The sequence below is a fragment of the Trachurus trachurus genome (assembly GCF_905171665.1).
Source record: "Trachurus trachurus genome assembly, chromosome: 6".
Classification (NCBI taxonomy): Eukaryota; Metazoa; Chordata; class Actinopteri; order Carangiformes; family Carangidae; genus Trachurus; species Trachurus trachurus.
Window position 1 is genome coordinate 2,120,982 of NC_139897.1, and position 144,179 is coordinate 2,265,160.

Here is a 144,179-nt window from a genome sequence, read left to right on the forward strand (position 1 = left end):
GGCACGGAGGATTCTGAAAATTCTCACAGCTCTTAGTCGACATGAGGGTGAGTAGATAATGAGTGAAATTTCAATTTTGGGTGAACTATCCCTTTAATTTAGCTGAAAGGACAAACTGATTCGAGTTTGGAGGTCAAAGGTTACTGTTACTACACACGAAACACTTTTTAAACTTTAGAGATTTCACAATGAGTATGACATGATCTTAGACAAATAGTTCAAATTTATATAACCAAGATAATTCTAGTTTACCTGCTGTCGTCAGTCAGGAGCAGACCTTTGGCTAACACACTGAACTTTGGACTGAAACAGCAGCACTGGTCTGATCGCTATATTACTAACACTAACACAAACATCAAACTTGAGAGCAGATGCACCACTTCATTTCCCTATTTATAAAGTGTACTGAGATTCTGAACCACACTGTAAATGCAGTGAAGCCCTTTAATCTGCCTTCTACAAAGCTTCCTAAATATTTATCTGTTTCACCAGAGATACGTCCATGACCTTTAAAGGGCAGGAAACTCTAAACTTTATATTCACATCCACTTTAAGTGCACACACCACCACACATCTCATTTTCTCTTTACGTTATCACAGACGCACACTTCCTGTGCATTATTCATGGTTGTCCCTGTCTAAAAATATCTCCAGGCAGTCATGGAGGAGTTTCACAGTATATTTTCTGTGTGGCTGACTAATGTGGCGAAATGCACTGAAGCCTCGGGAGCAAACAACCGCTGTTTCATATAACATACTGCATGAACTCACAAAGCACTGAAAGAAATCATGAAGTGATGATGAAGAATCATGAGACTGTGGGATGCTAATTGTCTAAATGGCAACACTTAATTTTCTATCAAATGTCCCATCATTCCGACAATTTTTGCCTCCTATGGTCGAATGACTGTATTTTTTTTTTTATAAACATCCTGCCTTTCCGACAATTCCTTTAATAGCGTTTTTTTTTTCCCCAAAAGATTTTGCACTGGTTGGGCTTAGGCAGTTGGTTAAAGGTGTTCAGAAATCCAATATCAGTGGCTGATGAATCGTGAGCAGGCTGACATATAATCCGTGCGCCTGCATTGTCCAATGCGGAAAAAAATACCACACTTTCATCCCGGATTTACTTGAGAATAGAATTTTTCACAAAGTTTGAGCTACATCGTCTGATAGATGAGTTATTAAACTAACGATAAGACCCACAGTGGGCTCAAATTCAATTTTCTTTTCTGAAGTTTAGTAAAAAAGAGCAGGTAGAGGCTAGACAGGCAGACTAGTCCCTGTCTGCACTCTGCTGCGTACTTACCCACAACCATGTGGGTATTCCTCTATCAGCATGTCTTAAAGAAGGGAGTCACTTGTTGAGTAACAGACATTTTCTTCTATTGAAAGCCTTGTCTGAATGGTGGGACATTTGCATGTCAGAATAGTGGTATGCCGGAATGGTGGGATGTCGGAGTGGTGGGACATCGGAATGGTGGGATGTCGGAATGACAGCATGTAACTGAGGAACGTGATGGGAAACAGGCAGGTTCTATCATTGGTTTGCCTCCTGACTCTTTAGGTGGTCATGGAGAAGAGGGTGGGGAGGAAACTCTGCTGCATTCTGCACAATAAGGACCACCCACTCTATGTTCTTTTAGCAACAGACTGGTGATGCCAAGATGTTCCTCGGAAAGATTCAGGAGGCCTTTTGTACCTGGTGCAGTGAAGTTTTTTAATGAACATTGTTGTTGATTGTTGTTGATTTCTGTTGTGTGCTATGCTAAGTAATGCATTGCATTGCCTGAGTTGTCAATGCTTGTCATGTTGTAGTATTGTGTGTTGGATGTTTGTATGTACAGGGGTGACGATTAATTTTGGCCGAGGCCGAAACAAACATTGAGCGTCTAGAGCAGCGACACACTGACCAAGACAAGAAAAGTAAACTACATGATGTGATGTGGCTCCACAAACCATGGAACATCTCAACACAAGTAACGATGTGAGGCTGAGAGGCCTGGAGGAGAGGTTTGGGTTCAGAAGATTCTCACAGATGGACTGGGATTTCAGTCTAGTGCTGAATTTGAAATGGAGAGAGCACATCGGTGGACCCAGAGCGGCCCCTGAGACCGGTGCTCACACACTTCCTGAGACAGTCGGCGAGGGATAAGGTGATCACTGAGCTTAGGTTTCAGGTCTGTGAAGCTGCAGCTGTGTACTGGAAGTTTATAGACTGGAGGACCAGTGTAAAAGAGTGGACTTGTTGTTGAAAAAAATCTCAGAGAGCCACATTTGATGTCACAATATTTTCTTCTGAAATGTAGTTCAAGTTGTTCCAGTCCATCTCCACCCTGAGCTGCAGAGACACATAAGGATATAGATAATTCATAAGGAACAGGATCTCTGGAAACCTCCAGTGAAGGAGGACTGTGAGGTGAACAATATAAAACTCCATGTAACAACAATGTAATAATGCAACATATTGTAACAATTGTATTGATAGGCTAATAATACATGACTGGTTACAATATACTGTATTACTGACTGAGTAACCATGCAACAACCTTATCTTCTCTGTGACAACCTGTCTCTAGTTGTACATGGAATTAAATTGCTGGAATAAAGAGTAAAAGGCTACAACATGGTAAAAAAAAAAGGTTTATTTTGTATGTTAGTGATATCTGTGCTTCGGTAGACTAGAAGTACCGTATCTCCTTTGTAGCAGAGCCTTTTCTTTTGTTTTGAAAATGTGACGCATATCGTACATTGTGTTTATCAGATGAGAAAACCCAATGGCAGCCAACACCTCACCGTCAGTCCTGTTTGCACCTGTCAGTGTGCTCACGATGCTCTGTTAGATAAGGATGAGGCACTTGTACTGCATTGTTGCATGGCAACCAAAGTAAGCTGAGCCGAAGATTACTCTCCGCTGGGGCAGCAGCTCTCTCAGTGAACAGCTTTGCTGAATGTGTCCTGGGTTTAAGGCACCAAATGTCACAGGATTCAGTCGGCTCCTAAATATACAGTTTCCAACGCCCCATTAAATCTCCTTTCCTCCTAACAGATTGTGTATAGGATGATGTTGGAGTGAGGGCTGGCAGTCGGCTGCTTGACTCCAACACAGACACAGACAATTCTCCATTTGTTGACTTTTTATTTGCCCATAAGGAATTCAGGATGTGTTGGATATAAACCTGCTCTCAACGAAACAATGCATTGTTATCACTTTGTCTCTCAGATTAGATACTTTAATATTTTAATATTTACAGCCTCACACTCACATGGGGGTTACATGGCCTGACTTGTTTTCCCGGTAATGGTCTTATGTATATTAGGGTATACATATGTATATATAGCTGTGTTGTTGCCTTGGTAACCTAGCCTTGAATGTGTAAATATAAAAACAACATCAAGGAATACATATAATAATTACACGTGTGTATGTGCACTTAACATCAAAGAAATAAAGATACATTTCCTATGCAAATTTAACTCTATGTTACAAGTTATTACTATGAGATACAACAATTAAACATTAAGTGTGTTTAATGTAACATTCTGGAGACCCACATTACAAGGCATACTGTATGATAACACTGAAAACACACAAAAAACAGGAAGTATCTGGAAGAATTTCAAATGGATTATAGAAAGAGTCTATTCATATGAAAACTGTTTTGTTAGGAGTAAGACAGAGCAACTAACAGGCTGCTATTTGATTTCTAGCTTCAGACTCAATGTGATATACATGTACCTCTCAGATCTGTAATAACCCTTGGGTCCTTAATTTGGTGAGATTATGATCTATTACTGCCTGCACACTTGCACACAGACCACTCAAATCTATTGGTTGAGTGGAGTGCAACATACCACCAATTGATCAGCAACTACTCAGTCCTTAAAGCAGAAGTAAGTGATATATTTGTGTTAATATAAGTCTTAAATAGTTATATCTTCCGACAGCAATCACTTATATAGAGTGTTTGGACTGAAACACGGGTCTCTCAGTCCCTCTGCTCTGCTCTGAGCCGAAGAGAAAACATTTATCGTATCCTACAGTTTTTATCCAATGAGGAGAGAGAACGGCATGCAGGGCTGTGTGTGCAGCCAAGGAACGCCGTGAATGTGGTGACGTAGGGACGAGGACTGTTATGGTGCGTTCAAGGAAACTCGTATTTTTCCGACCGTGAAGTGGTACCAGTTCGATCTGGTATGAGTTCACCGGTCGGAAGTTACGAGTGGCCGTTATAGTGACTTTCACCGGTAAAACAGGTCGGAAAAACACGAGTGGGTTGCCTGGAACGCTACAAAGTCGTAAGTTGTGACTTGAAGCTGTAATTTACGATTTCAAAAGCCTGCCTGGAACGCAGCATTAGCGAAAACGACCGGATCACTCACTTCTGCTTTAACTGAAAATGGACAGGCTGCCACTCACTCATTTGTCTATTTTCAGTAGCACATTTAACCTGTTTTTTTGGTTTTATCATTATTTCATATTTGGTTGTGGTGTTATTTAGGTGAACAATCTGCCCTTTGAGACCCATGCAGACTTCCATGTTGCTAACTGGGCAGGAGTGCTGTCATGACTCTGGCTCTAGTGATGCTATCCTTATGTCTCTGCACCACAGCGTTGACCCGTCACCCAGTCAACTGTCAACAACCAAAGACATTTTTTGGGCCGCAGACACACCTAAAGGTCTGACCAAGCAGCACACACCATCACTTTATCAAAAGAACCTCACAACACACGTCATATGACAAACAGCACATTATTTATTTCCAAAATGGGTTGAGGACAGATAAATAAAACTTAATTATTCATTAAAAACAAATCAATCATCCATCTAAATAAAATCCACAGTCATCAATACTTTGGAAGTTCAAATTTGTACATAAAACATATTTACAGCATTTGTTGGTTTCCCCTTTTTTTCTTTGTACATAAAAAGAGAAAAAAAAAAAACTTTGTACCTTCTGGTTTTAGTACAAATACAAGAAGCGCTGACATACAGTGCAAAAACTGTAAGGTCCTATGTAACTGTAAGGGTTGGTTTAGTAAAACTAGTGCATAGTGAAGGGAAAGAGTATGGAAGAGGAGAGACAGACCAACTTTCTTTCTTTTTTTCTTTCAAACCATGAACCAATGATCAAATGTCACTTCTGTGATGTAGCCTACTTAGCTTCAGGGATCAGAGCTGTTGCAGACTGAAGAGACTGTGGGTGTACTTAGACATATGGACATACTTAAAGCTGATCACTAAAGATGCATGGTAATACCAGTCTGCACAGGGCCTGAGTGGGACAAACCACCGCTGCCAATCACACGCCAGCAGAGTGAGAGCAGGGAGGAGCTGCAGGGAATTAAGAGACGGCTGCTGTGCTTTCACTTTCAGTCCAAATATGCTGCTGTCAGCAGAGAGGGAGGAAATGATATAGACCTCAGCCCCTGCCTCTCTGGAGAGGAGAGAGAAAATCAATGTGGTGTAAATCTGACTTATGACTGTGGCTGGATGAGAGGGAGGATAAAAAGCCTCGAGGCCCCTCTGTGTGTTGGTGTGTTGTGTTCATATCTGCAGAGCTGCAGAGAGCCGTGCAACAAAAGACCCAGGATCTGGTTTAAGGGAGGACACTGAACAGGGGTGGGTATTATTATACTCTCAGTATAATAGGGTTATCTACAGAAAACAGAAGCTCAGGGGATTTTAAGAGAGCCCTTCTCATGTTACTCAGGATTCAATACAACCTGAAGATGCTGCTTAACATCAATTAACACTTCAGCTCAACACTGATTCAGTTAATTAAAGGGACAACAAGGAGTTTTGGAAAAGCGAAGTGTTTTCACACTACATTCGTGAAATTCTTTGACCGGCGCAAGACAGACTCATGTTTTCATTCATCAAGAATTAAAGTCAGAGGTTGGAAGACGATCACATACCATCGTAGTTCCGACCATAAACGGTGATTCGGCAGCGTTATTCTCATGACTCGCCGCGAAACAGAAAGTAAAGAAACGCTGGTCGGCTTGACCAGTGTTTCCACCACCACTAATAATAACAAAATAACGATAGAGACAAAACGATATATTTATCGAAAATGGGCCCATTAACAAGTGTGGGTAGCGTAGATTCATCCACATTAACGTGAGACTTTTTTATAACCAAATAGAAACTCCTCGTTGTCCCTTTAAGGATTGTCCTTCAATGCATGATCAGTCTAAATGACAGGTGCCTAGGAGTAAAAGTAAGAGTAACTAAACAGACAGACATGGTCAATTCACACACAACATGTGTTCCCTCAGTATGTTAAACAGCAGTACTGTAATGTAATGTGAAAGAAATACAGGAAGTGTTGAGCCAAAGAAAACTCAGGTAACAGGGGTCCAGGTTCAGAATCTGAGCTACATGGTGTCCCCCAAGCTCCATCTGATTCTTTACAGTATTAATGTTGTACTGAATCTGAAAGGACGTAGACATACAGACAGAAAATCTGTTAAAAATTACTTCAAAATTCTAGTCTGCACATCTGCGGTTTGTGACTGATGGAGACTGCATGATGTGGTTGATGGCTACTGAATGGATCCAATGGTGGGTGAGATGGTTTTGTGCTGAGCTCAGTGTGTTCTGACCCAGCTCTGCTGCAGCAGCTTCATCCCTCTGTCATCTACTGAGGCTGCATAAGAACATAATAAAAATATAATTTAAAAACACGTCTGCATAATCTGACACCGATGACTGGGGACAGCTGCTGACAGGCGGTTCAACTTCATTCATTGTATTCAGATTGTGAAAGCTGTTGAAGTATAGAAGTAGCTTCACACAGACTTATCACACAAATGAACGTTTACGTGAATTTAAACAGGACGTTCATGTTTTTGGTTTCATTAGAACCAAAGTTCAACTGATGGATCATGTCAGACCACCTCAACATCTAACAACAGTCAGTTTAAATCTGCTCTGAGCACCACAGTCCTAGTCTGGATCCTCAGCACTCTGTGGACCAGTCTGGATCCTGAGCACTCTGTGGACCAGTCTGGATCCTCAGCACTCTGTGGACCAGTCTGGATCCTGAGCAGTCTCTGGACTCTCTGTGGACCATGAGTTAAGCCTGTCTTACAGACTCCTCCATCTCTCTGGTGACTGACAAGTCACTGACGGCCATGTGGTCTCACACATTGACCTGAGCACAGTGTGGACAGTGAGAAGTGGTGGATTTGTTTAGGACTCTAACTGATACTGAGACCATGTCCAGGTGTTCTGCCTTGTTAGTCAGGTTGACTGATTAAAGTCAGAGCAGATGTTTAAGGTTCTTCCAGATAGTGACCCTGGAAAATGAGTAGGAACTCGGGACTGAGTCATGGTTCATGTAAAAGAGTCTTGATGAGGTCTGACTTCACAGTGGAGTCCTGGGGTGGTGGACTGCTGGGGTCCTGGGGAATCATTGGCATGTTTTCTGATTGAGATCCTCCTGACTGAGTCATCAGTTCATTGTTACTGACAATCCAAATCAGTGAGTCTGTCACCCTGACAGTCTGTCTGGCTCCTCATCCACATGGTCTGGTCTGGTCTGAATCCACTCTAGCTCCTGTGTTCTGTGTGGTCCAGCAGCGGTCTGGTTCCTCAGGAGGGTCAGAAGTTCAAATGTGCTTTGTCCTGGTCCTCAGCAGAAGAAGATGTCTCCATCTTTCTGAGAATCCGACATCATTGTCATTTTGTTCTCTATGGAGACAGAAACACAAAGAGTGAAAACTGGTGTCTGGACCAACAGACCTGCTGCTGCGGTGGATCTGGTTTGCTTTGGTCAGATCCTCACTCAAAGGACTCCATCTCACTAATATGTAGTGTTGTAGAAATATTCAACTGGGGGTTAAGAGCCTTGGTCATGAGCCCACAACTCCACAGTCATTGTTTCACAACACAATACATGACACTGCACTAAAGTGATTAATTATTTAAATGGACTTAGAGCCTTTTTTTTTGCTCTTACCAACCACTCAAAGAGCTTTACACTAAAAACCACATTCATCCCTTTACTCACACATTCACACTCCGATGATACAGCGGGGAGGAGCTGGGAATCAAACCACTGACCTTTTGATTTGTGGATGTGCTCCTGAGCCACATAATAATCCATCCATCCCACAGCAGTTGTCCATAGACTATGGCCTAAGCTCCAGTTAAGGGGCTATTTCACCCAAAACTGATAATTCACCCATTTTCTACTCACCGTCATGCCAAGGAAGGGTTTGGAGAACTTTCTGAGTTATCAAAACGCTTTAGGAGTTCCAGAGGGGGTCCGGCTGGCAACAGATTTTCATATAATGGAGGCGGATAGAGTTCACTTTTGAATCGCCCAAAACACACACACATGAAACATCCAGATACCTCCATACTGCTCGTCTGTACTGACTCAAGTGTCCTGAAGCCGCCACATGAAAAAGTTGTTGATAATGTCGTTGTAAATCATTGGATGTATGATGTAAACACGGAACTCCAAAAGCGTTTTGATGACTCCAAAAGTTCTCCGAACCCTTCCTTGGCATGACGGTGAGTAGAAAATTGGTGAATAGTTGATTTTGGGTGAAGTATCCCTTTAAGTGTTTATTAAATTGGACCAATAACCTACTGTTTTATTTTCCTCTGATGTTAGGTCAGGTTAGTTTATCAGTAAACTGTGGTGGTCTTATTCCACATTAACTCTGTTTTGAAGGAGCAGAATATCATATTGCATTATTTTCCATTGTACTATCTTTATTATTATTATTAGACAACACCACCCACTCTCTACAACACTGTGGCATGTCAGAGAAGCAGTGACAGCAGCTGCTATGTGTCATGTGAGTAGGTTCGTTTCCATTACCCCTTGAAATGCGCAAAACCTAAATATCGAAATGAAAACCTGGTAATGGAAACACCTACAGTTCGAAAAAACTCTCAAATATTGCTAAAAGGTTTTTACACTCTCATGAGGTGGTTTTTGAGACGTATCGATACAAACGTGTATCGCAAAAGTGTAATGGAAACACTTTTTTCGCTTTTCTACACGTCACCGGAGTTGTGTGTGTCCACGCTGTGTTGGTTATGTAACTTGAGGGGACAAATGAACCACATGTTTTTTGTCATGCATTGCTGACCTGGGCATTGTTTCTCATTAAATTAGAAAAACCTTTCCTATCATTCCCGTTTCCCGCGCATGGTTGAAGGAGACTGGCTCATCCACACTCCCACTCCCTCCTGCACCGATATGTCCCCTTTAGTCACATAAAACCAGTACGGGTGTGTGGACACAACCCCTGTATATTGTTGTCAGCACCAAATCAACGCTGGTGTCTCTTATTTGTGGCCGCTGCCGGCGCCACATTGGCTTTGCCTTTCAGCAATCAAGCGCTGCCTTCGTCTTTGTTAAAAACAATAACAGCAACAGCTGTAGCAGCTGAGTCACTGTGCTGTCACCATAGGAACGCAAGACGCTTACGTCCAACTTCCTCAAAGTGAAGTCTCGCGGGGGGGGAGAATTATGGGATATGGCGAGACTAGATTACGGCTCATTCGCAAAATGCCTTTCAATGGAAACACCCGCAAATAGCAATTGCACTTTTTCGAAGTTTCAGAAATGTCGCTTTTATTTTGCGAAAATCTGTAATGGAAACGCAGCTACTGTTCTGCAGGTCTGAGAGGTTCAGGGAGATCTTTGTCTCCACGGTCATCAGACTGTACAACACCTCAGTATAAGTGGCTCATGAACTGGACTGAGCTGTTGTAGTCCATACCTGTCTGGGTCTGCTCCCCTCCCTTTCCCTTCTTCTTCTTGTCTTTCTTCTCTTTGGGTTTGGCCAGCTGCAGCAGTCTGGTGGGGATCTGGGACTCCTTCTCTGCTCCCTGAGGCTTCGAGGAGGACGAGGACGAGGAGGAAGAGGAGGAGGAGGAGAAAGGGTTGAAGTTTTTGCCCATCCTCTTAGACCCGATGCGGAGGAAAGGCTCTTTGGTCGGAGCTGAGGATGAGAGCTCCACCTGTCGAACATCCAGAAAGAAAGAGGCCTCATCATCCAACGCCCTCTCTGCCGTCCTGCTGGGTGTTTTCTGACGGAGACTTGATTTTACCTCTTTTGGCTGCTCTGCTGTTTCCCTCAAATCCAGATCAGACCCAGAGACACGGAGTGGATGGTGTATGGAGTCTTCAGAGGTGGTGGAGGAAGTGCGCTGGTACATCTGATCCTGTAAGAGAAAACACTCCCAGACATGAAGTTAATATTTCCCATAACCTGCATCTAATATCTATCTTTTATCTTTGAGGGCACAGTAATGGATTATCATTACTGTGGACCACCTCTTTGGGGAAAACTCCATTATAGCAGGTGTTAATCTGACAATAACTGTGAGGGAATCTGAAGAAAGAATAGCATTGGTGCTTTGTTCCTCCACCCTGTGTCAATACACCGAGCTCTCACACAGCTTTCTCAACTTAAGTCTGGTTCAACTGAGTTCATCCCTTAGTCATGCTGCTTTAGACCTAGACTGCTGCAGGATTCCCATGATGCACTGAGCACACACACACTCTATCCATATTGTTCTATTTCATTTCTTTGCTGTGTTTCTCTCTGTCTTCATTCTGCAGGTTTCTGTTTTGGAACTAGAGGATTATGATCATTGTTATTGCTCTTATGTTATCATAATCATTTCTACTGTTTATCCATCTTTCTATGTGAACTGTGATCATTTTCACTGTTAAAGGGATAGTTCAACATTTTGGCAAATTGGCCCATTGCCATAACCCCTATAGTCATAGCAGAAGGTTTGTTACCTTTAATTGTCGGTGCAAGCTATTTTTAGAACGGCGGAGCAGAGCCGTGAGCTGCTCAGAGCTACGCTACGCTTCACCACGCTATGAGATAATAACAGAACGTTACCAGACAGAGTTGTTTTCAAGGTAAATTCATGCAAAACCGCTGATGCGCGTTCCCGTTGGGGGCAGTTTTTCGGCAAACAGTCTCTGCATTTACCTCTAAAACAACTCTGTCTTGTAAGGTACTGTTATTACTCGTAAAGTTCTGTTATTATCTCATAGCGTGGTGAATGTGCAGGTCACAACTTGTCCACCAGAGCATTTTGGAGTTGTTGGATTGTGTATTTGATGAGTTTGATGAGGGAAACCAAAAAATCCCATGAGCCTCCGTAGCGTAGCTCTGAGCAGCTCACGACTCTGCTCCGCCGTTCTAAAAATAGCTTGCACTTACAATTAAAGGTAACGTACCTACTGCTATGACTATAGGGATTATGGCAATGGGCCAATTTGCCAAAATGTTGAACTATCCCTTTAAAGTTAATAACCATGTCCATGGTCTCTCTCTCTTTCTCTCTCTACTCTCAAACCCAGCTATTACAGATACACACTTAGGACTGATCTGAGTGCAGTCAGTGGTCCACTGACAGCTGAGGTCTGAAACATGACTAGAAACTGTATCTGGATACACATCAGTGACTACAGCAGGTCAAGGGTGAAGCAGGAAGTGGCTCTGCGGACTCTGACCTTTGTTTCCCCTTGATGATTGTGACTGCGGACTCTCTACGTCCGGCCTGTCTGATGGACTGACTGTGTTTGGACGTGTTTCCGTGTCTCAGAGGTGAACTCAGCTGACCCAGCTGGTCCAGAGAGATTAAACTGGGCTGAGGAGTCACTATTGCTTCTAATGAAGTGTGTCAGTGACGATGACACCATGATCTTGATGGTTGTGGGGCCGGGGGGCCGGAAGTGAATGTTTCCGTATGAAGCAGCAGGTCATCTTTTCTTTATACAAAGTTGACCTGCTGGGCCTGGACACCTGACAGCTGTTATGACTGATTAGACCTCCTCTAAGAAGAAGGAGGTCCATGGGGTGAGAGGAGCTGGACCTCAGCTCTCACTGAGCTGACAACACAAGAATAAACACCAGCTAACATTTATTTTGAGCCTGGCCTATAGTCAAAGCTTCCTCAGACTGCTTATGTCTGTACATGGGGGAAAAGTCCAAAGGAGCCTGACCTGGTCTGTCCTCATGGCCTCCAGTCTCTCAGAGTCTCTCCTCAGGGCCTCTGTGTCCCGCTCCAGCCTCCTCTGAGTCTCCCTCAGCCTCTCCAGCTCCTTCTGGTACTCGTCCTTCTTCTTCTGCAGCGTCTCTCTCTCCCTCTGCAGGCCGTGGTTCCTCCTTTTGGTCTCCTCCTCCACCTCCCTCAGTTTCTCCTCCCGCTCTGCCAGAAACCTCTCCTTCAGCTCCCACTCCTTCTCTCTCTTCCTCTTCTCCTCCTGATATGCAGCCTGTTGTTTCTGAAAGCAACCAGAGGAGACGTTACACTGACTGACACCGTGTTAGACACATACAGTTTCAGGGTTCCTACAGCTTAAGCCAAGTTAAATTTAAGACTTTTTTTAAAGCCACTTGAAATTAAATTTAAGACCGACTTCACAATAAACACAAATGCAGAAAAAAAAAACACCACATCAATTACATAGGGTTAGGGACAATTTTACCCACGTTCCTATGTGATCCAAGGTAAAGTGACTGCAACATGAACATTGGATTGTGTCTCTTTCCAGCTGTCCTTTCAAAATAAATGCATAAAAAGTCCGGAAAAAAAAAACACTGACTCGGGAGCTGGAGGCGGTGAGAAATTTAGCGTTGACGGCCGCCACTAACTTCTCTATGTCGGAATGTTACCAATTATTTTGAGACCATAAAATACCACTTACCAAGTGTTAACATTTTTAAGACCTTTGAGAAATTGATTTAAGACATTTTAATGCCAATTAAGGCCTTTAAGGTTTTTAGATTAATGAATTCAATGCCTTTTAAGACTTTTTAAAGGGATAGTTCACCCAAAATTCAAATTTCACTCATTATCTACTCACCCTCATGTCAACTAAGAGCTGTGAGAATTTTCAGAGTCCTCCGTGCCTTCTCTGAGTTACGGGGCGGTCCGCGCAGCAGTATTTGTCCATATAATGGTTGTCAATGGATACCAACTTTCTTCGTCCAAAAAGACAGACCAAAAAACATCCAAATACCTCCATACTGCTCGTCTGTAATGTCCCTCTGGTATTGAAGCCCCAACATGAGAAACTGTTCCGAAAAAAATTAAATAAGTCTATATTTTAAGCTTGTTTGTAGCAGAAGCTCCCAGTGTCTCAGTTCACTGCTCTTCCTGTGTCAGTGCAAATCTCGCGGAACTACTTCTCATGTCGGGGCTTCAATACAAGAGGGACATTACAGATGAGCAGTATGGAGGTATTTGGATGTTTTTTGGTGTGTCTTTTTGGACGAAGACAGTTGGTATCCATTGACAACCATTATATGGACAAATACTGCTGCGCGGACCCCCCCGTAACTCAGAGAAGGCACGGAGGACTCTGAAAATTCTCACAGCTCTTAGTCGACATGAGGGTGAGTAGATAATGGGTGAAATTTGAATTTTGGGTGAACTATCCCTTTAAGGATCTGTAAGAACCCTGAGTTTGATGATGAACGCAGTCTGCGAACCTGCAGGCTGGCTGCCTCCTGTCGCTGCCTCTCCAGACTCCTGTGTTTCTCCTGCTCCACGAGGGAGGAGGGGCGGGAGGAGGAGGAGGAAGAGAGCGAGGAAGAGGACGAGTGTCTGGAGGAGTTGGCGGTAAGCCGGTCGTTCAGGGACTGTCGCTGGTCCTCCACAAAGGAGTCCTGCTGCACCACAACGGCCTGGAAGAGGAGGAGGAGGAGGAGGAGGAGACGGGGTAAGTAGGTGTGTTTCCTGTTAGTGTGCTTTTCTTTATGTGTGCCAATAGGTGTGTTCCTGTACCTGCAGTGAGATCAGCAGGTCATGGAGATGTATCACGCTGTGCTGGACCTGCTGGAGAGACACAAGCATCCTGTCACTGGCACAGACAGCTGGTTCATCCCCACCACCTCATACAACTTTAATGAGCATCTGTCAGCTCGCTGCCTATGCAACGCATAATAGTTCATATTTCATCTCAGTCTCCACAGTGTTTCATCTGCTATAACATTGTTCTGAAAGGAAATCAGGCAGATTTTGTCACTGAACTCCGACTCACAACCAGTAAGTCTGAGCTGTAAGCACCTTATTAGTGAAAAAGAAGAAGGGCAGTTTGCTAGCCTAAAGTAAACAACCAATACATCACATACTTACATTACATAGGTACAACGTATATTTAAATTACATCAATACAGCTGTATTGCACACACAATAGAAATGAAGCTCACACACTTACATCATTGTTTCTCTTCAATAACATCTGCAGACTGGCGGTGGCTCCCTGTGCACACACACACACACACATAAAAGATATTAGACACACATGAAACACAGGACTTAACCTCTGACTCTCATCAGCTGCAGTCAGTCAGTCGGTGACTTTATTCGGACCAACACAGACATACACACACACACACACACACACCTTCTTTAACACACTGTCGGACTCAGTCCTGCGGAGATCCAGTGACTCCTCCCCTTCTTCCTTGTCTCCATCTGAGGAGAAATGGAGGAGGAGAGGGAAGAGAGGAGAAGGGAGGGGAGGAGAAGGGAGGAGAGGAGAGGAGAGGAGAGGAGAGGAGAGGAGAGGAGAGGAGAGGAGAGGAGAGGAGAGGAGAGGAGAGGAGAGGAGAGGAGGAGTTCAGATGTGTCAGTATTTGATCAGCTGATCAGTCTGGTGGATTCTGCTCTTCTCCTTCTCCTTTGTTTCATCAGCTACATATTGAGTGTGTGACTCTTACTCTTGCTGCTGTTCATCTGATGGCTGTCGAAGCCTCCGAACGTCTCGGCTCGGCGGGGCAGGCAGACCGGTCCCACGCTGCCCCCTGTCAGGCCAGCGGGGGCACTGCAGCCGGCTCCACCCACTCCACTGCTGACTAACGTGTGCAGAGTCTCCACTGGAGACAGATGGACACGGTTACACACGGTGTGAACGTCTCATCTCTCACACTCACACAATACCATAAAAAGCTCCTGCTCACCTTCTTTCAGGGCGTCCTGTATGATTGGCTCTCCCTTTGTGACATCATCAGCCGTGGCCCTGAACAGCATGCGCTCCCTGACAGGTGGGGTCGTGTCCTCCGGAGCGTGACTACCGTCTCCCAGCTCTCTGAAGATGTGGATCTTCTCCTCCAGTAAACAGATGATCTGCTCGTCTTTCTTCTGGAGAAGCTCTGGAGAATAAAACACACAAACACAAACACAGGGATTCATGACTCATTCAGTAAAACACAACACAATACGACAAAACGCGACACAACACAGTCTGTTTACCTCTGATCTCCTTTGCTCTGCTCTCCTGCTGCCTCCTGTCCTCTTCTGTCTCGCTGGGGACTCCTTCATCCTCGTCTTTCTCCCTGGCAACACACAAACACACTGTGATGTTCATCTTGCTGACAATCAAAATCCTTAACAGTCAGAAACATGTTGCGATTGCTTTTTAGTTTGTTGTCAATAAAGAATCTACAGTACAAGCTGTTTCAGTCCAGATCTATGGATGTTTAATTTTTCATCAATTTTAACCACTGGTAAGATTTACTGAAGAATTTTAGTTATTTTATTGTTTTAGATTTGTTTGGGGCCTTTTTGCCTTAAAGCAGATATCAGTGGAATGTTTTTGTTAATATAAGTCCTAAATAGTCCTATTTTCCGTCAGCAATCACTTACATGAAGTATTTCAGCCTAAACACGAGTCTCTCCGTCACTCTGCTCTGCTGTAACCCGAGGAGAAAATTTTCCTTGTGGGATACAAGTGTTATCCAATGAGGAGAGAGAACGGCATGAAGGGCTGTGTGTGCAGCCAAGGGATGCGCGTGAATGTGGTGACGTAGCACAAGGACCAATTGATGCCTGACAAGGGCGGGGGCTGCTAACTCATGGTGCGTTCAAAGAAACTCGTACTTTGTGTTTTTCCTTCCTGTGAAGTCATACCAGTTCGATCTGGTACGAGTTCACGGGTCGGAAGTTACGAGTGGCCGTTATAGGGAACTTTCACAGACAACAGGATGGTAAAAACACGAGCTACGGGTTACCTGGAACGCTACCAAGTCGTAGTTGTGACTTGAAGCTGTAACTTACGGTTTCAAAAGCCTGCCTTGAACGCAGCATTAGCCGAAACGGCCGTGAAGCTGATATCTGCTTTAAAGTGACAGGATAGATTATTTCGTTCTCTGGCACAAAAGACCAACTATTCAAATCAGACCCGTGGAAACACTTCAGCAAATCATTTTCATATTTTTTGGAGCTGTTCCTCTGTGGCTCCATTTTCCTGGAGGCTGTTTTTAAAATGAAAATGTTTTCAAATTTCAAAGTCATGTACCTGTGTGATCTGGACTTGAATATACAAAGCGGGACAAATACCTTCTGAGTGTGTTGTTAGTGGGATGTAAAAAGGCTTTGACCGGAAAATGGCTTAAGAAAGAGAAATCAACAATAAATGAGTGGATTGATATAATTTATAATATATATATATATATATTATGGAGACAATTACATTCAACCTAAGGAATCAAAGTGATATTTTTGAAGACAGCTGGTCAAAATGCCTCAGCTATGTATCAACTCTAAGACCTGATTTCATATCAATGGCAAAGATAATAGGAAATGTTTTTCCCTATTTCCAAGCAGCATCTTTATATTTGTATGTATGACGTGCTTATGTTGACTCTGCTGTTTTACTTAAAGACCCCCTCCCATGAGAATTGTAATTTTCATGCTTTTCACATGTTCCTGTGGCATTTTTCTTGTGTCAGAGGACACATCAGCAGAAAATGAAGTGCAAAATTGCATTTCTGAGTTTTTCTGCCTTCAAATTGCTGTGAACCAATGGCAGACGCAAACTGGCAGTTTCAGAGAGACTGGGGTTGACGTGTCACAACCCCAGGGGAGGGCACTAGTGCTACAAGCTCCCGCCCTGCTCTGCATCTGGCTCAGAGGTGAAAGGCTTCACAGCTCGGTGTAAGAGGCGGCTGCAACAGTCTGTATGGGTCCGCAACAGTTTCTCACCGAGAAAAAACAAACAAACGTTGTTTTTTTTTACAGCGTTTCACCGTCTTTCATCTCTGTCAGTCAGCCCCTAGTTCAGCTGGACCCGGTCTCTCTCTCATGGGCACACACACACACACACACACACACACACACACACACACACACACACACACACACACACACACACACACACACACACACACACACACACACACACACACACACACAGGGACACAGACACACACACAGCTGAGGGGCAGAAGCGCTTGTCGACCGGGGCGGAGCAGCGGCGGTGATAATGACGCACCGTCGATCACCGTCACTGAAACGCTCGGCGGAACCGAGACGTGCTGCGGTGCGCCCAGTGGAAATGATTTTGGCTAAAAACTTCATAATCACAATTTACAGTAAAGACCAGAGAGAATGCTTTAAAATAACCAAAAAGGGTCGTTGGAGGGGGACTTTAATGCCAAAATCCTCCCCTCATCATGTTATGTTATGTTGTATGTTTTGTGCACATATGTGTATGTTACTAAAAGAAAACTAATAAAAAGTAAATAAAAAAAAACACGACACGCAGAACAGATCAGCACAGTCAGGAATCGATCCGGCGATCACCAGTGGTGTAGTGGGGATTTTTTTACTGGGTGGACTGGACGCCATCGAAATACAAAATCTGTGACGTCATTGAAATAAATATGTGACGTCATTGAAATACCATCCGCTGCCACACGAGAGTTTAGTGTCACTGAACAAGAGGTAATGTTTAATTGTTATCTAGCCTAATGCCACTGTCACAATCATTCACTCCAAAGTGTTGAAAGTCCAAGACAAAGTTTTATCATCTCTAGACCAGGGGTGTCAAACTCAAATATACCCTGGGCCAAAATGTAAAAATTGGTACAAGTCGAGGGCTGGACTGGTTGTTTATTGAGAACTTATTGAAATGACTTTTTTGCACATATTGAATTTAAAACTAACTAAAAGCCTCTAAGTTATTGCATATAAAAACAACATCATAATTACATTAAAAAAAAAAATCTGTTGCATTCATTTCTAATGGCTCTATCTGCAGCTTTCCATAGTCATTTCTAGGGAGAAAAAAAAAACATTACTTTTCTGCTGTTTTGATACCCCTCCGCCTGGCCATGTGGATTTGTTTACAACGAAGCCAGTGAAAAATCAATACAGGAAGCGGTGAATAACGTTACGATGTTACAGCGTGTCCGTCATAAAAGAATGCGGGTTACGGAGCGCGTTTGTGTCGTGGTGCTGCAGAGAGGAGAGCTGGGACACCGGGGCAGCGACCAGGTAGGCTACTACACTGATGTTGCGAGGTTGGTTTTCAGCTGTGAGAGGGCAGGTGGAAGACAGAGAGCCTTCGTTCTCACTCGGAACAAAGTTACAAGTCATGTAGTTAACGATCACAATTACTCCAGAGCTTTTTAATTAGGGTAAAACGTAGCATAGTCACAGGAGAAATCCTGCTTAGTTCCTCTTTAGAAAAAAAAAAAGACTGGGGGGACGGCGCACCCTCACGTCCAACGACCACTACACCACTGGCGATCACTGCATCGGGCATTGCCAACATGGGACGTGCTCTTAACCACCCGACCACCCAGCATCCCTAATGCAGAAGTCACTGAATGCGTGTTGTGAACTCACATGCAGTGCATGGCGTCCTGTATGATGGCTCTCCACGTGTTGCGCTCCTCCTTGCTGCTGGCCAACACCTCCACCATCTCTGGTCTCTCTGTCCCAGCCGTGATCAGGAAGAGACCTGGAGAGAGACAGAACCCGAGTCAGTCACAGTCAGCGTGTCAAACTTCACACATGATGCCATAGTAGAAAAAAACCGAAGGAGAGCTGACCCCGCTCCTCGTTAGCCACTTCTCTAACGATCAGGTTCTGAAGAGAGATGACTGTGGAGCGCTGGTCCTGAGGGGCAAAGAGGTTCAGATCAAACTCAGGACTCAAGACCAAGTCCACTGAGCACAAAGACAGTGTACGTTTGTCACACAGTGTGAATTTTAATTACAGAGTGTACATTAAAGTCGTGTTGAGATGAGCTACTTACCAAAGAGGCAAACACATACTTCTGATCCTTTTCCTGAAGAAAAACCAACACGTCAGACAGGAGCAGGGCGCGGACGTCTGCAAAACACCAGGACACAGAAATGAGGACGAGTCCAGGAAAACAGAGGGACATCATCTGGAGAGGTGGACAGACAGACTGTAAAACCTTTGAGTCGTCCTGCAGAGTTCTTCAGCTGCAGCGCTCCGTCGTGCAGCAGCTTCCGCCCTCGGATCAGGTCCTCCTTAGCAAACATCTGGCCGCTCTTCATCCTCATGATGGACTTACTGTCGGTGCGACTGGAGACACACAAAGCTCAGGTTACACATCAAGGTACAGAGAGGTGCAAACGTAAAAGACAAACTCCAAATGTGTACGTACATTAGGAGTGGAACAGTTCACAAAATCAATGGTTCGATTCCTATCACAGTTTTGGGGTCAAATTTTTTAGTTTGTTGTATATTCTTGTGTTTTTGTTATTTTTTTTCTCTTTTTTTTATCATTCCAGAAATACCAAACATCAGCATAAGATAATATATATTGTAAAGTAAGACATGAAAATAATTTCAGATAAATGTATACCTTTCATCAAATTAATATTAGAACGGTCTGTAGTGTCAAACTCACAGAAAAAATGTACAAAACAAAATTTTAATATTATTAAATAATATGAACATACATGTTCTGTGTCCTGTTCCGAGTCAAGCTGTTCTTCACAGACCTTACTGTACTGAGAGCAGTTATGATGTTGCACAATTTCACTGATCTATCTTCTCTGTAAGTCTACAACATGTTATTCTACCTGTGTTGAATGAGTTGAGTCCTGTCTCTTGGTGTGGTGTATTGGCCAATGTGATTGGTTTGTATGTCTAATCTATGTAATGTACAGTATGCTGTTTTAATTGCTTTTATTTATTGAATTATTATCAACATGTCTATTACCATCTGGCGAAGGGACTGTCGATGAAAACCAGGCCTCAGCTAATTTACTTTCTGTTCAGAAATGTGGATCAATGTGCACTGTCCCTTTTTAAAATAAATAAATAAAGAATTTAAACATAATATAACTGGTATAATTATGCACTAAATGCTCCTCTGGACATTAAAGCAGAAGTAAGCGATCCAGTGGTTTTGGCTAACTTCCTGTCAGCCGATGGAGTTAGCAGTCCCCGCCCTCGTCCCTACGTCACCACATTCACGCGCATCCCTTGGCTGCACACACAGAGAGGACCGCCCCTTTATACCGTTCTCTCTCCTCATTGGATAAAGGCTGTAGGATACAAGGAAAGTTTTCTCCTCGGCTTACAGCAGAGCAGAGTGACTGACAGACCCGTGTTTCAGACCAAACACTCTATATAAGTGATTACTGTCGGAAGATAGAACTATTTAAGACTTATATTAACACAAACATTCCGCTTACTTCTGCTTTAATGAAATGTAATATGCACTTTTTGCACTAGTTCTGCGTCAGTATTAAGCTGCTCTAAATGATACCTCGTTGTTATTTATAACTGTGTTATTATGACAATGACAATAAAGTATAAAGTATCTAAAAGTAAAGATAATCTGGTAACAGCAGTTTTCTAACACTAGAAAGATACTAGTTTGTATGTCCTGACCCCAGAGAGCAGCACAGAGCTCGTCCTGTCTGTTATTGTAGCAGTGAGACAGAGTGAGAGATGCAAGTGACACTATCACCCTTCAGGTTTACAGCGCAGTGCATGCCGACAACCAGTCCAAGCTGCACAGAAACAGTCAGAGCCTTAAAGGGATAGTTCACCCAAAATTCAAATTTCACTCAGAGCCATCCGTGCCTTTTTGGAGTTACAGCGGGGCTCCGTGCAGCACTGCATTGCCATATGACGGTGGCGAACAGGGCTCACTTTTCTTCGTCCAAAAAGACACACCAAAAAACATCCAAATACCTCCATAGATGTGGCGCGATTTGCACTGACACAGGCAAAGCAGTGAACTAAGACACTGGGAGCTTCCACTACAAACAAGCTTAAAATATAGACTTATTTAATTTTTTTTCGGAACAATTTCTCATGTTGGGGCTTCAATACAAGAGGGACATTACAGACGAGCAGCATGGAGGTATTTGGATGTTTTTTTGGTGTGTCTTTTTGGACGAAGAAAAGTGAGGCCCATTCGCAACCGTCATATGGACATGCAGTGCTGCACGGAGCCCCACTGTAACTCCAAAAAGGCACGGAGGACTCTGAAACTTCTCCCAGCCCTTAGTCGACATGGGGGTGAGTAGAAAATTAGTGAAATTAGAATTTTGGGTGAACTATCCCTTTAAAAGAATAGTTCACCCAAAATTCAAATTGCACTCATTTGGACAGACCAAGAAGAGGAGCTTCCGTTACAAACAAGCTTGAAATATAGACTTATTTAATTTTTTTCGGAACAATTTCGCATTTCGGGGCTTCAATACAAGACGGACATTATATACGAGCAGCATGGAGGTATTTGGATGTTTTTTGGTGTGTCTTTTTGTTACGAAGACAGTTGGTATCCATTTGCAACCATTATATGGACATGCACTGCTACACCGAGACCCCCTGTAACTCAGAGAAGCCACGGAGGACTCTGAAACTTCTCCCAGCCCTTAGTCGACATGAGGGGGAGTAGATAATGAGTGAAATTTCAATTTTGGGTGAACTATCCCTTTAAGTCACTGCTTCTGTCCAGTCCTGTAGATTTTCTGCTAACAATCTGATTCAGGATCTGAGTCTGGTCTAGATTCCAGGGCCCCGGGTCAGTGTGTGGGTGTGTGTGTGTACCTGTGGACCTCCCTCAGCCGGCCTTTCTTCTCCTGCTCGTTGACCTTACTGTCCACCGCTGCGATCAGCACCTTCACACAGCGCAGAGATTCACAGACACCGCCGTGGTCTCCGTCAGAGTCTGTTGGAGCACAGAGGAACACGGTTACACACTCACACACTCGTTTCAGCCTCTCTGGATGTTTCCAGGTCCTTGAACTCACCTTTGGTGTGTTGCAGGATCCTCTGGATCAGAACAGGGTATTTGGTAATCCTCTGGGTCACCAACAAAATGCACTCTGGGATGCTGAGCCTCCGCACGATGCTGCTGCTCATTGTCCTCTGAACAGACACACAGAGACACACAGGTTACCTCAGGTTAAAACAGAGACAGAGACAGAGACAGCAGCAGCAGCTCCCTGACATCACCCAGCTCACCTTGATGAAAGCCTGGAAGCGTTTGTCTTTGGCCTGCAGGTCTTTGTAGAGATTTACAGCTTCATTGTGACGACTGCAGAACTTCCCATAAATCTTCTTCATGCGTTCAGCGCTGCAGTCTGAGAACTGAAGAGAAGGAAAGCACATTCAGTATCTCCTGTGGGTAGAATTCCTATACTGTATCACTAACAATCAAATGATCATGAAGTCTTTTGAGTTGAGTTGGAACCCTTCCTCTGTCATCATTGCCACAAATCATCCAGCATCATGACTGTTTTGTCCTACCTGCTGGACGAGGACGTCCCCGATGCGACAGATGAGGAAGTTGCTGTTGTTTTGTCCTGAAATTGCTGAAGCTCTCTTAGTCTCCAGGAGCCGGTTGAGGAAGTCTGTGTGTGTGTGCAGCAAGTCGTCCAGGACGGGGAAGATCTACAGGAAAAAAGAAATCATTGGACTTTAATGAAGATCATTGTTCTTATTCATATTTCCCTGAGTGAGTGACAGCCTCTCAGCTCATTGATACCTTTTTTAAATTATATTTTCATTATTGCAACAGACAAATGAACATCAAACAAAACAGACAGAATGGAGGTCAAAAATAGTAATACAAAAAAATAAAATGAAAATAAAATGAAAAATCTGAAAATAAATTAACTAAAAATAAGACAGGCAGGTAATTAAGTAGGCAAGGCAAGGCAGGAAAATTAACACATCTGTCTACCAAAACTATCCCATTTTTCTTTTATCATATCATTTTCACGATTTGAATCTCCCCAACATCTTCTCGCATGCCACAGTCCCCATCATCTGTGTTTTCCACATACTCAGTGTGGGAGCTTGGGGTTCCTTCCAACACCTCAGAATAGTCTGTGCACATGTTATTAGGCCAGTTTTTAATATTCTGAAACTATATTTGTTCAACAGGAGTACCACAGTTCTGTCTCCAAGGAGACATACAGTAGTCTTGGTGACCTGGGAAGTTCACAATTTAATGATTGTGTGCTCATATAATCTATAACTTTTTCCCACAAGGGGAGGATCTTAGAACATTCCCATAATGCATGGATAAATGTGCCACTTTCTGCCTCACACTTCCAATATAGATCATTATTAATTAAACCCATTCTGTTAAGTCTTGATGGTGTAAAATAATATCTATGAATAGCTCATTGATACCTTGTCTAGAATGTCTGTCTCCAGCTGGACCTCCCTCTGAAGGCCTTTGTAGTACACCTCAGACATGATCTTTAGTGTCCTCACATGGTGGATCTCAGTCTGGTACAACTCTGAGGAGAGAGAGAGAGAGAGGACCCTTGGTCAGGGATGTGATGGAGCTTTCACACCTACTGCCGATCTTCCAAAATGAGTGGTATAGGTGTTTTTACCGTAGATGACGTCCTGTCTCTTGATTTCCTCTTTCTTCTGTGCTTTCAGGAACTTCTTATCCACCGAGCTGCTCCAGGAGTCAGCCTCCAGGTCTTTGAGGTCGCACTCAAACTCTCCCATCAGCTGATTGTCCATCATCTCAGTGCCTGCGCGCACACAGACACACACGCTTATCAGCACATTCAGGGATCATCATCGACATCAGTTTCATTACACAAATGCAAATACACTTAGAGGCTATGAGGGAGAGAGAGAGAGAACATTTTTTTTAAATATATATATGTATTTTTTTAACCTATTTATTCTATATTGTTACTAATTAATTAACTATCTATGTATTTGTTTTAACTCTGCTGTCCCAATGCTTTGGCAATATTGTATATCACAGTCATGCCAATAAAGCAAATTGAAATTGAAAATTGAAATTGAGATATATATTAGATATATATAAAAGGTAAAGGGTAAAGGTACTTTATTGGTCACATATACAGCTAGTACAGTGAAATTCTTTCTCTGCATTTAACCCATCCCTGAGGAGCAGTGGGCAGCCACGGTGCAGCGCCCGGGGACCAACTCCAGATTATGAGCCAGTGCCTTTGGTCAGTGGCGCTGACTGGAGGATTAACCTAGCCGACATGTTTTTAGTGGTGGGGGAAACCGGAGCACCCGGAGGAAACCCACGCAGACACGGGGAGAACATGCAAACTCCACACAGAAAGGACCTGGGCGTCTATATGTATATGTATATATTTGATTCTGTGAGTTGTATTTGTTTTGTTTCATTGATGCTTTGGCAACATAGTTCTCATAACATTCATTCCAATAAAGCTAATTTGAATTTGAGAGAGAGAGAGAGAGAGAGAGAGAGAGAGAGAGAGAGAGAGAGAGAGAGAGAGAGAGAGAGAGAGTCTGTTGGTACCTTCGTCAGTCAGAGACTCAGTTGAAGCGTTGACTTTGCTCCCCTGATGGAGAGAGTCTGTGGACTGAGACAGAAACTTGAGGCCTCTCAGTGGAACATCGTCTAATCTACAAGGAACAAAAACCAAGAACAAGTTTTATACAGGTTCAATCTCTAAATGAGCAGAACATCAACAACGCAGTTTGGTCTACAGCTGCTGGGACCATGAGCAAGACAACGTGTCTGAGGTGACACCAGGCCCTGGTGCTGCTGGATGTGCCAGGGTGAACATGTCACTAAATTAATATTAAACTAATGTAATTGTATTGACAGCCTGTAGAATAAAAAGCTTGTAGAGTGTGAAACAGACCTCAAACATGGCAATAATACGGGATTGTAATAGAGGAAAAAACAAGCCATTGTTGTTTTTCTACTTCTTCTAGTCAGTGATAAGTTTGGTTGTGCTGAACAAAGCAAACATTTACAACTTAATGGATCTTTAATTCAAAATCTTCAAACACTGACTTCAGATCAGATCATGGTCTCTGGTGAAGAACACAAGTAGAAAAAGAAGAAGACCGCACACCAGCAATTGCTCCCGTGACAATTTATTGTCAACCACAAGAGAAGTAACGTTTCGGGCTCAGCCCTTCATCAGACAGTCATGAAGGGCTGAGCCCGAAACGTTACTTCTCTTGTGGTTGACAATAAATTGTCACGGGAGCAATTGCTGGTGTGCGGTCTTCTTCTTTTTCTACTTGTGTCTCCTTTTGTGGACCTGCACCTGGCCTCATGTTTTTTGGGATGTGCGTGTTTTTGTTCTCACTACTACTCTGGTGAAGAACAGTCTGCCTTATCTTGATCTAATGCTGCATCCTTGGGACACTGACACTTCAAACATGGCTGACAGAGGAGGAGCTGTGTGGTCTGTCACATTTTCAAAATAAAAGAAAGAAAATCAATTCCACTGACTAAAAGCTCTATTTCAACAGAGAGGGTTAGTTGTTACTATACGTTTTCTTCATCCTGCTCCTTTTCATTCATGGTGACAATGTGTACATTATGTAAATATGTGCAACCATGTGTAGAAAGTATAGCATGAATGGAATAAACCAAAATGAAATGAAATGAAAAGTAAAAGTCCTTCCTAGAAATGAAGTGGAGTCTAAAGTAAATATGTGTCTTATATGTAACAGAGTAAAAGTATCTCTCCTCACCCTGCTATGTTGCTGGTGGAGATGCTCTTGGCCAGGTTACTGTGTGGATTGAAGATGCTGGGGTGTCTCCGTGGAAACATCACAGTAAGCTGGTCGTCAGGCATTGCCACCGCTGACCAGCGTTCCCGTGACAATGAGGAAGATGTGGATGATGTTGATGATGCTGAGGATGTAGCTGAACAGAAACATCAAGGTGCACGTTTAGGACTTTTAGGACAGCTGTCGACAGATGTTTGATAATGTGTGATACTGTGAGATGACTGTCTGAAGGTGTTTGTGTTCTTACATTTAGTCCTGGTGGTAAGAGCTGACCCAGGAGCAGCTTCTGGCCCCGGCTGCTGCTGAAGGTAAACACAGAGTCATTACTGACAGAGCAGGATGTGGACAGTGAGGTCTGAGCTCTTGTTAATCACCAGTTACACACATTGATCAGTGCTGTCAGTGTGAGTCTCTACAAGCTGCTGACACACTCAGCAGCCCGGACAGCACTGACCTCTGCTGTCACACACACACATCAGAGCAGAGTCAGGGTCACACAGTAACAGCAGGTGAGACTGATTCATGAGTCACCTCTGCTGTCCCAGTGATCTGATCAGTGGTCAGCTTTAAGTTCAGGTGTGAACGAACCCAACGCGCACTGAGGATACTGTGCAGGGCCGGCCCTAGGATTTTGGTGGCCCTAAACAAGATTTTTGTGTTCTTCATGTGATCATGTGGCCCCCCACCTAACGGCTGTGGCCCTAAACAACCGCATAGAGTGTTTATGCCAGGGGCCTGCCCTGATACTGTGCTCAGTGCAATGGTTTACTCAACTCCCTCTGTGAAATGCTGATGGGTCAACAAATTATTTGTTGTATGAATGAATACTGCTTTCTTTGGGTATCGTGAAATATATTATATATACAGTAAATGTAAGCCATTATTATTATTATTTGCAGAATAACTGTTCTGCAAATAATAATCATTAGTTACTGAAAAAACACCTTATGTCATAACCTTCAGTGTTATTTTCCTGTTAATGTTAATTATGCATCCTTCTTCCTTTCTTTTGTTGTTTATGTTTTATAGTTTTTCTATGTTGCATTGTACATTTTATTGTTTATTTCGAATTTTTCTATGCTGTATTTTTTATTGTTTCTTTCTTGAGTTTCATGTAATTCTTAGATGATGGGATTGGAACATTGTATAAGCCTTCCAGGCTTCGTTCCCTCCTTGCACTGTTTTTTTTAACTTGTGCTAAATAAAAAAAATCTAAATCTAAATAATGGCTAACATTTATATAGCACTTTTCATATACTATCATAAAAAGCTCTATATAAATTTAATTCAATTCAATTCAAAAAACTTTTTTCATCCCCAAGGGGCAATTAAAAAGTAAATGTAAGCCATTATTATTATTATTTGCAGTATGAATTCACAATTCAAAGTTGTAATTATGAAAGAAAGGAAAAAGTATAATACTTTCAACATGTTTAAAAAATATCTTTCAAAACACTGAAAATGTCTATTGAGGTGATGATAGCTAATGACAGAAACTTTAATAATTGTTTCCTCTGGATACCTTGTCTCACTACTGTATAAGGTGAATCAAAAGAAAAGAGTCAAGAGACAGAAGGTGAATTGAGAAGTGATATCAAACAAAAATAAAAATTGAGCCCTCCTTGTTTTCAGTTCAGTCAGCTCCATATTTGACATTTGTCATTAAAAAAAGGACATTTTAAATATGATTAGCTATGTATACGTTAGAAGTATTAAGAATATTGTTAAGGGGTCAGATGTGAGCTGTCAACATTTTGTGAGTCATAAGTTAAAACAAGATGTGATCCACTGCTGTAGGAAACTGTGACCTGCTGGTGTGTGATCAGACCTACCTTTACTTTGCTTTTAGTGCAAACAGACACACTCTCCCTGCAGCTCTTATGGATGTAAACTCCACAGTCTGTAAACAACACAACAGCAACAACCATTATAAACATGTTCATCTCAAGTGTAAACCAATTCCTCATTGCCGGAGTGAAATAGATTACAAAGCAGTGATAAACACACAAATACACAAATACACTCATACGCCAACGTCGTTCTCCTCAAATCTACAAGTTCCTGTTGGTTTGACTCGTTTCATCTAAAGCTCTGTGTGACACAGGCTCTCTGACAGAAATTAAATGTCTACTTTTTGCAGATGATCCAAAATCACTTCCTCCATCTACTGAAGTAGAGAAACATATAACTAAAACATATCTGGGACAAAATGTTAACCTCTACAGGAAATGTATGATCTCAGAGCCAAGTGAAGAAGAAAAGGCCTCAAAAAATGGCTCAAACACCCAGGGACAACCCTCATACTTCAACATGAAAGACATGAAAGAGAGAGAGTCATTTAACCACATTCTGGGCAAAATTCCCACAATACAGAAAAGAGCGTCAGCCAGCTGAGGAGCAGTGATGTTTAGGTGAACATAGACCAGTGGACAAAGTACAAACAAAGACTTTCAAAGCAGTGAAGGGATCAGCCATCAACAGGTGAGACTTGTTGACTTGTACTGCCACACTGAGCACAGACTGTCCCACCTAATTAAAGGGACAACGAGGAGTTTTCTCCAGCGGCAGAACGAAAAATTCCGCGACAATAAAAAAAGTCTCATATTAATGTGGATGAATCTACGTTACCCACACTTGTTAATGGGCCCATTTTCGATAAATATATGGTTTTGTCTCTATCGTTATTTTGTTATTATTAGTGGTGGTGGAAATGCTGGGCGAGCCGACCAGCGTTTCTTTACTTTCGGTTTCGTGGCGAGTCATGAGAATAAGGCCGCCGAATCACCGTTTATGGTCGGAACTACGACGGTATGTGATCGTCTTCGAACCTCTGACTTTAATTCTTGATGAATGAAAACATGAGTCTGTCTTGCGCCGGTCAAAGAATTTCACGGTGCGCGGAGGCTCATAAATGTAGTGTGAAAACACTTCGCTTTTCCAAAACTCCTCGTTGTCCCTTTAATCATTATTAATAATCCTAGAACCAGGAGAGGAGAAGGATTCACTGAGCAGCAGCAGCAGATTATGAGTTTATTTCTTCAATAATTGCTCCAATAAGTAAATAAATGTGTTAAACTGAGCATCATTATAAACTGTAATGAGACAAATACATCACAGGGAAACTACTTCAGACTTCAAGAGGAAGGAAGGAAGGAAGGAAGGAAGGAAGGAAGGAAGGAAGGAAGGAAGGAAGGAAGAGAAATGGACAGACAAAAGAAAGATGGAGAGGTGGAGTTGTGAGTGAGTCTTACTGTTGCAGAGCAGAGTGTCCTTGTTGTGCAGAGTTCTTGTGCAGTGCTGACAGGAGGTGGGTGGAGACTGACTGACCAGGATGAAGACATGACTGTTTGCACTCTTCTTTTCTCTGTCTTTACTCTCTCGTTCCTTCTCTCCTCTTCGGTCCTTCTCCTGAAAACCATATTGTTGTTAGTATTAGAGAACTCGGAGACATCGAGTGCCACTCCTGTCAGCTAACAGGAACCAGAGGCTGCAGACAGACAGACAGAGGCCTCCCCCAGATGTTCCCACTGGGTTTATTAGATCTGTCCGTCCTTCCCCATCACCTGATCCAACTCAGTTGACACCTTTGCCCCCACTTCACCTGAGGGTCCAAAGCGTAAATCCACAGGTTCGATGGTGCAACCACGAAGTCTATGATGCTGTGGTACCAACTACACTTACATGTATGAGCTACTTCAAACATTGTGTTTGTTATGGTCAAACTACGACCATCACATAAGTCCAGTAGTGAAGAACCACTCAGGTTCGGATCACAGAGACTGTTCCTCTCAACCATGACCCTCCAGATTTCTCCACACAGGCGCTAAAGGGATAGTTCGCCCAAAATTAAAATTTCACTCATTATCTACTCACCCTCATGTCAACTAAGAGCTGTGAGAAGTTTCAGAGTCCTCAGTGGCTTCTCTGAGTTACGGGGCGGTCCGCGCAGCAGTATTTGTCCATATAATGGTTGTGAATGGATACCAACTTTCTTGGTCCAAAAAGACACACCAAAAAACATCCAAATACCTCCATAGTGCTCGTCTGTAATGTCTCTCTTGTATTGAAGCCCCAACATGAGAAATTGTTCAGAAAAAATGAAATAAGTCTATATTTTAAGCTTGTTTGTAGCGGAAGCTCCCAGTGTCTCGGTTCACTGCTCTTCCTGCCGGCGGAACAATTTCTCATGTCGGGGCTTCAATACAAGAGGGACATTACAGACGAGCAGTATGGAGGTATTTGGATGTTTTTTGGTGTGTCTTTTTGGACGAAGAAAGTTGGTATCCATTGACAACCATTATATGGACAAATACTGCTGCATGGACCCCCCCGTAACTCAGAGAAGGCACGGAGGACTCAGAAACTTCTCACAGCTCTTAGTCGACATGAGGGTGAGTAGATAATGAGTGAAATTTGAATTTGGGGTGAACTACCCCTTTAAAGTTCTGCAGGTGATAACACACTGATGTTCAGAGAAACCTGCTTCAACCTGTCACAGTGTCTTGTGGATAAAACATCGACAGAGACAGAGAAAACTTCTTCTTTGACTGTATTTGACATAACTGTATAGCCCCCCCCCCCCCCCTGTCTATCTGTTACTGTATATCTGTATGAGCCCTGGTGGTCACACATGAGGACCAATCACAGCCATGTGTGCTGCCATGTCATAGAGACTCCCTAACATTTCCTAACATATAAGTCTCAAAAACAGAGACAAAAATTATTTCAGGATGTTACTTCCGGGGTCACTGTGGATTATCTGCTTCAAACTGAAGGTTTGTCATTTCTCACCTTGCATTTCTTGCTCATCTTACTGCGGAGGTAGCTGAATGTCCGGCTGATCTTGGCTCCTCCTTTCACCTCAGCTTCACTCCGCAGGGGGCTGGGATCCTCCTCTGAAATACTGACACACACACACACACATCCATGTTATCTGATCTGATCTGAACTCAGTGCCTTCTAAAACCCATACTTAGCTGCACTGTATTGAAACTAAAATCCATGCATTAGATCACAGCTTGTCTACACCGTGATCCACAGATGGATTGTAAACCAATAGCTAATATTATAGTGAATGATCTTGATCGGTTTCTCTTCTTACCTGTATTCCAGTGAGCCAGAGTTACTGGAGAATGAGCTGCCCCCTACAGGAAGCAGAGAGGACACTGTTATCTGATCAGTAGCTGCTACGCTGCAGGTCAGAGTCTCTAAGGACACGGCGCTGAAAACTACATCAGGACCCAAGATGACAAGACGTGACTAAACAACACAGAGACTGGTAGGTTATCACCTGCTGTCACAACAGCGCAGCAGACATCAGAGAGACAACTCTAATCCTGACTGAGTACAAAACATTCACATAAGCAGCACTGAATTACACCTCAGCAGTACAGGTAGTAAGACAGTTAAAGCAGCCATGCTGTCCGTCCACTTCCTGGTACAAAATAGTTTTCATTGTTTTAAAACTCAGCTACAACCTTCAATGAGAATTTCTGATTTTTCTGACCACCTTTGATGAGGGTCTGGTTTATCTGCTAATAGTAGAGTATGAAATTGTAAAACATTATAGTTCCTATTAGGTGATATACTGACTATTGATAAATATGATTACATAGATGTGTTTATGCAGAGATTGTGATAAAATATATAAAGTTTGGACAATGTGTCTCAGAGATAAAGCATTTGTAATTTTTCACTGCCCACAACACTATGGCCAGGTTCTACAATGAAAACTTCAAAAGTTTATTGTTGTATGATGTCCTTGATTCACAAAATAGCAAATTAAATCCCAAATGGTGACGAACTACTACTACTACTGGATGCTTTTTTTGGCAAGTGCCTGAAGATTTTTGTGCATGTAGGTCAAACCAAGGGGGGAGGAAATGTTCTGTGATGCTATAGAGCCATCCTGCCTTGCAAAATGTGGGACCATATAAAATATTCAGTGTACAACGTTTACAGAGTTGTTAAGCATCACAGAGCCACCAAAAAGGCTATTTATCTTACATACAGAAGGATAAGGGAAATAGAGGAGCAGTAGGATTTCAACAGAACTTAAACTAATCAACTGGTTCAGTGAACAGATGCATTCATCTTCATCCTGAGGGTTTGTGCCAGTGTAACGGCAGAGATGAATTTACTTCCTTCAAGGCAATAAACTTGATGAAGCCCATGACATACAGGTGAAAGCAAGTAAAAAAAAGAAAGCAAGTAAGCAGAAACTACTGTTTCCGAGGTCAAGGACAGAACCTGCTTTCTTTGTGGGGCGAGACCAAAGTTTGCAGAACAAGAACCGGCCTGGAACACTCAGACTGGATTCAACAGACAAGTTTTCACCATTGTCCAATAATTTGATCTGACAGCAGAAACACTGTGTTCATGCATGTTGTGAGCTTGCTTGTACTGTATGTGATGGTTAATTTAGCGTCCTGCTGGATGACATCACATGGTGTTGCAGTCCTGATCAATGAGCCCGTCATCTCTCATAGTCTAGCAGCAAGTACTCAAAAAAGGCTTTAGTGACCATTCTTAATTTATAAGAATTACCTAATTTGGCTGTTTTTAGAGAAGAGGTTGGTCAAAAGAAATCTTATTTACAATAAAACTGTACTAGATATCTCCATACAACCACTGGGTATTGTTCAACAACATCCTAGGGAATACAATAATAGTGTATTTGAAAGGAATTTATGATTTTATGTTAAATAAGAGAAAAGTTAAGGGTCCCCCTTTCCCATTATCACAAAAATGCAATTTCTGCCTAAATTACAACTATGTTTTCAGGTTCATTTTTCATGATTTTTTAAAAGTGAATTCATTTCTGACTGACTGGTGATGTAGGACAGACACCTGGTTCATAGCTCAGCAGATATGAATGGGAAAAGAGTGAGCATTCTCAAGTGATGGGCTTTTTTGTCATCTTACCATTAGGCGGACTGGCCTAATTTGTCTGTTTTACAGAGATTGGGGTAGTTCTACCCCCAAAAACAAATTTTGCCCCAAAATAAAAGTTCACAACATTCCATTTAATGAATAGGAGACCCTAAAGATAAAAAAAAACATAGTTGTGTTTTGTTCTACCTCGGGTAGGGGTACCTCAAAATCTGAGGGCCCTTCCTGCTAGTCTATCAGTTAAGTGAGCTGTATTATGAGTCAGCAACATGAAGCAGAGGCACAGGTCAGAGGTGGCTACAGTGTTTTTAAGGCTGGACACAGATCAGTTACTGTAGCAGCAGGTTAGTCCAGCATCAGTGAACAGGTGACGTCTTTTCTCTTCCTGGTTCTGCTGCTCCGTGTCAGTTTTAGTCAACGTGTGGTGTCTGTAGGGCGGTGTTACAGGATCCACGCCGACAGGGGGAAACACTCATCATACTTACTCTCTCCCTCCTCTTCCTCACCACTGGAGGTCGAGTCGAGAGAAAAGCAGCGTCTATTTTTGGGCTGGAGCGTAGAGATACTGAGGGAGAAGCTGATTCGCGGCTTTGACGGAGGAAATCCTCTCGCTAACATGCGTGGACGTGGTGAGGATGGACAGATGGAAAGAAATTCAACAACTTCAAAAGAATACATGACAGGATGAAGAGAAGCAAAAAAAAAACCAAAAAACACACACAAACTCACCATCTACATCACGGTGGCTGATGGCGACCATGGAGATGGATTTGGTGAGGGTTTGGTGATGGAACATGACGGGACAGCTGGTTGTCATGGACAGTACCTGATGTGATGTCTACAAACACATGGAGGGAGTAGAACCAATCAATAATGGGAGATGAGCAGATGTTTGGAAGTTTAACAGAACCAGGATGTGCTTGTTTCCTTTCAGAATAAAAGCCTCCACACAACGGGGCTTTTTATACGTCGATGAGTCAGAATCTGTGATCAAGTGTCCTTCAGTCTGAGCTGATCATTCACCTGGCTAGATGAAGTAGAACTTAGCTGTGTATGCTCCCCTTTCTGTGGAGACATGACATTCATGTTCTGCTTGTGTCTGTGTGGCTTTTTGCTACAGTTTCCAGTTCAAAAACATGCAAGGTGAGAATGTGAGTGTGACTGGTTTTCATTGGGCTACAGAGCCTCAGTCTAGCGCTGCTCTGTCTGTTGTGAAATAACTATATACAATGTGTACATGTGTAATGTATGATGTAGCATTTAGACTCAATGACAGACTCTGTCATCTCATCCCAATTTCTCTACCCACTCACGAATACAACACGAGAGGGAAACAACTTATAAAGGGAAAGAAACGGAAACTGAAATGTACTAGTCTTAGTGTGACCGTTAAAGGACCACAGACTTGGAACGAGGTTGAGAGCACGATAAAATAGTCTACATCTCTGTCTACTTTTTAAAAGAGATTAAAACAAAAACTGCTGTCGAAATATGTTTAATTCAAGCTTCAAAAACAAAACACTATAACTTTAGTTTCATTTCAGTCATCTTGTTTTTTGTTGTTAGAAGCCAAAATATAAGAAAATTTTAATTTGATTAACCACCTAGCTCTACAGCAGCCTTTGTCAAAGATACAAATTAGCACAGTGTTTTTCAACCTTTGGGTCGGGACCCCATGTGGGGTCGCCTGAAATGTCTAGTAATTGATAATAAAATTATACATTATATTGATACAAATATTTAAGTTTAAGTTTAATAACTAATTATTATTCTTTGTCAAATTATAATTATAAACACCACACAATTATGTGGAAATAATATATATATATATATATATTTTACACGCTGGAAGGCCAAACGGGAGACAAAGATGGACATCTTTTGCTTCCATTGTAAACACAAACAGGCACCTGTGCGTATGTATGTAGGTACGAATGTGGATGAGTTTGTATTGTTGTATTGTTGTGGATGAGCTTGTATTATTCTTGGTGGACTGCTGAACAGAATTGCCCTCTGGGATTAATAAAGTTGATCAAATCAAATCAAATCAAATCAATCTTAAACAACTGTATTCTACTGTATACTTTCACTTTCTCGAATATAAATCGTGTTCAAAATTAATCATGTTCAAATAAATATAAAAATATCTGAGCTGGTGCATCTTGATTGACAGGGTTGCCAGAGATTTGTGATGTCAAAATGATCCAAAAAAGGTTGGGAACCACTAAATTAGCAGAATGTTAACATGAGCCTCCACAAACACACACACAGACACACACCTGGCTGTCGATGCTGCTGCCGTCTCCTTCCTGCTCCTCCTCGGTCAGGGAGACCAGCGACCCCCTCTCCTGGTCCCCCAGACGGAAACCTCGGCTTTCGGTCCCCTCCTCCTGGTCCAGACGGGGACACGGGGTCTGGACCCCTCCCTGCTCCACCTCCAGACCCTCCAGGCTGTAGCTGCGTTTCAAACACACACACACAGAGCTGACTTCCTCATGTTGTGATGCTGAGACCACCAGACCCCAGGCCTCTTTACCCTCCGACCAGACCACCCCCCACCTCTTTACCTTCTGTTGTCTATTTGCTGCTGATGAGGACGATGAAGGTTGGATGGACACCAGCTCATACTGGAGAGATGAAGAATGGATGATAGAAGACAGAGAGAAGAGAAGAGGGATGGGTTAATGATCATGATGATGTGATGGTGGTGAGCTGCGTTATGGAGGGAGGAGTGCGTTCTGATTTGACACCAAACTTCACCGGTGAGTGATTCATGGGCAGATGAAATGGATGATGGGAAAGACGGAGGAGGACACTGGTGTGATACTCCTGTCAGCAGACTGAGGCTGAGGCGATGATGATGTCTACTATACAGCTGCAGAAAGCTACAGACTATTACTTCTTACTTCTACTTCTATTTATAGTGTTTCACTTTGATTAATAGTTGCCCTGTCAAACTAAATACAACAGAAGACACAGCTAAAAAAATAAATAGGCAAGCTATTTATCTGATCTTCATATAAACACATATCACAGAGGTGTGTGTGTGTGTGTGTGGTGCTCCAGCTGGTTTATAAAGGAGGACGAGGAGGAATGTGGTTCTCTCCTGTTCTCATTCAGATCTGTACTGGACCAATCGGTGTTGAGAGAGAGACGTCCACACCGGACCTCAGAGATGAGACGGTCCACAGCTGGACACATGTTTGTCTCCAGCTGCTGATCAGCTCAACACATCACTGAACCGCATTAGAATGAATCAGAGGAGTTTCCATCTCCACCCTCTCTCCGGCCAGACTTTCATTGCATTAATGACTTTTCCATTGGACACCGTATGTATGTGTCTGTGTCTCTTTGTGTGTCTCTGTCTGTGTCCCTGTGTGTGTGTACTTGTACAGCTATACTGTACATGTGAGGACCAGTTGGTGTTTTTAACCATCAGAGTGAGGACATTTTGGGAAAGTGAGGACATTTTGGCCGGTCCTCACTTTCTCAGACCCCTTCCAAGGGCTGTTTGAGGGTTAAAGGGATACACCAAAAAAATTGTTTTCATGTCTTGCCTCACTCCCGAGTCCATGACCAGCAGATAGACACCATCCTTTCGACTGTGCGTGCAGTAACAAGGGAGATACGGGCAGAGCTGGCGCACCGCTAATTAGCTTAGCTCAAACGCTGGAAGTGCATAGGTAGTGTTAGCCTGCCTCCTACCCGAGCCGAAATCAGCAGTCTAAACTCTGTAAATATATCACTTTATCAACATTTCAAACATTTTTAGGCGAGAAAGTAGCCTTTTAGATCAGCAGTGGGTCATTAATTTGTCTAAATACCAGCTGTTTACAATTTTGTTTGGACGAATTTGGCGCTACTCAAGCTAGCCGTTGTGACCAACGCACTTCCGGTTACTTTCACAAAATAAAAACACCCGTTGCCCTTTACATACAGAAAACCATGACGATAGAATGTGTGCTTTTACTTTGAAATAGGAAGCTAACCTACCCTCGATGTAGCTAGCTTGAACCAATATAAACCGTCTTTGCTTGAACCCTCCGTTTTGACCGATCTGGTCCCGTTACAGGCATTTGACTGCTCAAGATGCCTTACCGGAGAGTTTTGTCAGCTCTGAGACGAAGATCGGCCCGCCGGTTTCCGTTTAGAGTTGCTGAAGAGTTTCTCTGATGACTTTAGGTGGAGGCAGGCTAACACTACCTATACACTTCCAGCGTTTGAGCTAAGCTAATTACGGGCGATACGGCTCTATCTCCCTTGTTACTGCACACACAGTCGAAAGGATGGTGTCTATCTGCTTGTCATGGACTTGGGGAGTGAGGCAAGACACGTAAAAAAAAATGTTGGTGTATCCCTTTAAGACTTTATGATAACTAGGTTATTATAAATTAGGTTTAAGTTAGGTTAAGAGTAGGCTATAGTAAAGGTTAGGCATTTGTTTTGGATGGTTGAGGTTAGGGTTAGGGGCTAGGGAAAACATTATGTCAATGAGTGTCCTCACAAAGATAGCCATACAAACGTGTCTGTCTGTGTCTGTGTCTGTGCGTGTGTGAGTGTGTGTATGGACAGTCATGTGAGCAGACTGAGGCCTCAGAGATGACAACATCACTCCAATAAGAACCCAGTAATGACAAACCACTCCCGGACTCTGGTGTGATGCTGTGAACAGTAAAGAGTGAGAGCGTGACCTCACACTGTCTCATCCTCGTCCTGCAGGACAGACGGGATGAGTGGCTCCAACTCACAGCAGTCGGAGAAGAAGAGTGTGTATTAAAGGTGTACCTTCTTCTGTGGAGGAGGGGCTTGGCTCTCTTCACCTCTCCTGATAGGCTCTTCATTGAGCTGGAGGAAGAGACGGACGGACAGTTAGTGGAGCGGGACAGAGGGACAGACAAGGGATCGATGAAAAAGATGAGTGGGACAGATGTGAGGTTCTGACTATGTCACTGTCACTTTCACTGTATATTTAGTTTAAATCATTAAAAGAACATTTTCATTCAAAGTGAGTTAACCATGCAGAAGGGCAAATATTAAGTGCTACATCTATTCAATTGTGCAAAGAGATGACATGAGGGAAGTGGTAGTAAAACATGTAAAAGGAGAGGAGGTGTTCTTGGAAGAGATGAGTCCCTGAACAAAGAGAGGGACAGCCCTGCTGGACGTCCCTGACAGGGTTCAGTAGTTTGTTCCACTATCAGAGAACAACGGTCTGGAATGAGAGTGGCTTGTGAGAGTGTCACTGTACTCCTAAACATCTGTCCACAGCTGTTCACCAAGCAGGCTCAGAGGTCATGAAATTGTTTCCACACCATATTAAAGCAGCATGCCGAGTTTGGTTATCCACCTTTTTCCAAACGTCAAAATGAAGCTGGTTTTACTCTGGAATTGGATGTTTACGTTTCCATGGTTTCAGTAGTCGCATGAAACACATGAATCTTTTTTTTTTTTCATTGAAAATCTGTAAAACGCATGGATCATCACACCAGCTTTTAACAATGGATATCACACATATGGACCTCCATTGTTAAAAACCAGTGTTAGATCCATGCGTTCACCGCAACTATGACAACTAGTGAAACCATGGAAAGGTAAACATGCAATTCCACCGGAAGAGCAAAACCGGCTTACGTTTTTGATGTTCGGAAACTTGTGGATAGTGTGACATGCTCTCGGTTGTCATGACGACCAGCTATTTTCTAAGCCTCGCTCAGAGAGCCTACTGTATAATGATGCTGATACCTGCGCTGTGTGACGTCCACATCAGCAGCGGCGTTGTTCCTGCCCGGCTCCCAGCTGTGACGACGAAACGGAGACAAGGATCGGATGGAGGCTCGAAGGATGGCAGAGGATACCGGATTCTCCGGGAGCTGGTCTTTCTTCTCTTCTTCTTCTCCTCCTCCCTCCGTCTCTCCTCCACCTGGGATTTACAGAACAGAGCATGATGATCTTACAAGCCACAGTTTTAGAGCCAGTGAAGGAGGAATGATGTGTAGATGTCTACTAAAAGATGCACATAGATCTTGCCTAATATATAAATAAATTCACAGCAGGCTTCTAGCAGCGCCCAGACGCAGTAAACAAAGTAACTATTTTAATGACACGCAGGTTTAAAAACAAGTTAAAAATAACTATAATTAGTCATTTCTGTTGTTAACCATGTGCTGTACCTCTGTCCTCGGTTTCTGACTTCCAAGACAGCCTGGAGCTCTGAGGGGCCACTGCATCAGGGGCCCCCCCACTGAGGCCGAGGGCTCCTTCCATCAACGCAGGATCTGAGGAAGAACGGGAGACACAGACCCCTCGGCCCCTGAGTCCAGCGCAGGGAGGAGGGTCCGGCTGGAGAGACAGGAAAGGAAGACATTGATTAGGGTGTGAATGAAAACAGGCAACAGGACAGCATAGGTACAAATGGACAGTAGGGACATGTTCCTATCCATACTGGGATGACAGAATTGCCCCCGCCAATAGTTGAGGAGAACTTAATTTGTGCTATGTTTGCAGTGAAGTCATATTAAATATTTTCTTAAAGAGCAGAGAACTGCAGGCTGAGGTCATGTACAAACAGCCACTGACTGAGCGGCGTGTTATCAGCCTCCTCTGTCAAACGTCAAGCGCTGGGCAAAAAGTCAGTGTTTGAGATGGCTCCCTCTCTGTTGCCTGAACTGCAGAACTTCAGTTTGTTCAGGTCAACTCGTTTTGTACTCTGTAGATATCATGGCAACCAAAGAGAAGGGACATCAGGAGCTTTTTCACCACTCACAGCCTCAGTAACAGGCTCTAAACCAGTCGTCACCAACTGGGAGACTGTCCCTGACGCTCTCAAAAAAATCACAGAAAAATAAGCTGCTCTTTCACACTGACATTAGTAACATGACTGCAACAGTTTTGCCTTCTGATGACATTGTGGTGCTGCATGAGACACAGAGCTACAGTGGGATTTTGTCAGCACACATTTCAGTTCTTTCTGAAAAACTAGTGATAAATGTTGTAACTTGCATGAAGCTTCACTTGATAAACATAACACATGGTAGTTTGTATTTGTATGATCTGCTCACTGCAAGTGGGTTTTTTTCTTCATTGTTTACTATTAACAAATATTTTCCTCGTAGAGATGGGAAACGGGCCACATGCCTTTATTTTTTTGTGATGCACTTAAAGTTATTAAGTTAAGTTATTAACAAGACAGGGACTGTACAGTTATAGCAGTTCTTGGTGACATCAATTTGAAAGCTGGACCAAACTGTTTGATGTAATTCATTTACAGTTAGGCTTGATAAAATGCCTTGATAAAATGCCTCAAATTTAGTTGGAAACTAAACCAACAGCAGCCACAATGATTTACAATGAAACCTGCAGCTACTTAGCATCAACTATGTTTTTTTACTTTGCTAGCTAGCTTCTTTCATCTGTTGACCAGTAGGTTGCAGGAGTAAACTGTGAACTGTGAGGATACAGTATATCAGAGCATGAGTCAAATCTATTTCCAAAAATCCCTTAAAAAAGTCGTTAAACAATTATTTTGTATCCTGGAAACACAGCAGCAGAATAGAGAAGCAAAGCAGGCTTAAAGTGATAGTTCACCCAAAATTCAAATTTCACTCATTATCTACTCACCCTCATGTCAACTAAGAGCTGTGAGAATTTTCAGAGTCCTCCGTGCCTTCTCTGAGTTACAGGGGGGTCCGCGTAGCAGTATTTGTCCATATAATGGATGTCAATGGATACCAACTTTCTTCATCCAAAAAGACACACCAAAAAACATCCAAATACCTCCATACTGCTCGTCTGTAATGTCCCTCTTGTATTGAAGCCCCGACATGAGAAATTGTTCCAAAAAAATTAAATAAGTCTATATTTTAAGCTTGTTTGTAGCGGAAGCTCCCAGTGTCTCAGTTCACTGCTCTTCCTGTGTCAGTGCAAATCTCACGTGATTTGCACTGACCAGCGGAACAATTTCTCATGTCGGGGCTTCAATACAAGAGGGACATTACAGACGAGCAGTATGGAGGTATTTGGATGTTTTTTGGTGTGACTTTTTGGATGAAGAAAGTTGGTATCCATTGACAACCATTATATGGACAAATACTGCTGTGCGGACCCCCCCGTAACTCAGAGAAGGGACGGAGGACTCTGAAAATTCTCACAGCTCTTAGTCGACATGAGGGTGAGTAGATAATGAGTGAAATTTGAATTTTGGGTGAACTATCCCTTTAACTGCTTAACTATCAGCATGTGAACCATATCAACTTCATAAGTAACAATGATGTAAATGTTATGCAAACATCTGCCCAGAGGTGGCCAGAATAAAGTAACAGTTATTGCAGGTTCGAGCGAGGACATGAAATCTTAATAAAGATTAGGAACCCCTCCCCTCTGTTGTTTTGGGTGTGGGGGGGTGGGGAGATCAAACCTACGGCCTTGGACTGAGGGTCATTTCACTGTCCTTGTGGGCTCACAATAACACACAGCCACCTCCACACTCTATTGTTGTCCAACAGTTTTTGTTTCTGAATCCAAGTCCTGGAGTCAGACTGGGAGACTGGAGAAACAACAGCCTGATGTAGTCACATGTGGTCTCTGGAGTTACTCAGTGGAAACCAGTGAGTCACACTGAATGCTCTGTACCACAGAGGAACCTTCACAGCTCTGTGAACAGCTCTCCGCAGGGCTACACCCACACACACACATGAAGAAGCTTTTATAAACATGCGTCTTGCTGATCCTGAATCTGGACTCGGGGGCTGTATATGCATCCCGTCTCTCTCTGTGCGTGGGGACTGTGTGGTCCTCGGCCGCGCATACCCCTCCCTGTTATTCAGAGTTTATGATGCAGTGTCCACGCACAGAGTGGAACAGCCAGTCCACTGGTTTTCCTCTGCTCTCTGCCAAACTGCAGAGTTTCCCAGTCCGTTATGCAACAGTCCCTCCAGAGGTTTTCCCCCTGGTTAAATTTAGAAAAGTGGCAGAACAGTACACCGTGTGTGTGTGTGTGTGTGTGGGTTTAGTACCTTCTTAAAGACGCCCTCATCCAGCTCAGCGTTGACCATCAGAGCATCAGTGTCCCTGTGCGACACACACACAGACACACACTCCTCCGTGTCTGTGTGGACGCCTGAAAGAAAAAGAGATGGCATAGTGATCAGAAAGTGTAAAAAAAAATCCTGTTGTTGTTGAATGATGAAACATCTTGTTCTACGACACAGCTATGTCTGAGAACGTGGCCGATTGCAACGCTGGTTGCAATCCACCGAGGCAGGAAGCTGAGCTCATACCAACCAGACCACAGAGAGCTGGCTGACTGGGAGTCAGCGAGCAGGCTGACTGAACACTATGTCACCTGTTACTTCACTGCCGTGGAGCTGAAACGATGTCACCATTAAACAAAATGAAAAAACCAGGGGTCATCATTTTATCTTTCTTTTTTTTTTTTTTTTTTAAATATAGACCTTTTTTTTTTTTTTTTTTTTTACAGTGTATGCATACCAAGTATACTGACAACTGGTTCCTGAATTTGATTGTGCTGTGTCAGACTGACCAGACACTCTAAGGCTGTAGTCTAATTATGTGGTTCACGCTGATTTAATGTACAGTTGAGGTGATGAAATTATTAGATGAAATTATTAGATTTCTTATTAAATGTAACTTTTTTGTAAGTATTTCCCCAGTGCTGTTAAACAGAGCAAAGATTTTTTCAACACCGCATTTTCAAACATCATAGTTTTACTTGGGATGCTTACATTCATTTACTTTGCACACAAATTATTTCACAAAAACCAAAAACTACCAGGGTCAAAATTATGACTGTGACTGTTCTTCTTTCAGAAATGTCTCATATATGCACATATATTTTTGTATCGCATATCGCACCATATATATAGCATGCGTATACATGAAAACGGCTAATTTTATGTATGTTACATATATTCAAACCTATATTAAAACCTATAGGTTCTTTCTGTGTGGGATTTGATGGCCTTCTGACATGGACTTGGTCTACAGTTCACAGAACACATTTTCTATGGGATTCAAGTCAGGGCTTTGTGCACTGCAGGCCAGTCAACATTCACTTTTTTCATAGGGGTTAGGGCTAATAATTTCGTCCTCAACTGTAAATGTCTCTTTTTGATCAATGAGAGTTGTAGGCGCAACATGCTAACAAGCTATCAGGATAAAATATTACACACTTTGAGGTGAAGATAAATAAAAATGTATCATTTTCAGGTCACTGTCCTTGAAGCCAGATATGAGCCTGTTGCTGCTCCCAGCAGCAGCAGAACAGACTGCCACCATGAGGACGACTGAGGTCTGTGTCTGAGATGACAGGAAGACAGAGACAACGCTGGTCCTGTATTATATGACCTTTACTGGAAGACCACCATGTTTCAGCATCAGGATGAAGCCACAGCTCTGTGCCTACTTAAAATTTATGGTTGGGAGAATTGTCAAATACTTTACATCTGGAGAGACTGAGATTCTACAATGAAGACAGAGGGGATACGTTTGATAAAACATGGGACCCAGTACTGAATTACCTTAAAAATGTGAGCCCATAGACACTGGCTATTGTACAAAACCTTGCAGTGCAAACAAGAGTATGATGAAATATGTCTATTGACCTATTCATTTTACTATTATTTATTTATTTTTCTACTTTTATATTCTATCTATAGTACTCATTTTATGACCATGAAATATCGTTGTGCTTGACGTGCTGTGTTCTTTACTTTTTTCTTTTTTTCTCTCTCTCGCTCTTCTCTTTTTCCTCTACTTATTTTTTCTCTTCATTTTATACGTATTTTATTTTTTCATTTTTCTCTTCATTGAAAATCAATAAACATATTAAAAAAAAGAAAACAAAAGAATGAAGCCACAGAGTCACACTGAGCATGTTTCAGACAGACAGCCCATAAATCCAGCCCCACCCAAGCCAATGTACACTGTCTCTGGGCTGGTCTCAGGTTTATGTAGTGAAGCTACTGTAACTTCCAGCCTGTTTGCCTGTTAAACAACATTTGACTTTCTCCAATATCTTTACTATATTGTAATTGACAGTCAATATAAACTCATGTAGTGCACAAACTACCGTTGTTCACATTGAAAACACTGAATGAGGGAATATGGATCCAACAATACAACACATGAGACTAACTATGGCAAATGTTACTAAGGTAACTGTAGAAAACAGTGACATGAACAGCCTGACCACCTTTTTTTTTTTGCCTTTCACTGCACTGTTTTTTAACCTTGGTTTTAGCTTTGCATGTGACCAATAAATGTATCTATCCATCTATCCATCTATCCATCTATCCATCTATCTATCTATCTATCTATCTATCTATCTATCTATCTAAGTCTGCCCCTGTGCTTCCAAGTTCTCCTGGTTTTCCTCTCACCTGGTGGGTTAACTGTGTTTATGTGGTCTTACCTGTGCATGTGGTTTCCGGGCTGGGCTGAAGATGAGACTGGACAGGGCAGAACACATCGCCCTCTCTCTGGATCTAACAGGAGGAGAGAGAGGAACACAGACTGTGAAGTCAGTCACATGTGCTTCAAGGCCACGTCAGAACAATATCAGATTCTTTATCCAACAACAAAGTTTCTGTGTCTGAAGAACTGATAGAGTTCTCACATCTGTATCAAAACATGACATCATGCACCGGGGCTCACGTGTGACTGTGAAACACACTCCAACTCACACACACACACACACACACACACACACACACACACACACACACACACACACACACACACACACACACACACACACACACACACACACACACACACACACACACACACACACACACACACACACACACACACACACACACACACACATAGTGGGTGTGTGTATCTTATGTGTCCAAGCCATACTGTGAACATATCAACATGTACGACAGGAACCCCCCCCCCCCCACACACACACACACACAGAGATGGACAGAGTACTCGACCCCAGTACTTGAGTAAGAGTACAAATACTACTGGTCAAAATTTACTCCGTTACAAGTAAAAGTAGCTCAGTCGACATGTTACTCCAGTAAGAGTAAAAAAGTACTTGCTTTTAAAGGTACTTAAGTATCCAAAAGTACATGCTTTTAAATTTACTTCAAGTAGGCTAAAAGTAAGAGTAAGAGTAAATTTCTTATTTTTCACATCAATGAATTACTGTAATTTTTTCTAAATCCAATCCAATCCAATCCAATTTTATTTATATAGAACGATTTAAACAAACACAAGGTTTCCAAAGTGATTTACAGCAAGAAAAAATACAAGTAACACAACAGAAGCACAATAATAAAACAAAAAGATAAGGCACAGTAAAATCAAGTAAAAAACAAATAACTAAAATCCTTAAAATAAAATAAATTAAAATACATTTAAATCAACTTCCTACTGGGTGTTAAAAGCCAAGGAGAAGAGGTGGGTCTTAGGTGGGATTTAAAAACAGACAGAGAGGAGGCCTGTCTGATGTGCTGAGGCAGATTATTCCAAAGTTTTGGAGCTGCCACAGCGAAATGAATTTAAGAACCTTTTAACTCTTGTTTCTGAGAATGAACTCTTTGTTCAATAGTATTTTAGAAAAAGAAAAGAAAAGAAAAAAAGAGCAGATCTGAAAGTAACGAGTACTTTTCAGCCTTCCTAGAAATTAACTCGAGTAAAAGTAAAAATATTTGTCTTGGAAATGGATTCAAGTAAGAGTAATAAGTACCAAAGAAATCTAATACTCAAGTAAAGTACAAATCCTCTGGATATGTACTTAAGTACAGTACTCAAGTAAATTTACTCCGTTACTGTCCACCACTACACACACACACACACACACACACACACACACACACAGGTCACAAGTGTACGATTGTTCCGCCCCTGCAGCCAGACACAGCAGGAGCAGTGAGAAGTGAGGGAGGTGTAGGAGGCTTCTCTACAAAACACCTCTCTCTCTCTCACACCTACACAGATGCACACACTATTTACCACATAGAAGCCTCAAATGTGTGTGTGTGTGTGTGTGTGCAATTAAAACGGCTCCACCATGCATGTGTGTGATAATGTTTAATGTGGTGGTGTCAGGACTGAGTGATGAGTGAGGATGGTTCTGTTCTCAGCAGCAGCAAAGCGGACCATCACACCAGCGGATAAAATCATCCGGGACCAGTGGTGGATGATTTTATCTGCTGGTGTGATGATTCCTTTTTAATCTTAAATGTGACAAAAACTAAAGACATATGCATAGATTTTAGAAAAAAATCTAACCCTCCACTCCCAACAGTAATAAAGGGGGAGCTGTCTTTTAATGAAAACACAGACATCGTGTATAAAAAATTGCAGCAGCGACTGCATTTCCTCCGGATGCTTAACCGGTTTGGGGTGTGCAGTAAATTGATGACAATTTTTTAAATCATTCTATGGTGGAATCGGTCCTGACCTTTGCCATCATCTCTTGGTTTGGCAGTCTCAAACTTGGAGACAAAAAGAGGCTTGAACATATCGTCAAAGTAGCCAGTAAAATCATCGGGGTCACATTACCCCATCTGTCCATAATCTCTCACAGGAGGATCATTTCCAAGGCTCAGGACATTATTCAGTGTCCTGACCATCCACTCCACTCTGAGTTCGAGCTCCTTCCCTCCGACAGGAGACTTAGATTGCCAAATGCCAAATCAAACAGACTGAAAAACTCATTCATAACACAAGCCATTATCCAACTAAATTCAAATACTAAACAATTATGATACACTCTTATTTATTTATTTTTACCTCGATTGTATGGAACAGCTCCCAGTTTGCCCTCTGGGGTACTGCCATTCAATGTTGTTCAATGTTATGTAGAGTTTGTGTGGATGTGCTCTATATGTTCGGTGTTTTTTGCCCTTCTGCAACATGAATTTCCCTTTGGGGACAATAAAGTTTAAAGTAAAAGTAAAGTAAAGTAAAGCAGCTTCAGACAGCATCTTCAGCTCATTATTGAACCTTATTAATAATAAGCTGTTCTCTCCTTCCCCTTTTCAAAACTGAACAAGTCTATTTTTAACTGACTGCATTGTACTTTTATCTTTTACACAGTGGTTGTACTTGTAGGCCCGGAGCCTTTCTGGGTGGGGTCTGCATACTCCTCCTGTGTTTGTGTGGGTTTTTCTACTCACACCAACTCTGCTCCAGCACTCACAGCTCTCTGTCACTGATTCAGCTGTTGTTTAAATACTGTTACTTTAGCTTAGCAGTTAGCACTAGCCTGCCTCTCTCTTTTTCTCTTTCCCTCTCGACTCTGTCTGAGAGAGAGAGGAGCAGTGTGTCGTGCCAAGGCAGAAAGCGACCCATGCCCAGTTCAGAGGAGGGTGGAGCTTCAGTAAAACAATTTCAGCTGGAAAAAGAACATGTGGATTCCAACACATCGTGCATCGTGCTTATTGTTTTGGCAGTGACATTTCCAAACCAGCACGGCTCATTTGTATAAAACACCTGTTTATTCTTCTGCAGTCTTCCTGTTTTCCGTCATTGTTCATTCCACGGTTGTTTACTGCAAAGCCAGATCAGTCGGATCACTTCCCTTCATTTCAGCGTCTTTTCGACTGTAATTCAAAGATTTGGTCTGACTTGGTCTTTAAAAACACACTTATTGCAAAATCAAGTTCAGCTGCCATTTTTAACTGTACTTTGTACATCTTATGTTCACTGGACTGGAATTGAAAATCTGTGAATTCTGTGTAATGATTGTATCATTATAGACAGTAAGTGAAAAATAAATGTGACAATCCTTAGAAAAGATGATTACAGTCTGTTTTCATGATTATTCATTGAACTTATCATCTATAAAATGCTGGTCTTACCAAGATGATAATAAACCTGTCATACCAGACTTTAAATATGGTCTGACAAAATGTGTGATACACTCATCTATACTACTGTAAATACATTATCTCCTATCACTGACTGTTTTATGTTGTAAATACTTCAGACCATGAAGAGTGAGAGTAAGCTTCTCCTTCCTTTTCCAAAGTAACAGAGGATACACATTTATTTCAGGCTGGTTTTTTGTATTTTCGTAATAGTGATTTTACTCAGAAAGGATCTTCTCTTACTGTTTTTAATCTGAACCTGTCAGTGACAAACACTGAAGCATTTTAGTCAATGAGCACTAACAACGGTCCAATGTATGCACATGCATGCATGTTGCAGGATGCACACAAAGACTGGCAGACACACACAGGCACATGTATTAGGACTCACACATGCATTGTGCTAATCAAGAACAGACATGCAGACATACACACATTAATTCTCCTTATACTTGACATTGTGACTGCTGCATATCAGTGTCTGTGCTATTAATCATGTGTCAGTCACTGATGTCCATAAATAATGATGTATCAGGCAGCTCTAAGCCTTAAAGGGATAGTTCACCCAAAATTCAAATTCCACTCATTATCTACTCACCCTCATGTGGACTAAAGGGCTGGGAGAAGTTTCAGAGTCCTCCGTGGCTTCTCTGAGTTACAGCGGGGCTCCGTGCAGCACTGCATGTCCATATGACGGTTGAGAACGGAGCTCACTTTTCTTCGTCCAAAAAGACACACCAAAAAACATCCAAATACCTCCATACTGCTCGTCTGTAATGTCCCTCTTGTATTGAAGCCCCAACATGAGAAATTGTTCCGAAAAAAATTAAATAAGTCTATATTTTAAGCTTGTTTGTAGCAGAAGCTCCCAGTGTTGCTCTGCCGGAATCTCGCGCGATTTGCAGAGCCGTGAACTGGGTGTCAATGCAAATCACGCGAGATTTGGACGGACCAGGAAGAGCAGTGCTGGGAGCTTCCGCTACAAACAACCTTAAAATATAGACTTATTTAATTTTTTTTGGAACAATTTCTCATGTTGGGGCTTCAATACAAGAGGGACATTACAGACGAGCAGTATGGAGGTATTTGGATGTTTTTTGGTGTGTCTTTTTGGACGAAGAAAAGTGAGCTCTGTTCACAACCGTCATATGGACATGCAGTGCTGCACGGAGCCCCGCTGTAACTCAGAGAAGCCACGGAGGACTCTGACAATTCTCCCAGCCCTTAGTTGACATGAGGGTGAGTAGATAATGAGATTTGAATTTTGGGTGAACTATCCCTTTAAGGCCCTCTCACTGAGGAAGGATCAATACAGTCTCACCACAGGTTTACAGGTTTACTCCAGTGGGACTCTCTGAGTGCAACTACATTTTGCAAACACAGTTTTTTATGGGCAAATGATAATGAAGCTGATCAAATATAAATTCATTCTGCACTCAATGTGTTACCCACATAGACGCAAGATGCAATCCACAAAAGGCAAAGTCCGCAGGAGGAACAACAGGAACTCTGATCCTGATTATAAATGAATAGAAAACAGCTGATGTGAAGATGTGCGTGTTAGATCTTAGCAGCTCGACCCCACTGGTCTTCTGTGTAGCTCCTGTAGGTTGAGCCGTCAGAGTGACCTCATATCTAATAGTGTGATTGTTAATCAGTGGAGACAACATCTTCTTTGTCCACTCGTCCACTTGTCTCAATGGATCTGTTGTCCCGGCCCCATGTTCCTGCTCTGTCTATTATCAACATCCTGCAGACAAGAGAGCTGTGCACAAAGAGCGACTCTCCAACAGGCAGCGGACAACAGGCGGCATTTTTCAGTCTGCAGGCGGGCAGCACATGCTGGACAAGCACAAGCTGTGTGGACATGTGGCCATGTCGCATTTAAATCCTCCATATGGGCATCAATGGAAATGCTTCTGTTCTTATCTGGATATCCAGCTCATCAGAACATGTGCTGTGTTTATTGCATCAAGCATTTCAGAGGATGTTGCTGGTTAGCTTAGATGAAGCTGTGACTTCTGAACACAGAACTACACATCTGTCTCAGGACCCAGCTGAAATGTCCAGGGTGTTTCCTGGCTGATGCTCATTGGCTCTTAACTGAACATGACAGACGAGACGGATGTGAAGTACAGGGTTCCACCATTTTCTGGCTACTGTGTACAGAGGCGGATACAGACTGGAGCAGAGCTGTCAAAGGATCTGACATCGGCCTTCAGTGAATGGAGCAACAAGAAGTGGCTCCTTCTGAACACCTCCAAGACCAAGGAGATGGTCATTAACCTTCAAAGGTCCAGGCCGGCCCACTGTTCAGCCAACCAACATATCGTCGCTGTCGGGCGCAAACCTCCTATGTCCAAAATTCTAATTTTTCAGGAAATGAAAAAAACCTTGTGGTTTTGTAATAATTGGACATAACATCATCAAACTTGGTATTGTGTCTTTACAAATAGTCAGATATTTGAATGTGTCATTACTTTATTAATATTTTACCCAAATCAGGCTCACGTGGAGTTAGGAGGTTTATGACCAACGAAAGAGTGGAGATAGAAGGTTTGTGCCGTCACTGATTATTGACGGACGCATCGGCTATAGCTTATTGCATTACGTTATCATCAACTTACAGGTTACATAGTTTATTGTATCCTATTTTTCTTGAAATACTATGTTTTTCCTGTTGTTTAATGCATGTGGCCAGATAAGTGCACTATTAACAGGTAAATGACGGACTGAACTGCACTTCAACCTACCGTTTTCCACCAGCACCTCCACTTCCGCATCTCAGGCCTCAAAATAAATCATTTTCCTTTACAGCGTATGTGTAAATTAAACATTGTAGCTATGTATTGAAAAGTTATTTAGTCTAACAATGCAAACACCGGCTGAGTGTCTCCAATCCATGGATGTATTAGGCTATACTGTAGATCGGGTCACTGACCAAGCTATGGGCTTATGCTATAAATAATAATGCAATCACAATGTCAAGCAGTTTCAAGACCTTTATTTCAAGTACAGTTTCAAGCACTATATTCAAAATCCAAACTCCAAGGTTTCCAAGGATTTCCAACACTCTTACTGTTGCACTGTTGTCCTTATTAGCAGTTAATTGCTGAGTGGTCTATGGCTGTGAGTGGGCTCTGAAAGTAAAAAGAGACGGTGTATGAGTATATCTTTGTCATAGTCAGAAATCCACAATAGTCACAGAAATAGTCATTATGTACACCAAAACATGATATCACCAGCAGCATTACTGACACTTCTGAATGAACTGTATTGTTCACGTAATTTTACGTTTCCTAATGGTCTGCACACAGCACAGGTAACTTAGCCTGCTTTAAAAAGAAAAAAGTCCGCTGCATAACGTTAATAAACTCTGAACAAGTTGGTGTAAGTGTAAAACAGTTAAGGTATGATGTACGTCAGATTAATTCCCTTGTAAATAAAACCACAAGCCGCAAAATTGATCAACACAGCAGCTACGTCGCTAGCCCGCTAGCTCCTTAACACACAAGTCAATGGAGCCGAGTTAGCTCCCGTTAGCATGGCCGTGGATCAATTAGGGATCATTACGCTCTCGTTTCAAGTAGGTGACAAATCAAATAGTTGGCTTGCATGATGTGTTGGTTGGCGTTCGTATGGTCTTAAAACCGCTACACATTAGACAACAGTAAACTTACACTTTTGACGTGAAATTCGCGCTCCCAGCTGCTCCTTTGGTGAAGTAGTCCGGGTCGATCGGGTGGGGGTGGAGTTAGGAGGTTTGGTCGACAGTTTCAGGATCCAATGGAGTTAGGAGGTTTAGTCACAGGCAGTTTTAAAAACTTTTCATTGGTTAAATATTTGTAAAACCACAATCAGACGTAAAGGGTGACCAATAGTACTGACTTATGGAAAAAAATAAAAATCATGATTTTTGGACATAGGAGGTTTGTGCCCGACAGCGACGATATGAGGGAAGTTCAGTGAGGTCGTGCACACTTATAAATACCAACGTGTGCAACAGTAAACTGGACAAACTCGAGGCTAATCTCTTCCACATGTTAATGTCTGTAAAAGTGCACATTTTGAAAACATGGAGGTGTTCAATCTCGTCATTTGATCTGCATGAGAAACATGCATATATCCATGAAGACCATAATGTTTACATGTTAAAGCAGAAGTAAGCGATCCGGTGGTTTTGGCTAACTTCTTGTCAGCCGATGGAGTTATCGGTCCCCGCCCTCGTCCCTACGTCACCACATTCACGCGCATCCCTTGGCTGCACACACAGAGAGGACCGCCCCTTTATGCTGTTCTCTCTCCTCATTGGATAAAGGTTGTAGGATACAAGAAGTTTTCTCCTCGGCTTACAGCAGAGCAGAGTGACTGACAGACCCGTGTTTCAGACCAAACACTCTCGGAAGATAGAACTATTTAAGACTTATATTAACACAAATATTCTGCTTACTTCTGCTTTAATCAAAACAACTAAATATAAAGATATTGGAATTTTGTTCAATCCATATTCAATCCTGTGTTAGCATCCTGTGTTAGCACCTAGGCATATTCTGGTCAGAGATGATAAGACTGGGGCCTTGGCTCTCGATTCCCTGTTTTGACATCCTTGCAAGCAATTAAGCAGAAATGTGCAACTTGAGTATGATAAGATAAGATGAGATAAGATAAGATAAGAAGATAAGAATGTCTTTATTAATCCCCAAGGGAAACTCATTTGTCTGTCAGCTCATCTACCATGTACAGAATAATTAAAAAGCCTGATGGCTGTACTGTAGGTATGAAGGATCTTCTGTATCTCATCCACCACTGCTGTTTTTTTCTTTTTGTTTTGATCCATCACGGTCTTATGAAGTGGATGATTTGAGTTGTTCACAATGGCCTCTACCATCTTCAGTGTGCATCTCTCCATCACCTCCCCCAGTGTGTCCAACCTGGTGGGGGGCTCCTGCTCTTTCACCTTCCCACTGACTCCACCGTCTTTATCCCTGTTGTCCTAAGGTTGAAAGTTCATCAGCATACAGTGCAGCTGGCTTCATAATCATGCTCATGAATACTCATTTTCAAGCTATTGCTCATTAGACTTACATTTCCCCCACTTAAATGAAGCATATCAACCAGTTTAGCTTGTCATGTCTTTGTTTAACACACTAACTAAGCCAGAAACATTGTCACAGTGGATAATACAGGGTCATCATTACAACTGTGTCTGGTTTCAGCCTGCCCTCAGTGGTTAGTAGGGTAAGGTTACATAATAAGTTAACGCTCACATGACTAAAGAGCTACTAAGTTAGAATTGAAAGCAATCCTGTTCAGGGCCTTTTATCAGTTAATGTGTATTGAAGACATTTTAATTTTACTGACCTGACTGACTGAACATTTAGCATCATTGGTCGGTGGAACGCCATGTGACTTATATTAGTTGGAGTTTCCACATTGGTCGCTGCTCTTTAATAATGAATCCGTTTCTACTTGCAGGAACTTAACATCTGCAGTTATGAAACTTAGAGACTTTGTCTATAGATTTTGCGACTGTTTTATTTTTCATAAAAATCACATTGTAACAAATCTAGAGACGTCCTGGACAAACCTCAGTTACTCTTCATAGGAGCTTCATCATCAGAGGCAGAAGTTGGAAAAGTTATCCAGTCCACACCTGAGCCACAACTCCAGCTGAAAAACCTCCTCTGATGACAAGACACATGACACCTGAGTCCAAATGTGCACCTTTGATTTTACACTGTGTTCCAGTAATATTATGTAACCACCGACTTTTCTGCAGCCATGTTTGCTTGTCAAAACCAAATTCAGGGACTGTATTTCCCATGATGCTCTTCGGTGCATGTCTGTACTGGTATTCAGCTGTGCAGAGAACAGACTAAATGTGCAGAGTGAGTAAGAGAAAAGATGTTGCAACAAGTCATGAAGCTGATCTGCATTCTCTTTTATCCTCTTGTCTTTCTCAAATGATTCCTGCAGTTTGTTTTAAACTGGAGCCTCACTGTGTTAGGAACTATAATGGACTGACATTTACTTATCTGAGTTCAAACTTAGATACCAGCCTGACCATGAAGATGGCGTTTGAGTTTAAACCTGCATAGTTGGAAAAGATAAGTCCTCACAATGAGACCAGCAAGACGCCTCAGCACAGAGACACAGACACGGGGGATTACACCATTACAAAGAATACAAAATTGAGATGTCAACATCATGTATCTAATCTTACTGAAATATATACTTGTAAAAGTCTTAACTTCAGTCATGAGTCATGAGCTTCACAGTTCAGATTCATTATTACAGGTGGAGACATGTACGCTACGCCGCTGCCCAAACGCTCTCATCTAAAGTCTGACATAAGAAACCTCAGATAACCTGGTGTATATGCATATGTGTATATACAGTATGTGCATATGTGAGTGTGGGGAAGTGTGTCAATAAGTCTCAAACAAGCTTTTTACTTCCACAGTTCCACAATCCTGATATGAATCCTCCCAAACAAAAAGTCTGATGTGAGTTAATGAGAAAGGAAACTGAGAAGTTAAAGTTGTGAACCTGCAGCCTCCAAGTAACAACCTATAGATGATAATTACTGACGTCTACTCTGTGTTAGTGTTTTTCATTGCATTTGTTTTATTCTATGACAATGCGATTTCGACCAATAATCAGTGACGTTACATCAGCTGAGAGGCTGAGGGACGTTTCGTCTTCCCTGCTGGGAGGAGCTGACAGTGACTGAGGGACGTGTTTGCCACATAACCCAAAGCAGGCCCTACTGTCTCCATGGTAACAGTGCAGTTGCTATTTGCATGACCCAAAAGCATGAGGAAGATGGTTGTTGCAAAATTCAGAAAATACTACAAGTGCATCTTCTGCAATTCACAGATACTTGTTTGTCGGTGGTGACCTGAGACATGGAGGCTCCTCCCACGTCTGTCTGACACCAGACAGTTAGACTGCAGAAGGCCACGACCAGGGCTCAGACTCACCATGTCCACTTAAAAACAAACCTCTAACCACTTCATGTTTTATCAAATGTGTTTTTCATAAACTGCAACTGCTGCAGCTCATCAGTTCCCCTGAAAAACTCCAAAAGCCAAATGGTTGCCTTCACAGTATCATCATTAAATCATTAGTTTCAAACAGCAACAGGCTCAAAAACACTGTAGACTCATTGGCAACACTTTCCTGATCAATATTAACTTCACAGTCTCTCTCTCACGCACACACACAACACAACACACACACTCCTACCTTGAGCAACACCACATCCACTGTGGTTTCTCTTTTGGCACAGAAGCTGTACCTGCGCCTGTGTCTCTCATACATGCTGTCTCGATGATGCGCTACAACAAACACCGTCTATGAACCATGGTGCAGGTTAAAGTCTCTCCACCATCCTCTCTCTCTCTCTCTCTTCACAGAGATTGTCCAAAAAGCAGCATGAATGGACGAGGGTGGGGTTTCCAGAGGAAGAAAGCTCCAGCAGCAAGTTAGCTGCAGGCTGCTGATTTTCTCGCCACCAAAAAGGGAAGAAAAAAAAATGCCCCAAATCAGATGAACCTTAACGTTTTTGACTCTGTTGCTCCCCCGAGACGACGGAAGAAGAGAGAAAGGTGACGAAACGACGCTTCCATTAGTGCTCCAGAGTACGAACCAAACTCGAGCGCGGATTGTTCCTCAAGAGTAAAAGCAGTCCTGATGTGTAATCCAGTCAGTCTACAATCTGGTGCTCCTTCTCTGTGCAGTTGGAGCTGGAAAATGAGCCTCACTGCCCACATCTGTTCAGAGCAGGAGCCCCTCCCTCCATCCTTCCTTTCCACTCTCTCTTCCTTTTTTCCCTTCAGGCCCTCCTTCCCTCCCTCCCTCCTTCCTTCTTTCTTTCTCTCTGTCTCTCTCACTCCACTTGAGACAAAATCCCTCTCATCCATTTGCTCCTCAGCTCAGGAACAATGGAGCTCTATCTGATGAGTAACAGACTTTCTATCGTCCGGAGCAGAACAAGAAGAAGCTGCTGCAGCTTCGTCTTCACACAGTAACAGTTAGCTGTAATTATATATGTTAGAATATACTGTTACACTCCTAGAGCAAATGGAGCTCTCTGATTCATCTGTTCCTGCTCTGGTCACATAACAGGAGCAGAGGAGGTGTTTTCATCTGTGTGTGTGTGTGTGTGTGTGTGTGTGTGTGTGTGTGTGTGTGTGTGTGTGTGTGTGTGTGTGTGTGTGTGTGTGTGTGTGTGTGTGTGTGTGTGTGTGTGTGTGTGTGTGTGTGTGTGTGTGTGTGTGTGTGTGTGTGTGGTAAGATTGGGCATCATTAGACTGTTGCAAGTTGTTATATATAAAACATACACATATTGTTCTTAAATAATGACAGTAACAAATGATAATAAAAAACAACAACAATATTAAATGACATCAATAATCAATAATAATCAATAATCTCTCTGTCTCTCAAATTCAAATTCAAATGAGCTTTATTGGTGTGTGTGGTGGTGATGTGACCTGCAGAAATGTAAATTACACTGTCTTTTTCCTGTTTTTTTTTTCATTCTGTCAGTGTTTTTCATCGTCAATGGTTTTAAGTTTACAGTTTAACTGTAGAAAGAATGTACAAAAAGTCTGGCATTGAAAAGAATCTCATAATTCAAGAAAGTATGAGGTTAAGCAGAAGTAAGCGATCCGGTGGTTTTGGCTAACTTCTTGTCAGCCGATGGAGTTAGCAGTCCCCGCCCTCGTCCCTACGTCACCACATTCACGCGCATCCCTTGGCTGCACACACAGAGAGGACTGCCCCTTTATGCCGTTCTCTCTCCTCATTGGATAAAGGTTGTAGGATACAAGGAAAGTTTTCTCCTCGGCTTACAGCAGAGCAGAGTGACTGACAGACCCGTGTTTCAGACCAAACACTCTATATAAGTGATTGCTGTCGGAAGATAGAACTATTTAAGACTTATATTAACACAAATATTCCGCTTACTTCTGCTTTAGCTGTCCTAAAGGACTGAAAACATCCAGTTGTGCAGGGTGTTTTAACAAGCTGCTCAGTCTAAACACATCATAACAGTCAGAATGCTCCGAGTCCTTACATAGTGGTACAGTACATTTGACTATTTCAGTCTTTTCAAGAATTCAGCCAAGCCCACAGGGAACTGCTGCTCTAGAGGCAGAAATGCATTCATGCATAACGATACAGCTAACAGCATCTGATCAGGACTCTTCTTCTCTTCTAGTGACTTTCTCCTTTCTGCTTCTAGCTTCACCCACCTGTGTGTAATGGCCAAGAGTCATAACACACTGATGTGTCAACCACAACCACTCATACACCACAGAAGCAGTAATGACCTATTTTAAATTCATATGAATGCACTGTATAAATAGGGTTAGGGTTAGGGTTAGGGGTTAACAGCCTGTGGGTCGTACCATTTAGATTTATATATTGCTTTTTTATCGTTACCTGATACAGAAACCACTGGTGGTGGTAAGCTACAGTATGTGTGTGTAGCCACAGCTGCCCTGACTCACCACCATGATCATTCAGATGCATTCACACGAGGCAAGGTGGGTAAGGTGTCAGAGTGGGATTCGAACCGCCACTTCTATCCAATAAGACTTAAATTTTAAATGATGTAACTGAACCTTACAAAAAGCCCTTTAAATGTCATCGGGTCCAGAGTTTGTCTTCACTTGAAGTTTCACTTTTAAACTTGTTGGTCCCTATCTGACTTGATTTGCAATCATGTATCGCTCCCAAAACAAACAACTTTTAGTGAAGTTCCCTGGATTTCTATCCACTGTTGATTTAAATCATGACTTAATAATTATCGCCTGCAGTAAATGTAATATACATGCTGATGACACCTCGAATGTTCATGCGTGTTTTGATTTTAAGCAGCCTGTTTGTGGACAAACTTATAACCATAGTCATACTTTACATTGGACCTTGATTTTACTCTTAACATTATGCTCGATAGATCGACTGAATATGTCTATATCTGACTATAAATGAAGACTTACTGTTAATACTTTTTTACCTTGTTCCCCATGCACTCACATTCTTAATGAGCAAAGTTCCTCCCTCAGTTCTGCACACTATTTGATAGTCAAACTACACTTGTCTGAATGTTTCCAAACCAACGATTAAGCCAACTATTTCTATTCCATCTGCTTGTACTCAATAGATTTTATTGCACTTGTTAAGGTAAAGTCCAAGTTCTCAGTTAAAAAGCAGCCCTTGATAAATATATTCACACCTGTAAAAAGGAATGCAGGAAACCAGAGCGCAAATGGAAAAAAAATCTAGTCTCCAAGGTCACTGCAACATTGTCAAAGAACTATTGTGGTCAAGGATTTGCGACTGTTTTTAACCTAGATTTTTATTTAAGTCAGTGATCTTTTAATTTCAGCTCCTCCCTGTGTATAAAAGTGATGATGATTGCGAAATGTTTTTGTCTTATTTTTCTTAAGTGGAGTCAACCAGAGCCTTAATAATGATGAAATTGCCTCCTACACTGATTCTCTCCACAAACACAAAGCCTGAACCAGTTTTGTTCTACGTGTGGTTTTTACTTTTAGTTATGGAAACCGTCAGGTCTATTTTGATTTATGTTCTTAACAGCTCTGCATCTAATGGTTGGTGTTACTATTTATTTTAAAACTGGTCACGTGGTTTGCGGCTAGAAAAAAAAAAAAAAGCAGCTCATTCTGTTACATGAAGATTTCACACCAATGCATTAAGTTTTGAAAAAAACAGTTCTAGCAACTTCTCTCTGTGTTGAAAAGCTGCAGAACTGAGAACTTAAACTTCCTTGTCAAGTCAAGTCAATATTATTTATAAAGCATCAATTCACAACACGTTATCTCAGGGCATTTTATAAAAAGAGAGAGTAGCCCTTCTCCTCATAATAGTATTTACAGAGGCCGAACAGACCCCAGTAGTCACAGTAGTGACAGTCGCTATGACTTTACTGGATGCTGAGGGAAACATTTTGAACAAATCTTGGTATCCAGTTTGACAGTAATCTAAGTTTTGACCAGCAGACCTCTAAATAGACATTTACAGTAACTTAACTTTTTTTAAAAACATTTAAAGACACAGAGACCCTTTTACACACATTTATCTCATCGTGTCTGGATCACTGCAACATTGTTTTACTTGTCTTACCCAAAAATCCATTGATTGTCTCCAGACTGTGCAGATCTCTGCTTTCAGACTTAACTGGAGCCAAGAGACGTGACCACATCACTCCTGTTTTAGCCCCTGTGCACTGGGTCTCAGTGCGTTTTAGAAACAGATTTTAAGATTAAATCTAAAGCTCTCCATGCCATCTATGACCTCTTAGTCCCCTACATACAAGTAAAGATCTGCCTTTTACAGAGGCCCGGCTGAAAACGAAAGACGACAGCGTGTTTATCTAGAATGATCTGTGTGTGAAAATCTATTTCAGTCTGGAGACCTCAGTGGCTCATTTGGTAACACGTGTAACACATAGGCTTAGTTCTAACCGCAGCGACCATTTCAATCTGACTTGTGAGCGTGTGTGGTCTAAATGTCACTGTCATAGGCAATAAAGGCAAATATGCCCCAACAAATAACTTTAAGACGACTCAGTACTGGTTCTGGTATCTGTTCTCAGTTATTTGCAATGTATTTATTTTATTGAGTCTATTGCATTTCTGCTATTGTTGAACACTTTATAAGAAAGTTTTTATAAAGTCATTAAAATTGTCTTACTAATATCACAAGATAATTGGTTTGTAAAATTTCAGTTTCTTCTTTTCACCTGTGTTTTACTTTTCAATTGTTAACACAACCTTGTTTCAAAGTCAGTGTTTCCTGATGTTTTTTTTAATCTCTGTTAAAGGGATAGTTCAACATTGTGGCAAATTGGCCCATTGCCATAATCTCTATAGTCATAGCAGTAGGTTCGTTACCTTTATTTGTCGGTGCAAGCTATTTTTTAGAATGGCGGAGCGGAGCAGCAGGCTGCTCAGAGCTATGCTTTGGAGGCTAAGGGAATTTCTTGGTTTACCTCATCAAACTCATCAAATACAAAATCCCAAAACTCCAAAATGCTTTCGTGGACAAGTTGTGACCTGCACATTCACCACGCTATGAGATAATAATGGATCGTTACAAAACGGAGCCGTTTTCGAGGTAAATACAGAGTCTGCTTGCTGAAAAACTGTCCCTGAACGCAACACGCATCAGCGGTTTTGCATGAATTTACCTCTAAAACCTCCGTCTCGTAACGTTCCGTTATTATCTCATAGTGTGGTGAATGTGCAGCTCACAACTTGTCCACGACAGCGTTTTGGACTTGTTCGGTTGTGTATTTGATGAGTTTGATGAGGGAAACCAAGAAATTCCCTTAGCCTCCATAGCGTAGCCCTGAGCATCCTGCTGCTCCGCTCAGCCGTTCTAAAAACAGCTTGCACCGACAATTAAAGGTAACAAACCTACTGCTATGACTATAGCGATTATGGCAATGGGCCAATTTGCCAAAATGTTGAATTATCCCTTTAAACGTCTCCATTTGGCTCCACATACATGTATCAAATAGACTATGTGGTCACTGGATGCATTTTGTGTCCGAGCAGTGATAGCGTCTGTCTGCTGCCGAGCTAACTGTGTGAAGAGTTAGCTGTTAGTTAGCTGAGCATTAGCCAAACGTTAGCTGGAAGTTAGCTGGAAGTTTGTTTGCAAGTTAACTTGAAGTTTTTGACTGAGTTTGTTACGTCTGTAATAGCGGTCAGTTAATTAAATGTAATTTCTTTTGCTTCATTAGCATATATGTAAATTATAATTGCCACTCAACAGTCTGCTCATAGTAAACTGTCTCACATTCAGCACAGTACACTGTGTGTGTGTAGGTGCTGTCAGTCAGGCTCCATATGTAACCAATCAGCACCACACAAACACTGCAGTAACCATGGCAGTAACAGCTGTACACCGTCCAGCTGTGACGCACAGACAGAGAGAGAGAGAAAGAAAAGTCACACATCTGGTCATAGTTAGAGCTGCTGTGACCACAAGGGGGCAGCAGAGGACACATGAAGACAAACACAGCAGGCAGGTGAGTGCTCAGACAACATTCACCTCTCACTGGAGGAGACAAGTCCTATACACATCACACATGATCCACTGACGAATCAGCTACAGTCACCACAGCAACCAGCAGGTGACAGATGTGACACACAGCAGTGATCGGAGTGGAGCAGCTCTGAAGGATCTAGATCTTTGTTTCCTCAGAGCAGGCGACTGTTCGTGTGTTTGAGTTTGACTTCACAGACGAGAGCTGCCGGTGACTTCAGAGGCGTAGTATTAAACAACTGGAGTCAAGACAGAAGGCTACTTCACTGTGGAAAAACTGAAGAGCTCCTCTGTGAGTGTGTGTGAGTGTGTGTGTGTCTACTGTAGCTCTCAATATCTGACAAATACGACCGTTTCACAAAACCTATTCACACAGTTTAATCACCTGCACATATGAACTTAAATCTCAGTAATGTTTTATGAAAACATCGAGGGTGATGGCTAGAGCAACACTTACACCAGAGATATAACACGTATTTATAAAATAATGAAAAACAAGAGCCACCATGTTGTCAGGAAATGAAAGGAAATCTAGAGAATAAAAAAAAGACCCATGAGGATGTTACTGAGCTAAACTGTTAACAGCTTTGAACTGGAAATGAAAACCACAGTGTTGCTGACCATTTATTAAAAAAAGAGCTGTTGGAAGGAGAAATTCAAATAAATATCATCTCCTTTGATAATAAAAGAGCAGGAACGGACAGCAACTAAGAACATTTACTTCAGTCCTGTGATTCTTTCAAGTAGCCTACTTTTAGATGACTATTAGTCTTTTTGTAAACTTCTGACTCACGAATACACTACACTTCAAAAGACAAAATGTACAGTGACTGTGGTTATCAAAGTCAACTTGTATTTTAAGAGAAGTTAAAAAGTTTCACTTTCATTTTCACATGTATAGCAGAGGACAGTCGTGCATGAACAGCATTTACTGAATACGTTCATATCAGAGGCGTAGCAACAGGACAGGCAGCCCAGGCCTAGGGCCCTGAGCTGGAAGGGGCCCCCAGGGACGGCTGACATTGGTCGGTGACAACCTGATGTTGTCACTGGCTGCTGTGTACATCGAATGTTGTGCATAGTCAACCCAGTATCATAAAAATGTAACCACCTAGGGACAGCAGAAAACATTGCTGTTTCGAATTATTCTGGCTAGATCTGAAAAAACAACAAGCACGCAAATGATTATGTACATTCACTGAGCGAATATTATGAATATATATATATATATATATATATATATATATATATATATATATATATATATATATATATATATATATATATATATATATATATATATATATATATTTCTCGCTAGAAATGTATTATGCAGAATCTCAAAATATAGATTTTTCCACTAAAACTTATAGAAATGTTTGCTTGTGAACTTGAGAGTCACATGATTTGGACGCAAAACAATAGGAAAAAAAAATATTTTTTATATTATATTATATTATTATTTTATTTTTTAAAATTTAACCAGTCATACAATTTAAGAAGCCGTTATTGTAAACCCTCTATGTTTTTGCACTTTGGACCAACGTAGCCAAGGTAAGTTTTATAGATAACCATGAGTCTGGGTTGGCATAGTAGAACTAAATCATTAATAGTTTGGGATTTTTGGATTCATTAACAGTTAATGTTTGTGGTCCCGGTTGGGGCTGGGGGCCCCCCAAGTTACCTCTTGCCTGGGGCCTCCAGAGTGTCTAGAAACGCCCCTGGTTCATATTTTTAGTGAACTAGAACTGAGTGTTGTCAAGTGATGAACATGAGCATCAGTGCCTCTCATGCTTTATGTCATTTTTACAGAAAGCCACATGACTTCTCTATAGACACGGCCCAGCATCAGTAGTATGTTGCTGCAGTGTAGATGGTACAGACACATCTACTGCAGCTGAAGACAGTTGTTTTTTAGCATTTGAAGCAGTTTGACGAACAAACAAGTGAAGACAGACACAAAAGACATGTTTTTATGCATATTGTGCTGACAGGTATTTCCACATACAGTATCGTTTTTCCTCTCTCAGCAGAACATGAGTGAGTTTAAGTGGTAAAATATTTTATATTTTTTGTGTGTTAAATGTAACTCATGTCTGTGATTTTCAGTGGTTCAATAATTCATTTAGTTTGGGAGTGACACTGATTGGTGGCTGGTGATGGATGGTAGAAGGAGCTTCTACTGGAAAAGATTAGTGGCCTAGTCATTAAAAAACGGCACAAACAGACATGAATCTGTTCATTTTTGGAGCTGTGAACTAAATTTAAAAAAAAAGAACTATGAATATAAATTAGTTCCTTTTCTTTTATGAACTGAACTTTATTTTTAGATGTAAACCGGCACATGACTGGCTGTGGACTCTGTGACCAGAGTTAGGACTCACCTTCACCTGCACAGGAAATGTGCTGTCCGAGTGTGTCGTGGTCTGCTCAGACTGTTGTTGGACTGGTTCAGGTTCAGGTTCAGGTTCTGTAGAGAACAGAGAACATCAGCAGGTTAGAGACGAGGAGCGGAGGAGATCAAATATTCTCATTACTACTGATGTATAATACATCATGGCACACACACACACACACACACCACAACCATTTCTCAGTCCAACTCTAGTTTCACTGTCCACTGTTAAGTCTTGATGACATCATTACGTTGCCTGGATACAGTGCTCCATACAAACAAGAGGAGCTGGATCAACAACTGTTACACACACACACACACACACACACACACACACACACACACACACACACACACACACACACACACACACACACACACACACACACACACACACACACACACACACACACACACACACACACACACACACACACAGTCCCTGCCCTGTTCCCTCCATTCTCTGTGAAGACAAAACAGCTGAAAGATCCTGGTGGCTGTCGCACAAGGCATCTTAAGTTAAGATTTTCCTTTAAGTCCAACTTAAGATTTACTTAAAATGAAAACTGTTGCACAAAACACACTCAAGTCTTCTCCTTAAGGTTTCCTTAAAAGTTAACTGAAGTGTTCAAGATTTCCCCTTATTTTTGTCTTGCACTTATGAAATCACTTAAAGTCAGTTTGGGTGTTTCACAGGAGACCAAACTAAAGGTGCAACCAAACTAAAAAAAAACACACAAAAAATAAAAATATCATGATACATACATCATACATATCATGAGAGGAGTTTTCTGCCTGATCGACCACTAATGATGAGGAATTGATTTTATTCTAAAGATTTGATTGTCGCTCCATGATTTGTCCGACTGCATGAGACTGGATCACTCTACTTACTGCAGCTTCTCCAGATCATTTGTAGTTAACGTTTGCTCTGTGGTTTTATGCTGCAGGATCTTTTCCAGTCATTTACTGGTGAAGGAGGCAATTTCATGTCCATCGATCAACTGTGTGCTGTGTTATTTACAGAGTGTCAAACGCTGTGACCTTTCTGCTGAATACTGTGAAGTTCCAAAGCAAGAGAAAGATAAGACAGCAGCGAAAAGTCTTTAATGTTATTTTTAAGATGTTTTTTTCTTTGTGGGAGTAGCAGCTTATTGTCTGCACTCCCACAGCTTTTTATCATTTCAGTCTGTATTTCATAGAAAGTGCAGCCAAAGTGAGCGGGTTATCTCAGTCTAGAGGTTTTGAGAATCCTGGCACTCAGGAAAAGCTCAAACTTATTGCCAAATCCACTTAGTCAGGAGAAATTCAGTCACCCCAGAGCAGCCAAGTTAACATGGCGGACAGCACGGCACCACTTCTAGGTCAAGTAGACAGCGGCAGCTTGGTGGAAAGAATAACTGTTGAAGTGCTCAAAGGTGTGGAAGCTTCCTCTGACAAAAATATTTATCCAGTCCTGAGGAAAAAAAACTTGAACACTAGATTCACAGAGGACAGTAACTGCATCTCAAACTGTGAGGAGGTTGCAGCAGTTCACATCACTAAGCTCTCTGAAGTTGAGAGTGGGCTGGACGCAGCTATAGATGAGATCCACGAGTCGGTGGTGCAATATACGTGTCGTGGAGCTTCCTGAAGGTAGCACGGGCTCTGGCCCTCTTACTTTCTTCAAAGCCTCACTCTCCTCGATACAGTTTTCAGGATAAAGTCTGGATCAGGCAGGCAGCGTGCCCCAGTCATGATATTCAAGGATTTCTCTGCAGCTGCTCTAAGGAAACGAATCCTTAAGGAATTTCACCTGGTGAAACAACAGCTCAAGGACAGAGGGATCGCCTTCGCTGTATGAAGCATATGAAGGATTAAATAGGAGACTTTTTAAAAAAAAATATCCTAAAGATGTTGCTGCCTTCTTGTATAACGTGTCACAGCCTGGAGGATCTCCTGTCATGATCCTTGTTGACTGCCCATGGTCATCTACTGAACTTGGTTTGGTTATTAAAGGAACTGGTGAGCATAAAAATTAATATTCTATCATTGGCTTAGCAAGTAGCTTATGTTCTTTGTTTCTGGATTTGTCAGGTGATTTATTTATGTAAATATACTTTGGCTAGACAGTCCATAATGTAACGTTATTATCCAACAGAGTTGTTTTCGAGGCAAATCGCCTCTAAAACAACTCGTTCTGTTATTATCTCATAGTGTGGTGAATGTGCAGGTCACAACTTGTCCACCAGAGCGTTTTGGAGTTGTTGGATTGTGTATTTGATGAGTTTGATGAGGGAAAACAAGATTAGCCTCTGTAGCGTAGCTCTGAGCAGCTCGCGGCTCGGCTCGGCTCGACTGTTCTAAAAAAATAGCTCGCACCGACTATTTAAGGTAACGAACCTACTGCTATGATAGGGCCAATTTGCCAAAATGTTGAACTATCCCTTTAAAGGGCCTCTCCATGGCCAGCTGGTGGCACTTCTGAATAATTACTTTTCACCGATACAGCCAAAGCTCTATTATATCATTAATATAGGTTAAGCTGCAGCATCATTGTACCTGTGGGCTGCACACTTCTCATTTATTTGGAAATGGTTCATAGATGACCCAACTCCACCTGCCTCAGATGCTTTGGATGGGATCCAAAAAAAAAAGATTATCATACATATCTCCTGGGAAAGCAGCAACACCAATAAAAGACAAAGTGGGTTTATAGAATGTGTTGAACGTCTGGTGTAAAGTCAGGAAATTGGAAGGATATAGTAATTGTTTTTCTTTGTTAACCTCTAATCCTGAAGACCCCGACTTACCACCTGGCCTTTGAGCCAGTCTCACTGATTGAAGCCACAACAGTATTAAAGCAGCTGGATCATGACTCAGGGAGTGAAAAGCAAGTATGGTGTCATACTGACGGTTTGGTATGCTTTAACTTCTTGTATTTTATATGTACATCTATCAATGCTGTTTTGTTTGCAAAAAGTGAAATAAATATATTTTTTGGAGAAATAAAAAAGATATTTTTTCTTTGACAGAAAGAAGAAGCAAGATATTATCAAGCACTAACAGTCTCCAGGGACACTGTACAATTTTACCACTGTAATCGCTTTCATCACTGCAAATGCCTCATTGTGTTTCTTTCATAGAAAACTAAAAGTGTTTTGTGCAACTGACTCATGCACTGGTAAAAATAGATGGTGAAGTACTGGGTTAATTTATCACAGTGAAGCGACCCTACATGGACTAAAGTTTTACAGTGCTACACCAAGAGGAGACTTGACTGTGACCCGCAATAGGATAAAGAATCAAACTTCAGATCGACGACAACTGTATTCATCTGTTGCACAAAGCAGTGTAGTTCTTAGAATGGACAGTGGTAGAATGAATTCCGGGTAAATTAAAACTTTTTTTTTGATAAAAAAAAAAGTGGCAGACGGAGGAACCACATCCGCCAATACAGCTACAGTCATTTACCACAGCAGACAATGATGGTCTTTTATAAGAATAGAACAGTGAAGAGTGTGATAATAAAAATGGCACTGAAGATCCAACTTCCTTTCTTCTTGCTGTCTCCATAACAACACTATAACAAACATCAGGTCATGGTTTCCTGTGTTTCTGCTCATTGCAGGTATCAGAGATGGCAATGTTGGTGTTAGTGCGAGTCAGTCTGGGGGAAAGGTGTCGGAACGCTTTCGTCTTGAAATGAGTCAGTCTTTATTTTTGTGGACGAGTCTGACTAATGTTAAACTCCTTTATGGGCACGGATACAAATAAACCTTCGGCTGTTAACCACAACAACAGACAGACAGACAGACAGACAGACAGACAGACAGGTATTACCTGTGTGGGACGTGTCCTCTGCTGGGACCGACTCTTTCCTCGCCTCCTCTTCTCTCTCCATCTTCTCTCTGTGTCTCCATCCATCCACTGTATCCACTGAGTGCTGGTCTTCGTCACAACATACAACATCCTCATCTTCCTCGTCAACCTCGGCCCCAGACCCGGGACCTTTGCTGTTGTCCACCGGTGACTGGGTTGACTGGGATGCACCTGTTTCCACAGCAACGGGTGCAGTAGGTTCATCTGGAACGGGATCGGCCACAGGAGCCGAGTCACGGGGAAGTGTGTCACTGGGCTGCTTCTCCTCACACGGTGGGCTAAGACTGTCAGAGTTTTCAGCCTGACGGTCTGTTTGCACCGTCTGACCCTCCATGTCTGAGTCTCCTGGATGGGCCTGCTCCTGGACCGGCCCCCCTACCTCGTCCTCAGCAGCTGGATGGAGACCTCCATCTCTATCCTGCATCTCTGTGCTCTGACACTCTTGTTCTTGGGGATCAACCCTAGACTCGGACTCGGGACACGGTGTGTGAGAGGACTCTGGATCTTGTCCTGAGGACAGCTGGGGTCCTGTCTGCAGGTGAGCTCGGCTGTCCTCCTCAAGTGTTATTGTTTCATCCGGTGTGGGTTTGTTCTGTGTAGTTTCTGGTTGCTCTTCCTCTCTGTGATGTAACTGCGCTGCCTCACCATCTGACTCCTCTGACCCGTGGCTGTTAGCTGCGTCTTCAGGAGGACCAGGGCGTGAACGGTGGACATCCTGGTCCTCGGTCCCAGCAGCCTGACCGCCGGCCGTCCGCTGGCTCAGCTCCACGCTCACCACCGCCGACGCTATCGCTACGGTCACTACGGCTACGGCGGTGGCCAGCAGCTCGTCTTCGTAGCTCTGCTGCGTTTCCACCATCCCACCGTCCTCTCCGTCTCTCCTCTCCTCGCCCCGTCCCTCATCGCCCGCCCAGACCACGCGTCTCCTCTCCTCGCCGAGCGGCCGATCTCTCAGCGTTTCAGAGTCCGAACAATGCTCTAAATATTCCCTCTCGGTTGCCTCAGCGTTTCCTTCCCGTATCTGAGACGCTGAACAATTTGCTGTACCTTGGCATGGCGGAGCCGCGGCCTCCGCAGAGCGCACTGATTGTACATGTTGTTGTGTATTCTGTTCAGGAAATTCCACCGGAGAGCGCTCCTCTGCGAGTCCCGTCGGATCTGAATGTCGGACAGGAAGTTCCTCTGGACACTGGGATTCCAACAGACCTGTCAGGTCCACACATTCTGCATCTTCTCCAGCAGCTGCCAGCTCCTTTGTCTCTTTATCACCAGCTGCTTGTTGGACCGGACTGGAGGAGGATTCCACTGTTTCCTTCCCTCCTTGCGGCCCAGCCGTAGTTTCTGTCTCCATGAAGACCGTTTGACTCAGATCTGAAGCAGAATCCAGATTTAAGACTTGGCTCAGGTCCTCTGATGATTCCTTTGTCTCCGACGCCTCAGTCAGGTCCGTCCTCCCGTGGTCTGTAGTCCCAGCGTAACCAGACTCTGAGGCTGTAACGTCACAGACCGGTCCATGAGTGTCCCTGTTGTGAGTCTCTGTCTGGCTTGGTAGATGCATGGCCTCCTCCTCAGCTTCCTCTCTGCAGGCCGGCTCAGACTCGAGCGGCTCCCTTTTTGTCGTATCCTGGGCCTCCGGTTCTGTGGGTGACTGAGGGCCCGGGCCGGTCGCTGCTGGTTCTCTGTGAACCAGGGTCTCGCTCTGACTCTGAGACTCCACACTGGAGCTGGAGCTCAGTTTGTGCTCTGCGCCTCCTCCTCTCCTCCCCTTCTTCTTCCTCCTCTTTTTCCTGCCCTTTGCTCCTCTCTCCTCACCCGCCGGCTTCTCCTCTCCGGTCTCTTCGATGTCCGCCGCTTCACAGTTCTGTCTGCTGTAAGTGCTCTCCACCTCCTCTCTGCCTCCCCTCACTCCTCCTTCCTTCCAATCTGGCCCAACTTCCTCCTCTCGCTGTGAGCCGTGCACTTCCTGTCTTTGTGCAGCAGCAGGCCCATGTGACAGTGCTGGCAGCGCTCCAGCAGCATGTGGCTGACTCACTGCGCCGCACTGTTGACGAGGACTAAGACCCCGTTCTAACAGCTGTGGAGGACTCAGACCAGGAGTTTGGGCTGAGCTCAGATCACAGTCGGCCTGCTCCACTTGTTCGTGTTTCCCCTCGTACATTATGTCACTGTCATACCAGACCGACTGGGAGTTGACTTGCTGTATCTGGGAGGTTTCGCTGGAAGAGTTTTCACCCTGATACCAGACTGTTTTCGACACCGTTTCGGGTCCACACGGGGGTGAACCCATCGCGTTTCCCACCCAGCCTCCATCCCGCCACAGCAGTCTCCGGGGTTTTTGTTCTGCATCCGGGGACCCGGGACCGGTCCTGCTCTCAGACTGAGGACTCTTGTTGGCGGAGTCGGGAGTCTGTCTTGGCTCCTCTTGGTCTGACTCGGTTTCCTGGGGATCCTGGGAGTGTTCCTGGCCCATGGTCACTGAAAAAAGACAGGAATAGATTAAGACCTTGCAGAGGAAACCTGCTGTTTTCTTTTACGCACTTTGCCCCAACATGGCGGGTTAATCACCAAGTTCATTACTTAAGAGGACAAACCAAGCCGACACCTGACTAATCAGAACTCACTGCTCAGGAAAGTGAGTGAAACCAGATACAATCAGATCAAAGAGATCAGTCACATAGAGGCTCATTCAAAGAGCAGCTGGTCAAAACAGTGGCAGCTGGAGGAGACCAAACACAGAGCTAGAAGAGAGGGAACACTGAATCTAGGTCAGCTCAACTTGGTTGTAGAGCCTTAAAGGGATAGTTCACCCAAAATTCAAATTTCACTCACTCACCCTCATGTCGACTAAGAGCTGTGAGAAGTTTCAGAGTTATCAGTGGCTTCTCTGAGTTACAGGGGCTCCGTGCAGCAGTATTTGACCATATAATGGTTGTGAATGGATACCAACTTTCTTCGTCCAAAAAGACACACCAAAAAACATCCAAATACCTCCATACTGCTCGTCTGTAATGTCCCTCTTGTATTGAAGCCCCGACATAAGAAATTGTTCCGCCGGTCAGTGCAAATCACGCGAGATTTGCACTGACACAGGAAGAGCAGTGAACTGAGACACTGGGAGCTTCCACTACAAACAAGCTTAAAACATAAACTTATTTAATTTTTTTCGGAACAATTTCTCATGTCGGGGCTTCAATACAAGAGGGACATTACAGATGAGCAGTATGGAGGTATTTGGATGTTTTTTGGTGTGTCTTTTTGGACGAAGAAAGTTGGTATCCATTCACAACCATTATATGGTCAAATACTGCTGCACAGACCCCCTGTAACTCAGAGAAGGAACGGAGGACTCTGAAAATTCTCACAGCTCTTAGTTGACATGAGGGTGAGTAGATGATGAGTGAAATCTGAATTTTGGGTGAACTATCCCTTTAAAGATGTTGTTTTTTTTCTTTTTTTTGATTTATCCTTTTTTTTTTCCCCAACATTCTCATTCATGACAGTACATAAAACAAAAAAAACATCCACACACAGATGTTTCACTTCTCATCCAAAAGGCTCAGGCTTCAGTTCAAAACAGAAGAATATGAGAAGAAGAATGAGTAATACTATGACCTGAATGAACACTGATTCAGGAAATCTGATCTAATATTCATAATCATGTTTTTATTAGCAGGTACAGTAGTATATCAGGCCCAGTTCTGGCTGCTTTGATTGTGGGTTATCAAGAGATGCTGACTGGTCACTGACGACCAGACCTCAAGACTCACTGCTGGGTTAGGATAAGTGTTTTTAGGAACTGGTAACTGAAACATGGCCTCAAAGGAGGCCAGCTTTATTTATACCCAATAATCTACTCTAACATGACTGTTATGTTACATTTGCTTTAATCCAGTATATTTCTAGAGTCTGCCAAAGTGTTTCCTATTTAAATGGCTTCTGCAATGTAATTAGGAACGAGGGTTTTGCATTTTCAGCACATTCATTACGTGACAGTTTAAATCAACAAAAGAAACTTTTCACTGGATGAAGAATATCGTGTTCGCCGAGCGAGAACTCACCTGTGTTGTGAGCGGCTGGTCCCAGAGCTGCGCCTGTCACCTGGATTTGTCTTTCAGGGGGAATTCCTGTCCCTGTCTTCGTCTCAGTCGCTGGTTCACATATCAGCATGTCCACTTCCCACACCTCTCCTTCCTGTTTTTCGACCACAGTGGTGGTAGGCAAGGCAACTGCTTTCCTGACAGCACATGTCCCATCACCACCTCGTCCGGACGTTGGCTCTCTGGGTAATGGAGTCTCTGGTGCTCCAGGAGGACTATGCAGAGTTTCTGTAGCTTCTCCGTCCACGAGGACAGATGCCACCGCTGAAACAGTTCCCTCTTTCTCCGCTCCACTTCCTGTCGTCTCGGCGGACCCCCGTGCAGTTCCTCTACCTGCCGCCGGGGTATTTCTGTTTTCTGCAAGCTGTGCTCCACGTCTTGTGGTTTTTGTAGTTCTCTTTTTGTTTTTCCTGTTCCGGCCTGCAGGAGAGTTGTTGGCAGCCGGTGCGGTCCTCGGTCCTTCCCCGGCTTCCTGGCTCTGACAACGACGTCCTCTGCTACAGGATGTATGAGTGACACCGGCAGGCCACTCCTTTTCTCTCCTCTCATCCAATGATGAAGGACTTCCCTGTTCCTCCGTTGCCGTGCTACAGTTCTCGGTGGTTACCGCAGCCGGGCCTGCATCCTGCCTGCTCTCTGGTCGGCCGGAGCACAGCTGCTCCTCACAGGAAGGGCTGACCGGGGTCGCCGCGGCGCTTCCAGCAGAATCACACTCCTGCTGGGACGAGGAGGACAAACCCAGAGTCAGCATCGTAACACAAACTCCTTCAGAAACACTTTGACAAAAAATACTTAAAGGTATCTTAGTGTGTGTGAGAGCTGTCAGTCTATCTCTGACCCTGACTGAGATCTGATGAGAAGGTGCAGCCACAGACTGTGAGTGTTTCAGCTCCTCCGCATCAAACTATGAGAACGCATGGTGAGCTCATAGCACCATGTGAACACACAGTTACCATGGCAGCAGCCTCACATCGACCTCCAGCTGGAGGTGCAGTAAACACAAAATAACGTTTGCAACATGCACAGGCGGAGCCACTAGAAGAGTTGAAATAATCACTTCCTTGTTGCACTTTAGTCAGTGTGTGTGTGTGTGTGTGTGTGTGTGTGTGTGTGTGTGTGTGTGTGTGTGTGTGTGTGTGTGTGTGTGTGTGTGTGTGTGTGTGTGTGTGTGTGTAGGTGTGTGTGTGTGTGTGTGTGTGTGTGTTTGTTAACATAACCAAGCAAACTGCTGCTGAACCGAGACTTCATAACAATCTGTTTCCTGATTGTGCACATGACATGCAGCCTACATGTTGCAACACAAAGACCTGACAGCGCTACAGCAACAGGCCGTGCAGCCTACGTGCGTTTCTCAACCACAGCTTCAATACAGACCTGAACACCACAAGCAGATAAAGGAGCTACAGGAAATCAAGTCATCTGTCTCTCACCTTTGAGTCTCTGTGGCTCTGGATCAGTCTCCTCAGCTCCTTCACATCCTCCTGCAGATCATCATCAGGCTCCGAGTCCCGTTGCCCCGGCCGACAGCCAGAGGAAGTCAGGGTGTAGGTATCCAGGTTGGCATGGTGCTGTAACACTCGGCCAAAAAAGTGCAGCTCCTCCTTTGGTTTCACCTGAATACCTGAAGACGCCTCATACCTGCAACAAGAACAACACAACACATGACACATCAAACACCTCCATGCAACTCAGCCCCAGTCCTGTGAAGAAACACACTGTCATCTGAAGGTAAATGATCAACACTGAACTCAGAAACAGAGCTCAACTAATGCATATGGTTCAAACTTAACTTTTTTGCTCACTGGCCAACTGGCTAGTGAGCTTTAAAAATCTACTGGCCAGAAAGATTTTTTACTGGCCAAAAATTATGTATAGCTGTTTTGTATATTTTTCATTGTGTTGAACTGTTATAATACACTCATAAGCATTTTTAACACATATCATAGCATATTTTTGTGTGGAATAAAGGAGTCAAGTTTGCCTTTTTTCCCTAAAAGGTTTATTTTAGGGATGCACATGGTTAACCGTTTAACCATTAACCTATACAAGAACTTGACCGAATAATACTATCAGTTATTTATATATATTTATTTATTAGCTCCTTATGTCGTCAACTCATGGGGGCGTGTCGACACGTGCAAACTTCCACTGCCTTCAGTCATATTATTTAGTAGCTAAAAGTTTCACAGGAGGACTGACACTGTGCACCATGAAGAAAGATCAGACAATAAATGTAACCTACACGGACATAGATGTGCATAACCTGTAGCCTAATAACGGCGCTGCAATAAAAAAAAAAAAAAAAAAAAAAAAAGACGTGGCAGCTCTCCTGCAGCTCCACAGAGGAGCTGTCAGAGGAGCTCAACACTCAGCTCAGCATGCGCAATGTTCGCACTGAGACTCGAGTCGGTCTCAGTGCTCTCATGTGCTCTTGCGCATGCGCGCTGGCAGCGGAGGACCGGACAACAACACTGGGAGCTAATGCTACAAACATGCTTGGAATATAGACTTATTTAATTTTTTTCGGGACAATTCCGCAATTTGGGGCTTCAGCACAAGACGGACATTACATACGAGCATCATGGAGGTATTTGGATGTTTTTTTGTGTGTGTTTTTTTTACGAAGAGCTCTGGTGTCCCTTTGCTACCATGGCATTGAAATGCACTGCTACGCTAAGACCCCCTGTAACTCAGAGAAGGGACGGTGGGCTCCGAAACTTCTTCCAGCCCTTAGTCAACATGAGGGTGAGTAGATAATGAGCGAAATATCATTCTAGGGTGAACTATCCCTTTAAGTTAAAGCAGAAGTAAGTGATATTTTTGTGTCAATATAAGTCTTAAATAGTTCTATCTTCCGACAGCAATCACTTGCATAGAGTGTTTGGACCGAAACACGGGTCTGTCAGTCACTCTGCTCTGCTCTGAGCCGAGGAGAAAACTTTTCTCGTATCCTACAACCTTTATCCAATGAGGAGAGAGAACGGCATAAAGGGGCGGTCCTCTCTGTGTGTGCAACCAAGGGATGCACGTGAATGTGGTGACGTAGGGACGAGGACCAACAGATCCATGACGAGGGCGGGGGCTGCTAACTCCATAGGCTGACAAGAAGTTATGGTGCGTTCAAGGCAACCCGTAACTCGTGTTTTTCCGACCTGTGAAGTCGTACCAGTTCGATCTGGTACGACTTCACGGGTCGGAAGTTACGAGTGGCCGTTATAGTGACTTTCACAGACAACAGGTCGGAGAAACGCGAGTTGCGGGTTGCCTGGAACGCTACAAAGTCGTAAGTTGTGACTTGAAGCTGTAATTTACGGTTTCAAAAGCCTGCCTGGAACGCAGCATTAGTCAAAACGACCGGATCGCTTACTTCTGCTTTAAGATTCTTTTATTTGTCCCGCAATGGGGAAATTTACATTTGTGCAGCAGCAAATAGAAACAGTCTAATAGTGTGTCACAGTGCTGTGTTTGTATCTGCAAGTGCGTTTGGAATTGTGGAATTGTGAACTCAACAAAACAAACTGCTTCTGACCCACAACTGACTAACCACTAACCCCTGATTGTGCACATGCACACGCACACATGTACATGTACGTGACCTGACAACAGTAACAAGAGCAGCAGCCTGTGTGTGTCTGTCAATTACAACACCACTACAAATGTAAACTTAAGCAAAGAGTGTGTGTGTTTGTGTGTGTGTGTATGTGTGCTGCTTGTATTGAAATGTTCATGTCCGACAATTACAACTATCAGTGACCAATACTTCATATTCAGTACTTATACTGAATAATACTTAAACAATAGCGACAGTGAGTTGAATTATTCATGTGTGACAGTTACAGCCGTCAGTGTCTCATACTAATGGGTCATTGTGTGGGAACAACACAAAACCTGTTGAGCAGCTGGTGCACAGAGAGAAACTCATGAATTTCAATCACAGGAGACTTCCTGCTCTCTGCCCTCCCAGTCTGTCAGCGAGCACCGGTTCAGCTCTCTGACTTGGAGGTTGAGAAGATTTAAACTGTGTGAAATAAGCCCAAGTATCTGAGCAGTGGCCGTGAAAAGAGCTTATCCAGTTCTCTCAATGATAAGGAGAGTAGCACCGCTGCTTCCCATCTTATCTCCTTGAAGCCTGGAAAACACTGGGCCTTCCTCTATGAAAGGAAACCAGATAATGTTGCCCGAAAATTTATTTTCCACGGGAACATTTAAAGCAAAGCACAATTGTAGTTTCACCTCAGGAGATACTCATAAATGTTGTGATACGATCCAAATATCAGTGAAGTCTTTATCTGATTGGCTGAAGCTCAAATCCATGAATACAGATTTCTCTTTCAATTTTTCCACTCAAGTGTCATCATAAGGAACAAAAAGGTTGAATCTCTAGTCAGTAACATCATCACCATATCAGTATAATAGTATTCACATATCTTGCTTCCTTCAATCTATTTTAATTGTTATTTTAATGGTTCAATTTATTTGTATTTCTCTTTCATATTATCTTATTTTAACATTTCCATCTGTTTGCTTTGTGTTTGTGCCAGGTTAGAAAAGAAGTATTTATTGTCCATGCAAAAAAACAAAAACACAGCTTAGTGTAAGTGCAGTCTGACTCTTTTCCGAAGTCCTTATGAATCCTCATTCACATCTTTCCTTGCTCTCATTATGTTTTCCACTGAGCTTGAGGAGAAGTGGTTGGAGGAAGTTTGTTGGCGTCTCTTACTTCGCTCATGAGGGAAAGTCCGATTCCAGGTCACTGCTTGTGTGTTTGACTTGTAGGTTTGTGTAATTCCTCATTCAATTCAAAATGAGCACAGTCAGTTATTTATTTACTTAGTGTGTCCAGTTGTCTCACACTAGTTGTTTTTGTAGTGTTTTCTACGTTTATTTCACGTCTGCCCTATGTGCCTTTTAAATAAAGTTTATTGAATTGACTGTTGGTACATTACCACCACCAGCTGTTGACCAGTGGAGCCGCAGGATGAGCTCCTGTGTACACATGATACAAATTAATAGAAAACTTCCCTCCAGAAAACTGACTGGGGTGAAACGAGGTCCCACGAGGTCCCTATAGGTTTAACCAAGAAAACTTCATACATGAAACATAAATGATCATTAGAGAAAAGCACTGACGGACAAGAAGAGAAACACTGGTGCTTTTGTCATTAACTTCTGTCACATGTTGATTCATCTCAAGTTTCCCTTTTGAGAATGAGGAAGCATCATAGAGAGTCTGATTGAACTAGAGGTGAAACCTCTTCACTGCAACCTGAGGACAAACTCGCTGTCACTCAGTGAACCTACATGTATAGGTATGGTCCACTTCACAGGTTAAACTAATGTTGGTCCACTTCACAGGTAAACTAATGTTGGTCCACTTCACAGGTAAACTAATGTTGGTCCACTTCACAGGTTAAACTAATGTTGGTCCACTTCACAGGTAAACTAATGTTGGTCCACTTCACAGATAAACTAATGTTGCAAATTCTCCTGGGAAAAAAACTGAAATCAGATCAGCTGATTTTGAAAATTGGGTGCTGGTCAGTAGCCTACTGTTGCCTCTGAACGCTCTGGGTTCAATCCCCAGTACCAGGATGGAGTTTGTATGTTCTCCCTGTGCCGGTGTGGGTTCTCTCGTCAGGTTCTCCTCCCGCTTCCTTCACAGTTGCTGACACAGCATTTACCTCTAAAACAGCTCTGCTCCGCTGTTCAACAAATAGCTTGCACCGATAAATAAAGGTAAGGAGCCTACTGCTATTATAACTTTTTAACCTTTTACACGCATCTCTTATTCATATATTTATTTTATTTTGTGTTTTAATACACTATGTGTTTTTATGTCTTTATGTATTTTTACTCAGTGTTTGTGATCTGTGTTGTTGTCTGTATTGTCTTGCTGCTGCTCTGTGACATTTTAAATTTCCCCTCGGGGATTAAATAAAGTATTTCTATTCTATTCTATGACTATAGGGATTATGGCAATGGGCCAATTTGCCAAAATGTTGAACTATCCCTTTAATGTGAGTGTGTGTTGTTTGTCTCTATACAGTATGTTGGCCCTGTGACAGACTGCTGTCACCTTGTACCAGCTGGGACTGGCTCCAGCCTGGATAAGCGGTTCAGACAGTGAATGGATGGATGAATAATGACCAGGTGTCTTGTAGGACAGAGGATGATACCACCTGAACACCTAAAGCCACCTAAAGACATGCAAACGGCCTCTCTCTCTTGTCAAACTGTGAGACACTCACTCAGTGAAGAGCTCCACCAGCTGCTGATGTCCTCTGCTCTCTGCCACACACGCTGCAGTGCGTCCTTTGGCGTCGGTCTTCCTCAGGGCCTCCTGGGCTCCCGGCTGCTGCAGGAGGAATGAAGCCACCCTCCTGAGGCCGTGGCTGGCAGCGAGGTGCAGCAGGCGGGAGAGCTGCTGGCTGTGAGAGGCCGCTGGAGAGGAAGCAGCCACAGAGGGGGGAGGGGTCAGAAAACTAAGAGTGTGGTGACATTAAAACTTCCCACAAGTGTTTCACGACATATTTGTGGAAACAGCATCTGAAAGGATCAAGCCTCTGAGTGGGTGTTTCATGGCGACACCTGAGTGCTGACTGAGAGTTGTCCTTACCAGGACATACCATCAACTTCCAAATTCCCAGTTAGGTGGCCTATCCTCTTTAAAGGTATAATGTGTAGGAATTCCCCCCATCTAGCGGTGCGGTTGCATATCTGAACGTATTCTTGATGTTGCATTCACGTTAAATCGGGCAGACGTCAGACAGACAACAAGTGGTCTGCCAGCACGAGGCAAAACAATACAGGCGTGACAATATGTTGTCATGGTGATGTATTGTTTACCTGACCCACGTTTTTACCGTCTTTCTCTCGTTGAGTAAAATGACATCCGGTTGGTTTGCCGACAGCCGTCTGCCTGACTGCACCTGAATGCAACACCAGTGCCTCCGTCCTTCCTCACACTACACAGTGGTGACAGTTTTAACAGGCCGAGCCCACAGCTCCGGTGAGTTTCTATGGTTACCTACGGTCACGCTGCCACTCAACATAAAAAATGACGATGCAACATGGCCGCCTCGGTTCGGTGCGTCGCCCACTTATGTATTTGTAACGACTTGTAACAACTCATTCTAAGGTACGAGAAAGCTTTTATTTGTATGTGGGTGTGATTCGACTTCAGTGAAATAGGCCTACGTATTTATGAAAGACATATTTGATTTTTGCTAATAAAAAGCCAAATAAGTTACACACTGGGGCTTTAAGACAATCAAACAGCCCGCTGCTGCTGAGTTTGCCCTTCACTCGTTAGCCTGGCAGGCTAATGCTAATGCTGATGCTAATGTCAACTGATGCTAAGACAGGCTAATACCAAACAGTGACTTGACTGATAGTAAAATAAAAGCATGCTGACTCACCGCTGCAGCTGTCCAGCAGGGTGGACGCATCCATCCAGTTCTCCTTGTGTGTCTCTGTGTTGCCTGTGTCACTGTGTGTGTCTGTTGCTGTGATAGTGTGTGTCTGGTGACACTTTTGCCTGTGTGTGTCTGTATGTGAGCATATGTGTGCAGTTCTGTGGTGAGGCGTGCTGAGATGTTTCAGGGCCAGAGCCAGGCTCTCATCCAACCTCTCACACTCTCTCAGATGGATCTGACACACACACACAAAATAACATTAATATACACAGGTCAAAGGTGACATTTGTCTCATGTCTTTCCTTCAGCCACATGTAAACAATTTTAAATGCAACATATTGACGTTCCATGCCTCCTCCCAGCTCATTACCTGCTCATCGTCCAATAGCAATGCCTCCTGAGGAGCTGTGTTGTCAAGCAGGAAGCAGGCCATGTCGAGGGCCAAGTCCTGCACACCAAACACACATAGATCAGTCATCATTACTTCATATGAGCACACAGAGCAAAGCTGAGACCACCACTGATTAACCAGGTTATGACCCCGTATCTGTTGTGGAGCCACTGTAAATAGCAGATATCCTCATTCTGTATCATTATTGTCATGTTTTTCCTTTTTCTTGTAAATGATTGTGTACAAGCTGACCAATGATTAGAGAAAAAACTACAAGACTGATGAGAGAAGTGTTGAGTGTACCAGCTGGTTCCATCAGATGTTAATACATGGTGTGGGTCCATTCTTAATGCACCAGGTTACATCAGCACTAGTTCTCTGAGAATCCTATTCAGATCCAAAATATTGATACTGTAACTGAAAATACCTGAATCTATATTAAAGCAGATATCAGTGGAATGTTTTTGTTAATATAAGTCCTAAATAGTCCTATTTTCCGTCAGCAATCACTTACATGAAGTATTTCAGCCTAAACACGAGTCTCTCCGTCACTCTGCTCTGCTGTAACCCGAGGAGAAAATTTTCCTTGTGGGATACAAGTGTTATCCAATGAGGAGAGAGAACGGCATGAAGGGCTGTGTGTGCAGCCAAGGGATGCGCGTGAATGTGGTGACGTAGCACGAGGACCAATTGATGCCTGACAAGGGCGGGGGCTGCTAACTCATGGTGCGTTCAAAGAAACTCGTACTTTGTGTTTTTCCTTCCTGTGAAGTCATACCAGTTCGATCTGGTACGAGTTCACGGGTCGGAAGTTACGAGTGGCCGTTATAGGGAACTTTCACAGACAACAGGATGGTAAAAACACGAGCTATGGGTTACCTGGAACGCTACCAAGTCGTAGTTGTGACTTGAAGCTGTAACTTACGGTTTCAAAAGCCTGCCTTGAACGCAGCATTAGCCGAAACGGCCGTGAAGCTGATATCTGCTTTAAGTCAGGATCTTGTCAATCAGAGCTGAAATGACTCAGGAAATCAGGGCCAAACCAAACTTAAAGGGATAGTTCAACATTTTGGCAAATTGGCCCATTGCCATAATCGCTATAGTCATAGCAGTAGGTTTGTTACCTTTAATAGCTATTTTTAGAACGGCGGAGCAGAGCAGCAGGCTGCTCAGAGCTACGCTACGGAGGCTAATGGGATTTTTCTTGGTTTCCCTCATCAAACTCATCAAATACACAACCTAACAACTCCAGAACGCTCTGGTGGACAAGTTGTGAGCTGCATATTCACCACGCTATGAGATAATAACAGAATATTATGAGACAGAGATGTTTTAGAGGGAAATTCATGCAAAACCGCTGATGCGCGTTGCGTTCAGGGACAGTTTTTCAGCAAGCAGACTCTGTATTTACCTCGAAAGCGGCTCAGTTTCGTAACGTTCCGTTATTATCTCATAGCGTGGTGAAAGTGCAGGTCACAACTTGTCCACCAGAGCGTTTTGGAGTTGTTGGATTGTGTATTTGATGAGTTTGATGAGGGAAACCAAGAAATCCCATGAGCCTCCATAGTGTAGCTCTGAGCAGCTCGCGGCTCTGCTCCGCCGTTCTAAAAATAGCTTGCACCGACAAATAAAGGTAAAGAACCTACTGCTATGACTATAGCGATTATGGCAATGGGCCAATTTGCCAAAAAGTTGAACTATCCCTTTAAAGCTAACAGCGGCTAACAGTGACTGCAGGATGTCTGGCTCCTTTCCATATAACATGTTGGTGTAAATCAGCTCAGAATCTAGTCATCTGCTCAGCTCTGAAAAGTAGACATGGTGCAAACAGATCTGCACCAGAGAATCCACCTTAAAGCTGGTACCTGAACAAAGCAGAAGGTCTCCTGGGAGTGTGACTTCACTGGCCCACCGGGCCGAGCCCAGTAAAGCGTCACCAGGACCTGCTCACACGCATTATGAGCTAAACACACACACACAAAGAGAGAGAGAGAGATTAGTTATGTTCTTTACAACAAAGTCAAAACAACTTTACACACACTCAGAGCTTGAGGAGCAGCAGATGTGTTCAGTCAGTATTATCGTCACAATCACACAACAGGCTCTACTGGTTCACTAAGAACACAAACACTGATGTTCTTACAGTCCACAATATGACATCACTTTCACTTTTCTAACAGGTCCCAGACAGGAAACAGCCCTGATCCTAGAAAATACTAAAGCTTTACATTTACTGAACAGGCGTGACTGGACCTGGACCGGATCATGTCATTAAGAGAGGAAGATGATTCACCTACATGTCAAACCACTCCTTTAGCTCACCATGTTTACTTGAACAGGTGTGTCTATTTCTGTTGTTCACTGACTATCCCTAGATCTTAGAGAGGAGGGGTGCAACTACGATTGGACAAAGAGTGTAAAAATCTGTCTCAGGGTGCCACAACATCATGTCTTATTGTCTAGTGACTACAAACCGGTGGTCCTAACGTCACATATCATGAAGACAGCAGGCCAGGCTATTTCTCCATCCTCTATGGACACAGGTTGAACTGGACTGTGACATACTGGAGTGGATGATGTCTTACTCTGTGTACCCACACGGAAAGAACCTATAGGTTTGAATATATGTGACATACATAAAATTGTCCGTTTTCATATATACGCATATATCCTATGCGCATATGAAACCTATATGCAGTTTATCTGTGCATATATGCACCATATTTTAGCATGTATGCGTATATATGAAAATGTCACATATATTCAAACCTATATTCAAACCTATAGGTTCTTTCCGTGTGGGTACAAAGACTTGAAATACAACTACATGTATGAGTCTTACCACAGAAATACCTGGCACAGCTTTTGTGACCTGAAACAGGTAGGAAGAGGAGCACAGGGATCTCACCCCACCATCAGTGAAGGGAGCAATAAGACCTGAACACCTCCAGGACTGAGGAGATGTTCATCAATTTTCAGAGGTCTACTGTTCAGACAGTCAACATATGATAGTTGAGAATATTACTGTCAGATATTGCCCCCCTCCTCCTCTATTAAATATGAAAGGAGGCTAAAAATCACAGGACATGAGTTTTGCACTGACCTGCTGTATCATCAGAACTGACATGTCATGTGATTTTCAGCCCCCTTTCATATCTAATAGAGGAGGGACAATACCTGTTAGGGCTGTCAGTTTTTAGAAAAATGAGGTTCGAACGATTATTGAATGACCCGTAATTCGTTCGGATATATTCGAATATTACCCCGCGGAGGTGCACGCCGTGACACCACACCAGCGGTTAATATGGGCACAGAAAGTAAACTGGCCCCGCTTCTCGGCTGTTCGCGGCCCTTCCGCGTCCGGTGGACGTTCCGCGGCGCTATGCAGGCACCGGGCACTGCAGCCAAAGACGGTAAATAGAGTATCTTTGCTGCAGCCTGCATATCGAGCAGGTCATTACTGCTCGAATACGAACTTTTCCCCCCACATTCGAACGAATATTCGAATGTCGAATAAAAAGTGACAGCCCTAATACCTGTAGTAAAAAACTTCACAGTATCATAATACTGAGTCAAACAACGTAATGTCTCTTGTGAGAATTTGATTAATCTTTATTGAAATCTCTTTTATCCTCTCCCCATAACTGACTTCTGTTTACAAAACTGCACCTCTACATTTGTGAATTTGCATATCTCAGTGGTGCAGCTGTGTGCGCTCGTCAGACAAACTGTCACCCAACTTCAAAGATTTTCACTCTTCTTGATGTCAATACTGCCTTCATACACCACATAGAGAAACAAGCACACATTTGTTTTGTGTGTGTGTGTGTAGTACCTGGACACACAGCCTGCAAAGTGATGTGACTGACTCTCAGGGTGCTGCTCACATGTCTCTGGGTGGATCCTGAGAATAAAAGATAAAACTCCACCTCCTCCTCCTCCTCAGCAGGACAGACATCATCATCGTCCAGCTGAACAGTCAACACACACTCCCCCTGAGATGAGACACAGATTCACATGTGGAAATACAGTTACAAACATACCTTTCTCACTTACAAAGACTGAATACTGGTCATAGACTCACTAGACCATGAACTTTAATCTAGCAGCACCAAACCACCAATTGGTTGTGGTTGACATTAACACTTGGTTTCCACAACACAAACATTTCAAGTGGAAACCAAGTGTTAATGTCAACCACTGTTTTGTGGACTGGCTTTTGAAGCAAGGAGTTTTTATTTTGGCTGCTGCCATGTTCACTTATTTGAAAGCTGAGGGAATAGTGTATATAGCTAGTTGTGTGATTATCTTATCAGAGGCTGTTTCTGTTTCCTCTATAAAACAATGTAGGCTATCTCCATCCAGCCATGGTCTTGATCTCTGAGGACTTCTTCCACCTGCATCACCCAGAGATGTGGGACCATGATGACAGTGGCAACCTAAGGATGATTAAAGGGATAGTTCACTCAAAATTGAAATTTCTCATTATCTACTCACCCTCATGTGGACTAAGGGCTGGGAGAAGTTTCAGAGTCCTCCGTGGCTTCACTGAGTTACAGCGGGTCTCGGCGTAGCAGTGCATGTCCATATAACGGTTGCAAATGGATACCACCTTTCTTCGTAACAAAAAGAATCGCGCGAGATTTGGACGGACCAGGAAGAGAAGCTTCCGCTACAAACAAGCTTGAAATATAGACTTATTTAATTTTTTTCGGAACAATTTCGCATTTCGGGGCTTCAATACAAGACGGACATTACATACGAGCAGCATGGAGGTATTTGGATGTTTTTTGGTGTGTCTTTTTGTTACGAAGACAGTTGGTATCCATTTGCAACCGTTATATGGACATGCACTGCTGCGCCGAGCCCCCCTGTAACTCAGAGAAGCCACGGAGGACTCTGAAACTTCTCCCAGCCCTTAGTCCACACGAGGGGGAGTAGATAATGAGTGCAATTTTGGGTGAACTATCCCTTTAAGGCTTAGAGCTGCCTGATACATCATTATTTATGGACATCAGTGACTGACACATGATTATAGCACAGACACTGATATGCAATGATATATGAATTTTGGGTGAACTATTCTTTTAACAGAGCTCACAGGTTTATGTTTATATCTATGTAAATCACCCTCACATCAGGTTTCACGTGTGATTCAATCCACCATCCAACCAGTCTTACCAGTGGTGAAATGTTTCAAAAAACCATCAAGACTCAACTTCAACAGGGACAAAATACTGCCCACAGTGTTCAATGGGATAATATTGTATTTTTTAATAATTGGCCATAACGTTGTTGAGTCTTACCACTTGTTCTTTCTTGTTAAAGCCACCAACCATTGTTTATCTGAACCTTGTCAGCAGTGGAAAGTGAAAAGTGAGCAATGAAGAGTGAACAGTGAGCAGTGAAGAGTGAAGACTGAGCACTGAAGAGTGAAGGCTGAGCAGTGAGCAGTGAATAGGGAAATTAAGATGTGCCAAACGAACAGATAAGACAATGTCATTATCACTGAAGAATTTGTATTACTGATGATGGTGTATTACTGATGATACTGTAACTGTGACTGTATTGATGAGTTTAGTTTATTATCTCTGTCCTGTAGGTAGGTGCTACACAACAGATTGTTGTGTTAAATGCTATCTTTCCATCATTACTCAGAAAGTAGAGAACAAAAGAGGAGATGCAGCTGTTACACTGCACAACAACCACAGAGGCTAACTGTGGCTAACGGAGGATTTGGTTATCTTTGAAATAGTCAAAACCAACCTGCACCAGCCCAACAACTGAGATGACGAGACAGCAGTGCAGGTCTGTGTGGCCTTGTTCAGACCTGGTAGGCTACTACTGTTCACATGGATCCTCACTGATCTGCCTCCAAATGTGGTCTGAGTGATCAGATTCTTGGGTGCGTTCTAGGGCTGTTCGATTAATCGATTTAAAATCGTAATCGCGATTATTTTGAATCGTAAAAACCGATTTTTTTTTAAATCGTAAAAATCGATTTTTTACTCTAACTAGGGTAATTACAGTAAGCCCCCGTACATGAATCTGGGCTGCGCTGAATTATGGTAATGACTGCTGCCTCCTTCCTCCCATCACGCTCTCCCACTGCTCTCCACACACACTGGAAACAAGCATGTCGGCATTTTGCTAAGACCAGTGAGGATTTCGTTGCCAAAAAGACCAACGGCCCTTTTCCACTACACAGTTACTCTGCTCTAGCTCTCACGGTCCATTAGGTCCATTTAAAAAGAAACAAACAGCACAAATAGTTTGTCATTTAACAAAAAAAAATCATAATCGTAATCGGAAATCGATTTTTCAGAGAAGAAAATCGAGATTTTATTTTTGAGCAAAATCGAACAGCCCTGGTGCGTTCACAACTGTACTTTGAGTTTACCACTTGAGATGGGATCAGCTGAGACAGATGTTTGTACCAGATGTGAACAGGGCCTATCATGACCTACAGCTGCATTGAGGTAACAGCATGCTGCAGTGTTGGGTACTCACATAGAGAGGAGCCTGTTTGGGGTTCAGTTTCATGGCGCTGGACTCTAGAAAAAAAACACAGGAGACAGAAACGTGAGCATCGACTGCCAGGAACACAAACTCATGACATAAAACAAGATGAGGCAGGAGGACACTGAGCTGAATGAGTCTGAGGCTCATCAGTTTACACAGACAATCTGATACAAAGAAATAGACAGTTTGAAACTTGTAGCAACATCTGACAGGTGAAAGGATCCGGGTGAAAGGATCCCTGAGAGTGTGACACTCCTGTTTCTGCGCACACTCTGAACACCTGAAACCATCACAGAGAGCCTGTAACACTGGTTCCTAATGCAAGGAAGGGATATTCAGCTGCCAGATATATCGGCATGTTTATTGGTGTCAGAGCTGGGCGTGTTCTGTGCTATTCATATCTGATTGGACTGACAGGTTCCCAGACACTCTGTCTTTGTCTACAGTAAGTCTACAGCCAGACTCTCCAGGCTGTTTTCATGAGGTTTCTGTCCACAGATGCAGAGCAACAGGTGGTGAGGTCGGTTACACCTGTGATCCGCCTTTCCTATGAATCACATCACAGCTCATCAGTGACGTGTTACGCAGCAGTCATTGCTAACAGCTGTCCTGACCGGGCAGCTTAAGTCGTTTTCCTGAAACACAGCTATGATTCTATATCATGTCACTTTATAATCACTCAACAACACTTTAAAGTATGTCTTAACTTGTATTATCATTATTTTTTATTCCTGGACCTGTGTTGTAACAATTAACAACTAAAAGTACATAATAACACATAATATAATGGTACATAATAACACCATTACCATTGTGTTATTATTTTCAGTGGTACAATTAACAGTTGTCGGTGCACTGTCGCAGGTTTCTTCCTGTCAGCCAAGTGTTCATGTAATTATCCAATCAGTCAATCATAAGGCAGCGCTGTATAAACTGTGTATACAACTCCTGTAGCTCCAGGTCAGGACATGTGACATGTTTGTGTCATGGTCTGTGGTGTCTCTTTTTATCTCGTTTTCTCTGTCAGCGGCGTTAAAGGGATACGCCAACATTTTTTTTCGTGTCTTGCCTCACTCCCCGAGTCCATGACAAGCAGATAGACACCATCCTTTCGACTGTGCGTGCAGTAACAAGGGAGATAGAGCCTGTATCACCTGTAATTAGCATAGCTCAAATGCTGGAAGTGTATGGGTAGTGTTAGCCTGCCTCCACCTAAAGTCATCAGAGAAACTCTTCAGCAACTCTAAACAGAAACCGGCGGGCCGATCTTCGTCTCAGAGCTGACAAAACTCTCCGGTAAGGCATCTTGAGCGGTCAAATGCCGGTAACGGGACCAGATCGGTCAAAACGGAGGGTTCAAGCAAAGACGGTTTATTTTGGTTCAAGCTAGCTACATCGAGGGTAGGTTAGCTTCCTATTTCAAAGTAAAAGCACAAATTCTATCGTCATGGTTTTCTGTATGTAAAGGGCCACGGGTGTTTTATTTTGTGAAAGTAACCGGAAGTGCGTTGGTCACAACGGCTAGCTTGAGTAGCGCCGAATTCGTCCAAACAAAATTGTAAACAGCTGGTATTTAGACAAATTAACGACACACTGCTGATCTAAACGGCTACTTTCTCGCCTAAAAATGTTTGAAATGTGGATAAAGTGATATATTTACAGAGTTTAGAGATAAAATGAAATCAGCTTCTGACTGCTGATTTCGGCTCAGGGAGAAGGCAGGCTAACACTACCTATACACTTCCAGCATTTGAGCTAAGCTAATTATGGGCGATAGGGGCTCTATCTCCCTTGTTACTGCACGCACAGTCGAAAGGATGGTGTCTATCTGCTGGTCATGGACTCGGGGAGTGAGGCAAGACACAAAAAAAATGTTGGCGTATCCCTTTAAGATAGTGTGAACTCTGATGCTGTACTTTCTGTGGAAGAGCAAGGAGTGGTAGCCACACAGCACATTCCTGGGTTCCCCTGGACCAGGAGCAAAACAAAGGTCATTAGTGGTCTGATACAGATCTTCATCTGTCTTAAGTGAGTCTGGCTCAGGTGAGGTCAGGAGACTGCAGCCGCCAGAAGCAAAGATCATGGTGACAGACATAGTGACAGACACTGACTTGGGGTCAGCACCAAACATCTGCACTGATGTATTTGCTCCATTCATGACCAGGAAACAGAGGACCCTCACAAGTTGTTCTCACACACTCACAGATGATGATCTCATCACCCCACCCACACACACACACACACGCACGCACACACGCACACTGTCTGATTGTTCCTGACAGAAACACGGCTGTTCATGCTGCTCATACATGAGTGTGAGGGCGGCTCACGTGATCTGAATGATGGAAAAAGAGATGTCATTCTGTCTGATGACAGTCGTATACCCAGACGCAGAGGTCCACAAAAAAACAACAACTGTAAATCTCTTGTAAACCATGCTTTAACACAACTGTAAACTTCCTGGAAACAACCTATACACTTCCTGGGAATGCTCTGGAAACTTCCTGGAACCAACTACAAACTTCCTGGAAGTAACACCAAAATCACCTTTAAACCAGCACCTGTAGACTTCCTGTAACCACCTGTAAACTTCCTGGAAGCAACCAATACCTTCCTGGAAGTAACTTAAAAACCTCCTGGAGTCAACCTATTCTTCCGGTAACCACCTGTTACACACCTACAAACCACACAAACCACCTGTAGCAAACCTGTAAGGAAACAGCTGTATCTCAAATCTCTGGGAAGACTTTGTTGGAAACATTAAATAAGAAAAAGGAGGAGTCAATGAACCCACTGTCAGTGAGCTTCATCCTCTAGGGAGCATGACTGCACTGCATCAATGTCCTCTCAGACTGTGGCCTGACTGAGTCTGACAGAGACAGGGTAGAACTGTACACAACAGAAATCACAACATCTTCATTTGATATTTTGGTCTCCATTGCTGATGTGATCAGTGACACCAAACAGGGTCACCTCATATTTCTGTCTTCTTCACTTCTGTCTCTATGTAGAAAAAAATGCAGATAAATCAATGGCCAAACAAATTTACGGATGCTCAGCCATCTAGCTAATCTCCTACCATTGTCTTGGAGGTTGTTCTGGGCAAACTCAGCAGCTGATTGGTTCACCTAGGGTTGTCAGCTGATGCTGCTCACCTGTATAAAAGCTAGACCATTTATTCATTTGATCTCTCCTACTTCCATCTGCTGACATCCGTTTTGTTTTTTTCTTTTATACCACTTATCCATTCACTGCCTCCACGACTAAACTTGCAGGCTTCCACATCTCAGTGTGTGTTTGTCTTGTGTTTTAGATCTTGGTTTGACTTTATGTGATCTCCTTTCTCCTCTCACATTCACTGAGCCAGTTTGTGACACAGAGGATCAGACTGGTGCTGAGGCCTTCACAGTCTCAGGAAGCAGAGATCAGCTTCATCACCTCTGCCTTCACATCCAGAGCTGCAGTGAAGAGCCGCTGAGATACTTCAAGTCTCTATATAAATCAGCTGTAGCTGGTCTAATTATAGGAGATTCACTCAGAGAGGTGGAAACTACAGCAGAGGCATGTATTATCACACTGCAGTCACCTCATCATTCCAGACATACAGACTTGACAGCTCATTTTAAAACATTTACACAGACTCTGATTGGTTTTCTGCTCTGTTGTCACCTACATATCCGGATCAGCACGAGCTATGGGATGAGGATTCACCCTCTTCCTCTGAAGACCTCTGTTGAAACACTTACACTTTCATTCATCACCACACACTGCAGTTATTTCAAACACTCCAAAACTGCTCCATAATTTCAGCGATGAACCAGCTGAACTCTGCGTCATCACACGTTTGATTGTTTTGTCTCTTTAGAGCCACAGCTTCACTCTGTGACCTCTAATCAGCATCACCTCCAGCAGTTGACAACAACAGCTGTTGTCAGAGACACAGCTGTTTTCAGCCTCTGTCCTCTACCTGCTGTCACACTCAGAGAGCAGCTGGTTCAGCAAGCAAGCTTTATTTAGCACATTTCAGCATGTGGAAGCACAATGTGCTTTACAGAGCATTCCACAAGGCAGTTACCGTAATAAAAACAGTAATGGGCCACCAAAAATTAAGATTAATACAAATAAATAAAATAAAATAAAAACACAGTTAAAACAATTAAAACACAATTAAAACAATACAACACGGTTATAACAATAAACATGAATAAATAAATCATTAAATAAAAGTAAAAATACAATTAAACTGTGGAAAATTTGGTCACAAAATTATACAGGTTATTCATACAGAATAAATATGAAATCTACATTAACATTGGGTTCAGGCAAAGTGGAACATAAAAAATCAACACTTGCTCCCGCACTCACTTGAAGCTCTTTTATTTAGTCAACGTTTTGGTCTACTGACCTTCAGGCAAAGTAGAGACACCACAGAAAGGATGATCAATCTATGAGAAATGTGTCTTGAAGCAGTATCCTGTTTTAATGAGTCCAGTGAAAGTGAGTCCTGGAGCCTGCTTCACTTATCAGGACCACACAGGAAGAAAGCAGTCTTCCCTAACTCTCTGTTCACACACGGATTAAACAATCTGATGTTAGTGAAGATGTCATACAGATGAAGATGCCTCAGAGTGCTTTGTACATACACAAGAGGCAGCCATGCTCTCTGTGAATAGAAAGAGAGGGCCATCCCACTATTTTGTATAAAGTGCAATGCAATTACAGAGCACAGTGAAACATCACGTGGCTTCAACATGGCATTAATGTTTAAAGGGAGAGTTCACCCAAAATTGAAATTTCACTCATTATCTACTCACCCTCATGTGGACTAAGGGCTGGGAGAAGTTTCAGAGTCCTCCGTGGCTTCTCTGAGTTACAGGGGGTCTCGGCGTAGCAGTGCATGTCCATATAACGGTTGAGAACGGAGCTCACTTTTCTTCGTAACAAAAAGACACACCAAAAAACATCCAAATACCTCCATGCTGCTCGTATGTAATGTCCGTCTTGTATTGAAGCCCCGAAATGCGAATTTGTTCCGAAAAAAATTAAATAAGTCTATTTTTCAAGCTTGTTTGTAGCGGAAGCTCCTCTTCCCAGTTCGTCCAAATTTGACGAACCGGGAGGAGGAGCTTCCAGAAGCTTCCACTACAAAACAAGCTTGAAAAATACTTTTTCGGGACAATTTCGCATTTCAGGGCTTCAATACAAGACATACATTACATACGAGCAGCATGGAGGTATTTGGATGTTTTTTGGTGTGTCTTTTTGTTAGAAGACAGTTGGTATCCATTTGCAACCGTTATATGGACATTCACTGCTATGCCGAGACCCCCTGTAACTCAGAGAAGCCACAGAGGACTCTGAAACTTCTCCCAGCCCTTAGTCGACATGGGGGTGAGTAGATAATGAGTGAAATTTCAATTTTGGGTGAACTATCCCTTTAACATACAGTAGGACAGGTATCATTAGAGATTGTAAGTACAAGACTTATTCCTGTACTGAAAGCCTTTTTTTTTTTAAGGTGATCCACATGGGTGGATGATGCATCTTACCAACTGCACAGGTATCTATAGGTGACAATTTCAATGTGTTCACTGTGTTCTACCAAGACAATGATGGGAACTAGGAGAACAGCTTCCATTCAGTCTTATTGGAATTCAAGACACGTTCATAAGACACGGGAATGCAGTGGCCAAAGCTGTGGGGTCTGAATAGAAATCATGTTTAGGCCCTAAAAAAGGCCATTCGTTTTGTACATACAAGTTCCAATACATGAAGAGAAGACTCAGTCAGGCAACTAGTCTTCACACATCAGTAACCGTGTTTTACTGTGTAGAGGAAGGTTTCAAAATATTTGTTGCTGATGCCAGTGTCACCGGTAAAGATGCACTACAGTGATATGGACTGTAAACACACACAGTGCAGGAATGTGCCGGAGATGAGATTTATAAAACATCTGTGTGCACACAGCTTTTTACTGTGTTATCTAGTGGGCATGGTTTCATTGATCGGAAATAAAAGTAGTAAACACATAAGTGTTGTGTGTAGATGGAGCTTAAGATACAGTATACTGCTGCACAACTGAGGACGCACAACGCCACTCTGAGGCAGCCATAAAGAGTGCTGAGCCACACACACACACAGTTGTGGGGAGAGGAGCAGAGAGCCTGTGCCTCCACAACTTGTTGTAATTATGTGTTATACAAGCGATGTTGACTCTGAACACAGAGACTAACTCAGCTGGTCAGATGGTATGTCTGGTATGGAAGGAATGAGACAGAGAGGGAGACAGGGGGAGGAGGGGGACGGGAGGGAGGGAGCAGTGGAGCAGCAGCTGCTAATCCTGCCTTCAGCCACTGTCCTCTGCTGCTCACAGAGCTACAGAGCTGCTGCACACAGAGCTGCTGCACAGAGCTGTTCTCACAGAGCTGCTGCACAGAGCTGCTCCTCACAGAGCTACAGAGCTGCTACACACAGAGCTGCTGCACAGAGCTGTTCCTCACAGAGTTTTTCCTCACAGAGCTGTTCCTCACAGAGCTGCTACACACAGAGCTGCTGCACAGAGCTGCTGCACAGAGCTGCTGCTCACAGAGCTGTTCCTCACAGAGCTGTTCCTCACAGAGTTGTTCCTCACAGAGCTGTTCCTCACAGAGTTGTTCCTCACAGAGCTGTTCCTCACAGAGCTGCTCCTCACAGAGCTACAGAGCTGCTGCACAGAGCTGCTCCTCACAGAGCTGCTGCACAGAGCTGCTGCACAGAGCTGTTCCTCACAGAGCTGTTCCTCACAGAGCTGCTACACACAGAGCTGCTGCACAGACCTGTTCCTCACAGAGTTGTTCCTTACAGAGCTGTTCCTCACAGAGCTGCTACACACAGAGCTGCTACACACAGAGCTGTTCCTCACAGAGCTGTTCCTCACAGAGTTGATCCTCACAGAGCTGTTCCTCACAGAGCTGCTGCACACAGAGCTGCTGCACACAGAGCTGCTGCACAGAGCTGTTCCTCACAGAGCTGCTACACACAGAGCTGCTGCACAGAGTTGCTACACACAGAGCTGCTGCTCACAGAGCTGTTCCTCAGAGCTGTTCCTCACAGAGTTGATCCTCACAGAGCTGTTCCTCACAGAGCTGCTGCACACAGAGCTGCTGCACACAGAGCTGCTGCACAGAGCTGTTCCTCACAGAGTTGCTACACACAGAGCTGCTGCTCACAGAGCTGTTCCTCAGAGCTGTTCCTCACAGAGCTGCTGCACACAGAGCTGCTGCTCACAGAGCTGTTCCTCACAGAGCTGTTGCACACAGAGCTGCTGCACACAGAGCTGCTGCTCACAGAGCTGTTCCTCACAGAGCTGCTACACACAGAGCTGTTCCTCACAGAGCTGCTGCACACAGAGTTGCTGCACAGAGCTGCTGCTCACAGAGCTGTTCCTCACAGAGCTGCTACACACAGAGCTGTTCCTCACAGAGCTGCTGCACACAGAGTTGCTGCACAGAGCTGCTGCTCACAGAGCTGTTCCTCACAGAGCTGCTACACACAGAGCTGTTCCTCACAGAGCTGCTGCTCACAGAGCTGTTCCTCACAGAGCTGCTACACACAGAGCTGTTCCTCACAGAGCTGCTGCACACAGAGCTGCTGCACACAGAGCTGCTGCACAGAGCTGCTGCTCACAGAGCTGTTCCTCACAGAGCTGCTGCACACAGAGCTGCTGCACACAGAGCTGCTGCACACAGAGCTGTTCCTCACAGAGCTGCTGCTCACAGAGCTGTTCCTCACAGAGCTGTTCCTCACAGAGCTGCTGCACACAGAGCTTCTACTTACGGAGCTGCTGCAAATAGAGCTGCTTCCAGGGGTGTAGATCTGATGTCAGGATTGGGGGGGTAGGGGGGCATGTTTTTCAGAAATTGGGCGGGACATGTCCCCCCTGTCCCCCCCGGGATCTGCACCCATGGCTGCTTCACACCGAGCTGCTGCACACAGTGTTGCAGAGTCACACTCTTCCAGCTGTTCTGGCCTAATTATAACACACCTCTGCAGCTCCAGATGCTGCTGCTGCTGCTCTGCATCAGTACAGACCCCTAACTCCTACAACCCTGACCCCTCACAGACCCCTGGGTCTCTGCTGTTGCAGCTGTGGAGACGGGAGCCTGAATATAGACGGTCAAACACAGCTCCACTTCCTGTTCAACCAAAGAATAAGTGTAAGCTATGCTACTTAAAGTATCACAAAGGCTTGGGTTTGCCAGTTATGGATGCCACAGAAACAACCAGAGAGAATCCCATCACCTGTAACTCCACCACACATTCATTAGAGTAGAGTAGAGAAGCAGAGAATACTTTATTCATCCCTAGGAGGGAAATTCAAATTAGTCCAGTAGCTCACACGACAATGACACAAAAAATAAAGAAAGATGGAGCAGGGCCGCCGGATGGAGCAGGGCCACCGGGTGGAGCAGGGCCGCCGGATGGAGCAACAACAATTAACAACAATGACATCACTTGCTGTCTGTGATGAGAGCACTGCAAGCTCAAGATATCAGTGTCGTTCTTACACAGTGCAGTAAACTGCAGATTCAGACTTTGTTTATAAGTAGGCCTGGGACGATAACAAATTTTGCTGGACGATATATTGTCCCACAAATTATTGACGATAAACGATATTATTGACACATTTTTTGAGAACAAATTAATTACCACTAATATAATAATAATATTTCATAATAATGCAAGTAGACCCTTTTAAATGTGATAAACTTTTATTTCTCTGAGTATTGTTTTTAAACATTGTAATTGGAATGACAAGAACTTATATAGCTACTATCCTAAATAAATAAAATAAACAAAAAATAAAAAAACAGTGCAGTGCAGCTCTTCTGTCATAACTTTACGTGAAGCTCCACTTTTCATTCAAACAAACTAATGTGACTTCCACACATGACATGTAAGATTTAATCAATGAGACTAGCATTTATCTCCTATAAAGTATTAAACCAGCCGGCGGTAAACCTCTAAAAACCTGCTGATAAGTTTTCTTAGTCGTTTTCTCCCCCAATGACGGAGGTTGACCGGCCCGTGAGCTGCTGCAAACGGCTGCAGACTGTGGGAAGCCCCGCTCCTCCTGCTCGCTGCTACCACATTAGCTCCAAAAACGTCGGAGGAAATCTCCTAACAGGCGATATGTGGATAAACTGACCACAGACTGGGGCCTAAACTGTGACTTTCTCGCATGAAAAAATATTAAAACTGTAAAAAAGTGACGTGTTAACAGCGCGGCAGCAAGACGGTAAAATAATTAGCTGCTTAGCTTTACAGCTAGCGCTGCCGGTTGCTGCCAAATGCATTCTGGGAAACAAAGATCCTGGATGACTGAAAAGAGGGTTCACTCCTTTCATTCTGCAAAACAAACGGCCCAGGTGCTGAGACCGATGCACAGAGTGAAGCCTCTTGTCATACAGCCTGGTTGGAGGCCAGAGACCAGGAAAACAAATACGTGCATGCACATGGCGATTTATCGAGGCCGGAAAAATGACCGAGTTCATTTTCATTTATCGTGCGATTAATTGATTTATTGATTATCGTCCCAGGCCTATTTATAAGTTATCATACTGTTAGTGATAATTCATTCTGACCGAGCTGAGGCTAGCCAGTTAGCATGCTAACTTAAGTAGAAGAAAAGTCGGTTAACACTGATGTTTCTCTGCACCTCTGGACACAGCTGTTGAGTAGGGGATGGTGTTTGATGCTTCTAAAACTAGTGAGTAAATGCTTATGTTAGCTAGATTACAATAGCAACACTTCTTGCATGCAGCTCCGGTAACAATCACTTCCATTCTGCACCATCACCATCAGAGTATCAGCTGTCAGTCAGGATTCATCACTGACATGTCCCAGTGCAACAACAGATCTGAGTCTTATACATGATGTGGTGAATCAGTCAGCAGCTAACAACGCCTCTTCATTACATAATAATTACTGAGTCACAACACACACATCCTCTGTTCAGCCTCATCAGGATCAGCTCCTGACGGATGATGATGCTAAACACACATCCCATGGTCTGGGCTCTGTGGGCGTTCATTAATGGACTTGGTTTCCAGTGTGTGAATGATTCAAAGACTCAGTCTGACAGAATTTGAAAAATGATGCACAATGAGGAAGCTCCACAAAGACTCTGTGTTGCACAGTCAATTAATCACTCTGCTTTAAGATTTATTACCGGAGGTAGTTCAGGGTTTTTTTTTCACTTAGACCCCAATGCCAAGGCTGGTACGTCCGCTCTTTAAGTAAGGCCTGAAAGCAGTGGGTTTTAGCCACTGATGAAGCTCCTATTGATATTTTACCCTGTTATATAACTTCACTGCTTCCTTCTAATGTGGGCTCTTATCAAACAGTCAGGGGATTCAATGACTGTGCAGGTGCTGGCAGTAAACTTGGAGGATCCCCTTTTTCTTATAGTGAACCACTGAAGCAGAATACTCTTTACTCTTTGAGAATACACTTTAAATCACACTTCCACATGTTCTTGTTTTAGCTTATCTGAACTCCATTATTTTAATATTTTAATAATTGTTGAGGTTTTTTATTCATTCATAATGTTTTTGTGGCTTTTATTGTGTCTCCTGACACTTTTATGTATGAGCTGCTTAACATCGTTGTTTCTCATGTCTACGACATCTTAATTTATCCCTTGCGCTGTAAATGAGTCCCTACCCCAATGAAGTCCCCAGTTAAAATAAAGGTAGAATGAATGAATGAACCACTACTGTTGCCAACGAGACGCCATTCTAAATTACATTCTGCATCACCCTTCTGTCATGCAACCAAGAAGGCTGACTCAGTTCACACGGACTCAGTTATTGTGTTGAACTAGTTGACTTCCTGTTTCTGATTGACCTTCTGAGCTGCTTTTTTCCAGTATGTGTCTCAGATGCGATCAAAATGAAACTTAACCTATACTCTTGTGTGTGCTGTGAAAGTCTCATCTGGAACTAAATTACACTGTGCTGTTGACCGGTTGAGCCGCAGTATAGAGAGAGTGTGGCGCAGAGTAAGAGCCAGCGGCAGCCTCTGATTTTACAGCTGTCAGACTGGGTTATCTATCAGACAAAGGAGACATAATCTCTCTCTGTCTGCCTCTGTCCCTCACTGGACCACATTGTCCAACACCTCAGTGGACTACAGTCACAGTGGGCAGGAACTGATCACACAGGGCCATCATTGATTCTGTTAGTTCACCCGTCACCGGTCGACTTTAGTGGACGAGCCTCGTGCAAGAGCAACATGTCCTCTCTTTAGCTGATTATGTTAGTCATTCTGATAAAGGGATACTTCACCCAAAATCAATAATTCACCAATTTTCTACTCACCGTCATGCCAAGGAAGGGTTTGGAGAACTTTCGGAGTTATCAAAACGCTTTAGGAGTTCCAGAGAGGGTCCGACTGGGGACGGATTTTCATATAATGGCGGCGGATAGAGTTCACTTTTGAATCGTCCAAAACACACACTATGAAACATCCAAATACCTCCATACTGCTCGTCTGTACTCGAAGTGTCCTGAAGCCGCCACATGAAAAAGTTGATCGGAATTTCTTTTTTTTTTTAAAGGGACAACGAGGAGTTTTGGAAAAGCGAAGCGTTTTCACACAACATTTATGAGCCTCCGCGCACCGTGAAATTCTTTGACCGGCGCAAGACAGACTCATGTTTTCATTCATGTTCGAAGACGATCACATACCGTCGTAGTTCCGACCATAAACGGTGATTCGGCTGCGTTATTCTCATGACCACATTCTCATCGCCACAAAACCGAAAGTAAAGAAACGCTGGTTGGCTCGCCCAGCATTTCCACCACCACTAATAATAACAAAATAACGATTGAGACAAAACAATATATTTATCGAAAATGGGCCCATTAACAAGTGTGGGTAGTGTAGATTCATCCACATTAACGTGAGACTTTTTTATTGTCGCTTTTTTTTTTTGCTGGAGAAACTCCTCGTTGTCCCTTTAAGTTCTCCAAACCCTTCCTTGGCATGACAGTGAGTAGAAAATAGGTATCCCTTTAAATGACCTGGTGTTACAGGTACCAGCCGTTCATGGTCCTCAATCACCTTATGTCCTTATTATGGGTTGCTAAATGTTGAGGTCAATGAACTGCCATCACTTCCTGTCGCTCCGGTGGCCCACTCCTCTCTTGCTGGATATATTGTGGAACAAATCATAGAGACTTTGTTTATTATCAGGTTCAGGACTGAAGACACAGACAAGTCCAACTGCACAAGGCCCTGCTCCTCACACCCTCCATGTCTTATACTCAGGTGAACTTTGTCCCACAACAACTTGTCTTTATCATCCTCATCACCATCAAACTAGTCATAATAATGTTGCTAACTCATAAACCAGGAACATTCAACAAATTATTCGAAATATTTAACAATTTTAAACACCCTTCATTAGCAGGAGGATATAGTATATAACCTCTGGCTGGACCTGGATCAGGCGAGTCATACCAGAGAGCTGAACTACCACAGATATGTCTGACATCATTTTAGAGTCTGTCCACTGACAGCTTTGTCTTCGTCTTTCCACTGCAAACTGCATTAGTCACCGTTCTTCAATAGTACCAGTATATATTTTCAGAAAATACAGGATCCTTATGAAAATGTGTGCAGCGCATATTGTGAAGCTGAAGATGTTTCCTGAATTTGCAGGGTGTTTGGAAACCGTATGCATGTTTTGTCAGGCTGCAGGGTGTTGAGCTCTCCTCCACCTTAAACACCAGCAGGTGTTAGAACTGGACGTGTCAACTCTTCCATGATGTCAGTATCAGCCTCAGACAGCCTTTATCAGTGCAGTGGTGGACACTTCAACAGTCCTCTGGTGTGAGGGTGACACAGCAGGTTGATGGAAGTGTAGCAGAGGTGTTGAGCTGGTTGACGTCTCGAAGGCCTCAGAGTCTGATTCACATCATGTTCACCCACCTACCAGCTGGAAGGGCTGGCCTGGGAACAAACTGAAACATCACAGTCCACAGCATCGTCTGTATTCATTTAGCTCCTTGTGTTCCAGTATTTCACGGTGATGTCCATCCACCTGACTGAGACGGAACTAATTTTCCAAAGCACCTGCTCCAAACCTGAAGCAAGCGTAGCAAAACTGGAGTACATTAACCTGCCTGAAAAAGTTTAGAACGGGGGTCCTGGTATAGAACCGGAGCAGCAGTGTGTTGATCGGCAAGATGCTGATGTACACCTACCGCAATTCCATGCTGAAGCCGACCAAAGGCTCTTGGATCGAAGTCAACTGTGTTGTGTGGTGGTGAACGGCATCTTAGCCAGTGGTTGTAATCTACTGTACATAGGGTTGCAAAATTCCGGGAATTTTCAAAGTTGGAAACTTTCCATGGGAATTAATGGGAATATATGGGAATAAATCCAAAATGTACTAAATTGAAGGTTGGCCCTTAATAAGTGGTAATATTTTACTCAACATTCATGTTTTTGTTGTTCAGTAAAAGAACTGATTGCTCATACAAGAATTAAAACTTGATAAAGTTCTACTTACAAATAAATCTGTTGAAATGTCATGTTTTTTAATTGTATTATTTTGCATGAATGTCTGCTTATGACAAAACAAAATTTACAATTATGTTTGGATATGATACAGTTTGTTTAAATTACCCCCAATTTCCAGTTAATAAATTCCCAATAATTCATATAAATTACCATAATTCCCATGGAAAGTTTCCAATTTGGAATATTTCCAAAATTCCCCAGCTTAACTTCCCATGGAAAGTTTCTGAAAATTTACCGGAAATTTTCCGCCCCTTCAACCGTAACTGTACATGAAGCATGTCCTTATGTTGACTGACAAACTACACCGAGATGAGACACAGAGGTTGTCACGGATACTAAACCTCATCAGTCACCAATCCCACACCAATTACTGTTACACTATTAACTCTGTAAGAGGAAACACTTTTAGAGGTTAGAGGTAGTTTAGCATGGTGGTGACACTGGGGTCAGTGAAGCAGCTACTTCTGCTGATGGTTATGTCAGTGATGGGAGAACGGGGAAATCCTATTGGTTGATTGTGGGGGGAACCAGGGTGAAGGTAAATCTAGGTTATCTATGCCACAGTCTGATATCATCAAGACAAAACCATTAAATAATCAATTAATGCAGTCGTTGTAAATAAATGGCAACACAAAGTCAAATCAGAACCCTGGTTTGCTCAGGAGATTCTTGAGGGCAAGACACAGTCACTTCCTGTCACATCTGGAGACTGTGATCTGATTGGTGCTGCCTCGCTCTGTACCAGAACATTTTCCAATGGACCACATGACTGTGAGCGAGGCTGATGGAGCTCAGCTAACCGCTGACACTGAACAGCTGATTACCTCATCACCCACCCATCCCTCTGGAACCTCTGGGTCTAGAAAGTCACCATGTGATCACGTCACGACCTCGGGCCGAAGCTTTCCTCGTCACAAACCTTTGATCTGACTGTCACACCAGCTACCCTCTGTTCAACCTATCAGAAGCCAGAAACCAGCCAGAAAACAAACTCTGGTGACTCTGTCCCAGGTTTGGACGGAGTGCTTTTTTTACCCTTTGGTTAAACAAGATTATTCTTCTTCATACTGTGTCAGTTCAATACTGGATCAATGATGTGATGTGTATCATAAGGTGTGTGTGTTCACCTCTGACAGAGTGAAGAGTGTGTGAACCGAACAGCAGCTGGTGGGCTGGGCCGTCATGTGACCTCCACAGTCTGTTGCTGCCACTCAGCCGTAGCCGCCTCTACACTGACTGTTTACAGATGCACTGATGAGTCAGACACACACACACACATGCATGTGCACGTACACACACACACAATGGGATGTAATTAACATTACTGTAGGGTCTGACACATCTCCAAGCAGCCTCCCTGTGGGCTCGGTATCAGATGAAAGAAGGCTGCAGAGCCAACGAGCCTCTTCTCCTTAACACAGATATCTGTCAGGGAAATCCTTCAGCACACATTTGATAAGGCTTAGTCAGGCTCAGATGAGTCCATGCCTTATATGTTTATGTCTCTCTGTCTCTCTCTCTCTCAAGCCCTGCCACTGCTGCTCTCTGTGGGAATTGTGATACTGTGTATTATGATTTTGTGCTACACAAATAAATTAAATTTAAATTTAATTAACATGGAGACAGACTTTACAAACACGGTTACTGATTTATGCACTCTGCTAACGTCACGGAGCCGAAGCTTTTGTCAGACCGAATGAAACATGAGCAGCAAACTGGGATCAACTTTTTACCATCTAATAATTATCATTCCACATTTCCTGCACTGTGGATCCGTCCATGACGTGTTCATCCTCACTTTATTTTCCCTTTCTCTCCGTCTGTGAGTGTGAAGCCTCAGACAGACCAACCTAGTAATCCTGCTCCCTCTTTAGTTCAGCCTGTTCTGTCTCATTATTTTGTACCATCGTGTTTTTTTCCAGCCTCACGGTCGTTTGTCTTCGATGTCTTCAATGTTGTATGTGGACTGGTATGTTGGAAGAGAAACTTTCAAAAGTCAAACACCTAGTTCATTATTGGTCTCAGAGTGATTTTGAATACAGCTCTGTATTCACTCTGTATCTATTTTCTTTTATTTTACTTTTTTAGTCTTCTTTGCTCCTGCTTTTAACTCTGTGTTTTTTGTTTTTATGCTGTTTTATGCTCTTCTGGGTTTTTTTTTATGTTTTCTCTTTATGTAAAGCACATTGAGTTGCCTTGATATGAAATGTGCTATATAAATAAAGATGCCTTGCCTGTGTTTTTTTTAGCTTACTGATTTACTCAATCTCTAAAACTGAGTGATGGGGCACAGAATTAAACGTCATTAGTGGCAAAATACATCCGATCAATTTTACTTCTTTGTCCATTTTATCCCTTTTCTTAGGATGTAGTTACTAATGTTTTTATTATTGTATTATTTGTCCAATAATTCAAATGAATTAATTGAATTTAATTAATTATCATTCCTTTATTCTACCTCCTTCATTCTTACTTTAGATTTCTTAAGTGTAAAAAATAAAAATAAATGACACCAGGAGTTGTGGGGTCAGAGCTTCTTTAGAAAGACTGAACAACAGTCTGGACTGTATTAAATCAGTTGTTGTGATGAGTCAGAGATCAGAGCTAGTACATTTATATTCCAGCCCACTCCTGCCTGTGCAGAGCAAAGACACATTATACAGCTGGAAACGCCACCGTTAGGCCTGTCACGAGAACTAATACTTCATGACCAAGTCGATGTTGAAATTTGAAGGACTACTTGATTTTGAATAGAACTTTAGGTAGTGGAAGTAGTGGAGATGGCTATGGTAGGGAGATGTGATGCCTCCAGGGCGGTCTTGGGCGTGAATAATAACTCTCCAACTGTTCTAGCCTGACATCAAACTGGAAGAGAGGAAGAGAAAAGAGAAAGGAGAAAACTAAAGCAACATGTGGAACAACAGCAGGGAGTGCAGGTGTACTGTAGCAACAGGTCCAACACAACCAGTGGGGGGGAAAAGAAAATCACTCTGAGACTGACGTGAATCATCAGTGACAAGCTGCAGATGAGCAGAAAACAGTATGTAAACACTGCTGCCACGGGAGGAAGCAGCAGCTCAGACACAAACAGCAGATCTGAGCGCAGTTACAGCCGAGTACAGTTTCAGTCCTTCACTTTTACATCAACGTGTCGTCGACATTTCCGCGTCCTCGTGCAGGCAAACTTACTAAAACCCTACAAAGTGGAGTAAATCGACAGGCGGCGAGAAGGAAACACACAGAGCTGAGGACAGAGCAGCAGAGTGAGAGAGAGGGAGCATGACTCAACAGTAAAACATCCAACACTGGTTAGCCCCCACATACCACAGCTTACTGCTCACACAGCAGTGGCAGAGACTCAGTGAGAGGCAGACGGGTGTATTTTTTGCCTTTTAAAGAGCCTGAGAGATATGATAACACAGAGCTATAAATACAGGAGTGTTTGACAGTCAACATGTCCTCAGTGTTTTATCACTTCTCCAAGGCTGTGCAGAAACATCTTCCATTATTGTTGAGAATGCTGTGAACAGGAAATGTCTTCTGTCCTCACCATAGTGTTCTCTCTCTCTCTCTCTCTCTCTACAGACTGCCTCGGTCTCACATTCCCAGATTTCCACACTTGATCTGAAACAGTCAGAGAATCCAGTCTCTAAAAAAACTGTGTGTGTCAGCAGAGTGAAGGCTGAACTATGTACAAGCCGTGAACACAGACGCTGTCCTGCAGATGGGACTGACTGACAACATCAGGTTCTGGTCTTCCTCTCTGTGCTCAGAACCCAGAACTACTATGCACCACCGCTGACTGAATTCTTTGGACCCTGACAGGGATGTGGACTGGAGTTTGCATGCAGAGCCTTGTTCTGTTCCACTTCCTGTTCACTGCTGATGCAAAAGGTCCATTTTCCAACCATCATTAGAACCAATCAACAACATCCAACCAGCTTTATCCACTTTACCACATCACAGTGTTCCACCAACTCAGAAACACCTGTCTTAGAAGAATAGTTCACCCAAAATTCAAATTGCACTCATTATCTACTCACCCTCATGTGGACTAAGGGCTGGGAGAAGTTTCAGAGTCCTCCGTGGCTTCTCTGAATTACAGGGGGTCTCGGCGTAGCAGTGCATGTCAATATAACGGTTGCAAATGGATACCACTTTTCTTCATAACAAAAAGACACACCAAAAAACATCCAAATACCTCCATGCTGCTCGTATGTAATGTCCGTCTTGTATTGAAGCCCCGAAATGTGAAATTGTTCAGAAAAAAATGAAATAAGTCTATATTTCAAGCTTGTTTGTTGGGAAGCTCCTCTTCCTGGTCCGTCCAAATCTCGCTTTTCGGGGCTTCAATACAAGACGGACATTACATACGAGCAGCATGGAGGTATTTGGATGTTTTTTGGTGTGTCTTTTTGTTATGAAGACAGTTGGTATCCATTTGCAACCGTTATATGGACATGCACTGCTACGCCGAGACCCCCTGTAACTCAGAGAAGCCACGGAGGACTCTGAAACTTCTCCCAGCCCTTAGTCCACATGAGGGGGAGTAGATAATGATTATAATATAAATTTCAATTTTGAGTGAACTATTCCTTTAAAGTCTCACTATCTGGAACAATTTCAAAAGACTTGGAAAGAGACTCTATCACAGTGATTTTCAACCTTGGGGTCGCCTGAAATGTCTAGTAACACCACACACAATCTTAAAGGGACATTGTGTAACTTCTCCTGTTATCTATTCACGAAAATCGATTATTTCGTTCAGTGGCAGCGTGACGGTAGGAAACCACGGAAACTCAGCGGAGACACCGGAGCTGTCGGCTCAGGTGGAGGTGGCGTCTGTGAAAAGTCACCGCGGTAACGCAGTGAGGAGGAATGGAGCGTTACACTGATGCTGCATTCACCTGCAGTCGGGCAGACGGCCGTAGGTAACAAACCAGATGTCATTTTAGTCACAGAAGTCCAGAGAAAGCCAGTAAAACGTGGGTCAGGTAAACAACACGACATCGCCATGACAACGTATTGTCACGTGTATTGTTTTGCCTCGTGCTGACGGACCACTTGTTTATGCCATTATGTGCAGCAGCTGTCGTCCGTCTGCCGTCTGCCCAATTTCACGTGAATGCAGCATGAAAAATACGATTGAGTTGCTTGCGATATACAACCGCAACGCTAGGTGGGAGGAATTCCTACACAATGTACCTTTAAACAACTGTGTTTTATACTTCCACTACCTCTAATATAAATCGAGTTCAAATAAAATGCAGCATATAAAAATATCTAAGCTGGTGCATCTTGATTGACGGCCGCGCCACGTGATCTCAGGGTCGACCGGAAATTTGTGATGTCAAAATGGGGTCACAAGCCAAAAAAGGTTGGGAACCACTGCTCTGTCAACATACAAAAGTCATTACTTATTTGTCACTAACAGGTTTCTATTCAGCTCCTAGCTCTCTTACAGACTCGTCTTAACACTGTGTTTGATCCAACTGACCACATGATCTTTCTGCAGACACTAGCAGACGTCTGTGGCATTAAAGGAACTGGACTAGGCTGGTTTTACTAGATTCCAGTGCTTTCACGTTAATAATGACTCTTCTATACAACCATTAATCATGGAGTTCCCCAAGGTTCTGTGCTTGACCCGATACTTTTCACCTTAGACATGCTTCCTTAATGCAATATTTTAAGGAAGCACAAGATAAACTTCTACTGTTACGCAGGCAACACCCAGCAATGGTAAGACTAACCAGTTGGTCAAAGTTCAGGCGTGCCTTTAAGACAAAGACCTCAGTAATTTCCTTACTTCTTAACTAAGATAAATCTGCATTTGTATTGTGCATTTCTAGTCTTAAAGGACAATTCCGGGCAAATTCAACTCGGGGGTGTATTTTCCTAACATTTTAGGTCTAAAAGAAGGAATCTGAAGATTTTCAGTTTAATCGCTCCTGTTTTGCGCTAGTTGTGACTGTCCCCGTGTCGCCACGGCAGCAATGAATGGGAGCGGATGCAAGTTCACACAAGTTTACATCCCTCAAAGCCGCAGTTTTTTTCCACAGACAGCGTCAGATGGCGACTCAAACATGCACCGAGAAGTTTATTTACTTCAAGCAAGCCGACATGTTTGTAAAACTAGATCTAATTCAAAGTCTCCCGGAGTCTCGCGCGAGACCAAAGTCGCTGTGCACGGTGTGTTCAGGTGCAGTGGGAAAGCTACCGTTTGTGTCATAAACACAGGAATATCAACTCTTGACTTGCTTCAAGTAAAAAAAACTTCTCGGCGCATGTTTGAGTCGCCACCTGACGCTGTATGAGTTGATATTCCTGTGTTTATAACACAAACGGTAGGTCCGACTGCACCTGAACACACCGAGCACTGCAACTTGGGTCTCGCGAGACTCCAGGAGACTTTGAATTAGATCTAGTTTTACAAACATGTCGGCTTGCTTGAAGTAAATAAACTTCTCGGTGCATGTTTGAGTCGCCATCTGACGCTGTCTGTGGGAAAAAAATGCGGCTTTGAGGGATGTAAACAGCCTAAGCAGCGGAACTTGCATCCGCTCCCATTCATCGCTGCCGTGGCGATGCGGGGACAGACACAACTAGCGCAAAACAGGAGACATTAAACTGAAAATCTTCAGATTCCTTCTTTTAGACCTAAAATGTTAGGAAAATACACCCCCCGAGTTGAATTTGCCCGGAATTGTCCTTTAACAATGACTCAAGAGTGATATACTCTAACTGACATTACACCCTTACAGTGCTACAGTACAAGAGCTTGGGGTCATCTTTGACCAGAACGTGACCTTTATCTCACACATAGACTAAAACAAGTCTCAAGGACAGCCCTCTTCCAGCTGCACAACAAAATTAGAAACACCCAGTCTAAAGAGGATGCTGAAAAACTAGTGCATACAGTTGCTACACTGCACGACTGTAATTGTTTATTATCAGGATGTTCCAATAAATCAGGGAACGCCTCCAGCTGATTCAACATGCTGCAGCATCAGCACTGACAGGAACCTGGAAAAGAGGTCACTGCCTCTCAGGAAAATCCAGAAGAAAATTCAAAGTCCCCCTCCTCACCTTTAAGGTCATTAATGGTCAGACACCATCATATCTCAGAGTTCATCGTTCCCTACCATCCCAACAGAGCACTGTGCTCTCCAAATGCAGCTCTACTTGTTGTTTCTAGTGTTTTTGTGAGAATAACTGGAGGCAGAGCCGTCAGCTGTCAGACTCCTCTCTCCTGAGGAACCAGCTCACAGTCTGTAGTCAGGCAGACACCCTCCATACATCCAAGATCACCAGTCAAACTCATTCATACTGCATTCATACTCAAACAGTTTGACCTGCATTTGTATCTCACAGTTCTGATAACATGCCAGTGTCACATCATAGCAAATACTTGAGGCTAAAATACAACACAAAACCACGTTTACACCATGTTAACTATTGATAAAGTGAATACACCTATGGGTATACATTTCTCAGTTAATTAACTATTTTCTCTCTATCTCCCTCCCTCTCTCTCTCATCCTTTCCCCTGTGAAATATCTTGGGATAATGTGTCATTTGGCACTTAATAAATAAAATTGAACTGAGTCATTCAAAATAAGTCATACTATATGACATACGGTATAGTACTATATGTATTATAGTATAAGTAGCCTAAGTATATTAGGATATTTTAGTATATTAACAATCAATGCAAACGTAAGGAAAACAACAATATGAATGGGGTGAAGAGGTGAAATGCTGCCCCCCATGAACGTGGAGAAGGCAGCAGTGCAGAAATGTGTAAATGCAGAAAAGTGGAAATAGATAGGCTAGCATTTTTCATCACTAAGATGAATGTATTTATTTGTGTAAACTTCATTCAGTTCCTTTCTTTCTTTCTTTCTTTCTTTTTTTGCACTAGCCTACAACTTTCTTCTCTGAGTGGATGCTTCCAGAGTGTTTCCTGTTGAGTTCATATCTCCTGAGGGGAACACTGATACTACTTTGAGTTATGAGGCAGTCAGCTCAGCACTGACCCAGCTCAGACCGTCAGTGATGAGTCTGTTGTGTGGATGATGATGTCCTCTGTCCTCTGCTCCACCACGGGCCTGTCCTGTCCTGTCCTGTCCTGTCCTGAACTGAGTGAGGAGGACAAACTCCCAGAAACGGGTCCACCTCAAACCCGTGACAATGACACCATATGGGGCGGTGCACGGAGTGTGTTTGTTAGCCGATGTCACTAAAATCACAACTGTGCGCAGCCCCAGACACACACACACACACACACACACACACACACACACACACACACACACACACACACACACACACACACACACATACACAAACTACACACAAACTACACACTACACACACTAACTTCCTGTGTACTTTCTCCAGCAGACTGAGCCAGAACCCTGACACACTGAGCCAGAACTTCTCCAGGGTTCGTGTGTCCAACATGAACTTTACACAACAGTACACAAACAGCTTCCATCCAGTGGTCTGGACCGAGTGAGTCTGCAGCTGCACGGAGCTGCAGCGACCGCAGAGCAGCACACATAGTTGGGTCGGTCGTTGAGCAAACGTCCGGGGAACAGAAACACAGGCAGCTAGTTACCATCAGTGCAGACTAGAGTTTGTCCCAGCTCTCTGGGCCAGGATCGTCTTCTTACCTAGTTACAAGTCGGATCTGTCCCTCCTCTTCTCGGGTCACTGTGCAGATCTTCACCGGGAACCGCTCCGCATCTCCGCCGTCCTCACTGCGACGCGACAATAGACCGGGATCCCATTTCTGTCCCGTACGATCCGTGGAGCAGACGGACTTTGGTGGGGTCCATGCTGAGAGTCAGCCTGGCTGCTGCGACGTCAATCTCCACGAACAACGGGGGGGAAGATGCCATTTCCGGTGATACTTTTCAAAACAAAGGTCTGTGTGGTGACAGGATGAGTGGCTAGACTTCCTGGAATATCACTGTAAAACACGCTCAATTCACTTCCACAGTGTTCAGAAAACCTTTTAATTCTGTCTGGTTTACGGTTTTCATTTGACACGAACACAGAGGAAAAAAAACTCATTAGTTATTTCTATATTAAATAAAGATCCGACGATAGGCCTACAATAAAGTTCCTAAATAAATGCAATTTGAAAAATGCTATTTCCCCATTCATTTATTCATGTATTTATTTCCATTTCTGCTATTATTCATTTATGTATCCATATGCTTTTGGTAGGTGGTGAATATATAAATAGATAAACAGCTATTATTCATTTATGTATCCATATGCTTATTTGGTAGGTGGTGAATATATAAATAGATAAACAGAAATTGCACTTTCCATTTCAAAAATAAATTAATTTTTGCATGTATTTTCTCATTTTGTACTTGTTTTTGTCCCTCATATCTCAAACCTACCATCAGGGGGCAACTCCATCACTTGCAATAATAAGTCTTTATTATAAGACTTTTTTCTTTCTGATCTGTTACCCTTTGCAATAGCACCGGTGGTTTGAGGGACACCAGCAGCGCTCCTGTGATCCTGTTGTTTTTAATAAGTCTTTATTGTATTGAAGTCCATGGTTAAATGGTCCTACTTCTTAGATGATTTATTAGGCTACCTCAGTAACACTTCAATAATAGGTTGATGGTCTCCATCGCTAGTTTGAAGTCTTCTTCAATATAATGTGATATTAACATTTCAAATTATGGTGCCATTTAAAAGAAAATGTTCAAAAAAGAAAATAAAAAATGTTCAATAAGCTGTGAAGGGCTGTGATGATGATGATGATGATGATGATGATGATGATGATGATGATGATGATGATGATGATGATGATGAAGATGAAGATGCCAGAAAGTCACTCCCATTTCAGCTTCCAAGAGGACAGAAGTTAGTAACTATTCTCTGTCTCTGATATTGATAGGTTCAGTGTTTTACCCTTGGCTTCATATCTGCTGTTGACACATTAATATTTATTAAACAGTAATTACTGTAGGGTGTATCAACTCTAGCACAGCCTCCACATCCACAGCAAAAAGTATTTACCTGTTCATTGACCCTTCATTGTCCATGTTCTTGGATAGAAACTTTTAATCACATCTATTGTTGTTTAGCTTAACATATCCACACAACACTATAAGTATTAGTCTTTTTTAGAATTCACACCAAATATGATTGTAAATAACAAAGTATCTCAAAGGAGTTTTAAGTGGAAAAGTAACTGGACTTGGTTATTTGTCTGGGAAGACGTTCCACCTCTCATCCAAGAGGCTTCATCAGTTCATGCTCGCATCTGTGAGCATGAATGAGCATGAACTGATGAAGCCTCTTGGATGAGAGGTGAAACGTCTTCCTAGACAAATAACCAAGTCCAGTTGCTTTTCCACTTAAAACTCCTTTGAGATACTATGACCTGGATAAATGAGAATATGCACAGGCCTATCAACAAAGTAAAAGCAAGAGCAAGGAAGAGACACTGTATAATGTTACAGCTAAGTGTTACATCAAAAAAACAATGACAAAAAGACTGGTTGTGTTTGGATCTAAAGAAAATCATTTAGACTTAATGTTAGTAACAAACTGTCTCATGTGACCATTTCACTGCTGCTGAAGCCGGCCTTCAATGACTCTGCAAAACACTGTTTACAAAGCTGTGAGCCCTGACAGTCTCACACTGGTCTGGGTGATGCCAGAAAAGGTGATCTACACGTGTCAGCGCTGCAGATGGAGTCGATGCAGGTCCTGCTTCATCACTGAAAGAGGTTGTAGGAGTCCACAGACCATGGCTGCATGGAAATCACTGTAACATAGAGAATGTATCTCATTGTACACACATTTCTCCTGACTGGATTCAGTAGTTACACAGGAAAGGGTGACCTCTGGTGGTCAATGAAGAGACACCCATGTCAAAGCAGAGTGGTGCTGGAACAACTAATGGTATTCACCAGACTGAGTCTTCTTTAAAGGGATAGTATCATTTTTTTTAGTGGGGTTGTGTGATCTACAAATAGCCCATAAGTACTTAAATTGCAGTAGAAGACTCTCTGCACTCCTCCCGTTAGCAACGCCAGCCCATAGCCCTGCCCAGAGATTTACAACTTGTATTGTGAACAGACCCAAAGAAACGGCCTATTTTCGCGGCCTAAAAGAGGTTTTACCTGAAAAAGTGCAGGGAGGAGTGCAGAGAGTCTTCTACTGCAATTGAAGTACTTATGGGCTATTTGTAGATCATACAACCCCACTTTTAAAAAAAAATGATAGTATCCCTTTAAGGCACTAACAACCTTCCTGAGAGTCATATTCAGAGCTTACATCCTGATCAGCGGTGTGGTAGCAGCAGGTTTATTGCTCATCATCAATCATCTGCATTTATGACAAAACAATAGAGATTAGATTAGATAATACTTATTTATTATTATTTAATAGAGTAGATCATCTCTTTGTGGACACATAGTGCACACTGGCTGATAAGATAGAGCCATTACAGTTACTGTACTGTAGCTGCTGCACACACCTTCTGTCATATTGCTTTGAACCTGGAGAAGAACGACGACAAGTTTCATGAAGTTTACACTTCATCTTGTATTAAGTATTGACACAGTGGACACTACTGGTGATGCGGGAAGGGCCCCCATTATTTTACGTGTGTAGTGTGCATATTGGGCAAACCGGTAGGCTACTGAATAAATGCCAATAAGATGTTGATCTGCTGAGGAAACTGGAGGTTTTACGGTCTCCGGCCCTATGCTCAGGTACCTCTCACTCAGGTCATGGAAGAGGCCTGTGACCAAACCGACAATTCTTCCTATTGTCTTGCCAAGGAGGATATCACCTGTGATGTTGATAAAAAAGTTCTCTGGCTACATCCAGCTACGAAGAGATAATGTCTAGATTTTTTTTTTTTTTTTTTTTTTACTATAATTGTTACCTTAACTGGATATAGTATTTTATGTTTGATATGTTGCTGAACTCAGTGTTGTAATAGCATCAGGGCCGTTGCTAGGAATTCTGGGCCCCCTTAAAAAATACTAGAGTGGGCCCCTACCCCCTAACTTTTCCAGTTTTTTTTCTTAGACTACGTATGTATTATCATTTTTTATTTAGCCTACTTTGTTTTGATGCTAATGCAGCGTTACTATGAGTATTAGTCAGGGTCTTATGCAGAATAAATCAGTCATACAAAGATTAGACTACTGGGTTTTTTTGTGGGCCCTACTGGGCGCAGGGCCCCTAGAATTATCATCACCTTTCTCCCCTATACAACGGCCCTGAGTAGCATGAAAACTGGGACATGATTTGTTGACATGTTGACTGATTTGGGTATATGGAGAGAAATAAATGATATTTTCAAAACCCTTAACACACGTCTGCATAACCAACATGTATCTCAGCTAAACAGTTCATTTCACTACCCACTATTGACAAGACACTTCACAGGTCTCATTTATCCACAACACAGGAAACAAGTCTCACTTAGGGAGAAAACACTGCCACTCTTAACACACTAAACTACAAAAATACTAACAGAGAGCATGACAGAAATTACATTTAATCTCTTAAATTTGAATATTTTTATTTTTCAGATAAATCAGAAAAAAACAAAGATGTCAGCATTTTATTAACTGCACTAAATTATTGTATATTGGAACAAGAATAGATCAGCAACACAGCATTTTTCTTCAATTCCATGTACTGTATTGTGCATAGTAAGTTACAGTTCTTAGGAAAAATAAACTTTTCGGTAAATAAAGAAAGAAGCAGAATCACAAAATTCCTTATATTTAAATTCCAAAGAAAAATGTACACAAAAACATTTTCCACCTCCTCTCTTGTGCATTAGGCCACATGTTCTCATCAACATCACCAACCAGTAGAACGCTGTCCAGTCGCATTTTGTATGAAAGCAATTAAAAGTGATTCATGGTTTACTCCAATTTTGCTTGTGATTACTTGATTAATTGATGGAAAAATCGATAAAATACTCAATTACATAAATTATCGATTGCTGCAGCCATACTCCAGAGTCTCTAGTCTACAATGTGGACTGTTCAGAAAACCACAGAGATACTCCACTCCTGAATCCTGCAGCTTGTTCCACTCAGGTTCAGGTGTCTCAGGTAGGAGGGGTTGGACTGCTGCTCCCCAATCTGAATAAAGAATAAAATAAGTAAATTGAGGAAAAACTTTAGTGAAGTCTTACAATGTTCAACATTACAACACATTACACTAATAGCACCATTTCCAAGACAATAATACTTTACCTAAGTCCGGTATATAATAGCACTATGTCATAAGAGTAGTAAAGCAACAACCGTGTCGCCCTCAGTCTGATTTCTGCTTTCAGGGCTCTTCACCGAGGAAAAGCAACACTAATGTAAATGTGCGTTTGTCTTCTCCATTAGTCACTTTCTTTCTTAGATTGTATTTCTTCTGCTGAGCAACCAGGCTTTTTCTTTGTATTAAAATCCACCTCTGAACCATGTCTGGAGCGTTTGTTTCTACAGTACCTGTGGCTCCATCATCATCATCCATACATTTATCAGAAATTCACTGACTCAAGTTTTCAAAGAAAACAAATGCGTAAGGCTGAACAAATGTATGGAAAAACATGTTCAGTGAAGCAGCTGATGAAGCACAGAAACATAAAACCTGTCGACTGACATAATATATTTAACCTGCTCAGATTTCTTCAACATGCTGAAACCAGCAGCAACACAACTGCTTATCAAGACATGTCGGCTTTCAATGTTTCACTACAAACATCACAGAGCATCAGGGAAGTGGAGGAGCCACCAGCTATTGACTATAGATCGGTTATTGTCTGACAAATTAAATGTGTTTCTGTAGTTGAGGTGAAGACTGAAGAGAAATAGTGACTGGACTAAAATCAGAGAAGAAGAAAACAGGTGTCACCATGACGACACTTTGTGTGGATTAGTGTAATATCAGCCTCATGTCTGCAGGTCAGTATCAACACAACTTTTACATCACATTCATCTCAGCACAGAAATAAAACAGAGTCTGACCTCAGAGTCTTCAGTTTACAGTCTGGACTCTCCAGAAAACCACTCAGATGCTCCACTCCTGAATCCTGCAGCTTGTTTCCACTCAGGTCCAGGTGTCTCAGGTGGGAGGGGTTGGACTTCAGAGCTGAGGCCAGAAAAAAACAGCTGGAATCTGACAAACTGCAGCCCCTCAATCTGAATAAAGAATAAAAGAAGTCGATAAATTCATTGACAGTTGATCAAGCGTGTCCTGATCAATGTTCTGTGTCTAAAATGAGTAAATGGACTTTGTCCCTCTGTATTGTGAATCATCATAATGTCTGTGACACACATCATCCACATGAAGAAGATACATTCATTGATAATGTAGCTGATGTTTCAGATGTTCAGATGTCTAAAATGAGTATAAGGACTTTGTCCTTCTGTTATTGTGGATATTATGATGTGGCCTTCTACACACATCATTCATATGTTAGCACAGATTCATCAGCTGCTGTTGACTTTACGAATACAAATACAAAAAAATTATTATCCACAGAGTGGAAATTCCTCTTTGGTTTCACCACCATAGACATGTCTCACAGCAACAGAACACATAAATTATAATGACACAATAAAAAACATTTCAAGGATAGAAAAATATATAAAATAGCCTACGGCAATCTTTAGGGCAATCTGTCAATATACAATTAATATCTGATCAGATGTGTTGGACTAAACACCGACTACAACACTCTGATTCAGGTCTGATGCTGGTCTCAAGAAACCAAAACGAAACACAGCCTACAACCAACATACAAGGTTGAAGTAAAGTGATCAGACCATTAATTATTGATGAGTAAAACAAGCAGTAAGTGAAGAATCAGACTCAATCTGAGAGAAGGACTACTGAAAAAACTATTTAACCCCTTCAGACCCGCATTTTTTTGGCTGAGCAAAAAAAAAAAATTTTTATGTATTCTGACTCCTCTCAAACATAAAAACAAAGTGGAAAAAAAACATTTTTGCTAACTCATGTTTTTAATAGTATTTTTTCATGTCCATTCCAATGGACGCCAGGACTAAAAGGCTGTAAAATGTCAGAAAAACTTATGAAAAATAAGGTTGTGTTTTTCCACATAGTAATCAATCAGTTATGACCTAAACATCTGGAACTGGATGTTTGCATGGTTTTGAGTTTGTGTGCAGTTCTAAACATGTACATCAACATGATAGAAGCCTGCAAGAAGAGAGGAGGATGTCGTACCTGTCACAAAAGATGTGTTTTTTCATGTATAGTCTTCATCTGGTAGCCTCGTTGTTTTCATCATAATCTGGCATGTCAACCATGTCATACTGTACTTTAGGTAGAATATAGGTACAGTGGCAAGAAATAGTATGAACCCTTTGGAATTTCCTAGTTTTCTGCATTAATTGCTTTGCTTTCCATTGCAGGCCTGACGTTTGCCACTCCACAACACTAATGGGAAAATATTTTGTCGACTGTTGAAACTAAGATTTAATTTTTTGTATTTATTTTTTAAAGTAAAAGTTTATCAAGACTTCCTACAGGATAATGTCAGAGTGGCTGTCCACTATCTGAATTCAGTAGAATAGCGTGATGCAGCAGGACAATGAGCCTAAACATTGAAGTAAATCTACAACCAAATCTAGAGTAGCTTCAAAAAAAGAAAATCCACCTTTGGGAATGGCCCAGTCAGAGCCCAGACCTGAATCCAATAGGGATGCTATGGAATGACCTCCATTCACACCAGACATCCTAAGAACATGGCTGAGCTGAAGCAGTTCTGTAAGGACCAATGGTGTTGTGCAGTTCTGATCTGCAGCTACAGGAAACGTTTGGTTGAGGTTTTTGCTGCCAAAGGAGGTTCAACCATGTATTAAATCCAAGGGTTCACTTACTTCTTCCACCTGCACTGTGAATGTTTATTGGACATGTTCAATGAAGACATGAAATATTATAATTGTGTGGAATTAAGCTCATCGTGTTTGTTTATACTTGTGACTTAGATCTAGATCGGATCACATTGAATGGCTAATTAATGCAGAAAACTAAGAAATTCCATATTTTTTTGCCACTGTATACAGTATATTGTTTGATGTCTTCATAGGGTCTATGGGATGATCCTCATCAATTGGAGCATTCTAAAAAGGACGTGCCCATGATTGTAGCGAATGGCCTGTGACGCCACTTGATTTCTTCCTTCCTTGCTACTGTCATCTCCTCCTGTCCTCCTCTTTCACTATACTGTCTGTCTCCTCTATCTCAATCTCATCTGCCACATAAGTTCTTCTGGCATGCATGTACTGTAACCTCTCCACTGTCCCTCTCTGAATCTAATAACAAAACAATCACATTTGAACTCATTTTATGTATTCTCACTCTCGAATACTTATCCATTCCATTTAGATAAGACATTAAATTGATGAAAACCACATACTAACAATTATAAACTGTCTTAATTTCTAAACTTAGGCCTACCACCTATCTCACTCCTGGTAACATCCTCCTCATTGCCTGAATTCAAGGAGTCAAGTTCAGATTTACGAGACGTTTAAGGGAGTCTTTGACACTCATTATTATGATTATGAGAACATTATGAACAAAAAATATATATTAAAAATGTTATAATCATGAATAAATAAACTGTTACACCATGCTTTACCTATGAAAAGCTTACAGGTATTTTGTTTCTTTATATACTGACACTAAGCATTTGAGTGTTGGCTTACCTCGCCTAACTCCTGATGTCCACTGCAATGGACATTGGACTTTGAAAAAATCCTACAAATTAATGATATGATATTTGTTTAAAATAACTTCAAATATTATGACTTGTAACAGTTAAAAGTATACTGACAGCAAATTGCTTTGGCCAGCATGAACATAAATTTATATTTTTGACTGAAAATGGGCGCTTCCTCCTCCCTCTCTGCAGTCGGTCCACCATGCTTGTCTTGTCCGATGTCTGTCACTCTCTCAGAGTGTGCTCAAAGTCATAACATGATTGTGGTTGGATAATCAGGACCCAATCAGTAACTAGCATTGCTGACATCATTGAATTACAGAGTATTTATTTGTTTAGAGACAGAAATATGTCATGTCCATTCCAATGGACGCAGGGTCTGAAGGGGTTAAAATGTCCTTTATCAAAGTCTGCACTAAAGTTCTGAGTGAAGATCAATCAGGTTCAGTTGTGGGACAAAGATCTTAGATCTAAAACAGAAACAGTCAGTGAACTGACCCCAGAGTCTCCAGTTTACAGTCTGGACTCTCCAGAAAACCACTCAGATGCTCCACTCCTGAATCCTGCAGCTTGTTTCCACTCAGGTCCAGGAGTCTCAGGTGGGAGGGGTTGGACTTCAGAGCTGAGGCCAGAATATAACAGTTGAAATCTGACAAACTGCAGCCCCTCAATCTGAATAAAGAATAAAAGAAGTCGATAAATTCATTGAGTTGATCAAGCGTGTCCTGATCAATGTTCTGTGTCTAAAATGAGTAAATGGACTTTGTCCCTCTGTATTGTGAATCATCATAATGTCTGTGACACACATCATCCACATGAAGAAGATACATTCATTGATAATGTAGCTGATGTTTCAGATGTTCAGATGTCTAAAATGAGTATAAGGACTTTGTCCTTCTGTTATTGTGGATATTATGATGTGGCCTTCTACACACATCATTCACATGTTAGCACAGATTCATCAGCTGCTGTGGACTTCAGGTCAGTCTGTCAATATACAATTGATATCTGATCAGATGTGTTGGACTAAACACCGACTACAACACTCTGATTCAGGTCTGATGCTGGTCTCAAGAAACCAAAACGAAACACAGCCTACAACCAACATACAAGGTTGAAGTAAAGTGATCAGACCATTAATTATTGATGAGTGAAACAAGCAGTAAGTGAAGAATCAGACTCAGTCTGAGAGAAGGACTACTGAAAAAACTATTTAAAAGATCAATCAGGTTCAGTTGTGGGACAAAGATCTTAGATCTAAAACAGAAACAGTCAGTGAACTGACCCCAGAGTCTCCAGTTTACAGTCTGGACTCTCCAGAAAACCACTCAGATGCTCCACTCCTGAATCCCGCAGCTTGTTTCCACTCAAGTCCAGGAGTCTCAGGTGGGAGGGGTTGGACTTCAGAGCTGAGGCCAGAATATAACAGATGAAATCTGACAAACTGCAGCCCCTCAATCTGAATAAAGAATAAAAGAAGTGAGATGAGGACAAAACTTTTTGTTGACAGTATCCTTTGTTTCATGTTGGCTTTGAATATTTCACTACAAAAATCACAGAACATCAAGAAACAGGTAGAAACACCAGCTATTGTTTATAGATTGTCTGGCAAATTAAAAGTGTTTCTGTAGTTGAAGTTAAAGGAGAATTCGGTCATTTTCTAAGTAATTCTCTACAGCTCTAGGTCCCTGAGTGCGACCATAGGTAAGAATCCGAGAAGAATATGTGCAGACCGGACCTAGCTCTCCTCCTGCTAGCTGCGCTACACTGCAGTTAAACAATGAAGTAATGAGGGCAGATCTTCTAACCGCGACTTTGGCCTCTATTATGCTCAAAATATCACTACAGATGTGTGCATAATTCTGTTACTGTAATATGAGAGAGCAGTGTTAACTGTGTGTTTTTATCACGTATCTGTTTACTCTAGCTTCCAGGGTAGACCTTACTAGTCGATTGTCGAGGTCCTGACTGTTTCCATAACAACAAAGACAAAAATGTGAGGAAAACATGGATTTAGGAGGGGAAAAAAGATTTTGGATGGGAAAAAAAGCAGTTATATTCATATTGATGCTTTACTTCATTGTTTAACTGCAGTGTAGCGCAGCTAGCAGGAGGAGAGCTAGGTCCCGTCTGCACATATTTTTCTCGGATTTTTTCCTATGGTCGCACTCGGGGACCTAGAGCTGTAGAAAATGACCAGAATTCTCCTTTAAAACTGAAGAGAAATAGTGACTGGACCAAAACTAGAGAAGAAGAAAACAGACGTCACCATGACAACCCTCATATGATTGCAGGTCAGTATCAACACAACTTTTACATCACATTCATCTCAGCACAGAAACAAAACAGAGTCTGACCTCAGAGTCTCCAGTTTACAGTCTGAACTCTCCAGAAAACCACTCAGATGCTCCACTCCTGAATCCTGCAGCTTGTTTCCACTCAGGTCCAGGAGTCTCAGGTGGGAGGGGTTGGACTTCAGAACTGAGGCCAGAATATAACAGTTGAAATCTGACAAACTGCAGCCGCTCAATCTGAATAAAGAAGAAAATAAGTGAGTTGAGGACAAAGTTCTTTGTTGACAGTTTCATCATCTTTCCAGAGCTGAAGAAAGTCAAACAGCTGAAGCAACAGAATGGTTCAAACAGTCACATACAGAGAGAAAACAGCTCATTAATATTAATGAGAACTTGCTGCTGCTTTACCACAGATGCAGTGATTCTCCCTCTTAAAGCTATAGTGCATAACTTCTGTCTACCCTTCTACATCATTCTAGATAATTACAAAAAAACTGCGGGCACTGAAACATTGTGTCTGGCAGAGAAGGCTGAGGTCACATGAGGTTGCAGCTACCGACAGGTGAAGGATAATCACCTGCTGGCGCTGACTGTGGCTGAGGCTGCGGTCAAACATTCCTGTTCACTTCCAGTCAATGTGAGTGAAGGGGTGAATAAAAGATGTGCTTCCTGTGGCAAAGCAAATCTGCAACTTGGCTCAAGAGGGTCTGGCTGCAGACCTCCACTGTCAGGGCCCTTCCTTGCAGACCTCCACTGTGAGGCCACCTCCACTGTGGGGACGGAAGTTGATTCGAAGCTTTTCAAAATAAAAGCGAATAAACCGGAAGCATGTATTTGTGAAGTTTTTTTTAATTTAAACATGAAGAATAAGAAAAAGTGGTCAATAATGGACAAACGCTGGGCTTAACTCATTGAGTGCCACGCTCCTTTCCAAAGTTTTAGTCAAGTGTACCGGCAATTTAGACCATTTTTGACTTTTTATGTAGAGCCATAGTGTATTCTATATTATTGCCACCAACCCATACTGTAGCTCAATTGAAAGGTGAAACTTTATGCTTCAAATGGCCACAAACCGTTTGTTTCTACGTGCCTCCGTTCCTGAGAAAAGTCAAGCTAAACATGGCTGGGTTTCACCAAAATCCCTCCTTTTTTTCTAGAAAAGGAGATAGAGCGTCTTTTATGAAAGGTGCTCTGTTTGTGTCTGTCGCTCTTCTGACACTCGCATTTCTGGATCAAAGGGCTCGTATAAGATAAATATATACAACAATTGTTGTTCTATTCACAAAACCACCATCGGGGGCGGGGGGGGGGCGCCACTAAACAACAATAACACAGACACACCGTGCCGTGTCACAGCCTCTAGCCGCGGAATGTGAGGGTCTGTCGGCCACAGCGGCTCGGGAACACCGGTCCCGCCGGTGGTCGCGGTCCTTCTGTGGTACGGGTCGGTGACGGCGGTCTGCTTTGGCCCAGAGACCATCAGATTTTACCGCGGGAGGACTTCGGGGAGGACACGGTGTTGCTCCAGATGAAGACCGGGCGGGACTGTCGGCTGAGAGCTTCCTGGTTCAGCTCCCAGCTGCTGCAGCCTCGCGGGTGAGAGCAGAGCAGCTGCGCTGCATCCACATGCAGAACTCCGTTTGAAAAAGCCAAGTTATGATAAAAACTTCCAGATCATGAGCTGTCATGTGACTTTGATCGTCATCTATTTCAGTTCTCCTCGTCGTAGAGTCCCCAAATTTACATATAATGTGTATTAAAGTGTCTATTTTCATAATTTAAAAAAAAAAGCAAAAAACGTAAAATCTCGTTTTTGGCACTCAACGCATGGGAACGAAAAACGAGAAATTCCGTGGTTGGCACTCAATGAGTTAATATATGAATAACATTCAAACTAAATTGGCTATACCGTGTGTGTGTGTGTGTGTGTGTGTGTGTGTGTGTGTGTGTGTGTGTGTGTGTGTGTAACGGAGGTCCGCGGGTGGTTAGCGGTACTCGAGTTAAACTCACTCACCCTTAAAAGACGTGGTAACCAATGTGCAGAGTGCCCGTTGAGCTTTTGGCAAAATGGTTAGCATCGTTGTCCGCGGTGTTGGGGACCCGGGTTCGAAACCCATTCAGGACAGGGCACAGAACAATTGATATATACTTTATTTTTTGGGGCTTTATTTTATATAATGTAGGTAAATATAATTTAAAAGCGAGTATACCAGGAGGAACCTATATATTTTCTAGTTTCCCATATGACCATACTTTATTTCTTGGGGCTTAAAGCAGTACTAAAGAACTTTCAGTTTTGGTTGAGTTTGGCGGCGCCTGTGGACCAAAGCGGTAGTGTTTTGCCTGAAGGAAGACTCCATTTCCCATGAACACTAGCGTGTAGCCCTGTAAATATCCTGCATTAAAATTAACAGAAGACATCAAAACTAAGTTTCTGTTTCCAGTGGATCATTTCAAAGTGAAAACACAAACATAATCCATTGCTAAAGTGCTGTTTTGCCTGTTCCCTCCTTGTTGTGACTCGCAAAAGTGAAAGTGAAACTTAAGTGAGAGCAGGGTTCCTACCATGCTCCTCAAAGCTGCTTAGTGCCAGAGAAAGAGATACAGACCCCCTCAGACCACGACAGAGGTGTCATTCAACTTGTTGTAAGTCGATGTATCATCACAAAAGTTATGAAAATATTTTATGAAGGTTGAAAAGTTACTTAGTGCTGGTTTAATAATGTAAATATGATTTATGTGTTCAATCAACTTCCGTCCCCACAGTGGAGGTGGTCTCACAGTGGAGGTCTGCAAGGAAGCGCCCAGACAGTGGAGGTCTACAGCCAGACCCCTCTCACTTGGCTTGGTGTGGAGTTAACCAAAGGGTTGGCACTTCACAGTCACTGGCTCCGCCTGTGGTCAGAGTGGAAACTACCAAGGGAGTGGATTTGACTACACGCAGGCGTAGCTCACAGTCGGCCATAATGGAATGGGCAACTTGCTCTGACTCTGGCTGCAGTTACAGTGCAGTAGATGGTGTTCCAGTCATCTTCACTAAAAAAAACTATTCATAACTCTGTTAAAAATACAGTAAATCACTATGAGCGGGTGGGGGTGGGGGGGTGGGGGTTGTTGTTTATATTTGTATTACTCCTGATCATTTATACTTTTGAATTTATGTACTTTGTACATTATCTTTGTATGTACAAATATAAATAAAAAGACTTGGAGCAAAAAAAAAATTATAATAAATCAGTATGTAGCTATTACTTTAAAGCAGAAGTAAGCGATCCGGTCGTTTGGGCTAATGCTGCGTTCCAGGCAGGCTTTTGAAACAGTAAATTACAGCTTCAAGTCACAACTTACGACTTTGTAGTGTTCCAGGCAACCCACTCGTGTTTTTCCGACCTGTTTTACCTGTGAAAGTCACTATAACGGCCACTCGTAACTTCCGACCCGTGAACTCGTACCAGATCAAACTGGTACGACTTCACAGGTCGGAAAAACACGAGTTACGGGCTGCCTTGAACGCACCATAACAGTCCTCGTCCCTACGTCGCCACATTCACGGCGTCCCTTGGCTGCACACACAGCCCTGCATGCCGTTCTCTCTCCTCATTGGATAAAAGCTGTAGGATACGAGAAATGTTTTCTCCTCGGCTCAGAGCAGAGCAGAGTGACTGACAGACCCGTGTTTCAGACCAAACACTCTAAGTGATTGCTGTCGGAAGATGTAACTATTTAAGACTTATATTAACACAAATATATCACTTACTTCTGCTTTAACTATTTGCATAATCTCACTATAATGTTACTTTTATAAAAAATAAGTACATGTTCAAAATTATCCTTTTTTAAGTATGCTGCATCATAACTGCATAGACGTTCATAAAAAAAAATCAAACCGTTCTGAAATCGGACAAAAACTGAGCAAATGGTGGTCATTATAGCAGAACATGCACCATAGGCTTAATGCTCTGAGGGAGAGAGTTGCCCATCCCACGATGGCCGCCGTACTGGCTACGCTGTGTCATTGGGCAGCAGCGGCGGGTGAGTCATCTAGGCTTCTTATATACTGTATATCTATGGAAACTACCACTGCGTCCCAGTGCCATGATTCGTGGGTGTACAGCCAGACCACCGTGACCTCCCCTTAGCTTACCAGCTAGTGAAGTTACTCTGTTGGCTCATGTAGCATTAGCTCCTCCAGCTGGGCCGCAGCAGCGATGAAGCGGTGCCGTTACAATATGCTCCAGTACCGCTTCTCATCACAGTCCGTAATTTCATTTTTAAATGACAGATTTTTTTTTTCAGTCAGTCATTTTAAACAACTGTAGTTTCTGTAGTTGAGGTGAGGTCTGAAGAAAAATAGTGACTGGACCAAAACCAGAAAATAAGAAAACAGATGACCATGACCACCCTCAGTGTGGATTAGTGTAATATCAGCCTCACATCTGCAGGTCAATGTCAACACAACTTTTACATCACATCATCTCAGCACAGAAATAAACAGAGTCTGACCTCAGAGTCTTCAGTTTACAGTCTGTACTCTCCAGAAAACCACTCAGATGCTCCACTCCTAAATCCTGCAGCTTGTTTCCACTCAGGTCCAGGTGTCTCAGGTGGGAGGGGTTGGACTTCAGAGCTGAGGCCAGAATAAAACAGCTGAAATCTGACAAACTGCAGTCCCTCAATCTGAATAAAGAATAAAAGAAGATATATTCATTAACAACTATTTAGATGTGTCTTGATCAATAATCAGTGTCTAAAATGAGTATAGGGACCTTCTCTTTTCTGGATATTATGATCAGCATAGATTCATCAGCAGCTGCTGACTTCAGTCTGTCAATCTACAAATAATATCTGATCAGATGTGTTGTACTAAGCACTGACTACAACACTGTGATTTAGTACTGAACTGGATCAAAGTTCAAAGGTCCAGTTCTGATCCAGGACTACGGTATTTGTCCTTCTTGGTCCTGATCTCAGGAAACAAAAACAAATAGATAAAACCAACTGAATAATTGAACACACACACACACACACGATTGGTGAAGCTTGAAGTAAAGTGATGATCAGACCATTAATTACTGATGAGGACTGAGTGAAATTTGCTGAAAGTGAATAATCATTCTCAGTCTGAGAGAAGAACAACTGGAAACATGAGGCAACAACTATTTAACATGTCTTTCATTCATTAAATCAAAGTCCATGCTAAAATAACAGAAACAGTCAGTGAACTGACCCCAGAGTCTTCAGTTTACAGTCTGGACTCTCCAGAAAACCACTCAGATGCTCCACTCCTGAATCCTGCAGCTTGTTTCCACTCAAGTCCAGGAGTCTCAGGTGGGAGGGGTTGGACTTCAGAGCTGAGGCCAGAGTATAACAGCTGAAATCTGACAAACCGCAGTCCCTCAATCTGAATAAAGAATAAAAGAAGTGAGATGACAAAGCTTTTTGTTGACAGTGTCCAGTGTTTCATTGAGTTGAAGAAGGTTTAGATATAAAAAGTTTAGAAAATGAAAATCAAACAGATGAAGCAACAGGATGCAGGTTCAAACAGTCACATACAGACAGAAAACAGATCATTAATATTAATGAGAAAGTCTTGCTGCATTAACAGCAGTGACTCTGCCTCTTAAACTCTGCCAGCTCCACCTGTGGTTCCATCTATACAAACTCATGTTAGGTAGCCACATTTATCAGAAATGTCCTGACGGTGCTCAAATTTTCAAAGAGAAAAACACCAAGGCTGAACAAATGTATAGAAAGTTAGAAACACATGTTCAGTGAAGCAGCTGATGAAGTACAGAGACATACGACCTGTTGACTGACATTAATCTGCTCTGATTTCTTCAGCGTGCTGAAACCAGCAACACAACTGCTTATTAAGACATGTCGGCTTTCAATGTTTCACTACAAACATTGTAGAGCATCAGTGAAGTGGAGGAGCCACCAGCTATTGACTATAGATCGGTTATTGACAAATTACCGGTAAATGTGTTTCTGTAGCTGAGGTGGTATCTGAAGAGAAATAGTGACTGGACTAAAATCAGTGGAGAAAACAGATGTCACCATGACGACCCTCGGTGTGAATTAGCTTAATATCAGCCTCATGTCTGCAAGTCAGTATCAACACAACTTTTACATCACATTCATCTCAGCACAGAAACAAAACAGAGTCTGACCCCAGAGTCTCCAGTTTACAGTCTGGACTCTCCAGAAAACCACTCAGATGCTCCACTCCTGAATCCGGCATGTCGTTTCCTCTCAGGTCCAGGAGTCTCAGGTGGGAGGGGTTGGACTTCAGAGCTGAGGCCAGAATATAACAGCTGAAATCTGACAAACTGCAGTCCCTCAATCTGAATAAAGAATAAAAGAACTGAGATGAGGAGAAAATTCTTTGTTGACAGTTTCATCATCTGTTCAGAGCTAAATAAAACCTGCTGACTGACATATTTAACCTGCTTAGATGCAAAGTAGTAAAAATAAAACTGAGTCTGACCTCAAAGTTTCCAGTTTACAATGTGGACTCTCCAGAAAACCACTCAGATGCTCCACTCCTGAATCCTGCAGGTCTTTTCCTTTCAGTTCCAGATGTCTCAGGTGGGAGGGGTTGGACTTCAGAGCTGAGGCCAGACTATAACAGCTGAAATCTGACAAACTGCAGTCCCCCAATCTGAATAAAGAATAATAAATAATAAATTCATTGACATTTGACCAGATGTTTCCTGATCAATGATCAGTGTCTAAAATGAGTATAGGGATTTTGTTGTTGTTAATCATCATAATGTGGCCTTCTATAGCCTACACATCATACACATGTCAGAACAGATTCTGAGGATGAGGGAGTCTGATTTTCTCTGTGCAGCTACAGCACTTAAAAAACATTCAAAGGACTTGGATTCACACCTGGATCTCTTTGTCTCATCTCCTGACAGTAGAGTCATGTGATAAGAGGCTGCTTCACAGACATTGTAGACAGGAACTGAACTGCTTTAATGTCAATGTGAACATGAGCTGAAGTTTCCTTTCTATGGAGGCCCAGTATTGATGTTAATGAGCCGTCAGTCAGTACGTTTACATACTCAAAATTCGATTTTGGAGTCTAATCGGACTTCTGTCCTTGTCCCAGTTTACATACAACTGAGAAAACCGCTTTATAGCGCTGCAGCTGAGCAATTGGCGCGGTATAGCGTGTGTCTATGTGCGGGCAGAGATGAGGGATGGTGTTTTCTCTTTTTTAAATAATAATGCTAGCGTTTCACCATCTCTCATCTCTGCCAGTCAGCCTCTCAACCTGCCGCCTCTCTTGTGCAGGCGCACCGCACGTAGACATACGTGAGAATTTTTTTTTTCCTCTGTTAAAGGGGACCTATTATGCTTTTCCAGCTTTTCAGACTTTCATATATGTTTATTAAAATGTTGGATAATGGTTCTAGACGCCGTGGAAGTGTCATATCATGAGGTTAATGCATTTGGAGGTAAACCCTGCTAGATAATTGGGATTTCTCTGCACACCGTGTTACACTCGGTTGCACTGACTTTTTTTTTACATGAGGTCGCGTCGACGTCATGGCGTGCCGGACTCCCCTACATGGTCATGCCGAGGTCTCTGCTCCAGCCCATAGACCGGCCCCGCCTCCTCCCATGCTGCTCTGTTGTGGCTGGGGTCACAGCGGAGAGCGGACTACTTCCTGCTTTTTCCCTGCATGTTGTAGCGCTGTAGCGTCACTTTACAGAGTTTTATTCAGAAGTTTACGCCGACGTTTCATATAAGTGAAGCTCTACCTGTGGGAGCAGAGACGTACCGCTGGAACGCTGGAACGACGTAACACCGGTTCGACGTAACGCTGTAGCGCCGGAGCACCGGAGCTGCAGCGGCTCTTCACATAGGCAGAGCCCGTCTGCAGGCCTCCTGTCAGTGTCAGTAAACACCTTGAGTCACTGTCTTTAGAAACTAAAGACCAAGTCCGAAACCTTGGCGTGCTGATAGACTCAGATCTGACCTTCAACAGCCATATCAAATCAGTCACCAAATCAGCCTTTTATCAACTTAAGAACATATCCAGAATTAAGGGTTTTATGTCCCAAACTGATCAGGAGAAGTTGATTCATGCTTTTATCTCCAGTAGACTAGACTACTGTAACGGTCTTCTGACTGGTCTCCCCCAAAAAATTATCAAACAGCTGCAGCTCATTCAGAACGCTGCAGCTCCAGTTTTAACCAGAACAAAGAGATCACATCACATCACCCCGGTTCTTAAGACCTTACACTGGCTCCCAGTCAGCTACAGAATAGATTTTAAAGTTCTGCTACTGGTTTACAAATCACTGAATGGTTTAGGTCCAGAATACATGAATGACATGTTAGTAGAGTATAAACCCAGTAGAGCTCTGAGATCTACTGACTCAGGTCGGATAGTGGAGCTCAGAGTTCAGACCAGACATGGTGAAGCAGCATTTAGCTGTTATGCTGCACACAAGTGGAACAAACTACCAGCAGATCTGAAATCAGCCCCAACTGTAAGCACTTTTAAATCCAGGTTAAAAACATTTCTCTTTTCACGTGCTTATAGCTGAGCTCTTTTAAGAACTTAAAATGTATCTATTTTCTTTTATTTTACATTTATTTGCTCTTGCTTTTAACTCTGTTTTTAGTGTTTTGTTTGTTTTTATTCTGTCTTATGCTTCTTTTTTTAATGTTTTGTCTTTATGTAAAGCACATTGAGTTGCCTTGGTATGAAATGCGCTATATAAATAAAGATGCCTTGCCTTGCCTTGCCTTGCCTTGCCTTGCCTTGCCTCGCCTCGCCTCGCCTCGCCTCGCCTCGCCTCGCCTCCTTGGCTGGGCCGACGTCCGTGCTCATCGCGGTGGAGAAAACGATCGCTAATAAACATACCCGCAGGTTTTTTAGCCGTGTGGTTATTCTTTTTAGGAGATAAATGTTGGTCTCATTGATGAAATCTTACAATTGTGGCAGTTGGATTAGTTTGAATGAAAAGTGAAGCTGTGAGAAGGAGGAGGAGAGGAGAGGAGCAGTGCTGCGGAGCTCTGTAGTCTATGTGCACAAATCACCACATTTACATCAATAAATAACTGTTTTACAATGAACTGACCAGTCTGCATATATTTTTAATTTATTTTATTAAGTTATATTACATGTAAGTGTACATGTTAAGTTATATTACATTTATGCAAATCTATGCAAATTTGGTCATGTTAACAAAGAATTTCAAAAAACTTGTAATACATTTTTTGCTTGTCTTAATGTAAGTAATAAACTCAGTAATTTTCATGGAGATATCTAAAGGTTAAACATTTTACCCTATTCATGTGAGAAAAATAATGAATAGGCGTTTGAATGGGCTATATTTGGGTCTTTTTCGAAACTTTCCCCTAATGGGATTCTTCTGGGCTTTTTTTCCCTCACTCAGGACATGTTGAGGATCCAAAATCAGTTGAGTTTGCTTCTGTTGCAGTTTGTTCAACCTTTTTTCATAAAATGACTGGACTATGAGTGAACCTTTGAATATAGGAATGAAACTCTGAATATTGAATGAACCTTGACTGACGTCATCAAGGCACTTCCGCTTGTTTGTTTGCCCCGTATCGAACTTGCTGCAGTTCCACCAGAATTCCACTAAGAGTGATCGCAGGCGAGAGCAGAATGAATGGGGCCCTATGGAGCCTTTCACTTGGTAATCGTTGTATTTTTTGCAAGTTCAATATGGATTAGAAGTTAGGAGTGAAACTGCCGAGAAGTTATGTCCTTTCGATTTCCTACAGGTTGAGCTGTTGTTGGCCATAACACTAGCATTCTGCTAATGAATGCTGAGTCAGTTTTGCGACTATTTACGACCAGAGATCCTACTTGATGACATCTGCTATTTCAGCAGACCGACGCCAAAGACAGTTTTATCATTGCTGACGCCGTTCACACTGCAGTTTCCCAGAAGGCATCTCGCGGCAACTGGCAGCGGTAGCTGTAAAACTAGAGCACTGGAATAAGAGAGTAACAACTTACACTTCCATTGACTCCCGTGGTAAGCATTTTGCGCCCCGAGTGGCAGGATATGGGTATTGCAAAAGAGCCCAGAAAATCCATTCACCCAATGTATGTGTGTTGCCCACTTGCTTGTAAATTGATGAAAACGGCCGTGTTTTTGCTTTTAGGTGTCTTGGTCATATCAGAATACACTTATAATTTGTTTATTATAAAATGTAGATTGAAACATAAAACATTCATGTAGAAAACTGTTATTTTTTTTACTCGCCTATGTGTTAATGTTTATCTATAAGGGGTCCTCAATGATGCTATTAACGTGGGTGATCTAGAAATGTCCTTAAAGACCCCCTCCCATGAAAATCATGTTTTTCGTGCTTTCCACATGTTCCTGTGGCATTTTTCTTTCTGCCTTCAAATTGCTGTGAACCAATGGCAGACGCAAACTGGCAGTTTCAGGACGACTGGAGCTGACGTGTCACAGCTCCAGGGGAGGGCACTAGTGCTACAAGCTCCCGCCCTGCTCTGCATCTGGCTCAGAGGTGAAAGGCTAACAGGTATAGCTCATCTGGTAGAGCAGCTTGCATCATGAGCAAGGACTATATTCCAGTCTGGGATCGAATCCCAGTGTGGAGTTTTACGGTAAACGCGCTGAATCGGTAATTGTACAATGTCCACCTGTCAGCGAGTGTGGGGGGAGGGGGTGGCTGGGCGGGTGCAGAGCAGCGCAGTCTCCGCCCACCCTCCAGAGGTGCATTGCTAATGAGCTGCTGGTGCTGTGCAGAAGAAGAGCCCTATGGGAAATGGCACAGGTTTTGTGATTTTGGCTAAAAACTTCAAAATCACAATTTAAAGACCACAGAGAATGTTTTAAAATAACCAAAAAGGGTCGCGGGAGGGGACTTTAAATTATTGAAAATACCACACTTGCTCATTCACCAACAATGCAGAGTTGTCAGTTCTTAAGGGCCTTTCACACCGAGCGCGGTATGCCCTGCGCCCACCGCGGGGTACAGCCCACGCGCAGACAGGCGCAGAGCAGGGCGGCAGCGCGCACACATAATGGCGTGAGTTGCTCAGCGACCGAACAAACAAGACAGGATTTGGGGAGGTATATGTTCGCCAGGAGCTACAAAACGACCGCTTCCAGGTGAACTTTAGCGTCAGGCTGAGCAGGGAGCACTTTAACAGCCTGTTAGAGAGAGTTGGTCTGATCCTCAGGAGGATGACAACTCACTCCATGCATCCCGTCACTTTAACTGAACGTCTGGCCGTTTGTTTTCACTCTGCAAGCGGCTGATTTTTTTTCAGACTCCACTACATCCTCTCCTATTGGACACGCCGAGATGTCGTCACACTGGTCACAGCGCGCTGCGCCCAGATTAAATTTTTTTTAATTCGGGCGCAGCGCGCCGCCGCGGCATGTGCCCATTGCATGCCGCTCAGCTCGGCGCAAAGCCGTTCGCCCATGCGCCGCGGTAGCACATACACAATCGGTTCGCTGCCGCCTTCCGCCGCTTGCCGCGTTCGGTGTGAAAGGCCCTGGCTCTTTTGCAATACCCATATTCCGCCATCAGGAGGCGCTTCCATTGGACCAATGCGTGTCGTTACCATAGACTCTAAAAAGAATGGACATAGCGTCCGTGACGTCACCCATTGGTTTGGGGGAGTCTGTTTTGTGCCGCTACTACGGGGGTTTGAGCCGCGCCATGTTGGATTCTACTTGCCATATTTGGAGCGGTGCGGCCGTTGGCCGGCCGAGAGCCCGCCCACTGGCCTCGAAGCAGCGGTCTCCGGACCTGTCACTCAACGGTTCTGTGCCCTAATTGGCCAGAACTTTAAACCTAATAATAGTAAAACGGTAGAGTTTAAAAAAAATTCACCCCCCTCAGAGTGTGTGCGGGGGTAGAAACTATCGGTTGAGACCAAAAAAATGAAATGTACCAGGCTGTAAATATGTTTTTTAAAGCTGTAAAATCGGCTATTTTAACATGGGGCTCAATTGGAGTTGCTCCCTTCTGGAGCCAGCCCCCAGCGACAGCCGAGGGGATTGCAGCTTTTTGAACGCGGAAGTGAGCTTCACTTCTCAGACCGACAACTGCCCCCTTGGTCGTTACTCTCTTATTCCAGTGCTCTCAGAGCCAGTCTATTGACTCAATATTAGAAATTCTCTGGTGCTCTTCAGTGGTTCCTAAAGTGTGGTACGCATACCCCTAGGGGTACGTGAGCACATTGCAGGGGTACGTATAAACCCATTACTGAAATTGTACATGCTCCACAACTAGTTCCCCCCAGAAAACAACAACCTGTAGCACAGCTTTGTATAATTGTCAAAAGTATCGGTGCAAAACGGCGCATACAAACACAACTGATTTCTAAAAGAATCGATATTATACGGCAACACTCCTTTCTCGTCTCCTCTCTTATTCTCCGCTGTCTGCGTGCACGTGTCTGTGGTGTAGAGAGGAGGGAGGGGGGAGCCCCGCCCATCAGAGGACAGGAGATGCATTATAATGAATGTAATGAAACAATAGCAACACATTAGACGCTGAAATTGCTTTTCATTTCATTAAAAAAAAATCTGTCAGTCCTTTTGATTATAATAAAAACAAAATAATGGAACAATAATGGAAAAAAATAAGATGGGAGGCACTGCTGCTGTATTGAATATGATGTCATATTGAATATTTTCCTGGGTATTGGTGAAATTTTAGTATTGTGACAATCTTACAACTCTGTGAAGACACATTTGGCCACAACAAACACCAAAACAGCCAGAAACAAAATGCAGGAGAATATGTGTAAAATGTCTTTGTATAAATTGAAGAGAGAAATTAAAATGATTTTCATTTCATAATCAGTTGTGTGACGTTCTATATGACCACTTTTGGAGAATCATCAACACGTATGCGGGAGGGGGTAGGACCTACTTGTGGTATGGCAAAAAGGCTCTGGGGGTACACAAGATAAAAAAGTTTGGGAACCACTGCTCTATGTAAAACAGGCGAAAAGCTGTTTTATTTCCTGCTGTAGCGCTGTTGTTATGCACTTTTAATATTTTTTCAAGGGGTAAACTGTTCAGATCCCCAATATGCCGTCAGTTTATCCAAATGACAGCTGTTTGGAAGTCTGCTTCGGAGAGGTTAAAGGGATAGTTCACCCAAAGTCAAGCAGTGCTTGACTAGTAAAAAAAACAACAACAACAACCCCAAAACAAATACTACCTAAGTGGAAGCATGCAATATCTCTTCTTACATCTGATTAACTGTACGTTCACACCAAAAGCTTCCAAAGAGACAACATATTTTTAGTCGCTTTGGTCGCTCTTCACGTGACTAATGTCAAAGTTCGATCATGCTAGTCATTTAAACAAAGTACGTACAATATAGAACGTCTCTGATTTAAAGGAGCCGAAGGACACCTCTATTCTGACTGGTTGCCGCCGAACGGGGACAGCCCTCCATTCCGAAACACCTCCATTCCGACACACTGCTGTTCGGGGGGATCTGATATTGCCGCTTCTAAGTGCTGCCACCTGTTGACTGTGGTACGCGTACTGTCTTGGGAACCTCATCACTTTTGTCATTTATGTGGGCATGCCGCATGACCGTGTCTTGTTGACAAAGACTGAGAAAGTCAAGCGGAGGGGAGGATAGCTTGCACTGGTGCATTAAGTAAAGTCCTGGGATTTCTGGTTACCATAGCTACAGACGGCCATGCTTGGTCAAGCTGCTGTCAGCACAGCTTTCACCGTTCTCAGGTCAGTTTGCATATTGTGTAAATTATAGCAAATTCACAGAAGTGTGGAGCTTACGGTTTACCTACTTCAACAAGCCTTTTCTCAAGTTAGTGGCGCGTAAACTCAGTGAACGAAGACAAAGCAAAAACAATTAAACAAATCATTTCTGATGACTGGCCAGTGGCCACAGTAGTCATGTGTGAGCACTCAGAGAATTCCGGTCATTTTTGACCCCTAAATCGTTGTCCTGATGGTCACCCAGTGTTGGGGGGAACAAAAAACATGACTAAAATTGATGCAGGCAAACCAGAGTTACACCATGGCTACCCGGCGCTAGGGATAGCCACAACGCTAACCTATGGGGGCAATTCTTTCAACCACAACAAACACTCAAAAAACAATCAAATATCTATGGTAGGCTACATGACTGGAATCCTTAGAGACACCACTGAACTCATATAGTGTACAGTATAAACAGTATAAACTTTGTGTTTTTGCATGTAGTCACTCACCTCAGATAGCCGAACTCTGAAACATCCTGGAAAGACATTACTATCTGATCGCAGAGCGCCTGCTCTCCCCACCACAGAAGCAAACACTTTTTCCTTGTGATGATTTCTTTACAAAAATAAACGGTCGAGCAGAACAGTGGTAAGTCCAAAATTTCCCTAATAACTCTAACCCTTCACATTTCCACCAGTTACTTTTTATTTTATTTTAAATGCCACTACAATAACAAACATTTTGCAGTAGCTCAGTCAACCTCTCAACCAAACTGTTTCATGATATTCACTTAGCTATTTGATATTTCTCATATAGTTTTCATAGTTATATAGTACTATAGTAGTTATGTAGTACTACTTTAGTAGGCTACTACTAAAATGTTGCACTGGACATTCAGTCTATTATTAGGGCCCGACCGATTTATCGGCGAGCCGATTAAATCGGCCGATTATAGCCCGTTTAAAACTAATCGGTAATCGGCCAAAACTCTGCGATTGTCGCCGATATTTTCAGGAATAAAATGCAGGGAATAAAACTTGGTTTTACTTTGAAAAGATTCCCCCGCACCGGCGCCGACCTCATGACAAACTCCATCCACTACCACCTCAGTCACAGCACACAGCAGAGTGACTGATCTGTCTCAAAACCAGTGTTGCCACTGGCTTTCTGTTTCCCTTTTTTTTTTTTTTTTTTTACCGCGGTCGGGTTGTGAATTAATTAATTAATGCTCATCTCCGGCCGTGTTGGGTCCGAGATTCAACAAGCCGGTCGGGGTCGGGTTTTACCGGCACCAGTATGCTCATTTATCACCAATAAACACAGTAGATGAGGGAGGGAGGGAGTGACTGAGCTGAGGCTGTGTGACGGGTGGGGCGGGGGGTCCGCGGCGTGGAGCGGTGCGGGACTCTGACTGCAGCGGGGACTATCATGGATCCGCTCCGTGACATTGTGAGACTGACCGCCGGTGAGCGCTTTGACACGGTGCCGGGCACGGCAGCAACCGCTGATCGCTTTTAATTGAAAAGAGAGAGAGAGAGAGAGAGAGAGAGAGAGAGAGAGAGAGAGAGAGAGAGAGAGACGCCGTGCCGTGTAAAAAAAACAACAACAAAAAAGTATCACGTGTCATGACTTCCTGTATTTGGCCCTTCAAAATAAAAGCCCATATTGATTTTGACTTCATTTTGACAAGACAGGGCTTCAAATGTTTTTTTTTTTTCATGCAACCAATCGACCAATTAAATTTTAGTCGGCTAATGATTTTTTGGTCGACCAGGCAGCCCTAATTTATATATTATATAATATATATAGATATATTATTATAGTAATACAATTTTAAAACTTAATTAAAAAAATAATAATAATCGGCCGATTAATCGGTTATCGGGTTTTTTTCCCCCTAATAATCGTAATCGGCATCGGCCCCAAAAAATCCATATCGGTCGGGCCCTATCTATTATACAAACTTGTCTAGTGACAGTGAGGTTCACCATCAACACAACTGTCTTTTATTTTCTATAATTTCCAGTGTTGTAAATTACTGAAATAAATGCAGTTTAAATGTGAAATAGCCTAAAGTTATTTATGAGAATTATTTTTGCTCTAAAAGAACACATGTAGGTTGTTTGAATGCAATAATGGACTTGATTGAGATTATTCCCACACATTTCTGTGTTGAGGTAAAGATTATTAAAGGTAGGCCTTTTTTTATTGAATTGGAATCATCTTCACACCCTGATTGCAACCAAGATTTTTCACAAAAATGAAAGTCAGTCATCTGTGGAACGGACAAGCCTGTGAAAAGTCCATCCAATAATTTTGAACGCCATGCCACGTCAATCAAACTGTCAAATTTGTGCCTCCCTCCCTCCTCTGCTCGTACCGCTTTTTGATGCAGTAATCATGCTCAGAGTCTTCAACGAATTACGCCGCAGAAAAGACAATGCCAGTAATCTAATATTATGTACCACACTGAAGTCCAGTAGGTGGCAATGTACCTCTAATCTGTGCTGGGTGGTTTGTTATGATGTTAGGTGTTTTCTTTAATGCGAATTAGCCATTCAAATTTTTAAAAAGCTGGCGAAAAGTTAGTGATGCTGCGCAGGGTCATACCGCAAAAGTGATGCCTTTGTGGAGCGATCCAATATAATCCCACTCTGAGTGACGCAGCTTTCCATGACCTTGATGTGAACCCAAGGCTGAACACATGTTCATGTTCTTGCGCTCTGGAGGAGCTTGACTTTTGAATTGTGTATTTTCAAAATGTGGCCTGCTCAAACCACTTACCTTTAAGTGAAGTGAAAAAAAACCCATTTGAGAACACAGACTTATGGTGCGTTCCAGGTAACCCGTAACTCGTGTTTTTCCGACCTGTTCCTATGGTTACCCGTTAGAACGTACAGTCAAACTCGTAACTTCCCACCTGTGAACTCGTACTAGATCGATCTACTCCCAGTTCCCAGTTAGTAACTCGTAACTTGCCTGGAACGCTACAAACTCGTAACTGGTGACTTGAAGTCGTGACTTACGGGTTAAAAAGCCTGCCTGGAACGCACCATTAAGTCCGATTAGACATTAGACAACTTGAAAGGGCATATCAATAAATACGTTTATTGACAAAAAATACATGTAAACATAACACTCATTAGCAAGTTTTATTTCTGAAATTGAATTTCACTTTCTCAGTTTGATTTTCTGGGAAAAATGCAGGTGAATTTGTAAAAATAAAAATAAAAATGAAATTCCCTCGACAAAATAGCAACAATTTGGAAGTTTTGAGCTGCTTGTTTTACCAAAAGTGTGAAATGTAAATAAGAAATACCATTCAACTATTATTATTATTATTTTTTAAATTTATTACATTTTAAAATGTTGTGGGCGAACCGGAGTACCCGGAGAAAACCCTGCAGACACGTGAAGGAGAAGAATGTGGATGGAGGTACATCTTTCTTCCTGTGAGGCTGAAGCCTTGATGACTTAGCCACTGTGTCGCTTTAAGAAAGGATGTAAAAGAAGAGAACTATAGAGAGAAAGAGAGAGTAAAGAAGAAGGGGGGTTAAAGAGAGAGTAAAGAAGACGGCGGGTTAAAGAGAGAGGAAGAGGGGTTAAAGAGAGAGTAAAGAAGAGGAGTTAAAGAGAGAGTAAAGAAGAAGGCGGGTCAAAGAGAGAGTAAAGAAGAAGAGGGGTTAAAGAGAGAGTAAAGAAGAAGAGGGGTTAGAGAGAGTAAATAAGAAGGGGGGTTAAAGAGAGAGTAAAGAAGAAGGTGGGTTAAAGAGAGAGTAAAGAAGAAGGGGGGTTAAAGAGAGTAAAGAAGAAGGCAGGTCAAAGAGAGAGTAAAGAAGAAGAGGTGTTAAAGAGAGAGTGAAGGAGAAGGGGGGTTAAAGAGAGAGAGTGGGTGTAATAGGCCATGGGTGATGTATCTGGGACCCTGTGTGGTTGGTCCTCTTCCAGCTTATCTGAAGAGCCGGAGGAATCTCCTTAGCAGAGATCTCTTCTTTGGTTTTCGCTGAAGCTCCCTCATCTGATCCTCCAGAAGGGCTATTTTAGCCATGGCTTCCTCAATAAATCTTCCTTTTTGTTCTCTCTGGTCTTTGGCAGCTTGTTTGATGTTCTTCAGAGACTCCATGAGGGAGGACTTTTCTTCAAACCACTGGTGTCTCTTTTGGTCCAGTGCTTGCTGTGCCTGGACTTTGGCATTAAGGTTGCTGGTTTCCTGCAGGTGTTGAGCTTGGAGAATGGACTTGATCTCCTCCAATTGGTGTTGAGACTCTTTCAATTTGTCTTCAGTCTGGACCAGTTCAGCTCTGACTGTGGAGGTCTCCTCCACTTGTCTGTTCAGACTGGTCTCAATGTCCTTTCTCTGCTCTACTGCAGATCTGAGAGCAGCCTCTAACTCTTGTATCTTGAGTTTGGCGTCACTTTCTAGTTGCTGTGTTTTTGACAGGTTGGTAATGAGGCCCATCTTTTTGTTTGTTGCACGAGCCAGGTCACATCTTAGCTGCTGTGCCTCCATCATCATGAAGTAGTTCTGGTCCTCCAGATGTTCCATCCTCATCTCCTTGTCTTCAATGATGAGTTTATAATCGTGCACAGAAATCTCAATCATGGTCTCTTCGGTCGGATCCATACCAGGGTCAGGTTGTATGTCAGTTTTAGGTGGGACAGGCAGAGACAGATGCATCTCTGCTTCCACAGGTTTTGTTGATGGAGGCAGTGACACATTTGTCTCATTCTCCGTTTGTACTGTACATGGAGGCAGTGACACATTTGTCTCTTCCTCCATTGGTACTGTAGAAGATGGAGGCAGTGACACATTTGTCTCTTCCTCCATTGGTACTGTAGAATATGGAGGCAGTGACATTTTAGTCTCTTTCTCCATTGGTATTTGAGGCCTCATCTCCTTGTCTTCAATGATGAGTTTGTAATCCTGCCCAGGAATCTCAATCATGGTCTCTTCAGTCAGATTCATACCAGGGTCAGGTTGTATGTCAGTTTTAGGTGGAACAGGCAGAGACAGATGCATCTCTGCTTCCACAGATTTTGAAGATGGAGGCAGTGACACATTGGTCTCTTTCTCCATTTGTACTGTACATGGAGGCAGTGACACATTTGTCTCTTTCTCCATTGGTACTGTAGAAGATGGAGGCAGTGACACATTTGTCTCTTTCTCCATTTGTACTGTAGAAGACGGTGGCAGTGACATATTTGTCTCTTTCTCCATTGGTACTTGAGGCCTCATCTCCTTGTCTTCAATAATGAGTTTGTAATCCTGCCCAGGAATCTCAATCATGGTCTCTTCAGTCAGATTCATACCAGGGTCAGGTTGTATGTCAGTTTTAGGTGGAACAGGCAGAGACAGATGCATCTCTGCTTCCACAGATTTTGAAGATGGAGGCAGTGACACATTGGTCTCTTTCTCCATTTGTACTGTACATGGAGGCAGTGACACATTTGTCTCTTTCTCCATTGGTACTGTAGAAGATGGAGGCAGTGACACATTTGTCTCTTTCTCCATTTGTACTGTAGAAGATGGAGGCAGTGACATATTTGTCTCTTTCTCCATTGGTATTTGAGGCCTCATCTCCTTGTCTTCAATAATGAGTTTGTAATCCTGCCCAGGAATCTCAATCATGGTCTCTTCAGTCAGATTCATACCAGGGTCAGGTTGCATGTCAGTTTTAGGTGGAACAGGCAGAGACAGATGAATCTCTAGTTCCACAGATTTTGAAGATGGAGGCAAAGACACATTGGTCTCTTTCTCCATTTGTACTGTACATGGAGGCAGTGACACATTTGTCTCTTTCTCCATTGGTACTGTGGAAGATGGAGGCAGTGACATATTATTATCTTTCTTCATTGGTACTTGAGGCTTCATCTCCTTGTCTTCAATGATGAGTTTGTAATCCTGCCCAGGAATCTCAATCATGGTCTCTTCGGTCGGATCCATACCAGGGTCAGGTTGCATGTCAGATTTAGGTGGAACAGGCAGAGACAGATGCATCTCTGCTTCCACAGGTTTTGATGATAGAGGCAGTGACACATTTGTCTCATTCTCCGTCTGTACTGTACATGGAGGCAGTGACACATTTGTCTCTTTCTCCATTGGTACTGTCGAAGATGGAGGCAGTGACATATTATTCTCTTTCTCCATTGGTACTTGAGGCCTCATCTCCTTGTCTTCAATGATGAGTTTGTAATCCTGCCCAGGAACCTCAATCATGGTCTCTTCAGTCAGATTCATACCAGGGTCAGGTTGCATGTCAGTTTTAGGTGGAACAGGCAGAGACAGATGAATCTCTGCTTCCACAGATTTTGAAGATGGGGGCAGTGACACATTGGTCTCTTTCTCCATTTGTACTGTAGGAGATGGAGGCAGTGACATTTTTGTCTCGTTCTCCATTTGTACTGTACATGGAGGCAGTGACACATTTACCTCTTTCTCCATTGATACTGTTGATGGAGGCAGTGACACATTTACCTCTTTCTCCATTGATACTGTTGATGGAGGCAGTGACACATTTACCTCTTTCTCCATTGATACTGTTGATGGAGGCAGTGACACATTTACCTCTTTCTCCATTTGTACTGCAGATGGAGGCAGTGACATATTTACCTCTTTCTCTATTTGTACTGCAGATGGAGGCAGTGACACATTTGCCTCTTTCTCCATTGGTAGTGTTGATGGAGAGAGAGACACATTTGTCTTTGCGGCAGTCTTTCCTGCAGACAGAGCTGATGTTTCAGCTGCAGCCTGCCGTGGTACCACAGTCAGCCCATAGCCAAAGCTGACTGTGTGAGATGATGATGATGGCGACTTCCTTTTCTTGTCTTTCTTTGGTCCCTCCCTCATCTGATGTCTTTTTGGTGGTATTGTCCCACTGTGGAGTGAAGGGAAATCTGTCTCATCCAGTATGTTCCAGGAATTCACAACAAGTTGGGGTTGTGTATTACTGCCCTTGGTGAATTGTAGACGCTCTGTCTTTGTTCGGTTCATGGTGGCTGTTTCTTTGTAAATTGTTTTTGAAGGTTCTTCTTACAGAAACACACTGAGGTTTTTATTTTGTGAGTGATTCTTTCTCTTCACTGACAAAAGCTTGTGTAGGTGTTTGTCTACTGTGAGTTTGTAAACTGACTGTATCTATGGTTATAGCACTCTATACAGTCTTTAAAGACACAGAAGTGTGATGTCATTGGGTGTATGATGTCACAGTGCCATTTTGATGTCAAAGCTACAGGGGTTATGATGTCATAGCTACTGGGGTTTTAATGTGATGTCATCAACTCAGGAGGTTTGATGTGATGTCATAGGCACGGGACTTTTGATGTCAGTTGCCATGGCAACAGTGAACATTCTTCCCCATGAGGCGAGTGGAGCTGGGTAGGTGTGAGGGGTTTGTTAATTAGCAGTGTTGGGTATAGTAACGTTAGTTGTTAGAATACTCATTTATTACCAAAAATAAAAAGCCCTTTGCGACGCTTCGCACATGCTGCAGCTTAATTGACCACGTTTGAGGTTTATAGTCGAGCGTAGTGTCACATTTAAAACAGGTTGATGTGAGGATTTCCCACCGAGCAGTCTACTGTGTGACACCTAGCACACGTACGTGGAGTCTGCACGGTCTAAAAATTGAGCTTTGTGCAGACGTCCGCATTGGGTCCGCATCGAGTCCGCATTGAGTCTGCCTCGAGTACGCGCGGATATCCGTGGAGTCAAGTACGGAGTATGTGGGGGGCCTTTAAGGGTACGTTTCTCATTACAACAAAAAAGGTGTAATCTAGAGTAAACTAGAACTGTCATAAGGTAATTTTGACCTCTATTGCCTGTTAAAATGCATACCGGTAACTCTGTTTGAATAAAAACCCTGTGTCTCCCAGTCAACAACTTTTTTTTTTTTTTTTGGCGTGTTTGCCTTTATTTGATAGTGCATAGTGAGATAGACAGGAAAGGGAGGGGCAGAGAGAGGGGGAATGACATGCAGGAAAGGTCTGCCCGACGCAGGATTCGAACTGGGGGACGCCTGCGTTTAGGACTGTAGCCTCTACATGGGGCGGCCGCCTTAAACACTGCGCCACGTACCGCCCCAACAACTTTTTCTAAAAGACACCATTGCGTTTTGGCCAAAACCTAATAGATTCTAGAATAAAAGAAAGAGAGAGAAAAAAAAGTGGTTTTACCTCAAACCACCTTGAGGTAATTTTGTCCTCCATTACTCCTAATGCAAAAATGGTAAATAGACTGCATTTATATAGCCATTTTATACAGCCAGTCAGACACACAGTGTCTGACTGGCTGTATAAAATGGCTATATAGTATGCCTCATATAGTATGCCTCACTACCCCATCATTTTGAGGATCCTTAATACCTTTAGCCATCAGGTACTGTACTCAATGTACAGCGAAAATGCACTGTAATAAAAAAGAAAACAAACAAATCAATTACGTGCTGGTGACCTGTGTGTGGTCAGTGTGTCAAGGTCCTCAGTGTCCTGTTGGAAGAGTGGTATTTCAGAATGGTGGCATGTCTAAATGGTGGGATGTCGGAATGACAGCATGTAACCGTTCTACTTCTGTTTCATATCCAACAGTCAACCGTATTAAATAATTTCAAGTTTTTATTTTTTCACATGCAGCACATTGTGAAATGTGCTCTAGAAATAAAACGGATTTGATAACATCAACATGAATGGATTACATCGATAGTACTTGTTGGTTCATAACAACACATAGCGGGTGACACCTCCCCCTCGCAGCTCCTTCAGACGCTGGCAGTGTCGTAGCATGCCCAGGATCCCCTGAAACCGTTTGTCCACCTTCACCTGTGTGAACTCCCGGATGTCATCCTCCACCACAAAGTTCTGACCTGCGAGACAACAACACAGCAGAGACACCATAGTCTGGTCAGTCTGTACAGTGACTGTTCACTCAGACCAGATCATGTGATAGTGTCAAACTGATGATGTGTGTTATTCATGTGTAGGTGAAGATGTTCATGTGTTATTGAAGCTACAGTGTGGAGCTCTCTCTCTGTTGCTGAATAAAGTTTACAATAAAATCACAACGTGATAATAAGTTAATAACTAAACTCTTTGGTGAATGGTATCAGATAACAGGCCTTCAGGTCTGAACCTGCTCAGATGTGCTGCCTCCTCTCATCAGTCTCACACACTGCTGCACCTCTGTACCTTTAGTGTGTTTGGTCTCCTGCTCCTTGAAGCGCTGCTGCAGCTTTCGGGTGTGATTGTTCAGACTCTTCTGGGACTGATGGAGGATCTTATACTTGGCTGCTACAGTTGTGTTGATGCTCTGCACGGCAGCATTGACCTGGTCATACGATACACGCCCTTTCATGTACCTGAGAGACACACACACAGATAATTTCATCTCTTAAATCCACATTTGGCATCAACAGTCTGAAACTAGTCTCATCTTCTCTGGTCCTCTTCTATCTCCTGATCTCATTCCACTACCTTCTTTCCTCACCTTCTTATCATGTTCTGAACATGTTAGGATACCTGGATACTTACTGAGGGATACCATCAAACTCTGGCATGGTGATGATCTCCACCACTCGGACCTGGGTCCTAGTTTTTCTAACAGTGTCTGCCTGGGTGGTCTGAACAGCTGCAGCCTCCTCCTTCTTCTTCGTCACAGGATCATTTCCTCTGAGAGAGAAGATGAACATCAACATCACACAGTAGCACCACTAAACACTAAACTTATTCTTTTAAAATGAAACTTTGAGCCTTTTAATTTCTTCAGACTCCATTTGTCTGAACTGTGACTCTGTGGCCTCTGTGTACATTTACTGTCTCTCCGTTGTCTCACTGTTTCAGACCCTGTTCTTTCTTTCTTGTTAAAATGTTTTTGGGGATCAAAAGTGCAACTGATCTACCTGTTGGTGGTTCAGTTGTGGTTTTAACCTGCACACAAATATATATGATTTTGGGGTGTTGTTTAGCTCGGTTGGTACTTGGGTGTCCCTTTGCTACATGTCATTCCCCCTCTCTCTGCCTCCCCATTTCCTGTCTCTCTCTACTAGATAGATAGATAGATAGATAGATAGATAGATAGATAGATAGATAGATAGATAGATAGATAGATAGATAGATAGATAGATAGATAGATAGATAGATAGATAGATAGATAGATAGATAGATAGATAGACAATGGTTTTGATGTTACACAGTACAGAGAAAGATACGTTTGAAGCATCCTCACCTTGCTGAGTCTTTGTTCCTGGGCATGTGTGCAGGGATGTTGTCCCTCATGTGTTGGACATCATTCAAATCCTTCTCTAAGGACTGTTCAATTTCCTAAAACACAAACAAGTATTTTGTGGTTCTTCGGACCAGTAGTATCTGGAGAGACATGTCTCGTTCCTCAGTCACTGAGCTCCAGCTCACTCCATTTGTTTGTCCTGTTTCTCTTCACAAGATCCATCTAAGGATGATTTTAGTTTTTCCGCTTTTCTCACATGGTTCGAATTACAGGGGTACAGGGGCAGTCTGACCCCCCTCATTAGGATATGGACCCCTCCAAAAGGGATGAAAACAATAGTTTGGGGGAGGGGGAGTATACATAATATCATTATGCAATTGTAAATGTGACATAGCATTCCCCTAGCTGGGTAAAATCTAATGTGATACAAGTTTCTGACACCCTTAAAATGGACTGTACCATATCTGAACCTCCTTCAGGGTTGACTGCTGACAGCTACCCGAGGTTGTGTGTGTCACTACCATCAAACAGAGTGATTGGGAGAGACCTATAAACAGGTAACTCCTTCGTTTCGTCCATGTGTGGCAAATCATGTAAGCAACAGTCATGTACTTTTCTTCTTTTTCTTTACACCAAATTGGTCCTGCTGAGTAAGTGCAATGTACACTGTAATCTACTTGTAAGAGATAAATTACAAGGTACAGCTGTAGAAAATGACACATCTCCAAACCAAGTGTGTTTCATCACTAACAGCTTGTGATATCACCTTCAGAGCCTCATAGCTATCTTCTCCAGCATGTTCCCCTCTTTACTTCTCATACTGGCAGATAGCCTCTCAGTCCGAATGGGAAATGGAAACTCGTCTTAACAATATTTTCCTTTTCATTTTAAAGTTTCACAACAGTTGATCTGACTGCTCTCTGTCCTCACTACTTCTTCTGCAGTCACAAGAGTTCCAAACCTGTGCCTGTGCCTGCAGCTCAATTAATGTGACTGTCCAAACACTTGTTGCCTTGACAATGTCTGGGGCCAATAAGAAACAGTTTCTATAAAGATGAGTTTTATGTTCTGTTCACTGCATCATTCTCTCCTGCAGTTTATCACCACTTTACCTTAAGATGCTTCAGCTGCTCTTTCTGTTGTTGGACACATTTCTCAAACATCTCCAGAAGCCTCTCCACAGCAAAGATCTCCTGTCCAAGCTTCTTCATCTTTCCCTGAGGCAGCTCTACATGTGAACACAGAATATGGCATATCATGAGACATCATTTCAGCTTCATACAACAATGAAATAGTCATGAATGGCTGTATCATACCAGCTGCTGACAGGTCCAGTAAGCGGTGCAAGGACGATATCTTGAGCTGGATGTGGAGGCTGACATCTTCCAGTTCATTCATGCTGCTGAAACAGAGACACATGATCAAAAACTCATCATCACCTGGTTTCTGGTTAATGACATGGATCAAACAAATTGATGAGGAGGTCACACAAGTAAACAGTCTGAAATCATGCATGTTTGTGACACCAGCTTAAAGCAGAAGTAAGCGATCCGGTCGTTTGGGCTCATGCTGCGTTCCAGGCAGGCTTTTGAAACCGTAAGTTACAGCTTCATGTCACAACTTACGACTTTGTAGCGTTCCAGGCAACCCGCAACTCGCGTTTCTCCGACCTGTTGCCTGTGAAAGTCACTGTAACGGCCACTCGTAACTTCCGACCCGTGAACTCGCACCAGATCGAACTGGTACCACTTCACAGGTCGGAAAAACACGAGTTACGAGTTGCCTGGAACGCACCATAACTTCTTGTCAGCCGATGGAGTTAGCAGCCCCCGCCCTCGTCATGGATCTATTGGTCCTCGTCCCTACGTCACCACATTCACGCGCAACCATTGGCTGCACACACAGCCCTTCATGCCGTTCTCTCTCCTCATTGGATAAAACTTGTAGGATACAAGAAAAGTTTTCTCCTCGGCTCAGAGCAGAGCAGAGTGACTGACAGACCCGTGTTTCGGTCCAAACAATCTATGTAAGTGATTGCTGTCGGAAATATAACTATTTAAGACTTATGTTAACACAAAAAATACGCTTACTTCTGCTTTAATATAAACATTGCTCATTGTTTTATCGTCAAACTCTGGAGGCATCTCTTCAAGATGCACACAGAGAACTACCTCGGCTTTTCAAAAATAATTTAACAACAGAAAATGCAATGCTAAATATTTTACACTGTGAGGAAAATACTGATTGAACTAAGTTATATTCAAATGTTAAAGTTAAGTTCACCACACAGTTATGTTATGCTGGCGTCACGTAACTTAC

General features: G+C 42.8%; 3 protein-coding genes across 4 annotated transcripts; all 3 read right to left on the minus strand.

Moving 5' to 3' along the window:
- Positions 1 to 4,752: 4,752 nt before the first annotated feature.
- On the minus strand, positions 4,753 to 107,738 carry LOC310987493 (uncharacterized protein). 2 transcript variants are annotated; one of them, XM_083973775.1, is made up of 48 exons: positions 107,542 to 107,738; positions 85,283 to 85,326; positions 82,608 to 82,767; positions 80,638 to 80,735; positions 78,752 to 78,829; positions 78,385 to 78,616; positions 77,215 to 77,407; positions 72,397 to 72,604; positions 70,928 to 71,684; positions 66,831 to 69,344; positions 62,998 to 63,083; positions 44,110 to 44,182; positions 41,693 to 41,796; positions 38,852 to 39,020; positions 38,424 to 38,601; positions 37,467 to 37,526; positions 35,249 to 35,308; positions 34,961 to 35,138; positions 33,411 to 33,519; positions 33,167 to 33,292; positions 30,892 to 30,934; positions 30,582 to 30,693; positions 29,042 to 29,198; positions 27,623 to 27,690; positions 26,038 to 26,092; positions 25,752 to 25,926; positions 24,556 to 24,662; positions 23,636 to 23,782; positions 23,427 to 23,536; positions 22,536 to 22,679; positions 22,251 to 22,376; positions 22,037 to 22,154; positions 21,834 to 21,954; positions 19,213 to 19,343; positions 19,048 to 19,124; positions 18,842 to 18,908; positions 18,636 to 18,750; positions 15,258 to 15,340; positions 14,966 to 15,157; positions 14,726 to 14,881; positions 14,410 to 14,480; positions 14,221 to 14,265; positions 13,788 to 13,835; positions 13,493 to 13,687; positions 12,001 to 12,282; positions 10,083 to 10,196; positions 9,752 to 9,992; positions 4,753 to 7,700 (listed from the first exon to the last, which is right to left on the minus strand). In XM_083973775.1, the coding sequence occupies exons 2-48, from the start codon at positions 85,313 to 85,315 to the stop codon at positions 7,642 to 7,644; spliced, it is 8,775 nt and encodes a 2,924-aa protein (XP_083829901.1). In that variant the 5' UTR covers positions 85,316 to 85,326; positions 107,542 to 107,738; the 3' UTR covers positions 4,753 to 7,641. The 2 variants fall into 2 exon arrangements, with proteins under 2 accessions (XP_083829901.1, XP_083829902.1); XM_083973776.1 differs by lacking the exon at positions 33,167 to 33,292 and having other exon boundaries at positions 13,788 to 13,838.
- A 4,242-nt stretch (positions 107,739 to 111,980) lies between these two features.
- Positions 111,981 to 118,529, minus strand: LOC310987274 (uncharacterized protein; the record flags this gene model as incomplete). Its single annotated transcript, XM_083973464.1, has 5 exons — positions 111,981 to 112,014; positions 112,894 to 113,067; positions 116,118 to 116,291; positions 116,905 to 117,078; positions 118,474 to 118,529. The coding sequence occupies 5 exons, from the start codon at positions 118,527 to 118,529 to the stop codon at positions 111,981 to 111,983; spliced, it is 612 nt and encodes a 203-aa protein (XP_083829590.1).
- A 21,800-nt stretch (positions 118,530 to 140,329) lies between these two features.
- On the minus strand, positions 140,330 to 143,258 carry ska1 (spindle and kinetochore associated complex subunit 1; the record flags this gene model as incomplete). Its single annotated transcript, XM_083973465.1, has 5 exons — positions 140,330 to 140,502; positions 140,825 to 140,994; positions 141,167 to 141,304; positions 142,968 to 143,088; positions 143,177 to 143,258. 5 exons carry the CDS (start codon positions 143,256 to 143,258, stop codon positions 140,354 to 140,356), a joined length of 660 nt encoding a protein of 219 aa, XP_083829591.1. The 3' UTR covers positions 140,330 to 140,353.
- Positions 143,259 to 144,179: the final 921 nt, after the last annotated feature.

Excerpts from the sequence above, each read along its gene's own strand:
- LOC310987493 (XM_083973775.1), bottom strand. The coding sequence starts at position 85,315 with ATGAAACTGAACCCCAAACAGGCTCCTCTCTAT. Across the intron at positions 78,617-78,751 it reads TGCTATTGGACGATGAGCAG|ATCCATCTGAGAGAGTGTGA; the intron begins GTAATGAGCTGG and ends TGTGTGTGTCAG. Across the intron at positions 33,520-34,960 it reads GCAGCAGCATCGACAGCCAG|ACATCACATCAGGTACTGTC; the intron begins GTGTGTGTCTGT and ends ATGTGTTTGTAG.